The 144,179-nt window shown below is 46.0% G+C and overlaps 1 protein-coding gene across 1 annotated transcript; it reads right to left on the minus strand.

Moving 5' to 3' along the window:
* Window positions 1–9,902: 9,902 nt before the first annotated feature.
* On the minus strand, window positions 9,903–120,224 carry LOC142579040 (uncharacterized). Its single transcript, XM_075688847.1, has 3 exons — window positions 120,005–120,224; window positions 18,232–18,928; window positions 9,903–17,518 (listed from the first exon to the last, which is right to left on the minus strand). The coding sequence occupies exons 2-3, from the start codon at window positions 18,880–18,882 to the stop codon at window positions 17,243–17,245; spliced, it is 927 nt and encodes a 308-aa protein (XP_075544962.1). The 5' UTR covers window positions 18,883–18,928; window positions 120,005–120,224; the 3' UTR covers window positions 9,903–17,242.
* Between the last annotated feature and the right edge of the window lie 23,955 nt (window positions 120,225–144,179).

Genomic DNA, 144,179 nt, shown 5'->3' on the forward strand with positions numbered 1-144,179 from the left:
GAAGCTTTCCTGAACATTATAATGAAAACTATAGAGACCCAAGAAAAAAATAAGAAAGGATAAATTGTGCCACAGCTTAAACGGGCGTCGAAATTGTGTCACTGTAAGTAAGGAAAGATTAACGAATAAGAAAGTATACTGTGTGCGAATCGCACGTTATGATCAGGCACATAATTCCGCTCGCGAGATTATAGGGAGGATTAATCCCTTACAGTAACGGCAACAAGTTGCTCTAGTTGGTTCCGTTTGGCGTGCATTGTACTCGGTGGCACAAAGCAAGAAATAGCTGAAATGGGGAGGGAGAAAATACGCGGACACACGCGCCGTATAAGGGCCACCAGATTCAGCCGCTCCCGCGCTTCGTTTCCCCCAGGGGCTTATATCACTCGCTGGCGCAGCCACGGCATTCGCCGGCAGTGTTTATTTTTGTTTCTTTCCTCCACGGTTACCCCTCGTGCGCACTCTTGCTTTAATGTCGGGCTGGGATGCCCTCGGTAATGCAGCATGCGAGACACGAGCCGCGCGTATTGAGCCTTGCGCAAGGCGAAAGAAAATCATAACCGGGCTCTGGCAAGGAATAATTTCTTTTCCGGCGCAACCTCGTTTCTTGTGAGAGGTTGCTTCCTGTCGAGAGAACCAGCGTCTGCTAATCTAATAGCGTACGCTCTCATCGGGCCGTAGAAGCGAGGAATAGAAATATGCGGATCCCTTAGCGCTGGCAACATAGAGAGAGAGAGAGAGAGAGAGCTTGCCGAGTTCAGGACGCGCGCAGACTTGCTCGTTAGGTTTCTCTTGTTCAATTAGGCGCTTCCTGCTTACGCTTCCCCAACGGCACGACCATATTTGCGCGCAGCGTTACTCGGGACTCGCACGCACAACCTCTAGCTTACTCAGTGAGAACGACCGTACTGGAATTTGTACTCACGTAAGAGAGCCTGAGTTTGCAGTACAAAGACTTACTGCGTTCACTTCCGGGGTATGATGATGACGATGATGATTGTTATTATGAGAAAAGAGGAGGAGGTCCTAGCTACTCAGGGATATTTCCGGTAATCTGATTAAGCGAAGAAGTTATCGTTAAGCAAACTAACTTCTGGAGGCGCGTGCGTGTACATTCTTCGGCGCTTATAAGAAAACGGAAACTACCTGTTCCTATGTTTGCTTTTTAAGATTGTTCTCAGATAAGGGGGTTTAACGATTATTTTTGTTTTCTGTGTCTGCGATTTTTTTATGAAAACGTATCGAAATTTGTCCACACGCTCCAGACGACACTGATGCTGTTACGGGATTGTGCGTTGCTAATGAACAGGTCTAACGGAAGCTATAGGTAGAACATGTGATACATATAGGGTTCCACTAAGGGGCAACATTGAAAGAATCTTCAACCACACTGTATGTCATTTAACGTTTCCCATGCCATTTAAATAAAATACTGCATTAGAATAAAATGCAAATACTGTTTCCCTTAAAATACAGTCAAAAAGCAGCACGGAAATTGAACGCGGAAAGAACTTGCAGCTCAAATTAGTGAAAGGCAAGTTGAAAACTGGACCTCATAAAAAATGTTTAATAATATTGATTGAGCGGCTCCTCTTTAAGAATATTTCAAAGATAATTTATCGCCTTGTGTGCAGAACAAAAAGAAGTTCCTCTATATTATTTTTGTGTACTTAGTATTTTTGCCTTTATTTATAAAGATTGTAAGTAATGAATATTTTGGAAAGTCGAATAGGGGAGTGGCCGTTCTTGTTGTCTGAGGTCCTTCAAAAGAAAGTTGTGAGCACGTTTATGCCATTAAAAAAGAAACCATGTAAAATGCAAGTTGTTTTGAAAGATGATTGACAGCGTTATATGACTGAACACAAGGCCCTGCTGCCTGCTGGCATACCGAACAATATGTAGGCAATGTGGCATTTAGAAGCCACGAAGGAAACGAAATGGGTTGCAAAGAAAAGATATTGTTAGTAACACACACACACAAACACACACACAAACACACACACACACACACACACACACACACACACACACACACACACACACACACACACACACACACGCACGCACACACACACACACACACACACACACACACACACACACACACACACACACACACACACACACACACACACACACACACACACACACACACACACACACACACACACACACACACACACACACACACACACGCACGCACGCACGCACGCACGCACGCACGCCCGCGCACATGACAAATGTCCCAACAGTCTACGCTCATGACTTGTTTCATTTGCTTTGGTTACACGTATCCAGTTTATTTGTTACTCTTTTATAACACACTAGATTGGAAGCCGGGCTAATTTTCGCTGGCCACCTCTCACTAGTCTCGGCGGAATATAGTTACGCAGCCGTAACGTAATGTTTGATGAACATAGTGACATGCATACTCATAGATTCAACCAAGCGAAAACACACTTAAGCTATACTATTTATGGCCGTGCCCTTGTCTGGAAACCCACACGTGGCGAGGCGTGGTCGCTCGCACGGGCGATTATTTCCCTTCTCGTGCTCTGACGAGCAGGTAGCGACAGCGCCATTCGCCTGAAACGTACCGCGGCGACGTATACCTCTGCTGCCAGACAACACGCAAATAAAGAAGGAATTACTCAAATTACCATGGCAACCGTAGCCTAGAGCTCTTTCGTATCGGTTTACGCAGAAAGAAAAAAAAATATGAATGAAGTCTCTTCGCATAAACGTGCCACTGGAGGACTCGCGATGGGAAGTTCCGAGGTGCTATTCTGGACTTCCGTCACGTTGTCTAATTTGATGGTGGTGGCATTTTGAGCCAATCAAAGAGGCCGTAGCGGACCTCTGTGCCAATGGGAAATTAACAGACCGTAAATGCGACATTATGGCGGAATTCAACAGTTGACTAGACAGCACCTGCGGTCTTTCTTGCGTGCGCCGTCAGCGGTGTAGGTGCGGTGGCTCAACAATCGCCCGTTCTGGTTCACATTGACGAACTTGCGCTAAGAAGGCGCGGATACTACACGCCTTGATGAAACCTCTGTGTTTGCTGCGGTACGGTATTGTGGCGCCATCTAGCACGAATTTGGTGAATGACAGCTGTGGGCTTAAGCTCCTTAGGGGCAATTTCGTGTTTTTCGGCCACTGTTGATTTTTTTTTAGCGCGATTAGACATGACACACAATATACTTCAAATAACATAAACCCTCGCAAAGATTAACATTTGTTATTGCGAGTAGAATTTTGCGTGATTATCCATCTCGGAGGGGTACATGACGCGTAAGAGGCTTCAGACAACCTACTTAACAAACTAGTAAAGACATACTTCGCTCTCTGGTGAGCAGAGGGATTATTGTTGAAGTGTCCACATAGTGGACTGTCCATTTTGCCTGCTTTTGAAGTGCTCATTGAGGAAGGAGTAAGGCGCTTCCATCCTGTCTCCCTGTCGCTCGTACAGCTCCAGCCACTCAGCGACGGCTGAAATGTACAGTCCGCTATAGGTGGCCACTTACGTCCTCTTTGCCGCCCTACGCAGAGGGAAAGCTATTAAGCCATAAAAATAAAGGAAAGAGAGAAAGCACTGAGGGTTTCGCTTCACCCGGAGATGCACGTAGAGAGTGCTTGTCATTGTGCCCTGTAGGTAACAGGAATCGTAGCAATAGATATGCCGCTTTCTGGCCTTGTGACGCATGTGTCCTCGGTCCAAGGACCATTTTCACTGAAAATAATCTTGAATCCTGGTGACGAGGAAGAAATGCAGAAGTTATTCTGCACTTGCATTAAACTGCACAATAAATGGTGCCATGTGGTCTACATGAAGGAAGTCGTCCACTACGTTGCCTGTGATAGCTATTGCTTCAATCAATCAATCAATCAATCAATCAATCAATCAATCAATCAATCAATCAATCAATCAATCAATCAATCAATCAATCAATCAATCAATCGATCAGTCAGTCAGTCAGTCAATCAATCAATCAATCACGAAAGAACCCCTTTTCATTGGGACTAAGCGGCTGTGACATTGTTTTGGTTAGCAAAGAATCAGACGTCAACGTTTCGGCGCAGCAGCAAATCTTTAGGGAAGCCGTATGTAAAAAAAAAAAAAAAACAAAGGAGGGGGGGGCGCTGAAATATTGTTGCGTGGTAAAGAGGTAGACACAAGGAAATAGGTGACTTCAGTTACATCTTCCATCGTAGCGTCAGCTGTGTTACTGTGGTGTAAAATTACATCAGCGACCTTTGTTCAACTATTCTAAACTATTGTTCGACTATTTTGTTCAACCTCGTCCTGGTAGGACTAGCGGAGTACCTACCACAGACAGTTCATGTCTCAATATACGTCGACGACATTTGCATCTGGGCCTCTGCGGTGGCTCGCCCTCAGCTAAGAGCCAGGCTTCAGCGGGCGGCAACCATGACGGCTTCTTATCTCCGAGAACAAGGCCTCAGTGTGTCTACTGAAAAGTGCGCATTACTTGGTTCTACGCGCAAACAAATGTAATTCAATCCTGTTTCCATCAATGGTCAAGCTGTATCCTATGTTAAGAGGCATCGCTTTCTGGGCGTCATCATTGACCGCAACCTCTCTTGGAGCCCTCACTGCGTCTATCTGAAGAAGTTAGTCGCCATTGCTCAGGTCTTCAAATATCTCTGCGGGAAAAACTGGGGTACACCAGTCCACTCTATGATGCAGCTGTACAGGGTATTGTTTCTCGGATTCCTACGTTGCAGTCTACCGGTGTTGTCAAATGCGTGCAAGACGAACTTGCGCGCCTTGGAGAGCATACAAAGTCAAGCCCTACGTTATATATATATATATATATATATATATATATATATATATATATATATATATATATATATATATATATATATATATATATATATATATATATATATATGTGTGTGTGTGTGTGCTTCGAACAATGCGTAAAGCTAATGTTCCTCACTGCAGCAACGTGCTGCGGTGGTTTACCTGCCACAGAAACCCTCAGGGAGAATTCTAGCTTCCCACGCACATTTTGGGTCGCTGGCGCAAACTCATGTGTCACGAACGCAGGATATGCTGGGTTCGGTCCGCGTCTGATAGGCTGACCACATCGCTGCGCCAACACTGGACACGAACGCCGGAGGGAGGGGACTTGTTTCCTCTGCCTAAATTCGCCGACGGCTGAAGTCGCAGTGCACAGGAGTCATTAGAGCACGGGTTGGAGTAGGACGCCAAGTATACTGCTCATTACATAGAATTTCGTGGGAAGTGGAGTGAAATCCGTCGCTGATTATTTATAATTGGTCAGATGCCATGGTACTATTAAGAATGACGAAAACTACAGCCTTCGGATTGGGATTTGTTGATCTACGTGCTCTGGTATGGTGGTACGGATTCAGTACCTTGGCTACCAAATTTTTTCTTTTCTTTTGCTGCCTTAGTATTTTTTTTCTTCTGCATTTTCTTGTCGTTGCGCAACAGTTAAAGCCCTCATAGATACATGCACCCAATAAGTGTCCGCCATAAGTTATTTCTAATGTTCGTTGCTGACTCAAGAACAAATCAACCTCAACTAAGCCACCTGTAATTCACGTCGCGGGCGGCTGTGCTACGACTGTCCTTAGTATGCGTTCTGTCCTGGTCACCATAGCCGATCACCAGACATCCGTCCTGTTTACCATTCTTGAACGATGTCCTTATACGACCCGATTGGGGGCCCCTACTTTCCCAATGCCTACGCGACCCTCTTCGGCTGGACAGCGACAAGCTTGCGCCTTGAAATTCCTCCGAACCCTGAAGATTCACCTGCCCGGATATTCTGCCTCGGTTTTGTCGTCTTCGTTCACCTGCCGCCTACCTATTTCTGTCGCCTCTTCAGTCCTTAGCTGATGAGGGATTAGCCGCATGCCGGATTACTCGCTTCCTCATGATGTGTCACGTTTTCCTGCCCATCACCGTCGACCCTAGTCCTCAACAATTGCATCAATCTGCGCCTCCTTATCTTTCGCTTGTGTCCGCAAGTCTAAACCGGGTTATGAAGAAGGATGTACGTCCCCTTTCTCGTATCAATTACGCAATGGACTGGTTACATGCTGCGAGCTTGTTTTCTTCTGGCACATTCGGTTCTGGGTAATGGCAAATTTCTGTGGAAGAACGGCACCGTGAGAAAACGACCATTTTTACTTCCTACGAACAATACCCGTTCAACCTGATGCCCTTTGACCTTTGCAACGCCCTTGCCACCATGGAATGGGCTCCCTTCTTTGAGACTTTATATGGTCCCTTTGTCATGTCTATACGACGGGATTGTTTTCTTTACCACCTGCCAAATACATCTTCAGCTCTTTCCAGCTGTATGTGCTGTTCTCCGCAGGGCCGCGCACCTTGTCGACGCTACTGGTGTCGACTGTTCCCTCCTTTTTCAGGCGATGAGCGAAGCTTCGAATAATTATGTTTCTACTTCTGTGGTTTTATCCAGAACGTTTGCGGAAATCGCACGTTATCTCCCAAAACTTTTGCGCTTAAGTTGCTTAAGACAGCGTTTTCGTTAAAAATGTAACTGTATAGAACGCCAATCGTTGCGGGTACACCCCGCCCCCCCTCTGCTGTAAAATATAAAGTAAGTGTAAACCTATGCCCAGTGTGGTAATATGACTAGGATTGAGATGGGTGCACAAAACGTGTTACAGAAGTATTATGTGCGAACAGAGACAACATCGACGGAAAAGAAGGACGTTTGATATACAGGGGGAAAGTAAGGAAGAAGATATACAAACTAAGAGAGAGAGAAAACAGGATAGGTAGAGAGATCAACAATATGAACGCATTCTTTTCTACCCTACATGGGGCGCAATGATAAATGAGGTAAGAATAAGGGGAACACAAATGTAATAGCGCAATTTTTTTTAGAAAGGTAGATGGTGAGAATTAGCAGTGAAACCTACCGTCGTGTCGCTCACATGTGGCAGTAACCGAATGTGGATGCCGCAAAGGAAAGCATGGCGTAAACATTCGTGATGAGAGAGAGAGAGAGAGAGAGAGAGGGGAGAGAGAGAGAGAGAGAGAGAGAGAGAGAGAGAGAGAGAGAGAGAGAGAGAGAGAGAGAGAGAGAGAGAGAGAGAGAGAGAGAGAGAGAGAGAGAGAGAGAGAGAGAGAGAGAGAGAGAGGTTATAAATGAAAGGCCGTTAAGTTATACAATCCGAGCCCGATAGGCTACCCTACACTGGGGATTGGAAGATGAGAAGGAATCGACAGGTTCACACGTTGCACTGGTTACACTATATGAATAGGCTGGCGCATTTTAGGAAACGCAGTAGCGCTTTTGCGTCTTTGGACACAGCGGACGCACTAGCCCTCAGTCCCAAGATGTTCTCTTCTGTCAAAGGCCCGTCATCTAAGTGCCCTAAAGCTGTCCGAAGGGCAATAATTTCATCTTCGTATGTCGGGCCGCCACGAAGGGAATGTTTGATCGTTTCTTCTACGCCACATGGGCTGTGATTGGCCGCGTCCGCCTTGCCAATTAGGAATGAGTAGGCGTTCGTGAAAGAAACTCGTAGTCGCCGGTGGTGCAGTGACCTATCTTCTCGTCGTTTAAAACCGGGTAAAAGTTGCATTTTCATACGTGTGTCTAAGGCATATAGGCGCCGGCTGGTGAACTCTGGTGTATTACACATTCTTAGAGTGATAATAGGGGCAAGACTGTTGAGGAGCCAAGCTGGATCCGTTCTCGACAATAGTATCGAAGTGCTTTCTCATTCTCCACGTGCCTCGTGGGCAGCTTTGTCGGAACTTTCATTGTCAATGACGTTGCAGTGCGCAAGTAGCCACTGAAATGCCATATCGTGCCCTCTTTCCACGACTCAGCTGTGTGTGTAATCGTACCTCAGCCACCAATTGTTCATGTGGGCTGCGACGCAGAGCTAATACAAGTGATGGCAGAACTGCCTCTGAATCACAGAATATAGCACAGCGATTTGGTGACTGTTGATGCTCATAATTCCAGGTGTTGGGAAGATCTAACTCCTGTAATGGAGAGGTGCACTTGTGGCTGCCGGAGAAACCACGAAGGACACGACGATCTTGCTGCAGGCGAGAAATCGAATGGAAGAGAGGAACGACAGGAGGCTACGATGCTTGAAATTGTTGCTTCTTGTCTACTTTCTGAAAGAGAAATAAGGCGTTGAGACTGGAGTCGGGAAAGATGTCGGAGGTGAGTTCTAAGCGTGCCCGTGGCAATATAGGTACTGATTGGATGATCCCTGGCGGGGACAGGTGTTGTGGCTGTTGAGGCGCATCGCGGTGGACCAAGACAGGTTCTAAGCATTTGGGCTTGCATAGTCCCAAGCACTCTGAGATTTTGTGTCCCGGTGTTTGACAGCGCCGGTACGCTGTAACGCAAGAAAGCCATGAAGAACGCTGTGTACAGCTGGGGCGTAGACCACGCCGAAGGTCCCCGTGTTTTTCCAGCGACGGCTTTGAAAAAGTGACTGATCGAGAGGAGTCTCCTCCTTAGGTAGGTCACACGGGTGCTCCAGGAATGGTAGCGGTCGACAATGATCCGTGAAAAACCAAAGGATCCTCTTGTATAAGGTAGACTGGCCGGTAATAGACACCGGACATCCAGTCATTGATTTCCGTGTGTAGGCGACTAACGGACATTTTGCTGTTGAGACGCCGTGGCTTTGTCTCTGAAGATAAGTAGACGTCGGCGTTGTAGCCTTTTGTAATCTTGCGTGACCCTGTGGACGAGCTACTCCTGAAGCCCAGATGAAAATCTCATATGCGTAAATTGACAGACTGACCGACTGTGGCAGGTATTCCGCTAGCCCAATCGCATCTAGGTTGAACAAAACTGGGCTCAACACGCCTAGTGGAACTCCATGGCTCTTGTATTAGTCAGTAGTTTGGCCATCCTCGGTGAATACAGAGAAGCCCCTTCGGGTCAGGTAGCTCCAAATCTGCCGAAAAGTGCGGCCTCCAGTGTCAGCAGCCACGAGCGCGTCCAGGGTGGCTTCATGAGAAACGTTATGATAAGCGACCTTTTCGCCTAAAAATAGCGCTATGGCTTTTTATGACGGCGTTTGGATAATTTCATTGTTCATTTGAAGACAAGATCAAAGACACTCGATCGACGAAAGGCCACGTTGAAATGATAAACATTAAAATGCTCGGGAAACCCCTTGAAGCGCGTGAGGACACAGCTGGCGCGAGCAATAGGCCGATATGATGTTAATGCAAGGGGAGGCTTTCCTTGCGCTAGGAATGGGACAAGACGGCCACCGTTCCATTCAGAGGGAGCAACACCGTCACTCCATGAAAGGAAATGACATAACAGCATCTCCCGTAATTCATGGTGAAGATGGCGTAGCGTAGCGTACGTTACATTGTCGGATCCGGTTGAAGAGGAACGCCTGAAATTTTCGAGAGCAGCCTCCAGGTCCTCCATGAAGAATGGTTCGTCCATTGCCCAATCTTGCATGAAAGAAGCTATGTACAATTACAGATTATTTAGCAATACTTCATTACCTGAGATTGTTGCACAAAAGTATTCTCCAACATCCACTTCTCGAAGGCCTTGGTGGATAGCTCGTGCCTTAAATGGGTGACGTTGCCGAGGAGAAGAGCGAAGGCCATAGCTCGCCATATGCGAGACTAGTAAATGCGGACCAGTGAATTGTTCGAGAAAGTATGGGTATGGAAATACTCCTTATATCTTCGATAGCAACGTAAGTAGGAACGTGTTCCCTTCCACCGGTCAGTAAACCAGTGGACGCTCGAGGTAAGACATTGTAGCACTAAAGTCAGACCTAGCACTTTTAGAGAGTCCTACCGATAAATTGACAGAAATATTGAGTGCATAGAGGAGGTTTCTTGAATACAAACAGGACTGCTGAAACATTTGGCAAACAAATTTTATTTCTTCACAATCGAGAAAGCGGTAACAATGAACATGGTAATTTTTGCAGCAATATATAACATGGCACGTATACCTTTAACGCGGAATCAGTTTTTGAATACAGGGTCCATGTAAAGAAGAATCACATAAGAGAACACTTGTATGGCTTTATTTAACACACTGACGTAAGAGAAGCATGCGACAGAAGTTACACGGGGTGCAATGCCTTAGTCCAAACTGGCTGGGCAGGATGCATTACACTTGCGCACTTTTCACGACATAGCCACCGTTTCTGAGAGCGTTTAGTCCACTTATTCTTTTTTTCTTTTTCACTAAAGTGTTAATCAGATACTTATTTTTTCGCAACAGCCGGTATGCCTTATTAAAGTCTTCACAACTGAGAGTACACGAACATTCGGCCTGTCCTTGGTACTGTCATTGGTACTGTCATAATTGCGTGACAGTACTGTCACGCAATTATTCTCATGTCAAAACAGAACAAGAACTAATTCGGTTGAACAGCTCGGCACTTACAACTTTCTTGGTCAACTACTTAAAAAAAAAGAAAATAAATATATGATTGTTCATTTTGCTGAAAGAGAGGATCGTCGATTGAGCTGGCTGGTGACGTTACTTATTGGAATAACGCAAACGAGATCAACCATGCAAGTAAACGGGAAAAAAAAGATGTGTCGCACGCTTTTTCCTTCACTTCTGCATTTTGCTTTGTCACGCACTGTTTCTTCTCATGCGTATTGTTATACCGCTATTACCACATATAGAGCAAGTGTTACCAAGTAAACACCTTCTGTAAAAGCCCATTCCTTATAGTTACGCCGGCTTAGGAGCAAAAAAAAAAAGAAGCAGTAAATTATATGCCTTACGTGTGATTAGCGACACACTAAAGCTTCACGTTGTTGCTGCGAAGTGAATGAACGTAAAACTTGCCTTGAAGAAAATGACGCTTAGGGAGTGGGAAAAAAACACTATAGTGACTGGCCTCAGGTGGTCATGTTGAATTATGGTCTGCTATTATGACTTTTTTACTGTGTGCTACTTAATGCTGTATGAGTGGTGTCAGTTAGTACACAGTGCAATAATTTTTCAGCATACCCTATCCTTATGCGTCATGGTTTCGCGAAATTAGCTCTGCAGAATGCTGAGTGAAAATGCTGATATTTACACAAGAATTCCCGGCATTCCATTCTATACTGCACATCAGCGAAAATCAGTCTAATCCTACGCGCTCGCGTAAATGGCTGCAATGTGTGAGAAGTGCCCGAGAGTTATTATTTTCCAGATATTATTGTGCAGAACACGAAGTAACAAAAATACATTCATCTTATTTTATTTATCTTTTGTTGCTGTGCTATGCAAATGAGGTTTACGAGTACCTTGAAACAGTGTTTCAAAGGCGATTGATGTAAAGGGATGAGGCAGATTCGAACACTTCAAACGACAAACTGCTTCAACCCGACAGACAGCTTCAAAGGACAAATCACTTCGTATGCCTTGTGTTGTTTACAAGAAGTTTGCGATTACATGCTGGGGAACTTTATTGAGATCACGAGAAGCCCATACACAACGCCCTTCGCGCCACATATTTACAGACATGCCTTCGCGTATTCGGCATTTGAACACATTTTCCGCTGGACAAGAGTAGATAATGTATAGTAGATAATTCCTCGCTGTCACGAGTCCAACAACTTGTAGCAGGAGTACCGGCTCAACGCTTAAGGGGCGAGGGGAAGTGGGGAGAGCTACTTGATATCGATTCGAGCGTTAGATTCAATCTACACGTCACGAGTAAGCGTTTCCTGTAAATAAACCCGGTGCATTCTCTCTCATATTGCTCATGTATAAGTAAACTGCCTTTTTCCTGGCCTCGTAAGCGTGTCGTGGCAATATGGAGATAACAAACTAATTTGCTAGGTTACTCACGAAATTTCTTTTTTACAATGTTTCTTGTTCATAACGTTTGTCATAGCCAGGAACTGCCTCTGATTGTGGAGAAGGAGGAAATGAAGGAAGAAGGCAGGGATGTTAAAGAGAGATGAGTCTGGTTTGCTACCCCACACTGTGGGACAGAAAAGGTGGAATAGAAAGATGAGATGGAGATAGGGAGCAATTGCAAAACTAAAAGGGCCAATGTGGGCCAAACAATTTTAGAAGCGGTACGCTTACTCCTTCTTCTTCTTCTTCTTCTTCTTTCTTTCTTTTTCTGCTCACACTTTTTTTTCGCACCCGTGGTGCTACGGGGTCTGCGCGGAGCATTCATTCAGCTACACACACGCGTGTCCTATGTACAGATCATACACACATAATACATCTCGGGCGGAGTGTTGTAATCCACGCAACCTGTAGAACTCGTAATTCGCGCGGCTTAGTGCACGCTGCTTTGGCCCCTAGCGAGTCAAGGAGAGACAGTTACCAAGCGCTATACAGTCCTCAAGGAGACGACGACAATAAAGCTCAAAAACGGATCGGGACTAAGTCTGCCCCGGAACGCACTGCAGGTTACTGGCGAATGGCCAGCCATGCCGGCACAACAAGCTGCTTTTCGCTGCGGGAGCTAATTGAGGCGATGTGATTAATATCTCCGCCAAGTAATCTCTCTTGCAGACTCAACCACACACGCACTCGCTCGCTTACTCACACTATATGTGTCCATCTTAACCAGACGAATGAAGGTTTTCTTTCTTTCAAGAAAGATGAAAGTTCACGACAAACAAACACAGACCTGCAAACAGAAAGTGTCCGCGCGGTGGTTTGGTGCCACATTCTGTTGTAGGACTGCGTGCAAATTATCTCGGTTACATCGTTTAGTTATACGATTTATTTGAGTATGCTGAAATGTACACGTAGATTTGGTCATGCTTGGTGGGAACGTGAAGGTGATTTCTTAGTATCGGAAACTGCCTGCGCTGCACGCAGACAAGCACGCTTAATGGCGTCTCTCCATACGTAAATTAAACATACACGCCATGAAATCGTACCTGCCAACCCTGAGCTCAAATCAATACTCTCCATCATGACACGCTGTGGTAACTTGGAGAAAGGCCTTGTGGTTCTTCGCCACTATAGGAAGGAACGCCGCGCGAACAAAGCAGGCAGTGTATTTACAAGGGAGACCACTACGAAAGAGGAGGACCTGATTTGCACTGCAGATCATCAGAAGTGCTTGCGTTTTGGTTTGAAAAGAAAAAAGAACTCCATATCGTGTTGCTTTCTCGAATTTCAGAAGTGCTTAGCATGCAGGCACGGACAAATTGTTATTAGGACAACATCCCGCTGACCAATGTCAGAAGGAAGAAAATTTACATTGCGCGATCCCTGCAGATCCGACACGCTTTCTACCGGCGTTCCGTCAGACTCGTGATTACGCGACCAAGTTATGCTACAATCGGCACAGTTTCAGCACTGGTAACATGACCACACCCACGGCATGAAATAACCTTTTCGTGCTTATCTTCAGTGCAGACGGCGCAACAAACACGACCTACGTAAGCAACGTGCCAGGGCTCATGAACGTCATCTAAGAGTATAAATAGTGCATTTATGTACAAGTGTGGTTTATATTAGTTGTATACCTTACGTACACACATACACATAATTCGCACCATTTCGACGAGTATACGCGTTCAAAGCACTGCGCGCAATTCGCCTGAGAAAAAGAAAATGCGTGAATAACAGCTACAGTCGGCACAACCTCGCGAGAAGCGTTGAAAAGTACACCGGTAAGCAAAACGAAGCGGTAAGGAGTTGGCAAGGCATACGGAGGAGATGGTCCGGACTATATTTACTGACGGTGTTCCTTTGGTTCTACGTGTGTAGAGGTGCGCTTCGGCACACCGACACTACAGGGGTTTTGAAAGTGTGTACTCTGAAGATGCTCCCGTGGTGTCGTTCCAGTCGACGACACGGCAAGACGGCTTTGCATGTCGTAAAACGCCTCCAGGTGTGGCATCCAGATACGCTAAGCAGCTCGGCGAGAGAAAACGGTTGTCGTGGGGTCATCGTCCTGCACACGAACGCGAAACCGCACTCACAGGGGGAGAACGACGTTTCTTGTCTTTCTAGAAAAAAAAAACGAAGGCTCGTACAGTTGCTCACCTAACACCCCTACACATGGGCAGCAGTCGCTCCGCTGGCGTCGTGACCGAGAAAGCGTGTGGCCAGTGTGCTGTCGAGCCGGATTGAAACTCGATCAACTTAGTCAACTCGTACTCGATAAAACGTGCCGCAAATACCGGGTGATCTTTTTCTCAGTAGAACATAGTTATCAAAACATCTGCCACAGAAAGTGTGATACTGTCAAATCATCTGAACCGATTGAAAAGGCGGTCATTAGTTAGACAAAAAATGGTAGAGTGATGTTAGGTAAATAACAGTGTTTCACTAAATAACTTTATGGATTCACTTCAGGGCACATGTCCCGATTTCACAATCGAAGCCGATCAGTGAATAAATTACATCCATTTGGCATAAATCCCTCGATTAGCACCCGTATCGAGAAATACACCCTTACATGCTAAGGAGGAATGCGCGATGTTCGAATGAACACATATTTCACACAAAAAAAGAAAGCTCTCACAAGTGCTCAGTAAAGTGACGCCGTTTCAAGGGAGAAACGCGCCGTTCGCACCATGAAGAGGATTTGCAAAAAAAAAAAGAAATAAATAAGCATAAACCGCTTCGGCGCCTCGACCTTAGCAGTCGCCAGGCCATGCGGTGCTGCTCCTTAGGCAATGCTGGCACTCTGAAAATCTAGAGAGCTCTAGTAAAGAAGTAGTATTGTTTTCCTTACTGCCAAGACGTGACCTCCGAGACCCGGTGCAACTTAGGAGGTCAGCGCTAGGTCTAAGAAGACCCAAACGCGCCACGAATGTTACTGTCCCGGCAAGGCATGAAACGGTTTGCGTTATGCCTTTCGCAGAGACTGTGCGCGCCTTTCCACTTCCTTTAGGACAGAGAGCATGTCACATTAGATGCACGAAGGAATATTTATAAAAAGTGGAAAGACACGAATGAAACATACTGGGTGCAGTGTACGGCAACTCCAACTTAGCACATATACGTAGAAGAAAATTGGAGTAGGCCGGAAGGAAAGGTTTCTAACCTCCACACCTTATCCCCAAGCTAAGCCCCATGGTAATCGCCGTCAATCCGTGAACTTGATCATTACAGGCCGAGCAAGCTTCGCGGCGTTCATTCTGTATTAAAGCAAGACTCAAGATATTGGAGAACTGTCGCTGAATTCGGTAGGATAGTCAGTTTGTGAATTCGTTCTTTCATTTACCGCGTGTGCACAATGGACACTGGACAAACTTTGAAAGTTCGCGGCGGACGGTTGTAGTATGCGCGGGGACGTTACAGCTCATATTGCGTGTATATAGTGCGCGTAGGACAGGAATGTATCGTATGTACATTATAGCTCAGTGCTTCGCGTGAAACAGGAGGTCTTAAGCAAGCTGTGCTAACTCGCGGCTAGTCGGTTGATATATGCACAACACTACTTTCTCGCCCAGGGACAAGCTTGAAATGCTCGGCGCTCTCAAAGCATAACACTGTTGGAAAGGCCCGCTGTGTCTATCGACATGTGCAATGGGTCAGGTGACGCGAAACAGTTACAGTCAGGTAAATTAAGATGCACCGTTATTAGTAAATGAAAGACATTGCCTTTTAAGTTCGTTCAGAAAAACAAGCGTTTGATTTACGACCTACGGCACGAGCCGGTTCAGACTGAACTTGGTATTTTTCTGAAGCTTACGAACGCTATTCACTTGACCCCGTGGAGTCATACACGCGTGACTGCAGCTGTCGTCAAGCCACAGATTATCAGAAAGCATGTATAGCTTCATCAGCTCCAAAGCAATATAAACTGGAGGTCTCAAACGCGTGACCAGTGGTCCCTATCAGGTTTAGCGGTCAAGCTTCAAGGAGGTCTTTCATTACTGCGGGATCAGACCCGGCGTTGCCCTCTTGAACATGCTCATCCTATTGCAGTCCATCTAGCCTAAGCCGCAGGTGGAGGTGTTGGCATCCGTCTGAAACACTCCGTCATGTGGTTTGCGTGGAGCAATTTCCCCGGAACCATGGGAAATGCTTGGTGGCAGAAGTGACAGCGGGGACGCCTACACAAGGTGACAAACAGTTACGTTTCTGGTGCTGCAATGTGGGGGCAAAGTTCGTACGGGCAACCATTCTGACCATCGTAGTGTTCTGTACACCCCTTCGCCACCGGTCACACTCCACTTCCAAATGTGCTACATGTATTGACCCTCTCGAACGTTCGCGGCCCCCACCCCGGCGTATGTCAGCGTGGGTGCATCTTCTTCAGGTCTGATACTTTCTCTCTGGTTCAATCACAGCCGTACTAACTGCAAATTCCCCCAACAAGCGATTCCCCTCATACGAAGGTTGAGCAATCAAGATAGATTGCCCTGTTGTGCTAGAGAGCCCCGTTTGCGAGGGTGCGGCGACAGTTCACTTCACTTGTGCAGTGACTTTGCATTTTTCGGCATACGCTGTAGCAAACCGAACGTAACGAAACACCGAGATTGGGCCTCTCTTTAAGCCGTGCGAGCTTGTCGCGTGGTACTGCCGTAACAGCATCCGTCTATTGAAACCACGTGAAAACAGCGTGAGTACGTGCTCTGGATCAGAGACGGACTGCAGGAGAGCGAAAGAGTGGCAATTACCAACCATTGCTGATTCGCAGGCTGTGGATTGCGCTCCGTCGCAGCAAGCTATAGCGGTGACCAACTCTAAGAAACGCGGCGCTGCGCATGGCGCTCCGTCAGCTGCAGCAAGCAGCCGTTTGTAAAACGGAAACTTGGCTTTGCTGCTCGCCGCCGCGTGGAGAAGATAGATAAAAATGCTGCGTGTGCGCTGAAGACGGAGACAACCGCAGTACACGTGGGCACCGGCGGCATGATACTGTGATTCTTCATTGCGCTCTAAACATGTGCCCTCAACGAGCTTGGCAGTCGGCTTTTGGCGAATGTGCCTTCCGCTCCTTATGGTACAGTTCGGTACCGGTACCATAAGCCCTGTAACAATCAATCTATCAATCAACTTCTTTCTTCGAAAAAAAAAAAAGGATCCAAGACAATTAAACGCTCGTAACAGGAACAACGACTACGTCACGAACATTCTGTCTGCCGCAAACGCGGCGAAAGAGCACGACAGGTTAACGAGCGAAGACCCTGAAATTCTTCACAGCGAGAGAGAGAAAACTCGAGTCCTCTGCGAAGGCTGGGAGTTGTAACAGGTGAGAATCTGAACGCTGTGTTTCACCGCAGCAAGCGTCTGTCTGCGCATCGTTCACAAGGCTCTTTTCAGGACGTCTGCTCGTTGGAGGCTGCGGCAACGAGTTGGGGCTGCGGCGACGGGGCGTGCGTGCAGACGTGTGCGGCTTCGCAGGCTCCGCCGGGCCTCCCGCTGGTACTGGCGACGCTGGCTTCATGATGGCCGCGCGGCATGCCATCAGGCGTCGCGGCTCGCTCGACTCCCGCGGCGGTCGAGGAACCCTGGGTGTGCACGCCGTGTTCGGGGCTGTTGCGCGAGTGCAACCCCGATGAAGGCGGGGGCAGCTCGGGCACAATGAACTGCACCTGCGGCGATAGACAAGAGCACAGACGTGAGGTTAGTCTATATGCGGAGGTAAAATGATCGGGCGAAGTATCTATGTGCCGTTGAGAATCATGCGCGGTGTATGCCTTGTCGTGATTCATAGGCTGCTGGCAAGAGGAGCTGTAGCAGAACTAGCAAGTATACACCTTTTTCTGGCATTGGCTAGATTTAGGACTTCTTGTCAGTTATACGTTATTTAAGTCTTCCTCGCGCTTTCCATGTGCTCTTTGATTTATGAATCTTAGGGAAAATATGCAAGTAATGTGCATCGGGAGGGAGATTGCTACGTGTGGCATGAACAGTGGTCGTAAATATTTATTCCAGGCTCGGCTGAAAGACGGGGTGTCGACTCATTTTCAGCTGTAGCTGCGCGGCTCTTAGTTTGTCTACGTCTATCCACACGGGTGTCATCAAAGTACGGAGGAAGGAGACTGACAAATCGTGCTTAAAACCTTTGTTGTGTGTGTGTGTCTTTGTGTGTGTGCTTCGTGCCAAATCTGACAATCCCCCTTTCACACACACACACACACACACACACACACACACACACACACACACACACACACACACACACACACACACACACACACACACACACACACACACACACACACACACACACACACACACACACACACACACACACACACTCCTGGCATTCCTGGCTGTTGTATACCGCCGCCGCGCTTCGCACCTGCGTGTGCGGGTGGTGCTTCTTCTTCTGCGAGGCGAGCCGGAAGCTGCGCCGCAGCGGCGCGCAGTTGGGGTACGCCCTCTGGGACACGTCGTCCCCGAAGAGCAGGTCGCCCGCGCGGCGCCGCAGGCTGCGGTTGCGCATGCTGCCCGCGGCGCCGACGCCGATCCCGCTGCCCAGCTCTCCCTCCTCGTCGTCGTCATCGTACGAGCGGCCCGTGACGCGGTCGTAGACGAGCGTCACCAGGATCACGACCAGGATGAGCCCGCCCACGATGGTGAGCATGATGCCGATGGAGGCGAGCGTCTCGGTGGCGACCAGCACGGCGCCGCACAGCAGCGCCAGGAAGGCGAACACCAGGTTGAGGATGAGTCCGCAGCAGCGGCGCGTGCACAGGTACAGCGCCAGCAGGCCCGGGATCACGATGGGGCTCGAGATGAGCAGGTACTCCCACGAGGCGCGGCCGGGCGGCTGGGACACCGTGAGCGCGATGGCGAAGCACAGCCCGATGCCCAGCACCGAGAGGAACGCGAGCACGCCCAGGTAGCGGCACAGGCGGCGCCATTTCGGCCGCTGGCTCTGCAGCGGGTTCTCGCCGGCGCTCTCGCTGATGGCGATCAGGCCCGGCGCGTAGTTCTCGGCCGCCCACATCGTCACATGCCGCCGCCGGGCTGCTGCTCGTTGGCCGCCGGCCGCTCTGCGAACGCCACGTTGCGGGAGGTTGAATTTTCGAACGAACATCCCATAACGACAGCGTCTGGCACAGCGTGACAAGAGTCGTTGGCACATGAGCGGGGGGTGTTTCGGTGTGCAAAGCACTGCGCCTTCTACCAAATTTTGTTGTTAATTAACAAATTATACTTTTCAGAGTAACTTAAGCAGCGGCAAGCATTTCCGTCTCGCGTTAGGGCTCAAATGCGAAGATTACAGGTGCCTCACGGTCATAGCTATATTTATAGAAGATCTGTATTATCTAAAGAAAAGAAAGCAAGACACCTTGTATAATAGCTCCTAATAAGCGCAGGTCTAAAGCACCTGCCGAAACTATGTAAAGCCAACCTCCATTCCCCCTTCCTGCCCGCAAAAGAGAAGGTAAATAAATTGCGGCTGCGTTACTGCTATCAAAACAGGGTGAAAGAACTAAGAACAATCTGCAAAAGCAGCACTAGCCACAGGATCACAAATAGAAGAAACAAAACAAGCACTGCTTTATTTTATCTTTTGTTTTGGAATTTTGCTCGACCAAGTGACCCAACTTTGCACTCCCAATAAACAAGTTTCAAGATTAGGAATAAGATTCCAACCATATAGAAATGCCAAGTGGACGAGGAAGTTACACATCAATACTGGAAATGAGCCAGTGCCAATGAATGGCCAGAATAGTGAAGTGCTGAAAGCGAAAGAAAAAGGAACGTGCTCAGATAGATGCTTTGACTCACGGGAATCTATCGACGTGAACTATAAAGCGCGACGCCGCAAGTGGGTGATCTCCTCATGACATGGATTTGCCTTTCCTCCAGTCTATGCAAGTAGCCTCGTCAATTATGTGAATTTCGATGAATGATCCTCTTTGCCTAATTTACTCTCTCTCAACATCTCAGCAGCCATTCTCAAGTCTGCTTTAAATTTACGCGCCAGCTTCTTGAGCAACACTAAGTTCTTGGACCTTGGTGCAGCACTGTTAGCTCTTTAAACGTATGGAAGGCACTGTTAGTCTGCTTGCGGTATGCTGGTCTCGACCAGACATTTTAACGCGGCAGCATTAAGGGCTTGGTGTCGCAGAAAGTGTGGCGTTGGCGGAGTTGTCCGTGGACGAAAACTGCCGTACATATGCATATGGCGCGCTTTGTTAGATGGCATGCGGCATATGCGGGTATGCGGGTTATATTGCTACATAAAATTATCACTGAAGTTGCTCATACCTTGCCTTACATTATTGACAAAGTTATTCCTCGGCATTTTGAGAATTACAGCCTACAAACAAATGTGATGAAACAAAACACTGACGGCGCGTGCCTTTAATGTTAAATCTTCTCAGACTTAAATGTTAGAAGTGCGAAGCAATAACAGACACCTGAAACTGACGCAATTTTCTTGCCGTGACTGGGCTCCAGCTTCGGGATCGGCCCACGCAACAGGTCGCGTTTCTACCAGAAAGCTCGCCTTCGTGCATAACGTTCACCGTCAGCGTTTCCCGGTAAACATTATAGTTACATAAGCTGCATTTTCCGGGAAGCGTGAGAAGCAGTCAAGGATGTATTTGAGTGCTATTGAGTTCCACTCTTAAAAGCGATGCTTAAGCGTAACCAAATATTTTTTTGTTTAGATCGAGAAATTCCGGAGTTCCACGTGCCAACACTACGACAGGGGGATGAAGCATGCCCTAACGGGGCCCTTGGGATTATTTTGACCACCTGGAATTCTTTAGCGTGCGCCTAAATCAGAGTAGCCGAGCGTCTTTTTAATTCCACCCCATCGAAATGCGGCGGAAATTGAACACGCGACCTCGAGCACAGCAGCGGACACTTTTGTTGCCTGTTGCCACTTGTGTAGCTTGTTTTCGCGTGCGTTTGATATGTATGAGTTGGTCATTTCATGGGTCACCAATGACACATGTGTGGTCAGACGAACATTTCCAAGATCGTACAAAGAATGTCTCTGTCTTTCTCGAGCCACACACAAAGCCAGATGCTAGACTTCTGCGATGTGGCTGTGAAAAAGAAAGGACGAAAAAGTGTTAGTAAACAAAATAACCTAATCAAGCGCAGCAATTGATATGTCACTGGCTCTACAAAAAGCGCGCAATAATGCTGGGTGTCCCAGCTAAAGTTATCCAAGCTGCTTGTTTAACTTGTTTAACTTGTTTAACTTGTATAAATCTTCCTTTTTTACAATTAGCCAAGTAATTAGTAGGCAAAAATCCCCTTCGTGGTGGAAGATGACTGAACATCGTATAGATCTCATAGCCAGAGAGAGAGAGAGAGAGAGAGACAGAGAAGTCGTAAAGGAAAGGCAGGGAGGTTAACAAGACTGAGCCCGCTATTCTGCAAGGGGGGAGGGTATTGAAAGAGGAGAGGCAAGAGTGAAATTCACACTTTGCACAGTTACACAGATAAGCGTTCATCGCTGACCAATAGTCACACGCGGTCATATAGGCGGGTGCATTTCAAAAAACGCAGCAGCGCATTTGTAGCCAGATTATCTTTATAGATATATAAATATACAAGCTTGTTTAACATTAGCTGGGACAACCTATACTTACATTTGTTTTTCCTCGATGTCATTTTTTTTTTCAGTAACCAGGGGAGGTATTCTGTAGGAGTCCACCTAGTGGACTGTCCATTTTGGCCGCTGCTGATTGGCTGGGGCCGCTCGTCTCCTCCTCGCTCGTACTGGTGCATCCAATCAGTAGCAACCGAAATGGACAGTCCACTAGGTGGACTCTTACAGAATACCCTACCCAGAACTATCTTTCGTCATGAATTTCAAGCTAAAGGCCTGCATTTCCTCAAGGTCAATCCGCAAGTTAAGCCATGACACTTAAGCTCTTCTGGCTCTTTATTTGCACCGGAGCCCCTGTACATTTTCTAATCCTATTAACCCTGGCGCTACTTGAGAACGTTCAGACTGTGTGACCGACTATATGTAGCGCGTTGGTGCGCGGCACTTTTTTCCTTCTCTATTTATATTTTTTTAACTCTTCTCTCCTTTCATCACCTTTCACTCCCTTTACCCTTTCCTTCGGCCCTCGGTGACCATCAACATTTACACCGACTAACCTCTCTGTGTTTCCCTCTTGTTTTCCTCCTCCTAATTGAACCTGTGCTTACAGATTTCGTGACTCTCGAACAGAGCTCTCTGATAAAAGCTGAACCTAAGGCGTCCCAACTTAAACGTCTGACCGCTACGCAATAACACTGCGTTCGGCGAAAAAGAAAGAAAGAGAGAGAAGGAAAGAGGAAGAAGATGAGCCACTCCTGCGAGAACATGGGCGCGCTGACTTATTCGCAAGTCTTTTGCGCTGTTTAAATCTTTCACAGAAGACAACGATGATCCAGTTTTGGGAACGAGCGATTTCGCGTTACGACATTCAGACGTTTACGCTAGTGAAACCTCGGTATCCAAGAAACTACTGTGGAGAAGCTTTATGCGCGCGCTAAATTTATTTCAGCACCTTACTATAGCTGAACAGCAGTTCGAAGACTTCCGTCATACAGACTACTCCAGCGCACGCAAGAATTAAAGAGCCAACGCAGGAACTTGGAGCGCTCATTACTTGATATTTTCCAGCGTTCTACGTGTCGGTTTCCATGTAAGGGCTTCCGGGTAACAACCGTTGCGAGCGCGAACGCGTCAATGAACGTGAATGAAAACGTAAACGAACGAACCGCCCAGAGGTCTTCTTGTTCATTAAAACAGCTCTTCTCACTGTTGTTTTCAAAACACGCACTGCGCAGCTAAGTCAACCGGTCCCGTCGCGGCTTAGTAATTTGCCATCGTGCAGACTGTAAAGGACAATGAGCGCGTTTCCTGAGCACAATGTTAGAAATAAAAAGGGTTCCAGTCAATGACAAAGTCAACAGCTATCATGCAGTCGGTGAGCCAAGAGACGGACGAAAGGTTTCTGAAGAAAGCGAGTTGCAAGTAGCGAGCGCGAGGAAGATGTGAAAACCATGACGGAAAGACCCAGGCGGAAAGCTTTATCTGCCCACCAGTTTTGAAGATTCTAGTATTTTTCTTTTTTTTTCGCATGCAGCTCACCTGCTTCTTTCACGAACAAGACTCCGGAGAGCGGGGCGCAGACCGAGAAGTGCCCGTGACCCGAAGTTATTCCCCCGTCACCTCGCGAGTCTTACATTCTAGCGAGAAGCTTTCTTTTTCTCCGTCTCCCCCGCAAAACAATGGGCGCGTCGATGAAGCGCAAGCCTCCCTTCAGATCGCGCGCCGGTTTCCTGTATTCTTCGCCGAGAAACCGATAGCCGAGAATCGGAGGAGCACCATTCCACCATTGGGATCCGGGCGCCGAAAGTGCGGCCGTATTGATTTCCGCGGTAGCCGGTGAATGAAAAACAGTGCCGCTTTCTTTCGCCGGGGTGGATATCAGCCTAACTAACGACGCGATATTCACACCAGTGAAGGGGAAGAAGAATAAAAGAAAGAAGAACATTTTTGGCGGTCCCCAGTCGAGAGCGATTCCAGCGGCTCTGGACTGATTCCCTGCCACAATAGGATATCCGCGATGACGGCGCCATTTTTTCAAGAAAACCTTTTTCTTTGAGACGCGCACAACCTCGGTTTTCTTTGTCCGCCACAGTAGTGCCTGGTCTGGCCTCAGAGAAACGTTGTCAGGATTGGGGGCTCAATCCCATCGCTCGTGATCCGTTGTCAAGAGTGGAGTCCGGCATGAATTCGAAGGTAGCTGGCCCATGCCGTCGTCCAACTTATCCACGCTGAGGACGTTGATGAAGGGAAGGACTGCTTCTCACCGAGAACGAGGAATATGGGTTTATTTACAGTATTTATATCAGTCTAACATGACTGTTTGAGAAAGTACGTCAGTCTAACATGACTGCTCGAGACAGAGTCTCAGTCCAACGTGACTGCTTAAGAAAAGTGTGTCGAGCATTCGCACAACAGCAGTTTTTAAACATTCGGTCCTCCCGCGACACAAGGTGACGCGAACGTTCGTTTAGTCATCGCAAACTAGCCGCCTCTCCGCAGGACGGTTTACACACACACATGCACACACACACGTGTTCACGGTCCGAAACCGACACCACACGAATTTCGTAGAACTCGGAGCCGTTTCGGGTAGCGCGTTGTCTTGCGTCTTGGTCGGTGCGTGGGAAGGAGCCTCCGTCGGCGCTCCCGCGGCAGCTACCCCGCCCGTAGGAGATCAGGTCCGCGTTGTCGTGTTGCGCACAAAGCCTGCTTCGTCGAACTCCTTCCGTCACAACGCATCCTAGCTGAAGCGACGGAGAGTGGAGGATGCGCGTATTGATACCGACACAAAGTCGACTTAGCCACGCCATGTCTAGAGGTTGGCGGCGGCATTCCAAGATGAGGTTGCCACCGCAGGCGTACGAAGACCACGATGATGACGACTCGACAGGAACGATGACGGCCCGTCGCGGTACCAGAATGGGATCCTCGGTGGCGAAGAATTCATTTTTCATACCCTCAGGGCTTTTCAATGTATTAAAAGAGGGCAGTATAGGTTACTGGGCATATCACTAAAAATTCAAGAAGAAATAATAATAAACAAGCTAAATGAAGTGTAAATGCTGCGGCAGGAAAACAATGAGCAGAAGAAAAGGAGAAAAAAAAAAGATATTAGCAAAATATGGCATACACCAGCGTGTGAAACTGCGGTCTAGTAAGTAGCGTAGGTTAACTAATCGCGAGTTTATATCGAGCTGTATGACAACAGCTTCCGCCGTAGAAACAACCGGCTGACAAGCACGATGATGACAGCCGCCACGAATGACCGCCGAAGTATTCTTAAGCGCTATCGACGTAACAAATGGCTGGCGAAGGGGAGCCGGCGCAGGGAAGCTGTGGACGCGACAGGAATAACGGCATCGAAGAATGAGAATATTGATCCAGAGCCGGCGGAAGAGGCGGGCAAGGTGATGCGAGAAGAAGGTAAACTGCAGAGCGGAAGCGGCGGTGCCGATACGACTAGCCGCTGGAGGCGATGCGATCGAACGTGGGCTCAGGGGAAGAGCGCGCGTTCGTGTCTTTTTGTAACACCTAAGCTGATCCAGCGCCCGAGAACTCCGCGATAAGGAGGGCAGAGATTGGAATTACTGGGCCCCAGTGATGACAAAAGCAAACGAGGCCGACGGTCATTATATGCTCGTTATTACATACATAGAGTATGTGAGGTAGAGAAAAAAAGAAAAATAAGGGAGAAGGCAAGGATGCTAACCGGAAAGTCATCTGGTTGGTCACCTTTCACTGGGGTAGCAAAACAGGGAAAAGGAGAGAAGAGGGAATTAGAGAGAGTATGCACGGAAAGGCAGGGAAGTATAGGGAGAAAGAGATCAAGACGCGGTGATTATTTGCGAGCGCGCGGACGGCGCCAAGCAGTTGAAGGCATTCGTGAAGGCCAGTCGCCCTCAAGAAGCTTAAAAGTGTAAAAGCATAAACGCATAAAAGGCGGCCGTGCAGTGATTTCTTCCAACGGAAATTGGTTTCACGACAATTCTCGTCTCGTCTTTGGACGCAGACTGCTCGCAAAATTAAGAATGTAAGGTTCTAAACGCGGATACTACTCAAATGATGCTATTTGTTTCGCATTCGAAATGAATTAGTTAATTAATTCTACAAAAAAGAAGAAAGAGGAAGGAAACGAGACTTCTAAGCGAACACGTGGACAGAGTGTTGCATTTGTATGCACATTGCAAAAGGCCGAGCAGCTAGTTCATTTAAGCATCCTTTCCCGTGTCAGGCACTTTTCTCGGGAATCGTAACTATAGGAAGCTTGTCACGAATGCATTGAACACGACAGAAGCGGAACGGTTCAAAGGAGCTTGCTTTAACCAGAAAATTGGCCATCGTCGAAGGCACAGTGGAGTAGGAAGCCGTATGCTCACTCTTCAAAATCAGCGCGGGGCAAACGGCACACAGGCTCTAAGAAACAAGTGTCAAATAAGATATACGCCCTGTTCTCGTGCTTCGTTGCAGACGAGCGCGTCAAGTTTTGCTGCAATTTCAGTGTCAATGACACGTTCTGCTAAAAAGTCAAAGCCTCTTTCTTAAATAAAGGTGGCTGAACGCGAACCTTTTCCCCAATGCAAACTGAATCAAAAGCCAAAGCCAACGACCACGCAACGAATCCAAGAAATTCTGAGCGACCCGATGGTATGCATATGTGACTTCATTGCTTCTTTAGGATTGTATTTTCCAGATCCTAAGACGAGCCAGTGTTCACGCGTGCTTGCTGTCTAGGATAAGCAGGGAAGCTCAGTTAATTGCGACAGGGGTAGTGTCAGGCCTAGCAGACGCAACTTGCGCTTCCAGCGAACTTTGTACGCATGCGCTACTCTTGCTGAGCTCGTCGCTTCGCGTCGTTATCAGCTACTGCCCTGCCGGCCATTCGACGCTGGCGCGGTATACTGCGAATGTAAAATGGAGTGTTCTACGCAGATGTGCAAGTTGAGTTTTGCTGCAGTGTGTTTTCGGCGCTCACGGACGCATCAGTGAGGCCATAGAAAGCTTCGCTTGAAAAAGAAAAGAGAGCGAGCGACAAATGGGAGTAAATGGACTTTACGGTTGTACGGAAATGGGGGAATTCCATCTATGTATAAAGGTGATCCAAAGGATTTTCGATGTAGCCACGTTTGACCAAAAGGACTGCTATAAAAGAAAAAAAAAAGAAAGCTGGTGAGCTGCGCAGTCGAGGGACTTCAATCCAAGCAACTATTTACGAAACCTGATTTTCATTGCGCCACGGAGGAGCAGGGGTCGAGTGTCGCGGTTTCCACACCCTGTTGTGAGTCAGGCTGTGCTGTTGTCTGGAGTGTGCAAACTCCGGCAAGACGTCCCAAATATCGTGATGGTAGCAGTACGCCACATGCATTTGCCAGATAACGGCACTTTTCTGGAAACCTTGGAGTAGCGGTGGAACGCAAAGTCAGCTCATTACCACCTAGTGGATGCACCAAATACTCCAAAGTTGAAGCCTGGAGTTGGTTAGACGTCATCGAATAGACGTCCACGGTTAAACGCCTGCTATACGTCCGTTACACGTTGTTTGTTAGACGTCATCCGTTTGATGTCGGCTAGATGATAGACCTTTAACAGGGGTAGAGACCTTGGAACCGTATACTCTTTCTAAAAGCACTGCTGCGTTTATTGTTTCAAGGAGGATTGCTACTAGACATGAGACCACTTCCAAGCGTCTAAACATGCTTCCTCGTGCTGAAAAATAAGAGAGTCAGGTTTGACTTGAGCACCTTTCGCAGATGTCTCAGCACGAAAAGAAAAGAAAAGGAAAAGCAACACCTGTCTCCAGCTCTAGTTGCAAGCCCACTCTGAAGGCTTTTCATGATCGAGCAGCCTATCGAAAATACTGCAGTAAGTATTGAGCTACGCATAGTAGCTGTTACATGACGTGACGGATCCTCTTATCTTTGTTCGCAAGCATTCAAAGCTGTTATTTCTGGGCCTATTATTCGTTCTTTGCGTCTCCCAGCCGTCAAAGCAAAATGACCTTCAGTTAGAACGGCCCGTAAAAACATCCACCAAACTTTATGGCAACCGTACATAACTGTCGTTCCTGAGACCATCGCGTGAATATTAACCGAGCCTTGCGTAAGCGACAGATGTGCTGAAACGCCTAGGTTGCGAGCACCCTCGACAAATCCTCCTTGTACTTCTGGCTTGTGGCAACCGCATCAGTCCATTATAGCAGAATTTGTTTGCAAACACGCTTCATGGTTCTTTTATTGTTTGTAATTTTCTACTTTGCTACCGTTTCCTATTGTCTTGGTGTGATTTGGGCTTTGTTCTCATTTGTAACGGTTCAAAAGCGACGTTAGTTTGTTCTGTGCTATTGTTCTGTGCTACACTTGACGTTCTAAGTACCCTTTCATCTGTCATCAAACCACAACTTATAACCCTGTAACGACCCGACAAGGCCTTACAGTATGAATGAATGAATGAATGAATGAATGAATGAATGAATGAATGAATGAATGAATGAATGAAATAATTAATGATGCCCCCTTCCCCTACTTTTTCTCTGTTTCTTGCAATTTTTAACTTTCTATCCTATTACCCCACTCCGCTGAGTAAAGATGCTTTTTTCATTACCTAAACCATAATTCAATACCCGGATCGCACAGTTTTGTTTTATACGTGGGCTACGACGGTCTCATTTTTATTGCCGGGGACTCGAGGGAATTTCAAAACGTGTGCATGCGGTTGGTTTGAGTTAGGCCAGATTGGAGCGCGCGATCGATTTTTCTCGCCTTGCGCTGGGAGGTATAAAAGAAGTAACGGAAGGGTCGGAGGGTGGAAGACGGTACATGTATCCTCGGAGCAATGGCCAATAAGAAACTAAAAAAGAAAATGTAATTCAGAGGCCTCGCGGCTGCAACCAATTTTAACGCGGGCCGCTTGGGAGACACCGCAGATGGAATATTTTCCACGGTGGCTTCGAAGAAGCCCAGATATGAACTCAGAATAATCAGCCACGAAAAAGCAAGTGCGAAGAAAACAGTCCTAACGTGCGCGCCGGCTAGGAGTAGAAGTACGAATTATTCTTACATATTTAGTTTAAATGCTAAGCGACAGTTGCACTCCTGGAATTCGAGGTGCGTGTCTCTTGCTATTTCACCTCAGTAACTGATACAACGTTCAACAGCGACTTCGGCGGTCTTTCCAGTGAAACCTTATTCGCGTTTGCGAAGCTGTGCCGTTTGTTACCCTAACTATTTTATAGTTCTGTATCAGTTATGAACGACGTCAGCACTGTGCCAAAATAACGATGAAATTGCTGGGGTGAACTGCCACACTACCATCACGGCACGCGTTTATTTACGAAGTCTCCTTCAAAAATTAGTAGAGAAAAGTTGGGACGCTGTTTGCATTCAACTGCCACGGGAATGATGGTTACTAAAAGAGTTTGTCTAATCTTACGTGTTTGAGGGTTCGACCGTTCTTGTGATATAGATTACAACGCTCTGTCACTCTAAACTCCAGTGCACTCATAGTTTACTAGGCACAGCAGTTCAAGTGATCCCCTCGCGCGTGCGTAATCACTGTAAATTGTTACATTTATAATGGCACACTTTGTTAGAACATTCACTTGCAACATAGCAATGTCGTTTGAAGCTAGAAGGACGGCGTCTAGGGAAGTAAGGGCACTACTCGTCATTTGGCTCATAGACGCTAGCGCCGGAGTTTCCTCCAGTTAATTTTTGTCGGAGACTCTAAGCCTGAAGCCAGGGGCACATGGCCGCCGCGCGGGCCAGACCGGCTGGCGTTCCCTCCGTGACATATCACTCGAGGGAGGGTGGCACTCCAATTCGTAGCGCTACTTGGACCACCTGAGAACATGAACGCAGCGCAAAGAGAATTTGCTGCACGCTTACACAGCTTGAAAACAGTCTTGTGACACACAACAGCGTATAACAGACGACTACCAGTAAAGTAACGTAGTCAGCAATATTTCAATCAGCTGCAACGAAGCAGTCTCACAGCGTCTTTTATCTGGATAACCAGCGTTGTTGCTCAAGTCCGCGAGCTATTTTTGAAAAACATATCAAAACAAAACAAAGCAAAAAGCAAATGTTTAGTAATATGAAACGAGGGTAGATTGCATTAAGAATACAATATTTCGTTTTTAGCAAGAACACTTTACTATAATTTTGTTAACCTAAATGATCATTAACTACATGACGTGATCTCTCTAGGAAACCCGAAGTGTTGTTATTGACGTTGAAGGCTTACGAGTGGGCGATTTTGCATCCACTAGACTGAGCTGCCACGATGCTTCAACTAAACTGCAGCTTTGTTCTCATCATCGCAGAGGCCGATGCCAGTCAAGCTGTCCGTGAATGTAAGCCTTGCGATCGCGAGATAACTGTGCGGGGCAGCGCGTGAAACGAGCCTGTGATGCCGAGAAGTGTACGCGACAGGGAACGGAGCTCGACACACAGATCGCGTCCGGCCGGAAATTGTCGGTCCGATACAGGGGAGACGGAACAAGCGACCGCTGACGCCAGCTATATAATAGGAATGAAGCGCGGTGCTTACGCGTTGGCAGAAACTTCGACGTAACCTAGCGCTCGCTTTAGGCAAGACGGAAAACGGCGAACTTTCGCCGAATACATAGGGAGTGTCGTCGGCATCTTCGAGCAATTACGATGGTTTAACACGCACGCGCGCGCGCGCACGCACGCACGCACGCACGTTATGTCTTGTGCCAAAGGATAGCCAAAACGTTCCCAATGGCGTTTTAGGCTTCTAAGGGGTTTTTGAAATAGCCAAAACATGCGATTTTTACACTATAACGTGGTGTTAACTAAGTACGTTCCTCTGAGACGGTAATCCCTTGTCAAAATGTGCGTCTCTCAGCTTCACGCTGCTTCTGCGGCGCGCTAATTGTGTCTGGCTCCCTACATAGATAAGTGTATTTTTTTCACTAACTTTTTGCGTAATGTATAACTATAGAGCAAGCGGCGCCCACTTTAAATAACGTAATAAATTAAAAAAAACTGTCTTGAGTGATTACTTTAGCTGTGAACACATTTACTGCAAGGGCAATTCTATTGTTTAGTTGCGTGTTCCCCAAATAATTATGCTTGCCCACAACGGTTTAATGACCTGAATTCAGGAATTATATAGTGATTTGGGTTAGGGGAGGAGGGTTGTGGTTGAAGGCTATCGTATCAAGTGAAATTAAGTATGACTGACCTGCAGGGTAAGTTGACATCATTTCACAAATTCCTGTGTTGAAGTCATGGCTTTTCCGCTTCAGTGAGTCGTTTTGAAGGCCACGGCTGGGAAATTAGCTGCCTCAGAGGCCATAACACCTTTTACAACGGTCGTATCGAGCGAAATGGTGCAGTGCAACCTAAGACACCTAAACCGGACAGACAGAAGTGACATTTAACGAGACTGCGATGTCGAGTACCACCCCTAAATCTATAGGTGCACCGATATGGTCTGGCAATTTACATTTTGTACTATTTCTGCAACGCATTAGAAACAATTGAACATTGCTTACTGGACTGCCGGCGTTTCTCCTTCCTGAGCAAAAGGACATTGCAAACTATAATGCGACAGCTCGGCCTACTATTGAACACTCCGTACTGCTGTCTTTCGGAGCGTCTGTGCGTGGGCTGTCACACAGGAATGTGTGCGTCGCCACAGAAAAATTCATTGTCGAATAAAACCGATTTCATTGTTGCCCCTATTATTCATTTCATCATTCCCTTACTGCCTCATTCATAAATATATATATGTATTTTTCATATATATTGTATGACTGTCTACTGAATCGTCTTGGACTTTACCCGCTTTGATTAATTGACCAAAATTATAGATTTGTAAATTTATCCTTGTAGCACGCATGTAACACCTGCCCGACTCTTGGACAATCCCCGTGAGTGTGTTTCTGCCAAAGACGAAGACAACGACGACGACATCATCATCATCATCATCATCATCATCATCATCATCATCATCATCATCATCATCATCATCAGATGCCTCTCGGGAAGAAGAGCTCCTATGTCTTTGCTGCTGCGGCCGTGTGACCAGGGTGCGTCTACCCGGGCCAACATATTTTTCCGGAAACCTCGTCCTTGATAAAAAAGAAATGTCGACAAATTGTTCCACTGCAGCAGTGATGGTTCAACATTCGACGACGTTGTGACGCAAAGAGACAAGGACGAGGAAAACCTGAGAGGATGGTTGATACCGTAAAGCAGAGTTCTAGCAGAACGTCATTGACGAGTGGTATATTTCTTTTCGATGCTTTTCCATTGGACCGCGAGATACTGCGAGTTGATCAGATTTTACTACAAAGATACATGTGAGAATGCCATAGTTGTAAGTCCACTATATATATATATATATATATATATATATATATATATATATATATATATATATATATATATATATATAGTGCCGGGACTCCGGATTCATTTTTACCACCTGGTGCGCTTTAACGTGTACCTAAAGCTGAGGTCAAGAGTGTTTTTGTATTCCACCGCTATCGGATAGCTCCCGCCGCGAGTAGGAGTCCACCCACCGCGAAGGCAACGCGGCGGGTGTTGAGGCAATAAATGGCTAGGCGCAGCACAAGCGCCATCTGTGTATAGGGAGCGAACTAGGCGGTGGAAAGGGTCTATAGTGGGCACATGGTCACTGTGAATCGTGTGAGCAACTATGTAAAACAAATTATTGTCATGGTGACGTCGTTATTGGCAGTGACTGTGCCGATGCTTTCAACGTTGTTTTCGGCCAACCACCTCAGTCGCGTTACATCCTCCATTCGGGGTACGTGCCATGTTTGATGCGCATCATTTCAATTGCCACGTACGCCTCATTCGGTCCATCGATGCAGACATATCAGTCTTTTTGTGCATCTCAAAGATCGTGAGACTAATGGGGAATACGTGGTTGTTGATACCTTTCGAAGGCGGAGGCGTAACTGAAACAGCATGTTCAGAACTGCGAGCAATATTCAAGAATAACGCCGCCATTTTCTTCATGCGAGAAAACTAGCGCTGAATTAGACACTCAAGGAGCAATTGACCACTCAATGCGCGGTGCAGACGCTGCATATGATATAGGGTTCTCTGGTCTGCTTGCAGCCTCATCGGTAGCTGATGCGCTTGCACGCTCTGGCAGCTGGCAGCTGGCACGCTCAGGACTGGTAACGCCACGTTATGCCTGAGAGTACAGATGACTGGTACACTTGCAGAGTCATTGTTTGGTCGCAGCCGGCACCTCTAGCAGTTAAACCGGCCACATAAACTTAAGGAGGGATTATTATTTGCAGCGTGCAAATTTAACTGCAGCACGCCAAGAGATGCGAACATCCACAATTAAGCCCGAGCAACGGTGTTGTCGTGCCCAGTTTATTGGCGTCTCGCCTAGGGATCGCCGGAAATGAAGAGGCTGATCGGCTGGCTTCGACTTGCGCTCATAACGACTGTGTCTGCGCAGTAATGTCGTGCAAGCTTGATGATGCTTGTCTGCTGATTCGGCGCCGCCTACTCTAACAGCATCCAGACGACAGCGTCGCAAATGAAACGTTCCCACCCCGTGTTCGCGGTCGAGGCTTGCCTCGTCGCGCTAGAGCACAATTAGTCAAGCTAAGGATTGGCTGTGTTAACGTGTGCGCAAGTTGATACCGACAAGGACGTGTGACCAGTACATCGAGTACTTTTTGTGGTTGCTGCTAGACACTTCAGCACCTGATACTGGAGCTTCGAACTTTCATTGCGTAGCGCACGTCGGTAGTGAGGAACTATCACCGCCTTGGCCTGCGGTGTACGACACTCGATGAATGTTTGTTTGTAGCCCCAGTGGCTGTGCGTCTCGACGCGATCAGGAGCATGGCGCTCTCCTTACTTTTCTAGAAGTAATAACTTAGGTTCATGTTGGCAGCTTATTTCTGTTTTCAAATGACAAGACCTCAGACACCATTTTTTTTCTATTTTAACATTCCTTAGTAGCGTTACCTAATATGACTGGCCTTACTGTGCGTGACCTGTACTCTGTGTTCTGCTTTATTCTTCGAAATTTGCCATCTTGCCATCTTGTTCTTTGTTTCCGCTTTGCTTCCCTTCTTACTAACTTCCATTTCTATATTTGTCTCCTCCTTTCTGAAGAGTAAGCAGGCGTTGTGCACCTTCCGGTGGCAGATGCCAGCATGACCTTCGCTTTCCATTTGCTGTCTAGTGTATACGTTTTCAAAACAAATAATTATAATTTTGCGATCATGAAAAAAATAATTGCCCGCCAACACAACTCCCCCACCGTGGGTATGAATGAAAGAACTTTATTGGAGGTTCGGCGAGGACGCGAACTCGTAGCGCACCCGCCTAGTCCCACGTCGGCCCGGACCGGCAGGTCTAGCCAACCGGCCCGGTCGGGGGGGAACGCCGGACACCCCGGTTTCGCTTGTCTAGAGTATGGCTACGCAGAAGCGAGTCATACTCCTCTTTGCTGAACTTGCGTTATCTCGACCCCCACTACCAGAGCATGTGTGTTAGAGGGGAGGTCTGCCCGCAGAACGGGCAGGCGTCGTCGCGATATACGTCGGGGTAAACTTCGTGTAGAACGGCCAGACACGGATATGTACCGGTCTGTAAGAGTCTACGAGAAACGGCTTGCATGCACCCTACTCAACTTGCGGTGAGGGTGTGGAAATACCCTTCTAGACATGTAGAAGAATTGCGTAACCTCGTTGTCAGTAGCGGGAGCGTCCCTGTGGCCGTAGGGGTGGTTGGGAGTCGGCGATCCTTACAAAGGAAGCATGGTCGTGTGGTCGCGCGCTTGAGTCTGCCGCAGCTGTAACACACGTGCATTTGCGTTCGAAATAAAGTGCACCTGATGATAGCGCCAGCGTACGAGACAAAATTGGGCACCCTGTGTCCCTCGAACAGGACCACCACGGCGCTGGTCTTGTTGATTCTTTTGGCACCGTGCACCGTGGGGTTTCCCGGGTTGACGAGTTTTTTGTCGATCGCCGCGGGCCCGTCGCTGAGGGAGACGCCTCGAATGACGCCTTGCACGTGGCGTTCGGGGCCGACTCGTAAGCGCTCGCCTTACAGCGTTGAGCGGCGACGGAGATGCCCTGAATGACGACGTATGCTTATAGCGTGCAACGTTATCCCTGTTCGGTGCGCTGATCATCATTATATGTTGTTGAAAGTTGGGACGCATCGTGTCGGCGCACTGTGTCTCCATATCGAGCCCGGCAGCCTGCCATATGGCGGCGGCGGTATACAGGTCCCACCTTGCCAATACACAGGTCTCCCCTGGGCCGCGCACGACGATCTTTGCCTCCTCCTTGGACAACGGTGGCATCCTGCCCCCTCCAATAATCTTGCTTTTAATTACAGCACGGTCGGCGAGTCCCCGAGCGTTAGAACAGGCGTTATGCTGAACGTCGATCGCATTCGCGCCAATCTGGTATAGGCGTCCACGTTTCTCATTCTCACTGAAGAACGTCTGGCGGCAACGAGCTGCTACCCGGAGTCTTTAACAAAGGCCTCAGGGCTAAAAAATTCCCCTTCCATATCACAATCCATCACAAAGTCCGCGGGGAAAAAAAAAAAAGCCTCAGACGAGAAGAGGCGGGCGAGCGATGGCTCGCCGCGCTAACCCTAACGCGGTTAGACTCAACACACAGTCACGGCGTCGTCGATAGTCGCAAAAGTCCACCCACCCATAAAAGTCGGGTATCGGTGGGCTCCTCTTGACCTCACGGATCCGAAAATGTAGAAAGTTCATAGGTACACGCGCGAAAAACATTCGGAAAGTTGGCAAAAACAGGAGCCGAACAAACCACGTCACATGTGGCTCAAGCAGATCACAGCATTACAGGGCATGTGCCATTTGTACAGAGCAACAACAATAACAACACCGCCTCTTCCTAAAGAACAAATTATACGCGATGCACACAACGGCATCCTTGTCCGCTGCACTGTAGTATTGCCTTTTGTAGCCTTTGAAATACATGGATACCTTCATGGATACATGAAAAACCTTCATTAACAGAGACCGTGTGAAGCGCAAAACCTTGCACATACATATTTCCAGACAAAATATGTGTTGCAACATGCAAGGTGTCGCACCTATATTATGTAACCATTCAATATCAGCCGCTGTTATTTCAGCAAGCGCGTCAACAAGCAATTGTTACATGACACACAGTCGCCCACCTGCGGGCGACTGTGTGTCGTGTTATAAGTTATTGTTTGCTTATTCATAACGAATATGCGTTCGCTTGCACCACTATGTGGCGCTATCTCACGAAGCGGGTTTGCTGGGACTTGGATTCTGTGCCCAACGAAAGCAACATAGTGGCGATAGTGGACAAACTCTCGTTTTCCAATTTTGCAATTTTATCGTCATAGCTTGATGACGATAAAATTGTGGCACAGTAACATCAATGACGGCAACCGTCGTGAGCGTAAACAGACTGGACGGACGGACAACGCAAACCCTATCTATAGTACGTGACTGCAATCGCAGTAAAGGCTGTATAACGTCGTGCAAAGAAGTAGCCGGGGCGTTGCAGGAAGTAAAATTGAGTGCACAATTACACGTATGCACAACTACAGGTCCACGCGAAAAGTCACGTTTACTTTCTGTAATGACTCAGTGAGCCCGGCTGCTTTCCCGTCGCTGCAGTTGTTTTCTTTGTTCGATTGATGGGGTTTATCATATGCAGGAAGTAAAACTGAGTGCAGGGTTACACGTAACTGCAACTATAAGCCCACGCGGAAACTCACTCTTTCTTCAACGCCCCCGTGAGTTCGGCTGCCTTCCTCGTCGCTGAAGTTGTTTTCCTTGATTGATGTGGTTTATCATGCCAAAAAAAAAAAAAACACCACAGCCAACAACTTTGTTATGCGAAACACTGTAGGGGGGGGGGGCGGGTGCGTGGCGTCCTGGTTAAACTTTGACTATCAAGCTTACTTGACATGTGAAGTGAATAAGTGTTGCGGGCGTATTCACGTTAGTTTTCTAGTATATAGTATTTTCTAAGGGACACGGAAGTGCCGGTCGCGGGCTTCGTAACTCTCTCGCGTTTACGCAAGCCCTAACTGTTCCGAGATGCAAGGGGGAAGGAGAGGAAATAGACTGGGGAAGGGTGAGAGAAAAGCTTAATAGGAAATATAGCCCAACTAGAATACTTGCTGCTGCGTTTGGAACTCGAACCTGCGACCTCTTCCTCGGCAACAGAATGCCATTACGACCAAGTCACCACGGCTTTCATAAGACAGAATGTCGATAAATGGCTTACAATCCCCGGAAAGGGCGTGCTGATAAATATTCAGCCACACCCAGAATAAATTAATCTAGGGAGCTGTAACTGACCACACTATTCTACATATTTCCCCAGGCAGTCAGTTCACTTGCGCCGTCTGTCCAGTAGCTTCTTAAGATCTTGCTAATGCCTAGTCCTACCTCACAGGAATGAACGCAAGTCCAGACCGTGACGCTTGTGGGAGCAAAGAAACGATAGCGCACATTCTGTGCGATTGTCGTAGTTTCAGTATACAAAGAAAAGTCGTCAGCGCTACGCTCGACAAGATTGACAACTGTCCCTTTACGGAAGCTCGACTTATCGGACCCTGGTCCAAGCCGAAATCAGCGCCAAGTGCTCTAAAAGCGCTAGTGGGCTTTCTAAAAGCAATAGAACTGATCGAAAAACTATAGTGTGCAAGCTGATGAGTTCTTTTTTTTTATCTTCTCTTGTTTGCTCGTCTTTTCTGCCCTTAATCCCGCTCCCTGTGCAGAGTAGCCAAATGAACACTTAATGTGGTTAACCTCCCTGGCTTTCACCTCTTGTTTTCTCTCTCTCTAATTCCTTGCAAATAAAGTCATTACGACTGCTCGTGTAAGCACTCACTTGAAGCACTGGTTGCCTCGAGAACACTCCCAAATAGTTGGCTCCTTAGGTTTTTTTTTCTTGAAATTGAGGAACGAAGTATAGTCACAAGGAGCCAAGTCAGGCGAACAGAGAGGATGGGGCTTTACATGAAAGGGGGGGGGGGGGCTAAGGAGGTCAGTTTTGCCATTGTTTCCCCTGCAGTTTGTGGCGAGGCACTGTCATCCAACAAGATGACACCTCTGGAGAGCTTTGCTGGACGTCTTTCCTTGATGTTATGCCTCTTCTTCATTAATGAAACACAGCATTATTCTGAATTATTCGTTGAACTCTGTTGGAGATAGTACATCAGAAGAAATTCCTTCTTATCTAAAATAAAGAAAAGAAAACTTGCTATTTGCCTCTGAACCAACCTTTGCACACGGAACCTTGCTGGCCTGAGGTAACTATACTGTACCTCCATTCCTTAGACTTTTTGTGCCGAGATCGTAACAGTGAATACACGTATCATCCACACTTACGAGGTTCTCTAGTAGATGTGATTCATTCTTTTGCTAAATGTTTCAAAACACCGAGAGCCGTCTCCACACGTTTCCTCTTTTGTTCAGTTGTCAAATGTTTACTGCAAGCTTCCTCAGTTCCAAGTCGTCGAGGATGATGCCGCCAACTCTCTGAGTTGATATTGATAGGTCAATACTTCCGGCCGATATTCGGCGGTCGTCCATGATCATGTCATGGATGGCTTTCCCATTTGCAGGTACGAAGACAAAGACAGGCCTTCCGATGGATTTCTCATTTTCAATACCAAGACGGCCAGTTTTAAGATCGACAACTCAACATCTAACGGTAGCATATGAAGGGCCACTGCCAATCAGTTTGTGAAATTTCCTCCTGGATCTGCCTTGCCCGTTTTCTTTAGAGCGACAGGAACTTGATTAAGGTCCTATGACCTTCGACACTGAAATTTTCTGGAGTTACTGCCAAGATGACTTTAAACTTGAAAAAGAAAAACAGACCTAGGACATGGCGGCTGATTTTTGCACCATTAAATAGACAAACTTTCCAACACGTTCTGCAATTTACAGCTTCCAAGCTCATTTTTTTTCTGGGTAAGACTCAACACTTAACAGCACTTCCTAGTATGATCGCAGAAGAAGGCGAGCCCGGCTTCCCACGTAGAGAGAGAAAGACAGAGATAGAAAGAGAGGGGGAGAGAAACTAGCAAGCTTGTTTATTGACTTGTCAAAGGCTCAGTTCATAGCTTGAAAGATATGCCACGAGAAGCGAACGTGGGATTTTGGGAACACGAGGAGTGGTTCGTTTTTCCTAGAGCGTCTTTCGCCCGAAACCTGAAATTGAATCATTTGCACACGGGCCCGGCTCACAATTCGTTTCTTCTTCATCTCCTTGTGCATAGCCCCGCGAGGGTGGGAGGGGGGCCGGGGATTTTCATCTTCACGTGAATTCGCCGAACTCTGAGTCATCGTGGGCGAATATATTTGTTTAAAAAAAGAAAAGAAATAAAGGCGAGACGGAGGAGTCCACGCCAGCTTTGTATTCGTAATATAAACGACCGAAGCTGGCGATGAAATGGAAAGCCCGGAGGGACAGCGCATTCCCACTTTCGGTTCCAGCGAAGCAAGCAAGCAAAGTCTATATATATATGTGCCCGCTACATGGTGTCGCGGCTACAACACAGTAAACCATCAATTCCGGGGAAAACACTTTCAGTTTTGGCACACATTTGCCACTCGCGCCGAAAAGAAAAACACGCCCTTGTGAGCATATTGTAGGCCCTGAATAAACAGCCGAGCTCACCGCTCATCTTCGAAATAAATAAATAAATAAATAAATAAATAAATAAATAAATAAATAAATAAATAAATAAATAAATAAATAAATAACTTACCCCGGCATGGTACGGGCAGCTTACGCCGAACGTTACGGTATGAAACAGGTGTGTGCGTGTGTGTGAATGATAAATATTGAGACCGAATTGAAATACAAATCAAGTAGCACCAAAAGCGGATCGAATCTATTATCGAATACTATTAGAATCCCTTTCGAGTAATAAGCAACTGTTTTCACCTAAAATATAATATGACGTTGACATCCTGGTACATTATCAATGTTAGCAAGCTTATGCTACTACATTGCACATTTTAAAGAGCTTTTTTTTGTTTTATTAAAGACAGGTGTGAAGCCTTGGGAACAAATAAGCAGTTTCTTCGCAAACTAAGAAAGCCGGAAAGGTCTCACTCCCAGAGCGACGCACTGCATGCACTACTACTCGCAACTTCTCGTGTTTTACGTTCAGTATACGACCACCGGGATAGGATTATTTGCACGTATGCTCCAGTTTTATGTTCTATCGATCGCAGTTGACGATTTGTATTATTATATTACTATTAGAAAAATATTTGCATTTACTAATAGCGACTGTTCTACTCGAAGACGGAATCGAATGGCACGATATTTGATACGTCATTCAAAGGTTTCGAATATTTGCGCAGCCATGTATACGAGAAACTAGTACTCACGTTGAAAAGAAAAAAAAATTTAAATGCTCCTCGCGCAAAACTGCGGCAGATGACCTGCTGGAGAAGGTTGGCATTCTCCGCTAGCACAAGCTGCCGTTGTTGTAAAATACGGGGTGACCCTGCATATACACAGGGTGATCAAAGCAGTCGCGCAGCGATTTCGGGTGTATTCGCGGCCTTCTTTCGCGCTAGGAAAAAAAACATTTTTACGTAGCACGTATTGAGCAAGAGAAAGGTCTATCGGGAGTTTTTCAACTTTCTCTACAATTTCCTTATTCACACTTTTCAACTGATTATAGTATTTGGAAAGCTGAGTAACCGATTAGGACTAACTATGTAATCACGCGGAATGAAAAAAATATGATTTGAGCATCTTCAAGCAGCGGCAAACAACATTACCTTGGTTCTGCCCAGCTACGTGGCATTCGCATATCTTTAAATCTTGGTGGATGATAGTGGGTCTCTCTCTCTCTCTCTCTCTCTCTCTCTCTCTCTCTATATATATATATATATATATATATATATATATATATATATATATATATATATATATATATATATATATATATATATATGGTGTCCTATGCAACTTGAGCTAGATTTCGCAAGCTGAATAATTACGCAAGGATATTTCAACGCAATGTTGTCATTTAGAGTTCTGTTGTGAACTGTTCAACATCAATGGCATTACATTGGGAATGCACAGCAGGATTGTAAGTAACTAAATAAGGCCGAAGTAAGTAAGTTTAATGACCATTGAAACATTACTGACAAGTCCTTGAGTCGAGAAGTCCCCAACGTTATCTCAATAACGAATCAGTAGTCATTTTTGTAAGGGATACGGTGGCAAAGATACTGAGTGCTGTGGATTTTTGGCCCTAGGACATTGTTTCTTTTTCTTTGCTTACTACAGATACATTTCTTGATTTTGTTGTTTCTGCTATGCACAAAGGAGTAGCCGTCACCATCATAAAGTTGTTACATATGGAGTGACTACACCTCTCTCTTTTATATTAAAGAAAAATAAATGCTTTGTGCATGGCCTCACCCGTCAGTAATCCAGAAAGGCAAGCGCGCTCTAATGACTTTCCTAAAATAAACGGACCTGAGAAGACGCTTATAGACACACTGTGTCTGCTACTGTGGACGCCAACTCTTTATCATTTTGACTTCTTTTTTTTTCTTTCTATCCCTGATCCTTTCTCCATCGCGGAGGGTACCAACTGGACGTACGTCTGGTAAACCAACATCAGTGCCTCTAGTTCTTTCTCTTTACGATTAGTTACGATGTTCTAAAAGGTTACCCCTGTAAGTTTCTACTGATAAACCTAAAAAGAATAGCGTGCCTTGCAAATATGATATAAATGATGAATAGTTTGCGTCTGCTGGGCAACATATCTCCCCCGTGTAGCTGCCGTCCTGAGTACATCTCGAAGGAATTTCCTGGCAGTACTCATTGAAACCCTTGTAGCGGACTTGGTCTCGTTTCCTGGTTGTTTGCTGTTTTATCAGCACCCTGGACACATTCGGTGTGGTGGCTCTTCTCCGGGATAACTTGTGCCACTATCGAAGAAACTAGAGTAAGCAAATAAAGAAAAATGTGCTGCGGGAGAGTTTCGACCGAAATACACTCTGGTCCTGTGCGTACCTGCGCAGGAGAGAAATTACAGCAGCGGGCTTCATACAGGGAGTCAGTAAGCCTGGTTTATTTCTTTGCTGTTTCTTGAGAGCTTGCACCGGGCGTGCTTTTTTTCTTCTTTTCTGTGTGTTTGTCTGTCATAACCTCGTTGACCTGAACTAAAGTAAATTGCTTCTACCAATGATAGTAGACATGTACACTCGAAAATGTAGAGAACCACGCGAATAAATTGTTCCTTCTTCTAATTTCAGCACCCGACCATTTGGTTTGGTTGGCAAACTCATAATCCTAGTTGAGGGGACGCATTACAGCAGTCAAGTTGTACTAGAGGAGAACGAGAAAAAAACTTTACTAAATGAAAAACGCAAAACAAAGAAAGCTGGCTGGTGGGCGGGGTCCCTAGTCCAGGACTACGTTGGTTCTACCCGCCGCTCTCGCCATTTCTGTCAGCCATAGTCGACTATTGGGGCTTGAGCTGGCACGTTCACTCTGCCGCAGCTCGATCAGTGGCTGAATATCGCACGCGCTGTTTTACAGCGCTTTACGCTGTATATTTTTCTGTGATTTGTTATGTGTTGCTGTTGATAATTGTGTCAAAAAACGGTGTTTTGTTGCTGCGCTTTTTTTCCTGTATGTGCGTTATTATATATTTTTTATTACAATACATTTGTCATCATGTACAATCGTGTTAGCTACGATACCCATCTTACGCTACGTTCCACTAACTAACCTGTAAATTACCATAAATAAAGAAAAAAGTAAAGATTGGGAAATATATAAATATCAGAGAAAAAAAAAGGTAAAACATCGAAATTCAGGGTTGGAGATACTAGCGGAACGCCGCACTTCCCTGCGGCTTCTTTTTTTTTATTTTCTGTTGAGATATAGCATATGGACGTATGCCACAACTACCACTCGTGCATTATCCTCGAAGATAGTTTATAGGCAATCTATTGAAATTGTACAGATGTTTTATGTACACTATAGATGACCTGTGATTGCCTATGGACTTACGGCCAGCCATATCTTTAGGTCTAACATTTCTGTGCTCCTTTCTTTCTTTATCTCTACTTTGTCATCACTTTACCTCCCCCTCCCCTCTTACCCCAGCGTAGGGTAGCAAACCGGATCTTGCGCTCTGGTTAACCTCCCTGCCTTTCCCCTTTCCTCTATCTCTCTCTATAAGCTTTTAGTAAACAACGCGCTTGGAAGTCTGTAGGCTAGAGTAGGCTGAAGCAAATATACTAGACCGAGAGTCTTTTGTCTTGAGAATGTATACTTCATTTTATTAATTTTATTTGCCCCTAAGGGCTCAGAATTTGGGCATTACATAGGAGTGCTAACTATAGAATGTGGTAATAGAACTGGTATCAACATCGAAATAGGTAGTACGAAGCATAACGGTAGAATGAAAAGCGCAAAAATGGGAAACTTAGCGAATATAGTGCATATATTAGTACTGAAGTAAATGTAGTGGTAATACAGACTTCCATAATACCATAATACAAAGTAATAATATAATATAAGTCCCATAAGAAAAAGGTAGTACTACATAGCAGTATGAAAGCATGAGTGAAAAAAAACGAAAATAAAACAGGGTGTTTAAAGTTAAGCTTTATGGTTTTCTTAAAATTAAGCACTGGGAGGCACGCGAAGATCACCCGTGCAAGATAAGTTACGTGAACAGGGAGACACAATGTGAGATGAGAATTATCGCTGTCAACAGCCTAATTAACTTAAATTGAATAATTAACTTTTTCTTGACTGCAGTAAGTGGGTATGTTTGTATTGAAAAAGTTAGGGGCAGTCGTGTTTCTATGCAGTATCAGTTGGAAGAATTCTTCTAGCGTGTCTCTGCTCCGAGATATCCGACCCCAAATTTTAATAGTCGTTCACATGATTACGCATGCAAGAGAGTTTGGATTGGCGCAAAGCTTCTCCCTGACGTGACGCGGTTCTTGCGTGAGGCGTTTTGTCTGACCACGGGGCGGAGGCATTGGCAAAGATGACGCCTATGCCCGAGGAAATATCTGGTTGACATCTATATTACTTCTCAGTGCATCCTGCCGCAAACGCTTCGCAAATTCTACAAATGAGGTGCAAAAAATATTTAAAAAAATAAAGAAACACGTCCTAACCTACCTATGCAGTCGGGTGTTAAGCGGGGCATGTATACACCAAATTAAAATTTGAAATGGGCCAATTGATTGGGCGTCGCTTGCTTAAGACGGAAGATTTTATATGTACACACACACACACACACACACACACACACACACACACACACACACACACACACACACACACACACACACACACACACACACACACACACACACACACACACACACACACACACACACACACACACACACACACACACACACACACACACACACACACACACACACACACACACACACACACACACACACACACACACACACGCACACACACACACACACACACACACACACACACACACACACACACACACACACACACACACACACACGCACACACACACATCTTCACTACATGTACTTCTGATATACCTCATCAGACTCGTGCTTACCCCCCAAAAAATCCATGACAGAGACAAAAACAAATTTACATGACTCGTTGTCGTTGCTTTATGTGGAAAAGTGCAACTTGGGTATCGCAGAGTAACATAACTATATTGCACTGCTTTTTTAAATAAAATATTTGCGCAGGTGAGTATATAACGAATTATGCGCGTTACTTTTTCTCGTTTAACCAAAGTAAGCATATAAAAGATAGCCTCTGAAACAAACCATGAATAAAGCAAAGAGACTGACATGAATATTAATACGAAATGTAAATAAAATTCGGAACGCGCTCACGATTAGCGAGAAAGTTCACACAATGCACAATGTACAATGCGCCCAATGTATATCACATGCGTCATTTGCAAAGCAATCACGCCTTGCAAATGAATTCAAAACAATATAGTAATATAAGAGTAAAGGGTAGTCATTGGCATTTCAGGTCAGGCACAAGTAAGCAAAGCCTGTAATAAAACACCCACGAGGCACACCGCAAGATATGACAAGTTCAATAAAACTGACGCACACTTTGCGGGAACCTTAACCTGCGGCGCAGTAAAATGCACTTAGAATATGTTTAGTTCATGCGGAGCACAGAACATCTCTCTAGTGCAGTGCTCGAGAATTCTGTACACTTCCAGGGATGTTTTGATGTTAGATATCCGAGACGCGTCGCTGAGCGATGGCGCGGGGATGTCTGCTTATTCCCCGTTGGCGTAAAGCCCGGACTGACTGGAACCCAGAAACGCGCCCGGGATCGCTTTCCTTGATGTCGTTCCTTCGTCGTACTTGAGTCGTCAGAGAGGGATACTAGGCATTTCCGGTAGCCTGACGCTTCGGCTGATGCGACGACTTCCGGTCCGCGCGCGTAACTTCCGGTCGATGGTTCTCAGCGCTCTTCGGATGGCTTCAGCTCGGGACTGTAGGACGACATCAGCCGGGACTGGACGGGAACGGAAAGTGGGGTAGTTTATCCTTTTTCCGCGATGTTTATCTTCAAAGGCTCCGCAAGATTTCTTCACCCTGAAGTTCTTCGCCGGCGTTTAAATTTGTTAAATCGCGGAAGCAAAGGTTTTGCCCGGCGGAAGTAGGCGGCCGAGCTGGATGGCATTCTTGTTGCCTATATGTCAGGAAGGGTTAAATGTAAGCTCCGTTCCAGCTTGCTTACCTTCGCATTGGAGTTACGAATATACGGCATATACTAGTATTACAGGGATAGTAGGAGCATCAGAAAGAAAGCAAAACGAATTCTAACATTCATTTCCACAACGCGAGAAAAACTTAACTTCTGTATGAATGAAAATGTCGTGTGGTTTTTAAGTGTAATACAGCCATCCATCTGAAAAGCATAATGCATGCGTTCCATACTCTGCGTTTTAATCAGATATTGTGTTTATTCTTTTCTGAAGCTTCGTTTATTTTTGCCAGTTTCTACAGCTCTTCATTCATCCTTTTCGCAAGTGCGTTATTCATATATACATTGGTGTCCCAGCCAACCTTAGCCAGAGTTTAAAAATATGCATATGCCACGTAGCTGGACAAAACCAAGGTAATGTTGTTTCGCATCGCTTGGAGATACTGAAATATATATTTTTTTTTCATTCCGAGCGTGAAAGAAGCCCGCAAGTGCACAAAAAATTACCGCGCGGCTGGCCGCTCGAGGCACTTTGCGTGCGTTCGTGGGCTCCTTTCACGCTCGGAAAAACACTTTTATGTAGCACGTGTAAAGCAACAGGAAGCTGTATTGGGAGTTTTTCGTGTCGCTCTACAATTCTATAATTGACTTTTTTCATCTAATTATAATATCCGAGAAATTTATTCATTAATTAAGATGAATTATCTAATTAGGCGAATGAAAAACAATTACTTGAGTATCTCCAAGCGACGGCAAACAACATTACCTTGGTTCTGTCCAGCTACGTCGCCTTCGCATATTTTCTTAAAAACTGGCTAAAGTTAGCTGGGAGATCCTGTATATCGTGTTTCACTGAGTCTGGGTGTCTTTCTTTGTATTCGGTGGACTTTCCGCAAGGCATATATATAAAAAAAAAAGAGGAATATAAAGAAGCGTCAAATAAACGCATGGAGCCCTGTCTTCTTCCGTAACAAATTTGCGCACTTCTCGGTTATTCAATGGTTTCAGTCTACGGTCATTTTTGCCATGGGCTATAGTAGTTGTAGCTGCTTCAATCTGATATTCAAAGTAAGCATGTCCAGTTACGCTGACATCTTATTCTCCTTGTGGCGCATCTAGTAGAACATGTGATCTTGTGACACTTCCGGCTGTGATAAAACAATCGCACGCAGTCTGTACATTTACTCAAGTTGGAGTACGGAGGGGTAATTGCCGTACGTACACCACGTTAGAGACACTGGACAACCGGCCCCTGTCTATCAAAATGTACTAAAGCAGTGGTTGCAATGCACGAATTAATGCCCTGAAGGCGGCGGGAATGCTTGTTTTGTTCCCTTGGACTATGGGCCTGCGTGATAAACTGTAATAGTGACGTGTACCGCTTGAAGATATTGTGCGCCGATTGCAACGTCATTACTAATATTTCTCTCTATGTATCACTTCAACTTTCTCTTGCCCCACGCAGGGTAGCAAGCCGGACTTTTTTTCTGGTCAACCTACCTGTCTTCACTTTCTTCTTTGCCTCTCTGTATCTTTCTTGATCTCTCTCTCTCTTTCTAGCACAATAGATGGTCCTTCCGAGGACCAGGCACACTGTCAGAAGGTCTTTCACGTGTTTTTTTGTTATAGCCTAATCTAAAACAAATAAACTAAACGAATATAACCCATCTTTAGGAACTCGGTCTTTCTTTCATCTCACTATTACGTTGTTTTTCCTGAGACGTCCGACACAGGTCTGTATAAATGAGCGCCGACTCTCCGTTGAAACTTTCAAAACACATCCTTTGAAAGCAAGCAAGAACCAACTATAGTTGCTGCCTAACTATACGCTGGTGTTTAGTTATGAACAAGGTACGTCAGCAAAATGAGAACTCATAGCAGCGAGTAATAATGGCTCCTTTCCCGCCTTGTTATTGTGCGGAAAGCAGCTCGCCAAAGGTGCATCATTATCGTTTCGTGCTCTGTCAACAGCATGACCTCCAGGCAGGCAGCCTGCCTGTTTAGTAATGAGTTTACTAACGAGCTGCATCGCGTGCCTCGGAAATTACGCACTCGCACAAATGCTGAGCAACATTATCAAACATGAAAGCAGTAGTAGCCTTGTTTCCTTGGTGATGGATGCGTGTAAATAGTTTCTTAGCGCTTTTCAAAGAGAACTAAAACTGCAAAATGAAAGAACACGGCGCGCATAGCACATGCGAGCGCTCACGATAGCAACGTGCCGCAAAGTATATTCGTGGCGAAAGCCGAATATTTCTGCATCGCAAAGTACAAAACAGCACGTTGCAATATTTGGGGGCACCACAGCAAAATTACAAAGCGCCGTCGGGAACTTTTAGCGCCCGTTCGATCAATAAATTAAATTTTAAGATTTGTCGCTTGAAGCTTGCAGCTCAAACTTTCCGTTTTAACTATAGACGCATATGTGGTGCACACACTGCCTTTAGGAGCAACTACTGAAAGCACAACTTTATTTTTATTGGAATAGAAATAAAAGAAAGACACGCAGTCACGTTCTAATGGTGACTATACGTATAGTCACCGTTAGTGACTTTTGCATAGCGGAAACGACAATATAAACATATATGTAAGAAAGTGAAAAGAAACCACGGGTCAGAAATCCAAACCACACAGTCCTGTACACCCATGAACATACCAGTATAAAAGTCAAATGCAAGTTGCACCACTATAAGTTTGTATACAAAGTCACAAACACGCACAAGCGCCCATGATGTAGAGTGCGATGAGCATATAAACAGATGAGGAATTACTCAAAAGTAAAATAATGCAAGCACATAATACAAAAGGAAAATATAACACGTAATATGCAAGCGCTAATAATTAGAAATAATAGAAGCAAGTTATAGTAGCATCCTGTGACTATTCAGTGCGATATCTGGTAGTTGTTAAGGATGTCTGCCTTTTAGTAAAAATGTTCAAGTGCGTTCAACGCTTTTCACTGTGCTATTTTCGGTGGCCATTGGCCGAGCAATCTTGCGATTTGGAAAGGCCGGTGATCATCAATGGAGTGTAGCTCTTGTTCTAGCTGCCGTCTTTGTATCTCGTATATCATTCGAGGAGCAGATGGTGAACATCCTCATCGTCGTGGCCACAGGAGCAAGCCGGGGAAGAAGCCCGTCTTATGCGACATAGAAAACGTTTGGTGTACGCTGTCCCAAGGCGCAGCCGATGAATTAGTGCCTCGGTACTTTTCGAAAGTTCTACATCCAGCTGGTATTTCAGTTGATGGTCCACTTCGTAAAGAATTCATTCCTTAGTATTTTCATTAAACCAAGTAGACATGCACAAGTCCTTCTTTAGTGCTCTCAATATGCGTTTCGTGTCCATTGGTGATAAAGGGATGAGTTGAATTTTTGCATCTTTATGGGACGATTTTACCAACGAGTCCACTAGTTCGTTCCCTGTTACACCAGCACGGCCCGGGACCCGCTGCAATGTCACTTCGTGTTTCCTTTCATTAGCCTGAGTTAAACTGTTCAGTACTGCGTACGCTACTCGTGCGTGTGGTTGGCTGTCATCAATATCTTCGAGACATGCTAAAGCCGATAAAGAGTCCGTATACACATTACCCACTTGTTGGTGTCTCATACGTTCTGATAAAATATAGGTAGCTTGGAGAATTGCCACTGATTCCGCTGTTGTTGGTGACGACGTGCGTCCTAGTCGACGAGCGCACTCCGCCTATAAGGAGCATAACTTTAAGCGTTATTTTCAGAGTGTTCATTGTAAGCGGCGCGCGCGCTTAATGTAGCCGGCGCAACAGCTGCTGGTCGTTGCGAGGAGGAGGACGGAGCACGAGGGCTGCGAAACGATACAGTCGTGAACGCTGTGAAAAGGAACGCCAAATACGTTTGCTTTTTCTTTTTTTTTAGACAACGATTACGGCGCGGTGAGCGAGTTCAAACCGGACGTGCAAGGAGCCGGACATTTGCACTCACTGAATGATGTTTTGCGAGGCACGTGCGTCTACCCGCTACACACGGCCCGCTCGAAAGCTATTGGGCGTTCCCTTTCGCGTTGCCTCGAGGAAGTACCCCACGAACCGGAAGTGCGTCCTTACAGAAAAAAAAAGAAAGAAAAGCGTTTCGGGGCTGCGTAATGAGTACCGAGCCGCTCGTGCACCGCGCCGGCCTCTGCTTTGCTGGAATCTGGGTTGCCATTCGGCGAGGTCGCGCTAAACCGCTGTTTTTTTTTTTTTCGTGACAGGCGTTAAAAGCTTGAAACTGTTGTTTCCTGTTGTTGTCTCCTTCTAAATGAGGCACCGACCCGCGAGAGGGTTCGTTGTGTCCGTTCGTCGTTGTCGTTATCCTGTCGTCGTCGTGAGGTCAACTCTTCGTCCTCGGCTTCAGCCTAGCCTGTGTACATATGGCGAAGCAAAAAAAAAATAATAAAAATAAAATTTAATGAGAAGAAAACGTTCATCGCCGCCACCAGGATACTCGCCCATGGCCTTGCGGCAATGTGTAGTTGAAAGTCGGGCGCGCCAACCACTCTGCTATGTAGCACAGCTCTTACGAGTGCTGATGTGTGCAAGGTTTCGAGTACCACACAGAATTTGGGAGTGGTGGCGTGTGTGCATTAGAATTCGGAGGCTACAACAGGCAGCACTGTAGCGGACGATGAAGACGTGTGCATCACGAAGACAAAGTTGTACTTGAGAACAGTAGTCCATAGCCTCAGCCTTTGCTAATAATAATAATAATAATAATAATAATAATAATAATAATAATAATAATAATAATAATAATAATAATAATAATAATAATAATAATAATAATAATAATAATAATAATAATAATAATAATAATGTTCCTTTTATTTATTTTCATAAATAGAAATGCTTGTAACTACGTTACGCACATATTTTAGTTTATTTATGATCAGCCTCTTGCGTATGTTGGTGTACACTTTTTATCAGAGTCCTACTTCCCGGTATGTGGCTTATCTCGCACACTGGGCTTGTTCTATTGTTCAAGGTATCATCATCATCATCAACTCGGTGGCACACGCTGCGAGAGTCTTGCTGCTGTAGCCGAAAAAGAGTTCAGGGTCGAAGGGACGGAGTCGCTGAAGTCAACTTTCTTTCTTGTTTTTTTTTTCCCTTGTGTTTGTGCATGTGTGTGTGAAGCATTAACATGATGTTTCTCACGCTGCTTGACCGAACAGACATCCCGTGCGAGCTAACCAAAAATAACTTCTCTGATGTGTAACCAAAGTACGGCGAAAACGTATTATGAGATGATTAGATAACTACGTCCATCGGCAGAGCGCATTGCGTCCGAAGTAAAAAAAAAAATCATAGCGCTTCATAGCTAACTGCACCAGTCAATCCCATTACCCCCACTCTGCTGGTGCTGAGCCGTGCTCCCGCATGGGTTGCAGAAGATAGTGCTAGCCTTTCCTCCTTCCCCACAAGAACCACCTCTCTCTCTCTCTCTCATCAAGCGACCGTCTTGTAAAGTTGCAGAATTCGTCTCGTCGACTTCGCGCCCCGTTCGATCGAACAAACTGACAAAGACAGCCCCATGGCTGTGAGCTTTTGCGTTGACTACGACAGGTCGTGGAAGCAGCGGGCGCAGAATTGATTCAAACCAACACTTATCCAAACCTCCTGCGACAGCGCGAAATCGCATCGGCGGCGCCAGAGCACACTTGCCCCTGGTGCGCGGAAAAACCCACACTGAGACGCGTCACGTGGGTGTGCGGGAGGCGCCCTCGCGCAGTGGTCTTGCCACTCGCACTAACGTCAAACTTCTCGTCGCCATGGGAGACGCGACAAGCGGACTGCGATCTGGAGGCGCGAACAGCTCCTCTAGATCGGGCCCAGCGAGCAGCCCGCGCCAGCGGAGCTCTGGACCGAGGGACCCACCCTTAGGCAGCCTTTTCGTTTCCGTTATTTTTTTTTCTCTTCCTCAACAAAGTTTTACACACGCACACGCACACACGCACATGCGACAGGTCGTGTTAGCGCTAATCCAAGCGACACTGTGGGCCTCACGGTATAAACGCATAAATGCCGTCACTGCGTTTACCGATTATCTAATTCCGCTAATCGCGTCAACGGAGAGGTCTCATTAATTCTACTTCGCGAGGCTCCTATGACTGTTACACAGGAAGGTTGATCTTTTATGTGCCTAATTCATGTGAATTTTGTGGACTGACTTTGTGTTTTCTGTATTTATATAGTGTACCTATGTGAGCGGGCTTCACGTTCTGGTGTTTTTTTTGTGATCTGTTTCTGTGAGTCGTCTTCTCTACTTTTATGTGAGATTACTTTATGCCAATGTGTTTTATGCCATTTACGCTGTAAACTGTTTTAGTGCAGTTAGGTCACCTGACTGTCTGGCTTTTTCGTTGCCTTTCTTTTGTTTGCCGGCTTGTTATGGCGTTTTCGGGAGCCCGGTGCCCACTCACTCACGTCAGTGACGGAATAAAATAAATAAATAAATAAATAAATAAATAAATAAATAAATAAATAAATAAATAAATGCATTCATCAATTGGCGGGCCCATTTTGTAACTTAAATAACGCCGCAGCGATAGTCTATGCACAAGCTGGAGGTCTATAAGCAAACAGGCATGATATGGACATTACTAAGCAGATTACTAATTTGAGACTACAAAAATCTTTGCAAAGTAAGTTTCGAAAACTTGGCCACGTCTAATAATAATGCCTACCCGCCGGGGTAGCTCAGTGGCTATGGTGTTGGGCTGCTGAGCATGAGGTCGCGGGATCGAGTCCCGGCCACGGCGGCCGCCTTTCGATGGGGGCGAAAACACCCGTGTACTTAGATTTGGGTGCGCACGTTAAAGAAACACGGAAAGTGGTTTTGGCACGTAAAACCCGACAATTTGATTTTAATAATAGTGCCTGCCGAGGAAGTTAGCGCCAATAAAGCTTGTAGTTAGTTTATTTTATTTTTTGCTCACGCGGCATGCGATGGCAGCGCGTGGCCGCAACTTCGTGACGTCATGCTTTGTAGCTTGTATTCAGTAGTAGGGCATCTTCCTCGTGCGCAGTGAGTACTGAGCTCAAATTCTCGGGCCTCCGGGCACCCACCGGTTTTTTTTCTGGCTGTGAGAGATGGCCCCCAGCATATATCATACTCGTCTGCTTCGCATCGCATCACTGAAAGGGGGCTCCACTCGTTCTCCAGTCACGCACGACCTTGCATGTAGTCGAGCATACACCCCGTCTGCGCCAGACAGACTATAGTAACAGCAGGAGGAGCAGCAGCCGCAGGGCCCTACCGGTATAAAGTGGGCAGAAGCACTCCCTCAGGCGGGATGTTATGCCAGTATGGTAGCTCTTCGCTTGGGAACGACACGGCTCCCCTAAACCGAGGGCATTCCCTACGCGACACGCGCGCAATTTAGGTGCCACGTGGGAAATGGCCGCAATGGAACCGGCCTCAAACCCCAATACCGCTCCCCCAGAATGCCCGGTGCAGTTCGTTGATTGCTCCCACGGGTATTCGGTCGCGCTTAACACCATCCACCACACGCGCGCGTACTATACCGTCGACTCGTCCCCACTCACTCGCATTCCGACATCCAATCTCATTCACGGGCCCTCATTCATGCTCGCGGCGCGAGTATGAGCGCGAACAAACGCGAGTGCATCCGAGAGTGAGTGCAGCGAAGTGTCTCGCCATGTCGTCCCGTCCATTATCCGGATTGGGAGGCGCCTATATAGCTGTTCTTATAACGCCCGCTCTCCCCGCGCGAAAGTCGCACTGCGAATCTTTCCGCTTTCCCGGCTTTCGTCGAGTAAGTAGTTTTCCTTGTTCCCGAAGTGTCGTACGTGTCGCAGTCCTCGGACATCGCCACGCAGACTCGCAGCTGCTTCCTCTCATGCGTCCAAGAATAAGGAGGCGGCGCGTGTGACCCAGCTATACCTCGGCAGTGCTGCGGACGCCAGCGGTCGAAAAGCGCGAGACGAAACGTCGCCCGTCCGGGCCTACTGTAAAGGCGAGCCTCGTTGCCTGATTAATCGACGACGCCTATGCATACCCGAAGCCGTGGAACGCGCCTGCGATGCGTCGAATGTCAATGTGGGCACTAATTGGGCGCGTTTGCGGCGCCTCCTGCGTGCTTTCGAAGGCCGTGGGGTGTCGGTAGTCGGCGGCAGACGTCGTCGCGTTCGCCCGCATATGTGACGGCGTTCTAGGCGCTCGTTGGTGCCGCATTTCCGCGCGCATAAGGGGCATCGACCGCAAGGAGCGTGAGCTGATGTCGTCGGGGTAACCATTTTGCTGCGCTGCCAGCGCGATGAAAATTTACGTGTTGTCTCGATTCGGCTACAGTGACCGCAGGCACGGCGGAAGCTGCGAACGCTACAACAATGTGGCGTCTGCGACGAACTTTAGAAATGATGTCCCTGTGCGTTTTATTTTAAACGTTGTCTCTCTCTTGACCATTCCGAGTACAACTATTACGTCAAAGAAAAAGAGTGGCTGGTGCCCCATGTAGGTGCCGACCTATCACTCAACACAAGAACAATAAAAAGAAAATGTCTGTGACCTCACGGGAATACTGTCCGTACTCCTCCGCTCCCTCCCTCCCCCCTCTCTCTCACTCTCAATTTATCTAACTACAGTCTGTTTCTTTATTGTATTTCTTACTTATTTTAGTTTGCATAATTTAAAGCAATCGCAGCAGAAAAAAGAAAAGAAATAGAGGAAATAGCTGGCTGGTAACTCCTTACCAGCAAGGGCACAACGCTCACTGTGCGAGGGAGCCAGCATCTACTCTACTTATGACCCTATACCGATACAGCTGTGGCGCCCATGCCAAGAGCGGACACCAAAGATGAATTAAGTTAACTGGATCCCGAGCAGTCGCCAGCACAACATCAAACTCGATCCGTTCCCTGGACCTGCAGCTCGTATACAACACTTTTCCAGCTGCGATGCAGCGTTAGTGAGTCGCTCGATGCTGGGTGTGGCGTTCGAAAAGACTTATTCGCTACTCATTGGAATGGGCGCCACGTTTACGCCCCCATTTACGGGCGTGAGGAGTCTATGAAACAACTCCGCTTCATCCGTCGATATGAGGGCAGCCAGAAAAAGAAAAAAAAGTCATTTTTGGATTTTATAGCTTGAAAACACGCTGCTAAACACGGCGAGAGCTTTCCAGTCAAGTGCGAATCTCGAAGAGAGATTGCTTTTTTTTTTCTCCCTTTCTCTTCAGTTCTTTCTATTTATATTTCTCTTTTGTAGCCAAATAAGAACAAAAGTTTTGGCACTGATGCGCTTCTTACCAAGAAAACGCGTTTCCCGAAAAGTTCAGCAGCGCATTATTTTCACTGCTCTCCAGGGAACGCAAGGACAAAGCCGTCATCAGAATACAAGCAGTTGCGACGCTCTTTTCTCACTCTCTCTCTTTAAGAAGTCTCGATGTCTGGAACCCGCAGGGTGCAAAGGCAGTCAAGAACAGCCGCCGTGGTTTATCCTTTCTTTCAGTTACTGTATCCGAATGTCAAGTTTGCTTTGTGCGTTCATTTTTGTGGCGTTGTTTTTCCTAAAGCTGGAATCAGTGAAGCTGACACACAGTGAGAAGCCGCATTCCGCTAGCGCCGGTTGGATTATATTCGTTTTTTTTTTTTACTGTGCAATATCGGAATAAGAAAGGGTGCCTGTAAGAGTCAGGTGTTCACGGTGGTCGTTACTCGCTTCGCTGTGCAAACATTTATTTCACCTTTACTGACATTTAAAGAGAGGTTGATTTTTAAAATTTTAAACATGGTTCGTTTCTGTAAACCTTTAACGAAAATATTGCAGGCAGACAGTGCAGACGATTGCATGATCGCTTCTCTCTTTATCTTCGCTGTTAGCCACATTGAACATCGGTCCTTGCCAATCAATTTTTGAATACTTGGCCAATCTTGACTTGCCGAGAAACTGACGCCAGCGGAGTTTGTCAAAACTTTGTCGTCATCATAATAGCAAAAAATAGTAAATAACGACGGGACGATGTTCGATGACGAAAGGAAAATGTATGTCCCCGAAGAACTTGAAGGTGTGGGCACTTTCTAAGTGAGAACTCGAATTAACATTGTGTATATTTGATGTGAGCCTAAAATGTTGCCCAGTAAACGTCACGTGAATACGTGAGTTCTCATACCCTTCTTCGTCATCATCACTTCATATTCCTCATTCTTAGAACAACAGACGTGGCCAAGCAATATTTTAAAGCTTCTTCAAGCCTCCGGGAAATGTCCCGCCAGTGGAGTTTGCCAAATTTTATTATCGTCATAATCATCGTCGCCATCATCACATTCATTGTCCTCATAATGATAGTCATTACTATAACCATCTTAGTAATCATCATCGTGATAATAATTAGGATCACCATCGTAGTCATATCAACGGCACCACCACCATCATCATAATAGTCATCACCGCCATCATTACAGTCATAATTATTACCATCTTCATACTCATCATAATCATCCTAGACATCATCAAATTCAATTTTTTTTTGTTATTGCCTGAATGGAACGTGGCGGCAGCGTCACTAAATTTTCGTGACTTTACGTTCTACGACTTGTCTGTGTAGGAGCGACTGTGCTGTATTTCAGTGTTCTCTGAGCCCCCCCGCTCCCCTACCTCTTAAAAATAAAGAAAAACAAAACAGCTTCTGCGATAAGAAACCCGGCCCTTTGTAGTCCCACGAAGGTCTCGAAATTATCCCGAGATGAAAGTGAAAGAACACAGGAGAAATCAAAATCGAGTAAAGGTTTACGTTTTCTTCTACCTTCCTTGGCCTAATGGTCCTGCCTATCGATTTCGAATTAGCGGTCATGTTTTTCGTATTACAATGATTCTTTCTCAACGCGAGTGCGAAATCTCCCTCAGTGTGTAAAAGATTTTGCAGCGGGGTCTGCACTAGCACTCGAGTCGTCACCTAAATGTATAGTTTAAATATCCAGCAGCGCACGACTAAAATGTACAGATAACCACCAAAACAAAAAAAGAATAATAAAGAACGACGCGATGATGTTCGATGACGAAAGGAAAGTGTATGTGCACGAAGAAGTTAAAGGAGTGGGTACTTTTTAAGTGAGAATTCAAATTAACATTGTGTATATTTGATGAGAGCCTAAAATCTTGCCCAGCAAACGCCACCTGAGTACGTACATGGCGGACTTGTACGTGAATGTGAGAAAAAAAATAAGAGGGAATGCTAGCAAAAAAGAGATAGCGAAAAAAAAAGACGAAGTAAACAAGCATAGAAGACTTAAGATTCTTGACGTAGTAGAGTAGTTGAACAAGGAACGTCGCTGGAGTGAACGTTTCGACATGACAGCAGGTGTCAGCTTCGCGAAAGTGGTGTTTCAAAGCGTCAATTTCCGATGCCAGTCGTAGTGTCTTCGCCTGTGTAACACCTAGAGTTTGAGAGCTCTACGACGTGCTCGGAATTTCCGACCTCTTCGCCCGATGGACCGAACGTTAGGCTCACCTGCTGAAAATTCTTGTCAGTGTCCTATACCTGGATGCTGCTTCTGACAACCGGATTTCCTTCTGTAGCGCTGAATGTTGCTTTCCTAATCCCCTCTGCCTGCTTAAACTGAAAGAGTCTACCGACGGTGTCATCACTGCAGACATTCTTTGGGCGTTTGTGGAAAGCAGACGGACTACACAACTATTGCGTTAGGAGTCCCATTACTACGAATCATATATTGCAAAATGAAGTGTATAAAGTATGAAACAAATAATTGGAGCCTGCTTCTTCGCAAAAAAAAAAGGAAATATTGACTCAATCACTCGCAAATTCAACCTTTCACGCAAACTCAACCAGTCAACTTTCGGTAACTTCTTGCCGTGCATGCTTTGAAGATGGGCCTTCTATGCCCCAGAAAAAGAAATTGTGAAGTGAAGCGCTTATCTGCGGTAAATTGGCCTGTTCAGCCAGGGTGAGTCAATGGAGATAGATCGATTGCTCTCCCATCAGCTCGTTTATCGATCGCTTTAGGAACACTTTGGAAAAACGACGTTTGATCTTTCGTCGAATTTCGTTGGAAGATCTTAGAACAATAGAAATCGCTGTACGCAAAAGACTTCAGCGAGCTTTCCTTTTATGCACATATTTTGAATATATGGACACAAACTTGCATTAAAGAACAGCTACAGCTCTAGATAACGCAACGTAGTTGAAAATTTATTGTGTCTGTTACAGCTTAGCGGCTGTCTATACCACGAATTTGGGAACTCGGTGGGCTGCTAGGTCACGCTGCTCACCACACAACACTGGGGAATGCGAACTCGAAACCTGCGTTGGAGGAGCGCAACTAACGCGGTTTGAATTAGTCGAGGTAAATGGAGTTGGCTGCGATAGATTAAGATGTATGTTCTGTGCTTGTATGGTCACTCAATATACTTCTATACTTACGGAAATTATCCCTTCTTAAGCGTCTGCAAACACACACACGCATGCATGCGCGCGCACAGAGAGAGAGAGAGAAAGAGGGGGGAGAGGGAGAGGGAGAGAAAACGAAGCACAATGCGAATACGAAAATTGTAAAGTGGTTATAAACCGCGGTCGCTATGCAACGACGCCGACCCACTAAAAAAGCAGTTGCGCAGATAGACGAGCGGGGAGGTCAATGAAATCCAAACAATGGCAGTCGCGAGAGCACCCGCTGCCTCGGCGCGATACGGAGTATCCGAACAAACGAAACTGTGTTTTCCCATTGAATTCGTGTATAAGCACAGTTAGCCGAACTGATGTCTCTGCTGCTACTTCCACATGACGTGGACGTGAAAGGAGGCTGGATGAGGAGATTGCCTGGGGCACGTTCAAGCCTTGTGAGCTATTGTGTCTGAATGAAACCGAAATTAGCGGTGAGTAAGCTATAGTTTGATGGGATTGAGCAAAAGATATAGCCTGGCACAAAGCTATGTGAGATGTTGAGATAAATGTTTGTAACTATATTTTTGAGCAAGCAAGCTCAAAACTTGCCTGCAAGCTGCGTCTAAAACAGTCCGTTCTTAGCGAAAAGTTGCTAAGTGATGGTGACGATTTCAGTAACTTATAAAGGGAAAATGACACATCCACCCAAACGCAGCTAAGTGCTACAAAGGAAACCCGTACGGTTTCCTCGAAAGAAAAGCCTCGCAGTTGAATAAAAATTTGTCCTGGTCCGGGTCTCGAACCCGGGACCACCGCTTTTCCGGGGCAGCCACTCTACCATCTGAGCTAACCAGGCGGCTAGCAGATGTCAGGGCGAAGTCGAACTTATCGACAACTGGAAGCAAAGGCAAGAGTTTGACGTAATGGTTCTGCGCAATCTGCGAGGCGGAGAGAAAGAAGTAATTTATAAAGGGAAAATGATACATCCACCCAAACGTAGCTAAGTGCTGGAAAGGAATTTAAATGTTTAATGTTTTAGTCGTTACACTTCTGCCTCATTACTTGTTACTAAACTATAGCTTTAAATTACCTCCTATTATGCCTAACTGACGGTTGGAAAGGGAAAACGGAAACAACCCCTATTTTCTAAGACGATGTCAAATCGCACAATTTTGTGTTGCCTAGAAAAACAGCGTTGAGTCAGTTGGCTCAATAATAACCTCATCGCCATGTCTTAAAGGTAGCCACTATTGTAGGTGCACATGTATACCCCTTTGCGATAATATTAGGGTCAGACTTTGGACTGAGCCAAAGTCCCTTAGGAAATTTTACCAGGGCAATATACCGGCAATTTACTTCACTGAGAAACAGCGTCCAAAGGGGCCCTGAAAAAAGCCACTAAGGCTCCAAGTAGACAAAGTTGTCGTTAAGCTTATTAAGTTACCAACACTGGTTAAGAGGCGCGGCGACATGGCCGACTAAAGGAGTTGCAATCACTATTACAGTTCTCTAGAAAAATTGATTTAAACAATATCTTTTTTACAAGAGAAAGAAAACCAGTGGAGACGTGAAAACTCAGCACTTCGTTTGACCAATACAATGCCAGACGAGGATATTTCCTGGACTACATTGCACCGTGACTGTTAATTACTATAATCACGTAAACATATATGTAAATACCACACGTACACACACGGGGAGAGAAGCAGGCTAGCAGTTGTCTCCAGAGAAGTCCTCTATGCCTGTCTTTTCTTGTTGAATGCGAGTCTGATGCGTTCGCTTTCATAGACTGCGTCTTGCTGCTTATATAGCAGCAAAACAGCTACATCCGATAGGAAAGGTCAAGGTGTAGCTGCAGCGAGTAGGTCGACGACGGCCAAGTTGTCGTCGTTGTGGTTGTCGTCGTCGGTAGCGTGGAGTTTTTGAGCGACGTTGAGGTATTCAGCTTAAACTCTCGAGCTACACAGACACGCAGTTATGAGCTCCGCTGACCAAAACGGTAGCGGACAAAAGATGGGCAGCAAAGTTTCTTGAGTGATCGGTTCCTACACGCTGCCGGAAGAGGCGCGTTCTCGGGTCAAGCACGATGAGCAGCGATCTTTTCGTTGTTCGGAGTGCAACCTGCCAGGCCGCAATAGCTTAACAGCTACAACGTCAGAAGAACTCAACCAAGCTGGCATAGGGAGAGGCGCTCAGCTATAGCTGAGTGTACAGCTGCGTTCTCCCTGTGCTGGGCGTGGCTCGTCTGTGGTGCGGAGCAAGAGAGCAATGGTGCCCGGAAAGTACTCGGGTGCGCATTCTTCCGCGGAAGTTTATTCCCTGTTGGGGCACGATGCTTCCAGAGTCTGCACTGATACGAGTTATCGGGGGAAAAATAGAGGGGCGTAGGCTGCGGAACTATAGTTCGGAATAACTAGGGGGTCTTGACTCGAGGGGATAGTTTAAGACTCGAGTTCGGTTTCATGCAGCATGCGTCGTTTCCTTAAACGCCCGAGGAGGCACCCGTATGCTATAGGTGCGCATCAGAGAAACTATAATGGAAGGTTCTAAACGCTTATCCCTTTTGGAGAGGGTTTCGTCATCTTTCTTTTTCTTTCTTTCCGTTATTTTTTATTTTTTTTGCTGTTGCGAACTGGTTTTCTTGATGCTGCATGGTTTGTGCTACTAGGACATGAACAATGGCTGTGCGCTTAGCAATAGTTAACGAAGGAACATTGGATTCCAGCTAATCAGCTGAGAAGTTCTTTTCGTTGTTACACAGTTTTCCTTTTCTCTCCTCCCTTCCTCGCCCACTAGACCGTTTTGTGCTTTCACTCCACGTGCCCTTTTACCTCGTGCTATGTATACCGCATACCGCACGTTGACTTCCCATTCGAAACTCAGCAGAATAGCTTTTTTTAAGCGTCATTTCCGTCCGATATGCGAGAAGAATCAACAAACCGGGAAATGGTGTACAGGTGTTTTCAATAGTGGATGCTCGCACTGGAGGGACACTGGAGAGAGAAAGAGACAAAAAATAATAAGAAAAAAAAGAGAAAGAAAGTGAAGCGCAGAGAGATTAACCAAATTAATTGTCCGGTTGGCTATTCTTCGGTCTTGCAGAAGAACTAGCGTGCAAAATTTCTGTGATGCGGGAAGTTGCAACGTTGTACTGAATGCGCTTCAAGTTAGCGCGGTCACCTTCGTGTGATAGTTGATGGAGTTTAACGGTCCTGAAGTGATGCCTATAGGCACGAAATTGCGACTTTGTGGTAGAGAGCCACGTACTAATTTTGCCCGTTTGAGGTTCTTTAACACGCACTTAGAGCTAAGTTTCCCACGGGCTCCCCCCCCCCCCCTTTTTTTTTTTTTACCCCTCAGGCATGACGGAAATTATCATCGAGGCCACTAATCGAGCTGAGCCGAAGGATGACGCAGGTGCTGGGCCAATAAAGCGGGTAAGTAGAGATCAAAGGAAGCGGATGAAATGAAAACAGCTTGCTCTCCACCGCTCCGCTTCGGTCAAAGAAAGTGTGAAAAGGCCAACAAGAAGCATATATAAGCAGGCGCAAACGCTACAATGTACATTGTATGACAGTGTTGCGCTACTAGAACGAAGAAAGCACGAAACAGGACATGGCACTTGCAACTTCAGCAATGTAGTTTGTAGCTGAAAGTGGGAGAACAGAAAGTTAAATGATAGGAAAGCATCAAACACGTGTCACTCTTGCTGTAAGAATATTAAAGGGACAGTAAAAAATTAAGAAGTCGAGCTACATCGACAGATTATTCGTCTAGAAGTTTATCAAAGTTTTCTGTGTGCCACATACCGAGGGTTTCTACGAAGAAAGGAAGCTTCTTTTTTTTTTACCGGTTTTGGCCAATTCAACGCCGGGTTTTATGTAGCTTCAGATGAATCTAATGTGCCCTGATTTTAGTCTTTGTGGTATAAGGGTGATAAACGGGGATAAGGTGCCTAAGAAAGGCTGGATTTTGGATTTTAGTGTATAGTTATGCGACGGGACTTCGTGTTTACTTTAGTGCACATGTGTTGTGACTTTGTGTTGCTGTGTTTCTGAATTGGCTTTCAGTTATAATGTGACATTAGTCTACATATGTGACTGCAATTTGCGCTACTACGATTTTGTAATTTTTATTATGATTTATTCTTTCTTTATATCCCTATGTGAAAAGGAGTAGCTGGCGCCAATTAAAAGCGACATCTTCTAAATACCACATAAAAAACGAAAAAAGAAAGAGGACAGTTCTTTCGAAGACATGCCATCAGCTGCGCTGACCATCGGGTGACAGGTGATAAGCGGTAACTGGTCGTCAATTAATAAAAAGAATATCATTTACCTTTTGAACATTTAACTTTAGCGGGCTCACCGTCACTGGGAAATTGAAAAGAGCCTTCCGTGCAAGCCATATCAACGTTTGGATATGACTTTTACGGAAAGCGCGCTTCAATTTCAGAATTACGATGAGCCCATTAAAATTATATGCCTAAAATGCAAATAATATATATTTGTTAATAAGCGAATAATTATCGCGTACCACTCGTCACCCCATGGTCGTCACCGTTGATGCCATGCCTCTGACGGAACCGTCCTTTTAGTTCAAAGCGGCTATTTTGGAACATTACTTAAAGCCTTCATAGAAACACTCGGTATCGCTTTATTGCTTATAGAAAATTGACGCCGACTGTCCTGCTACTGCTCCTAAATTTGAACTCCCAGCGCCGAAACGTACGACTTGACGTAATCTCCACGTGATCTCCCTTTATACCAGTGTTACGCTACTCCAATTCTCCATTTATGTCATTTTCTGGATTACAAAAGCTCTGTGCTTGCTTTGAACGACGAATTAATTATCACAGAAGCCTAACGTTTCAGTCTAGCTCGACTTAATATTTTTCTGTATAGCGTCGCTTGAACTACTTCGAAAACATATCCGTACTAAGTGTTTCACAATGGCAAGGTCTCATTTCGTTGCCTAAAACAGGCCACGGTCCAAGCGTATAATGCGAAGTAAGAATTGGTCGTGGACCAGCATCCCCGGTTTGTAGCGTTGATTCTGCTTTTGCCGGGAATAAAGGGGGAGTCTGAAGCAACAAATTATCTTCAACGTCTTCTTCCGCCCGCAGAAACATAGGAAAGTGAATATAGGGCATGCATGCTACACCAAGGGGGCGTACCTTAATGTGTCTTAATGTGGCTGTGGTACTAATGTGCCCGCCACTGGGTCGGATGATCAAAACCATGCTATAACCACGTTAACGTGAATCTCAGTTACGGTCTAACGCCCTTGTTCTCGGGCACACAACACATTTCAGCTCATTTGTTGTGTTAGCTGCTGTAGTTACTCACGAGAATACGATTAGGTATTTCTCTAACTGAGCACAAATGCCGTAGGCCATAAAGGTAACCACAGTGCGCTCGTAACTGTACGGCATAAAGGTAATCACTGTGCAGACATGGGGTAGCGTTAACCCCTTTCCTCCTTTTCCTGATCTTCGAAATATATCTAAATTATTGATTGCATGAGCAAGACGGTTTTGTTTAACAAGTAACCCGGTGAGGGGAGCGGCCGCGAATGTGGTGAAGCAACGGTCGCGCCTGACAGCACTGCATTTCGGGAGCTGGTTATGCGTTGCTTTATGGTAGCCGTTATAACGAGCAGGTCTTGCGAAACACTGCTGACTGTAATATATATATATATATATATATATATATATATATATATATATATATAGAGAGAGAGAGAGAGAGAGAGAGAGAGAAAGAGAGAGAGAGGGGCTTGAATAAGCAGTCTCCAATCTTCGTTTCGTGCGGGCGCCGTTTACATAAGTCACGCACGCACACACACACTTGCGTAGACAAAGCACGAAACACACAAAGTGCGGGAAAGAGCGAGAAAAAGCATTCTCTTACGCACGCAAATTAAGAAAGAACAGAGCCGTGCGCTAAATCTGCCACTTAGTAACTGTAGTTCAAGCTTAACACGGTTAAACTTGGGTAGCGCACTCCACCGTCGCACCGCTTCCGACCTACGAACTCTCGTTTCCGGTTCGCCCCTCTTATCGTATAGCGCGCGCTCGGCTGACGCCTGGAACCGGAGCGAAGGAAGCATTGCGGAGCTCTTCGTTACGCGCTGTTTCCGCAGCCCAGACGCGGCTAATCTCTTCCGGGCCAAACGACGACAGTTCTCGGAAGTGACACACGGGAGAGCGCGCGCATTCAAGTCTCCTCGTTGTCGCGAAGAATGCGGCTGCTCTCGCCTTCTTGCCGGAGCCACAGCCAGAGACACTGCCAGCCATAAACGATTACCACATATATGTATACTTACAGTCCATGCGAGCGACCCTATTAACACGCGGAACAATCCTAGTCAAGCTGCGATGGAGCACGGATTCTCTTTCACCTACGTCCCTGCTTTGTTCTTGCATGTGCGTGGGACCTGGCGTACATTGACGTGACATTGGCGACTCGTCTTCCTTTTTTTTCCCGTAAAATGAATCTCCACGCCATGCTGCGATGTAACATTACTCTTTAGCTTGTGGCTGGGTATGGCGTTCACAAAAAAACGTTGTTCATTCGTGATTACGAGGAGCGACACACCTTTTTTGTTGCGCGCGCGAGGAGTCTATATCGAACATCTCCTCTTCATCTGTCTCCGCAGTGACGACCAGATTCGTCGCGGTAGCCCAGTGGTGGTGGCATTGAGCTGCTTAGCTGAGAGGTCGCGGGTTCGTATCCCGGCTGCGGCGACCGCATTCCTATGGCGGCGGAATGCAAGATCGCTCGTGTACCGTGCATTGAGTGCACGTTCAAAAAAGACAAGCACAGCGCTGATGCTTGTCTCGTCTCTTGTTTGTGGGTTGTCCTGGATGTCAGCGCTTAATTTTTTTTTCACCCTAAAGATACTATGAATCAACTAGCCCCAACCGAAGTTTTATTGAAGATCAAGATTAATCCGCAGTCCCCCCCCCCCCCCCCCCCCCCGCTATACGGCGTCCCTCAATATTAGATCGTGGCTTTGTCACGTAAAAGCCAAGAAATAATTATCTTTAATGACGACCAGCGCCTTTTCATCGGCACCTCGGTAGGTGACCTATACATTAAAAGTCACTCACGGTGACAAAAGTACCGGGGTCCTGCAGAAAGCGGAGAAACTGAAGCGTGCATTGCTGCAGTTCCTGCCAGTCCAGAAGTTGCAGCTGGGCCAGCTGGTAATTGATCTTGGTAAACTACTATTAGTAAAGTAAAAAAAAATCGGAAGACAAATTTGCGCATCTCGTTGCAGATGTTTTTCGTGTGGAAGGAGATGGATGGGAGGGTGAGACACGATTAGATGAAACTCGCATTCTAAACAGAAGCATAAGCGCAACAGCACGTTTGGTTTTAGGAGGGTTCTCTTAAGTGTGGATAAGAACCGACGCATCAGAGAGCCTTTTCTTTCCCTCTTTCCTTGCGAGGTCAGCTTGTTAGAGTCCCGATTGTAATCAGCGTGCTATAACATATCGCACTGAAGTAGATGTGGGCTTACTTAATAGCGTATCTAGCGAGCATGCGCGGCGGTCGTTCACATATTTGGTTTCAATATAGCGAATTCACAGTTGTTAGGGAGCACTCACCTGCCGTATGGGTGCTTGTCTTGGGTGCTTGCGTGTATGAGCGTGTGCTTGCCGGTGAGTGCCTTCTCTTGCACCCTCAATCAGTCCCTGCCAGTCGACAGAGCTCAGTGGGCAAGCTAGTTTCCACTGACACTAGCTCGCCCACTGATAGATAGACAGTGTTTTATCTCACGTGAAACGAAGTTTTCGTGAAGTAGACATAGTTAAATGTCCTAAATACTGTTGTCCTAAGCATAGCGATTACGTGCCTGCCTGGCAAATGAGCAAGACGCGGAAATCAGTACCAAGTGGTTTACGCTATACCACAGATTGTATACACAGTCACCGGGATCTGCCCACTCTTTCATCACGCCAACCTCCGGAATCAGTCCATGATGCAGTTTACCCTTGCACTATACTCAAGGATCGGCCCGGTTTCCTCGGCAGAAAGCCGACCACGCAGTCACAGAAAATTCCGGGAAGTAACGCGTAAAAAGCTTCGTTTTAATAAAGGAATTACGTGCTCCGAGGCGCATATTAGTTGCAGCGAGGATACTTAAGTATCTTTGTACTTTCACTGCGTAAATCCGTAGAGAACACAGCCGGCCCCGGCACATCTGCAAAGGTCGTACAGATGACGCTACAGATAAGCCGATTCGTTTGTACGAGTGCTATGCAGTGCATGAGCTATTCGGCAGCGCAGCAGCAGCAGCAGCAGCAGCAGTAGCGACGATTAGAAAAGATTTGCAGAGTTCGGCTTAGAAAGCTTAAAAGACGTGCACTAAAATCAAAACACAGAGCTAAAAACTGGGAAATATTACACACAGTGTACAGAACTGCGGTGCGCATATCACTCGCTAACTACGCGCGTATATCCTGCGATGTTCCTTCATTCTCTGCAAACATTGAAAATATACAGAAAACTGTTCGAAGTTGGCTAGAGGTCGTGTGTGTCTTGCAAAGAAAAGCTTTTGCCTTTTATTCTTATAGTTTTGCTTTCTTTTTCAGTAAGGCTTTCTGACCCAAGTAACATAAAGGAAAGATACTTGTGAAACTTAGCTTAGCTCATACTTCTTCCTTTTTTCTCTTTTTTTGTCGGAAGGATTTGTCGCAAGGCACATGGGCGTACCTCCACGGTTCTGAAGCGAATTCTATCCCTACTTTCGTATTCATGCCTGTTATTTTCGCTGGTGGGAAGTCCAAAAAAAAAAAGAAGAAGCAAGGAAGTAAGCTGCAACAAATGTATCCACATGAATTATAACATGGCGAAGCCGTTGTCGTGGTTCTGTTACCCGCGCGACCATAACGGTGCAGCTATATATAGCTGTGGCATTAACTTGTCAGCTCAGTTCATGAAACTAAAAAATTCTGTCCTTCCGTTCAAGCGAAATGGCAAGGAAGATTGCAATATATATATATATATATATATATATATATATATATATATATAAATGAAATGCTCTTCCATGCACGCTTGCAAACGACGACGCAGTCAGGTTTTAAAAATTTACGAGCCCTACAACTGATGGCGCTACCCTATTACTGAATCCACAGATGTAAGCCACCTTCCCTCCAGTTTATCTATTTATTCATTCATTTTTCTCGTAATAATTTAGCGTCGAATAATACAGTAGCGTACCAGACGGCGGCGAAAGAACGAACGTACTAAAAGAAAAGAACAAAAAGGAAAGGAAAATAAGAAAACGAAGAGAGTTAAAGCCTTCGTGCCCAAGCAGCGGAAGGTGATGGCTTGTTTTTCACATTGAACGCGGCGCGAACTCATTTCGTATCGTCGATGCGTGCCGAGCTAGTCGCAAAACTCTGTAAAAGCGTTTTACCCGGTTTTCTGCGAGAAAATGGCCGTCTAGGGAAGAGAAACCAAGAACATCAAGGGTGAAAGGCTGCGTGGTCGCTCCAGCAGCCGCACCGCCGCAGTCCATTCACCGGGATGTAAAATAAAATAAAAATAGAAACAACAAAAAAGGAAGGCAGGGTATAGCAACTGGGAAGGGACCCGCCCCGATTTAACGGGCCCGTCACGTCACCGATAAAACAGTATGCTAGAGGACTACTGTATGGTCCGGCGACAAGACAGTTTTGTACTATCGATATAACGGAATACGTTATACTGAATCGTTAACGGAATACGGAGTGCCGGAGTGCTGCGCCCGATGACGATACAAGAATTCCGAACAAGCTTCGCCTACAAAAGCCATTGTGCATGGGGCCTCTGCGTCTCCCCAATATTGTTCGAGAGAAAGGTCGATATTGTTCACGGATGCAAACCCCTTACACTTCTGCCGTTTAAATTTCAGAACAAGAACACAAATTACGCGATCAACGGGTAAAGGTTCGTTGGTAGAGTTAGAAATATATTACAGCGTGCGTTTATTGAATGTTCAACGAAGCCTGTGCGTGAAAATACAAAATGGTGTTGTCGACATTACGTGAGAAGGCAGTTCATCCCATTACTTATTGGACGCCTGTAGGTAAAGGGGGGGGGGGGGGGGGAGGAGCACGGATGTTGCTTGCTGCAGCCGGACCTAGGCTTGCAAAAGTTTGTCGCCAGTTGCAAGTAAATCAAAGCTGCCCATTGTTTGTTCTCACTTGTGATGTTTTCAACGAAGGCGAGGACGTCGATTACAGCGAACATGGTTTATTCTGTACTGCTATAGCTTCGCTCTACCGGGGAATAAACTATATGTTTTGTAGCATTTTCATAAGCGCACGATACCTAATACTCGTAATTTGAGGGTTTACGTTTAACAGCATGTAGAAAGCAGAATGTAGGCGGCGTGAACGTAGCAGCGTGTATAGAGAGCAGGATGCCATGGCACAGCCGTATAGCCGAAACTGCAAGCGGCCTTATAGTTCTACGATTCCGTTTCAATCTCGCACTCGGCGGACACATTACAGCAAAACTGTAATTCCGGAACGCTCGCCCGCTGATGTTTCAGCGCGCGTCCTACCTTTCAGGTATAATGCGCTCCCACGGCCTATAGACACCCTCTTCGGCGTTTTCGCCGTCGGACTTCCAAAGCCCGCAATTTCACGCTGCTAAATTATTTCGAGTCGTATTTTAACTACAAAGCAGGCACGTACGTCTTGGGGCTGGAGTATCGTGCTTACTTCGCTTCTTTCTTTCTTTCTTTCTTTCTTTCTTTCTTTCTTTCTTTCTTTCTTTCTTTCTTTCTTTCTTTCTTTCTTTCTTTCTTTCTTTCTTTCTTTCTTTCTTTTTCACGTTTTCAACTTCTTCCGTCTTGGCGTTCGCTTGCACCCGGGTTCCTCTTTCTTTGACTCGTCCTAGCACACTGATGCGTCCGCACCTCCGCCCGTTTCGAGCGCCGTTTTTTCAATCCGCGAAATGTCTATCGGATGCAAATCCACGATGCGAATTTTGGCAAAGTCGTGTAGCGACTGAGGCTATTTCTGTATTTGTCGTCATTGTCGTCGTCGGTCGACTTTAGATCAAAAGCGGGGAATACAAAAAAAAAAGGGGGGGGGGGAACGACAAAGGAACAAATAAAGGACGCTTTTTACCCGGCGTACAATGGGGACAGCAACTTGGGCCACGCGATCCATTCAAGGAGACGCCTGGCTAACCTCAGAAGCGGGATACGCACTCTAGACTCCGGTTCCGCAACTTCAATTCTTTGAATTTGTCATTGTAGTATTTATAAAGGAAGCATGCCAGAAATGTTTGGACACAAAAAAAAAAAGTCCCAGGACACAACTGTAAGAAGTTTTCTGCCGTATTTGTTCCTAAGAACGTCAGATTATAATAAATGATATATATATATATATATATATATATATATATATATATATATATATATATATATATATATATATATATATATATATATATATATATATATATATATATATATATATATATTCTTTTGGGGAGAAGGGGGGGTGGAGTAGGGCTTGACTGCCTCGCACTTGGATGCGACCTGATCAATAGCTGAAATGTTTCGCTTCATCAATCATGATGCTTCTTTCATTTAACAATTTAACTTTGTAGGGAACCTGCCTCGCTATAGTGTTTCCTTATAGACTTATGACTTGTGGCTTCATTAGCTTTCGTTCGTGTTTGTTTTAGCTAAAATTTCGGGAAAGCCTATCGTTTCTGGGTCCAAGCTTCCCATGTTTCACAGCTAATAAAAAAGAAGTGGCATGTTTTAATAATTGCCGACACAATCAATCAATCAATCAATCAATCAATCAATCAATCAATCAATCAATCAATCGATCAATCAATCAATCAATCAATCAATCAATCAATCAATCAATCAATCAATCAATCAATCAATCAATCAATCAGAGCGCTCTGTCCTGTCACTTTTTTCTTCCAAACTTCTGTACTGCTTCCATCACATCTTTCCTCTAACTAGCCCAGCAAACAATACCGATACAGTTCCAATAGCAGCCCAACAGCAAGCTCCCACCTTCCACTGTGACTGTGGCGTTCTATTGCTGGCCACTAAGTATGGCGGGTTTGATTCGTGAACGCGGCGACCGCATATCGCTGGAGTCGAAATGAAAAAAAAAAAAAAAACGGCCATGTACGTATTTAGATTTTGGGGCACAATAAATAATCTCACGTGGTCAAAATTATTCAGTAAAACTCAACTACAGTGTGACTAATAGTCAGATCGTGGTTCCGGTACCTAAAAACACAGACTTCTTTTTTTTAATGGAAGCTCGGAAACTTAGATTTGAGTGCACGTTAAAGAATGCTGTCTCTGAAATTGTTCCTAAGCCTGTCACCACGGCGCCTATGTTGTATCGAAAGTGCTGCTGTGGAGCGTTAAACTAAGAAATCAGACAACTTTGTGCTATTTTACGATGTGTTGTGCTCGGTGACTAAATAAGTAATTATAGTAATAAAGCTGTAGAAGTACGGCAACTTCAACGCAGCATTGAAATCGATACGGCAAGCTGCATACGGTGAGCTGCATCCTCATACTACGTGCATAGCTATGCAGCACTGTTATAGCCTTCTTTTAATCCCCTTTCCTTCATTATTTAATTTTGCGACGTTCCGACAAGTTTCAGCAGTGTGAATATACTCAAATATATTGATGCACGCGCGCGTTTTCTTCTTAATTTGTGTTGTTGCCCCTGTTTGTGTAATTGAACTGCACACCTTTTATCCCACCCTGAGAACACGTGCGGATTTCAATCTCTTCGTGCCTGCTTTAATGTTTGTCAAGAGTTTCTATTCTAACTTACCTTCACATATTTGCGCAAGGAAGTCACCGTACGTGACCGCTTCATTGTGGCTGCAAGTCGCCCTATTTATTTTCAGATCATTGAACAGAAAGTCACAAAGCCTAGAGAAGAAAGAGGGGGGTGTTGCTAATCTCTGACGTCGCTACGGGGACGTCATTGAAGCTCCGTCACAACGCGTACAGCGGTGAAGACGAAATTAGAAGGACGGGGTTAAACAGGACGCAATAGGGGCTTCGAACCATTCCTCCCACGTCACTCCGTTGGCACACCCACACACGGCCGGCTCACCATTAACTTACTCCATATCTGAATCACGCAGGAACTTGAGAAAGAGCCGAAACACCTGCCTCCTGAATATCCAATGCCGAGTGTCGCACGTGCGTGGTCTATCCATGCTGTCGCTATTTCAGGAGACTGCTTCAGATGACACTGGCACAATAATTGCACTGTGCGATTTCGTGCGAAACGAGGCGAATGCTTGGCTTCCGTTGCACAACGGCAAAGCTCGATCGAAAGCTTTACACGAAATTTAACTCCTACGGTTGAGAAGTCCTCGGAAGCGAAAATAGCCGCGCGAAAATCTGGTATGTCTTTATAGATTACGCGTTTGGTCTTTTGTAATTCTGGTGGGGTTGAGGATCGTGCGCCGTGTGCAGTTGAACGGAACGCGCCGCACGTTCGGTGTCTTTCCGCACTCTTACGCAACAATGAAAGCTTTGTGCGTAGGTGCGCGCTTGTGAGTGCGCGGGTGCCTCAGTTCGGGTTATTATGGAATGGAGCAGCGTTAGAATGTAGTATAAGGTCGGGTTCACTCTAACATACACGACCTGCGTTTCCTCCAACCTTTTGGCGTCGACGTGGACGCAGATGTAAATCTGTATTCACGCGACCGTTTGGTTATGGTTAGGTTAGGTTAGGTTAGGTTAGGTTAGGTTAGGTTAGGCGTTTGGTTATGCCGGTCTGCCAACTCCGCCGATATTAAGTTCGACGTCGCGATTGTTTTTACAAATCGGTCTTTTACAATTCGTTCTGGGGCAGTATTTGGTAATGGATACCACTTCAGTTTCTATTGCTTCCACCCTTCGTCACTGACTCTGACGCCGTCGTTCTCTCTGCTGTGTTTTGAAAGGTACGGACTGACTGGATTGGAGCAACCGGACTAGAATACACGCTGCTGCTTTAATCCGTCATTGTTCTTTCTACCAACTACACGTACAGACGCATTTAGAAATAGCGACTATGGAATTACGTTCATCCGGCATAGTTGCTAACTGGCTGTATATAGTTGGCTTGACATTGTCGCGATTTCAGAAACCCAGGGGTCAAAAGCACCGATCAGATGTAACTGTAACCAGGACTCTCTTCAATATCGTGCGCTAGACACTTCCTCTTCGTTAATGTTTTGTTTAAAAACGATTACATATGACCTTATTGTCATTTTCTTCACCGCAATATAGGCGCAGCAATATCGCGAATATAGCGAAGTACAGTCACAAAGATATTGATGGCATGGATGATAAGAAATTATGAATGGAAAGAGAAAGAGGTTGCTGCAAAATACTACACCTGGTGCCGTGTATTGTATAACGGCTCTTCTCCTCTTATTTTATTATGTTCCTAAAATTTATGATGCCTTTCAAATACTGCCCGCATTTGCTCCGTGCGAGTGCAAATTATCAAATGCGGAAGATTACGAACACTTGACTTATCAACCGCGACGGACGATAATGAATTTACGATGCAAAATTAAACAATGCGAAATTCTACCCGAGGGGGCCGTATTTTTTCAGGAATTGTTTTCCTTAAATCATACCATTTTCTCATCATTCTTCCCACCGTATGGTCGATCCGTGTCATAATAGAGCAAGTCATCGTGCGAGACAATGACGAAGGGCCAAAATTCGTTAAATAAAAATGAAAAAGGAAATGAACTGACGTCATCGAGACCGCCAGATTCTCGTGTACGAAATGATGTACGTGACGTCACGTTAGCCGTCCCTGCACATTCTGCACAATGAACACTAGTTCGGAAAGTGCAGCACCTTCGCATTTGTGTTTCAGGTGCAGCACGCGCCCTCTGAACTGTGCTATTTCTTTTGTGAGAGTGCACATCGAGTTCTCGGCAAGTTCGCGACCAGTTTGCACTTCTTGGCTATAGGAGGTGCACTTAAAGTGCAGCAATATGGCAGCGTAGCAACGGCGCGTTGAACAGACGATGGACTGACGCCAGTTTGCAGCTTTGTGTTATCGCCGTTTAGCGAAATGTTATTGCTGTCCGAAACGCCAATGGCTTGTTTGTAAGACAAGAGAACTTCTGGTTCACAAAGCGGCAGGTAGGGAAAATTATTTAGGCGTCGTAATATGCATCTGACCAGCTTCTGTCTCTCGTTCTGCTTCTCGTTGTTGCCCATGCTGTCAGCGCTCATTTCATAAAGGAACTTCTTTTGTCAAAAGGGTTTGCTCCTCTTTCCTTATTAGCGCCACTGCAGATGGCTAGTGCTGTTCGTTTCTTTTGGAGAAGCTGTAACTATAGCGGCAGACCAGTAAGAAGACACGGCTGCATTCAAGAAGACGGCCGACCTCTGTTTGTATGCGTGCGCGTGTGTGTGTTCACACATCACACCTGAGGCAAGACGATTATCAATACAAGTGGAGCAGCATCAAAGCAGAAAACTCAAGGAGAACGCTGTGGCGACGAGAGAAGAAACTGCGACCATAAAAATTGCAACCATGAGCCAAACATGCTAAAGGAGCCGAGCAGAAGAGAATGCTCTCACTTTTTATTCGTTTGGCAATAAACGTGCAAGCTGGTGTCTGCACTGCTCTTGAGTTTTGTGAACTCGCACTGCAACTAGTTGAGAAAGTGCAGAGAAATCGAAGAGGCCATCCCTATGTGACCCTGCTTCGTAGTGCGTGCCCCGAATTTTCTGTGGCACTTGCAAGACAAGGCTCAGCCTTTTCTATTCATTTGGGAATAAACACGCGCGCTAATGTCTGCAATGCTCTTGAGTTTTCTGAACTGGCACTGCAACTAGTTGAGAAAGTGCAGAGAAATCGAAGAGGCCATCCCTATGTGCCCCTGCTTCGTAGTGCGTGCCCCGAATTTTCTGTGGCACTTGCAAGACAAGGCTCAGACTTTTCTATTCATTTGGGAATAAACACGCGCGCTAATGTCTGCACTGCTCTTGAGTTTTATGAACTGGCACTGCAACTAGTTGAGAAAGTGCAGAGAAATCGAAGAGGCCATCCCTATGTGCCCCTGCTTCGTAGTGCGTTCCCCGAATTTTCTGTGGCACTTGCAAGACAAGGCTCAGACTTTTCTATTCATTTGGGAATAAACACGCGCGCTAATGTCTGCACTGCTCTTGAGTTTTCTGAACTGGCACTGCAACTAGTTGAGAAAGTGCAGAGAAATCGAAGAGGCCATCCCTATGCGCCCGTGCTTTGGAGTGCGTGCCACGAGTTTGCTATATGGAACTTGCGTACGATGCGTTCGTCGCATGTAAGTGAGCTAAGCTTCGGAGTAACAATGCTGATAAGTCTGTAACATTCAGTAAGGAAGCCGTTTGCTTTCACAGAGGCGCGAGTGCTTTGGGAGCATCGAAAAAAAGTGCACAGAGTTATCGCCGAGATCGGTAAACAAAGAGCTGCTGGCTGTATGAATGATGAACGAATGAATGAGTGAGCCTTTAATGAAGAAAGTAATTACGGTGTTTAACGCACCGAAACTACACTGCGGGTTATGAACGTAGCGGGACAGTCGCGGAGAGCTCCGGTATAACTTTTACCACCCGGAGTGGTTTAAGGTACACCAAAAGAGTCGTACACGAGCTTTCTCGCATTCAGGCCCGCCGTCGGAATGAGGCCGCAACCGCTGGGAATCGCATCCATGACCTAAGAAAGTTTGCTTTTTTGCGATAGCAAGCATGCGGATACTTAAGGCGACATCCCGTCGTCGTCCTCGTTGGCGTCGCCGTGAGATCCCGTATAGAAGTCCGAGTGCGATAACATGGCGGCCGCGCAATCTATGCTATAGATACGAGGGAAAGGATGCGAGGGCGAGCAGAGGACGATATTGTCTTGGTGCGGCGGCGCCTTCTCACGCGCACAAGGGAGGAAGGCGGGGAAGCAGCGCGCCAACATTTTGCGCGCGCAAGGGGAGGAGGGGGGGGGGCGAGTGGGGAGAGGTGCGCTCGCGAGGAGGGGTTTAGGAGCAGGGAAAAGTAGCGCCGAGTGCGGACGAAGTGAAGAATTGTTTGTTTTGCTTATTAGTGCGGACGATTGTATAAGTTGCGGTTACCTGTGTTGCTACTAGTATAACAAGTAACTTCCCTTAGTAATAAGAGCGCAACGGCATATAAGCCTGATCCCCCCGCGGTGTGTAGAGTAGGTATGTTTGCAGAAGAGGCGGCTCTAAATAAGAAAAAAGAAGACATCACAGTGACAAAGCTGCGGTGGTAAGGTATGGCGATCAAGCGACAAGCTCCACAAAAACAGCGTTTTTGTTTTTTTTTTCTGCGAGCGACAAATCTTGCCACCGCTGCCACCGCCAGTGAGTCACAAAACGCAGTGAGTCGGAAAACGGTAGCATGCTCAGCGAATGAAGTAGAGATTGACTGATTGATCTGCCTTTGTCACGGTCATGTCCATGCGCAGCGGTAAGATTTACGACGCGTTTGGAAAGATCCTTGGATTGTTCTGAGTTCTGAACCCCACCGCGTGCCTGCGCTTGTTCAATTCGAGAGTTTAGTTTTTTTTTCTGCAACATTGTTCTAGTGTAGCGGGAGAGAAAATTGATTCCTAAGGCGAAGTCTGTTTCGCCACTTGAGAAATAAATTGGACGCCACTCTTGTTCTGACAGCAGAACCGTGCCGGCTCGCGTTCCGTTGGGTCTTTGTGTCTGAAACAGCGAAGGCGAGAAAGCGCTATAGAGCCAGAAAATGAGACGGTGAGAAACGAAATAGAGGGAGGTCAACCAGATGCGTGTCCGGTTTCCTACCTTATGAGAAGAAACATTACAACACGAAAGCCTCACTCGCCGAGGTATGAAAAAGACACGTGGTGAGGTTATACTCACATACAAAGTGTAACCGCAGCGACATAGTTCATCGCTATTGAAACATTCGGACTTTTGTGCTAAACAAGTATGACCAGTCTCACCCAGCAAACCATGCAGCCTTGCGGTGGCCTCAGAGAGTGCAAGAACGCGGATGCTGCAAAAGTGGCGTCAGCATCATCGTATGTTAAGCGCGCAGCCGGCCGAAGAAGTTTTCGGAGCACGGGGTTTGCGATGAAGGTAGATTTTAGTTAAAAGGCAAGAACACCAACTTCGTTAATCAGCTTGAAAAGTTGGAGGGAAATATAGAATTTTTTAGGCAGCACTTTCCAATGGGGGGCGCTTTTCTGTTGGAAGGTGACTGCATTGGCTGGCACGAAATTTTGTTTTCACGTAGATCCCGTGCTTGGAAAACTTTGGCGGTTGCGGATACGTTCAGCACATTGTTGGCGCGACTTTTTTTTTTCACACCACAGCGAACCCATGCCAATATACTATATCATACAGCATAAGCATTCCAATTCTACATTTAGCGTCAATCACCTTCAAGGCCCTGTGGTCGTGAATATAGCGATGGAAACGAAAAGTTTATAATTAAATTCTAGTGAAAACAATTCTAGTAAAAAAAAACAGAAATAGAAAGCCTTCGATCCACTCTTGGAACAAAGTCATTTGGGCGATAAGGACAAGAGAGTAGTGGAATAAGGAAAGGGTTCTATGAAATTCGCAAGGCTGCTAGAAAGAACATCTGACAGTAGCCTCTCAAGGAACTTTATTTCGGCGTCAAGACCTGAGGGAACAGGCAAGTAACGCCATGACTAAGTTTGCTGGCCGATATGCATCGCGAACCTTAGAACAATGACACAGCCGCCAAACTTTCAGGCTCGCTGTCTTTGGTCGCAGTGCCTCTTTGAGACCTAAGAAACGCGTGTATGTACCAGTGCGTCACATACAAAGGGGAAAACTGGCAGTCACTTTAGCTTACGCCAAAGAGGGTGAAAGCGAATGCCAGCACGCTCAAGAGATGTTTATTAAATTACGTGGCATTTTAATTCAAATGCGTTGTTACTTCTTATTCCTTGTTTTTTCCAACCACAGGTCGTGGGTTCGAGTGCCTTAATTGACGCTACCTTAACGTGTCTGTTAGGATCGGCCTGCAGCTATTTCAGCCCGCTGCAGGTGCGTCGATCAATCCGGGGTGGTGGCACCCTTCAGAGAACCAGCGAGGACAGCGCTAACCAACCGTGAGCTTCCTTTGGAGAACTGCGGGCTACGGCAGCTCTGGAATGTAGAAACGCCGGCTGGGTTCGGGCGTGACCATCTGACTACGGGGACGCAGGACAATGGATACCACGACGACTGCGCTGCAAAGGTCGTCTGCCCTCGGAGAGAGCACTGAAACCCGTGCGGCATGTGCGTGTGTAAAAGCCCTACCCCCGTCTCACAAAGGCGACCACGAGGACTTTCTACGAATTGACTGGTCGAACGTTTTCCTCACCTAGGGAACTAGAGACAAATAGAGTGCTTATAAGCAGCGGTTGTCGGCTGCTAGAGGGTGCTCGTCGTCGTGCTCTGTGCTCGTCAATGTACTCGTGAGCTGTGTGCTCGTTTGCTGTATGCTTCGTCTTGCGGGCTCCATTTGGGAGTCACGCTAGACTGTAAATGTATCCCATGTTCAACTGTAAATACTGCAAATGAACCCTGCTCGCCTAAGTCCCGACGAAGAGTCAAGGTCCTCCCTAGAACTCCGACTGCCAAACTCTATATGCCTTAATTAACCTCGCCCTAATGAACACCAAAGGTAGTGGGTTAGAGCATCTTAATTACCTTTATATTAATTATCTGTGCCTTAATTAACTTTGCCTTAACACCAAAGGTCTTGGGTTCGACTTCTATATAAGCTCGAGGGTTCGACTCCCACCGAAGGCCGTGGGTTCGAGTGCCTGAATTAGGTCTATCTTAATTAACTTTGCCGCCTTCTTTTTTCATGATGAGTGGCGTCGGAGCACGCTGTGGAAGAAGATGAACGCGTGAGCAGCGGCACCAGCGCATGTCTGCGCGAGGCGAGCTCACGTGACTTTTTGTACCGCACGCCGCGTCTTCCAGGCCGCCGGGGGTATGAGCCGCTTGAGGCTTTCGCCTTAAAAATAGGATCGTAAAGGACGGCTGGACGCTTCGGTGCCCGAAGGAGTAATTAACACCCTCAAAAGCTGTCAACTCGCGCCCCTATCCGTGCCCTTATCCTAAACATTTTCTTAAGCTTCTTAAGCTAGTCCTGTCCGCGTTGACCATCGCAGCAACGATCGTCGTCTTAAGATGCCGACCGCTATCCTGAATGTCAGGCCCTTTAGTCTCAGGTTGACCGATGAAATCCTCTTAGGTAGGAGTAGTTTAGTAAGCGTACAGCGTCCTGAAGTGGCAAAAGAGCTAACCGCTGCATCATCTAATTAATGCATCGTTGGCCACGAAATTGTGCTCAGAAAGCCTGGCGTTTCGCGGATGAACTGCTTCAGCCTTCTCTTCGCACCACTGATCCTATTACTTTCTCCCGCCCACGCAACCAATGGGCTCCTTTTATTGCGATGGAAATTATACGGCCGCTCGAGCACGGGAAACCACGCGGAGTCGCAGACCGGCCGTGGCTCGAGGCGCGGAGGATTAAGGTCTCCCGAGACGCGACAGGCGCGCTCTGCATTCGGCTGAAAAAAGCGACGAAGCCAAGTGTACGCACCCTCGCGCTCCGCTCAATCGGCACTGCAGAGAGACCAAGGGCCTTTGCCGCTGCGTTGTGCGCACACAGAAAACAAGCGTCCCTGCTGTGCAGTTGTGTACATGTATACAGCGGTCTGGGCCGAAGATAGCAGGTCGAGTTCAAGCCACAAGCACTGACGGTTTTCCTTCGACCTCATATCGTGCACCACCGATGTGGGATGCCCTGCGACCCCGCTTGCGGCACTTCTCATCGTGCCAGTGTTGAGACGCTTGGTGTTGAGGCGCCTGCGCGCAACATAAACGACGCCAGGGTGTGTAGCTCATTGAGGCGGGGAGCACAGTTACAGGCACGAAGAGCCTGTCGAACAGTTTTGTGTCTTTATCATCATTACAACGTCCAGCGCTATGCTCCGGGGACAGCGTTAAGTCGATTCAACTCAAGACCGTTTTGAGAGGCGAACATCCCCATTTGATCATGGCCACTGTAATATTGTGTGGTCACTCTGCAAGGCTCGCGTTGTGTCTTCGGAACTCCTAAATTTCGGAGCATTGAAGGACCGCCTTGTGCGTTGGCCCGCACCGTAAGTCTAGTAGTGGCGGCAACGACGTCGTCGCTCCAAATCTAGAAGGCATTGATTTACGCCCACCCAGCACACACACACACACACACATATATATATATATATATATATATATATATATATATATATATATATATATATGTGTGTATATATAGGTGGGGAACGATCCCATAACCTTCGTAATGTGGGATCGTTCCCCACCTGCGGCAAGTTGTTTTTTCATTCACTTTCATTTCCATTAATTTATCATTTCTTTATATCATTTATTAAGCACAAGTAATTTCCCCTATGTTGTCCTTGGTGTCAGTTTGTTGGCTTCTTATGATATGGCTAATAAATATCGGGCCCCTCGGTTAAACCCCTTTCTTCTCGTTTATTAGATAACGAGGGTCTCGAATCCGGCAACATTGATGCTTTCAGATAGCATGTGTGGGCTTATTGACTGGCTGCCTTCCCCCAAAAAGATCACGTTCTCGGGACGCCTGCGGCAGAAGGGATGTTCCACATCCGCCACCAAGGTCGGTGAGTGGTGGCGCTGGCTAACACTCCCAGGTTTCTAGTAGGAAACATAAATACCCAAGAAAGTGGACGGGGAAACGGCGCCGCCGTAGATCAATTGGTAGAGCATCGCACGCGAAATGTTGTGGGGTCGTTCCCCACCTGCGGCAATTAGTTTTTTCATCTGCTTTTATTTCCATGAGCTTATCGTTTTTTATTTCATTTATTAAGCACATGTAATTTCCCCTATATTGTCCTTGGTGTCAGTGTTTGTTGGCTTCTTATTTATACGTGTATAGAAAAATATAATTGATAGGAAATTGGGAAAGATAAAATGCAATAAATCAATAGTGTCACAAGAACGTCTGAAGCCACAAGCACGAACGTTAATTAGACAAAAGCATGTAGCACTACCCATCATTCCAGTGTTTTCCGAACGACCAAAGTACGAGAGTTATCTCTGGTGATCTCTTTAGGAACCTTTATCGTGAGAGATATCGGCCTACAACTTCAATAGAATGAATGAATGAATGAATGAATGCTGCCCTTACCTAAACCATATTCTACTTAATTTATGGCGCAAAACGCCGATAACGACATAATCGTCAACGTGCCGCACGCGAACACTCACATTACGTGAAAACGCTTCAAAATTATCGTAAATGGGCAAAAACTTAGAAGGTGTCTTCACCAGCGTTGCCGCATGCAGCTTACGTCCTCGTTAACTCGGCATTCCGTAACAGTTAACACGTTCACGGACACCGCCAATGCTCTCTATTCCCCACTCGTTTGCCTAGATGCGCGGAACAGCGGCCTTTGCGTGAAGCAAGCAGGGGCAAGCTTTGCGCCCTTGACCTATTATGCACGTCACACGCATACGGCCTCCGCTGAGGAGCGAGTCACTCTGGATCACTGCCACGGCGCTGCCGCCGTAACCTTGCAACGAACATTGCCACAGCGGCGCGACGAAAAGAAAGAGACGGAGGCTATCATTGGCGCAGTCGGCAGCGTTTCGCACTCCTATCTTCGGATCATAATTTTTCCTTATGTCAGGAGGACTCGCCAACGATAACTCGCTATAAACATACTCCTCGTGACGTCATCCAGCTGTTGAGCGTGATTATCAGATCCATGCAGGTACTGCTCAAACAGAAAAAAAAACAGAAGTAAGGACAAAGAGAGCCTCAGATAAGAAGAATTGGAATAAGTGACAAATGTGTGAAAGGAATCAGTTCTCTTTTTCTTTTTTCTGTGTGATAAAGTTCAAGACGCACTTTTATAGATGACGGCATTACGCTCAGCGAGGCTACTGGGCAAAAGGATTAACGCACTAGACACTCAAACCGTAAGGCCGTATATACAGGGTGTCTCAATTACCAGGCACCAAGATTTGAAAATATGCAAATTCCACTTACCTGGACAGAATCAAAGTATTCTCGTTTGCCGTTGCTTCGAGAAACACAGATTATATTTTAAATTCGGCCTAATGGGATAAATCATCTTAATCAATTGATCAACTTCTCAAATATCATAGTTAGATGAAAAGTGTAAAAGGGAAAATTGTAGAGCAACATGAGATATTCCCGACGCAGCTTTTTTGTTGCTCAATACGTGCTACATAAAAGTGTTTCTCCGAGCGTGAAAGAAGCCTGCGAATACACGCAAAATTGCCGCAGGACTAGCCGTTCGAGGCACTTTGCACGTATTCGCGGGCTTCTTTCACTCTTGGAAAAACACCCTTAGGTAGCCCGTATTTAGCATCAGAAAGCTGTATCGGGAGTATTCCATGCTCCTAAAAAATTTTCTCATTGGCACTTTTCATCTAATTACAATAATTGAGAAGTTGATTAATTGATTAGGACTAGTTGCTTAATTAGGCGGAATGCAAAAAATAATCTGAGCATCTCAAGGCGATGGCAAACAAGATTACCTTGGTTTTTTCCAGCTGCGTGGCATATGCATATATTTAATTCTTGGTGCATGATAGTTTAGACACCCTGTGTAGCCAATAAAGGCAATGACCGAAACCGATAGGCAGCTGCTATCGACGACACCGCGAACCGGAAGAACCTGTTACCAACTGTCGTCTATAGGGGCCACGCACTGAGCTCGATCTGCGATGCGGCGACAGAGTTGCCGAGGCAGCCGCGCCATGTTTACAGTCGCGTCCGTCGCGGAGCCTCGGAAGAATGACAGCAGTCTTTCTCGCGCGAACATCTGATCCCTAACTTTGGACCAGCTTTCCGCCTTATGGACTTAACCAGTCATTGAAATATAAGCACGGACGTTTCAGTGTTTCTTGCGCAGTACTGTCGGTATTCGTTTATTGAACAGGTCTGCGTACAGTGCGTGCGTATCCGGTCAGACTACGCGCTGTAGCCGTGCGTCAACTGAGCTTCGGTGCGGTGAACTGCGCTGCGTTTGGCTGCAGCAATCACACAAGAAAGAAGCTCGGTGATAGCAATGTTACCCAGATTGGCTTCTTCTCGATACCTGGTTATCTCTCTTCTTCACTACAGTCTCAATGTAAAAGGGCCCAGCAGCTATGTGCGGGCGTGCCTCTGCAAGGCCTGCCTTGCAGGTGCAATGTGCAGCCAACACCTCGGCGTCTTCTTTTGCGAGTAGCCGTGGTGTGAGTTGGTTTTCACAGAATGATTGGAATTGACAAATCTGGGAGGGCAAAAAGAAATTGTTTGGGCGAGAGTAGCAGAGTTGACTCAAATAAAAATTATGAAGGCTGTAGAGTCAGTGTTTAGTTCTCGTTTTTCTTCTTCTCTTCTTTCTTTTTTTTTATTTCAGTGACGCAAACGTTGACGCTACCTTTAACGACGCAAGTGGACCACAAGCAGTAAATTCCGTATTGAAGGTGATCATGTTACGCCAGCACTTTTACGCACGGTTGCTGCACCCAACCGCTCGTCAGATAATTGCGACCTTCCATCGACTTGTAGGTTTTCAATTGCTCGCGGGTCACAAAGCTCGTTGCATTCCCAAGGTAATCCTTAACGTCTGCGAGATCCAACCTAGGCAGTACTGCGACATCGCGCCGGTGTTTATCATCTTTGAGTTCGAGTGGGTCGACACAATCGCACAGGCGCACTTTGTTTTCGTAGCGTGGTTCTTATGGTTCACGCAACCCACGCACGTACGCGCTTAAGCGCGTTGTTGACCCATACGATGCACCACTCGATAGCCAAGTCAGAAAAACAATTTGAAAAGGATGTTGTGCGGTTCACGCGTACTGGTAGCTGCTTGACGACGCAGGCTTGCTCGCGTAGCCAGCCCGAACATCGCGACCCAAGTTATGGCGGACGCCGATAGCGCTCCTAGCGGATGATGTCATGTGCATACGCCATATACGTTCGCTGCTTGCCAAAGTCATCCTGGCACGTACTCCTGGCCAACTCGGCGGTTGCATGTGCAGTTCGAGCCTGGCGAATATTGCTTCGCAATGCGGCTGCCCGTTCGTCCAAATCGAGATCTGGCACGGGACTGCACCGTGTAAGAGACGGCAAGAGTGTGGAGCGTGCTTATTTTTATTCTTGCTTGGGTGACCCTACAAATGCAAGCCAAGTAGCCGGGACACCACTCAGCGTTCCTTGGCCTCATTTTGTTTTTTCTTTTTTTTTTCACTGTACAGCGACGGTCCGGCCTTGCCTGCGTTTGTTAGCCTGTTCTCGACAGAATGCTTGCTTCCACGCGTGCCACTGAAGGCTGCCTAGCGCTTCGTTCATTTTTCTGCGAAAGTTATATAACGGGGGTTCCAATGTGGGCTTGTTGGTAATGCATCTTCAAGGGGTGTACGGTAGCGCGATTAAAAGACGGGACAAAAGAAGACACACAGGGACACACACAGCGCAATTTAACGATTGCTTCCACTAAATTCGTTGTATGCGCTGTGACAGCCGTGAGTTCACTACCCCAGAAAGTTTCCTGTCACGCATTTTGACAGTCAAGTTACTCAAGCAAAAATAAGTATTTTCTCCTAAACTATAGGCACGTGGTCTTGATGCGTTCTGATATAGGGAACGTGCTCCATGCGTAGAGTTCATATATGCATCTTCCTTGTTGTACTTATCAGTAAAATTCAACTTTCAGACATTGTGACTCTACAGCGAAATTGGGTACCAGCTGGCGAGTTCCATATATATATATATATATATATATATATATATATATATATATATATATATATATATATATATATATATATATATATATATAATGCGGATTATGTTGTCACCCCATTCTATCACTAAAGTATTGCATACCTTGTCTTACATTCTTGACAAAGTTATTCTTCGGAATTTTGAGAACGACAGCCCACAAACAAATGTCATGAAACAAAACACCGACAACACATGCCTTTCACGTTAAACTTTCCCCGAATGAAATATTAAAAGTGCGAAACAACAACATAATCCTGAAAATCATGTAAATTTTTGCCGTGACTGTGAACTAGCTCTGAGATCAGCCCACGCAAGACATATATATATATATATATATATATATATATATATATATATATATATATATATATATATATATATATATATATATATATATATATATATATAAGGTTATTGTAATTGTTCCAGAGGGCTTAGTTGACAGTCCTTTAAGAGCGTTTGAAAAAACGTTAAGGGTGTATTGAAATACGCGGATTCTTAACTAGCGTTTAAGACGAAAGCCTTATATGCCCCAAGAAGCGGAGAGTCCAGCGAGCGTCCAGCGTTAACAATGATGGGAAGAAAACTCGCGTGACCAAGTGATGACGTCACGTTGCTGGCGCTGGACCTGCTCTAGCTCGCACTGCGAAATCCCACGGTGTGCAGCCACGACGTCTGACGGACGCCGTGGCCCACTCCCAAAATGGAATTAAGGTGGATTAAGATCGATTAAGGCGAATTAAGGTTGTTACAAATCAGGGCAAGGTCGATTAAGGTGGATGAAGGTGGATTAAGGTTGGTACAAATTAGAGCAAGGTGGATTAAGGTGGAGTTTTAATTGAGGTGGTAACTTCGACAAGCCTTAAGGCTTTCGCATTCAGATAGCGTAGGGATATCTAGGTGACCGTCAATTTTTACCACTACTACAGACAAATTGAGAGCTTCCTATGCTGTCTTTATGCGGTCAGCAGGAGCAAAGTACGAACTGCGAAACGATCGCAACATTGGATCGCAACATTCATTGGAAGCTATTTTGTCCGAATGTAGGGCCAATTAAAATGCCTAGGCATTGCCGAATACTATCAACTCAGGTGCCGGGAGTCTCAATTTACCTGCAACAATTAGGAGCCGCCCTGCAACGTGCAGCATGCAAAAATGGCGATCTTGAAATTTCGTCTTATATCTTTCAGTTGTTCGAATTGGATATATTAGTTTAAAAGGCACATGTGCTGCGAGAATGCACCACGGCTGTTTTGGTTCCGGCTACAGTTAGTGTTTGCGTATAGGGACATACTTGCGTTAACGCTACATGATGACGACCAGGGAAGCTTCTGAGGCTTGCTAAGAGCATTCGCCTAGCACTGAAAATATGCATTTGGGTATAAGCCCAATGAGCGTAACGCATTAGTTGTCTTTAAGGCAAGATTATTTTACAACTATTTCTGTCTGAAGTTGTTATGGTGAAATGCGCACGATCTTGAGTTTTGTTTGTCGCCGTGCCATAGTCAAACTCTGGCCACGCCCTCCCTCCCTTCTCAGATTTTAGAATATTGTTATTGAGCGCGCATGGTGGCGGTTTCCATCATCGTGGGAATTTCGGGGAATTGTATACACATGGGTAACGTCTATATCACTTCCTTATTTTTCGATCGAAGCTCGGATTGCTTCACTCGTGTGCGCGTTGGTGTTGCCGTACGAAAAAACTCAAGCTGCGCAAAAACAGAAATTGCTTTTCTTCGAGCCACCGACCTCCAGGTTGCGAGGCCACCACGATAGCCGATTCAGTCAGTGTTTATCTTTTTTTCTTTCTTTCATGGCATTTATTACAGCAGCAATCAACCCGACATTCGCCAGTTCTGCGAAGCCAGAGAATGGAAAGCACAATGAAAGTCACACAGAGAAAAGGCATCGTTCGTATATACTGTGGGTAGAAATGCCGGTTTCACTTTAGAAGGGTGGTAAGCATAGGCACCTCACCAAAATAGGGTACCAGTCCGGTTGTGTATCGAGTCCATCATAAACCTGTTTTAGGTGTAGTGTCATTTGGATGAAGTGCACCCATGTTTGTAGGTACAACCGCTTCGGCATTTCGGTCCATCATTCGCGTTTTCCACAAACTGTGCCCATGTCTGTCAGTCCCACGCGCCCTTTAAAGCGGGGGGTTATATGCATGAACAAGTAGTCGCAGCGCAAGGCGCGAACCAATCAAAGGTGTTCCCTCCCTCCGCAAGAGAGAAAGCATGTGTTCGCGTGTTCGCTCGCCTCGCGCCCGCCGTTTCCAGCCAGTTCAGGTCCGGCAGTCAGATGGGGAGGTCGCGTTTAGTTCGTTCTGCCGACGAGCAGGCTGCGTTGAAGGAACGGCAGTGGGGGAGGGTCGCGAGTCGTGCTTTCGACCGAAGAACAGGCGGGGTTTGATGAGCGCCGCCATGAACTTGCTCGAGAAAGGGTTCGCCATCGAGGTGCTGATCTCGCCGTGAGGGAGTGCGAAGCCGAGGCGTTACGACAACGAAGAGCCGCGCAAACCGAGATTCACTTGCAACCCTCTTCACAGTAGCGGAGGGGCGGTAAATATTGTCAGATATTTGCTTCCGTAATGCTGCTATTGCCAGCAGGGTAGTGCTCCACAGAGGAGCTGCTTCTGTGAAAACCTGGCTAATCCACCTCGAAATCATCTTGCTGCATATCGATCACGTGTCTCTAGGTAGCAAGCACCACCACGAAAATGAACATATTTCCAATTTGTTTCTCCAATGACACGTTTCTATGTTTTATTCAAGTGATAACACAAACACAGTTACAAAGAAACAAATAAGAGAGAAAAAAGAAACGAAGTTATCGCAAGGCGGTCAGACAGCGGTCTCGTTTGTGAAACCGCCTATATTATCATTAACAATATTACAGTGCTCCCCCCCCCCCAAAATAACAATGAGCAAGAAAAAAGAAAAGAAAGAAAACCGGGTCGCTACCCCACTCCTGCGTCTTGGCGGCGCAGGCACTATGCTGCGCGGTGTGTGTCTCTGGCAAAACTTAAACGCCTTCGCGCGGAGTCGTCTTCTCCCCGTTTTAAAAATTTATGCCTCAGGCCCACCATCGGCGGACGCTTTGTCACGTGCGTCAGTGGGCACATGGACTGGAACTAAGAAAACAGAGAGGGAACTAAAGAAAAAAAAGAAGAAAAATTCTGCGCAAGGATTTTTCGTGTAGTGACATGACTGCTACCCGCCGAAACGGGAACGTTTTAGCCAAATTCGAGAGCTCCAAGTCTTCTTTTTATTCTTCTTCTCTGACTTCTCCCCCACCTCTCTCTCTCTTACTCTCTCTCTCTATTTTCCAGACGCTCACGCCCTCAAATAGAGAGAGAGAAAAATAAAGAAAACCGAGATGCGGCACGACGACCGCTGTGCGAAGCCGTTAGAATAGCCGTACACGTAAGACGGAAGCGCGAAACCTAGACAAAAGCATCGTCATAGTAACAGCGCAAAAGCGTACATATTGTCTGGCCTGTCTTAATGACTGCAAAAAACAAACAAACAAATAAACAAGAAAAATTATGGGGTTTTACGTGCCAAAATCACTTTCTGATTATGAGGCACGCCGTAGTGGAGGACTCCGGAAATTTGGACCACCTGGGGTTCTTTAACGTGCACCTAAATCTAAGTACACTGGTGTTTTCACATTTCGCCCCCATCGAAATGCGGCCGCCGTGGCCGGGATTCAATCCCACGACCTCGTGCTCAGCGGCCCAACACCATAGCAAACAAGTAAACAAACAAGCAGAAAAGCCTGAAAAATAGGAAATTCGACGCGAGGGCGTTACATTACCATTTTTCGCGGTAAGTGCACATTTATTCGCCACCTATAGAATTTGTGAGGGACTCGAAAGTGGATCGCGTGTTCGGTGATCGTGCGAGCTTTGTTTTTCCGTGCTCTGCGATATCAATTACCCTTTAAATAACGGCCGTCCTTTTATTTCAAGACGGCTCTTTATTAATGGAACGCACGTGGCCTCATATATATATATATATATATATATCATCAGCCTGGTGACGCCCACTGCAGAGCAAAGGCCTCTCCCATACTTCTCCAACTACCCCGGTCGTGTACTAATTCTGGCCATGTCGTCCCTGCAAACTTCCTAATCTTATCCGCCCACCTAACTTTCTGCCGCCCCCTGCTACGCTTCCCTTCTCTTGGAATCCAATCCGTAACCCTTAATGACCATCGGTTATCTTCCCTCATCATTACATGTCCTGCGCATGTCCCATTTCTTTTTCTTGATTTCAACTAAAATATAATTAACTCGCGCTTGTTCCCTCACCCAATCTGCTCTTTTTTTATCCCTTAACGTTACACCTATCGTTCTCCTTTCCATAGCTCGTTGCGTCGTCCTCAATTTAAGTAGAACCCTTTTCGTAAGCATCCAGGTTTCTGCCCCGTAGGTGAGTACTGGTAAGATACAGCTATTATACACTTTTCTCTTGAGGGATAATGGCAACCTGCTTTTCATGATCTGAGAATGCCTGCCAAATGCATCCCCATCCCATTCTTATTCTTCTGATTATTTGTCTCATGATCCGTATCTGTGGTCACTACCTGCCCTAAGTAGGTGTATTCCCTTACCACTTCCAGTGCCTCACTACCTATCGTAAACTGCTGTTTTCTTCCGAGACTGTTAAACATTACTTTAGCTTTCTGCAGATTGATTTTTAGACCCACCCTTCGGCTTTGCCTCTCCAGGTCAGTGAGCATGCATTGCAGTTGGTCTCCTGAGTTAAGCAAGGCAATATCATCAGCGAATCTCAAGTTACTAAGGTATTCTCCATTAACTTTTAACCCCAATTCTTCCCAATCCAGGTCTCTGCATACCTCCTGTAAACATGCTGTGAATAGCATTGGAGAGATCGTATCTCCCTGCCTGACGGCTTTGTTTATGGGATTTTGTTGCTTTCTTTATGGAGGACTACGGTGGTTCTGGAGCCGCTATAGATGTCTTTCAGTATTTTTACATACGGCTCGTCTACACCCTGATTCCGCAGTGCCTCCATGACTGTTGAGGTTTCGACTGAATCAAACGCTTTCTCGTAATCAATGAAAGCTATATATAAAAGGGTTGGTTATATACCGCACATTTCTCTATCACTTGATTGATAGTGTGAATATGGGCTATTGTTGAGTAGCCTTTACGGAATCCTGCCTGGTCCTTTCGTTGACGGAAGTCTAAGGTGTTCCTGTTTCTATTTGGAATTATCTTAGTGAATACTTTGTATGCAACGGACAGTAAGCTGATCGGTCTATAATTTTTAAAGTCTTTGGCGTCCCATTTCTTATGGATTAGGATTACGTTAGCGTTTTTCCAAGATTGCGGTACGCTCGAAGTCATGAGGCATTGCGTATACAGGGTGGACAGTGTTTCTAGAACAATCTGCCGACCATCCTTCAACAAATCTGCTGTTACCTGATCCTCCCCAGCTGCCTTCCCCCTTTGCATAGCTCCCAAGGCTTTCTTTGCTTCTTCCGGCGTTACTTGTGGGATTTCAAATTCCTCTGGACTATTCTCTCTTCCATTATCGACGTGGGTGCCACTGGTACTGTATAAATCTCTATACAACTCCTGAGCCACTTGAACGATCTCATGCATATTAGTAATGATATTGCCGGCTTTGTCTCTTAACGCATACATCTGATTCTTGCCTATTCCCAGTTTCTTCTTCACTGCTTTTAGGCTTCCTCCGTTCCTGAGAGCATGCATATATATATATAGGCGCAATAAGCTGTCGCGGTAAGCTGCACTTTCTTGGAGCAGACAGTTAAGGGAAAAAAAAAGAAACTCTCGAGTAGTGATATCCAGTAAAGAAAATGCGTGATTACAGCAGTAGGGCAGCAGAGTATCCACTCGCCACTGTTATAAAGAAAGTGCTCGATTGCTTCAAAAATTTCTGGTTCAATTTGCTACGCAGGGTGCTCGTAATCGGTACTCCCTCTACCAATACGAAACTGTGGCCTAGGATGGAACAGTCGAAACTACAATACAACCAATGAAGAGGGTGCTGTCGAATTACGGCCTTATTTCACCCGCATGCGTAGTTGAGGTCAGGTCGCCACAGATAAGATAAGAAAATGATTGAGATATCGGCTTTAGCGAGGAGCTTCACAAATTTCGCCCCTGATTAGCCGCGCCAGGTCCAACTTTCAGACTGCTGCGGAATTCGGCTAGAAGAAGGAAAAAAACAAACAAAACAACACAAAACAAAAACGAACAAGAAAAAAAAAGAGAGTCGCACTGAAGACGTTCCAAAAATTCTCAACAGAAGAAACGCATACTTACGGCTTGCTTTGAATTGCACTCGCGATTTGTGCCACGTCAGCGCCAGCATGTAATGCGCGAAAAAGTTCTGGACTGGCAGCAGTACACGAGCCAGCGCGGGCTAATTAAGCGAGAAACGCGCGAGATGCAGCGGAGCAGCTTCATTAAAGTTCACGTCAGTGAGGTGGGAAGCGTTCGGCGTGTTCGTGATGGGGTGGGGGGTGCGAGGACGAGGTGGGGCCGGTGTTTGCTTGGTTCCACCGCTGCTCTGACGAAATTAAGCCTTTCGAGAACAGTGAGGGGAAGGATTATATCAGCAAACAGGGAGCCGCACGTTTCGCCTGCGAAACAAGGGCTTTGCAAAAAAAAAACATTGTTTTTGCTCCAGCTCGAAAGACTGAAGGAAAATTGTCAGACACCGGTTCTGGACTGTAAGACCTCGGAAGGTAATTTTAAAATAGTAATAATAAAGATGAAACTACGAATTGCGTATCTTTTGAAGAAATTCCAGCGACTTGGTTGCATTAGGAGGGTGGTTGTGCCACCGCTGCGAATTGTCGTGAATAGGCGATTCCGCGAAGAGCACGTAAATATCCGCCTTGGAAAAGAAACTTGTAACATGCTCTAGCATGTTAGCAAACTTTAAACTTGAAATGTTCGAGGCACTTAGCTTTGCAGGCGTTAGCCATTGCATGCGTGTGGACGTGAATGCAAAAACAAATCAATGTGTACACATACCGGGATGTGGGCGATTTACGAAGATTGTTACGAGGAAGCCTTAGCGCGAGAGCTCCTATCTAAATGCGTGAGAAAAGAGAATCAGTTTTCCTCGCCAGCCACTTTACCGATTTGTTCGTTGCATTTAAAGAAAACGGAAGTTGGAATTTAGTGCTTGTAACCAGCGTAATTTCATTTCCGTCAGTATCTGAAAAAAATTAACTGTTCAAAATCACAAAACTGAGAAAAAAAGAAAAATTAAAGAAAACCAAGTGTCAAGCTTGCAACTCTAACTCAGCAATAAAAAAAAAATCTGTATCTCAATTTTTTCAAAATGCACCTAACAATACACCTAATGCGGGCAAGAAATGGTGTATTATACAGCGCTTTGAAATATACCAGTAATTTGTCAGAAATAGTTTTTCAAACCCTTTGGAAATATTGTAACAAATTGACGTAAGCTGTAAATTCATATACCGAATTTGTCAACCTTAGATTATCTAGCGGATGAAGTTTACAGAAAAGGCGGTATAGGTTTTTGGTGCCGAGGAACCGCTGTTTAATAAATGCTTCGATTTTATGTATGCTTCGAATTTTTTAAAGCTTGCCGATTTCTGGCAATTTTCGTAGAAAAGTCGAGGTGCAAAATCAACCTTCTGCTTGCCAGAGTAACGTTCTCCGTCAACAATTTCATTCAGACCGGTCCTATCGTTGTCTCGCAAGATCATTTCTGCGCTTTGCATGTATTTAAATAGGCAGAATCGGAGTATATGCCCCAAGCTTATGCTTCCTCCGTCAAGTATAGCTTATACCTATTTTCTATGTCGCTACTCGCATAGAAGTGTGGCGAGCGAGAATCATCGAAGTATACGGCGACTATTTCTTTGTTTTCTTCGTTCGGTGAGGACGCCCGCGCAAGACAAAAGCGTTCCTAACAAGTTATAGTTGAACTGTAGTTGAACAAGGACGAGATCTTATTTTGTTCCCGTCCGACCGACCCAAATGTTCCCAGAAAGAAATCTGAGGAGTCTTGCTGCGAGCGTTTGCTTCCTAAAATATGCCTTTGTCCAGCTATTAATGGATGGTGACGCGTTTTGCTTCATTTGATCGCCGCTTGATCTTCTGTGCGAACGGGATCACAACGGCCCGTGCAGAGTCCGTAAGTGCGAAGAGGCAGTCTTTCGTCGTCACTGCTTTGCACTTGTCACCGAGGCGCGAGTAACACAAGGTTTGCATACTCACAATTTTTTTTTGCAGCGTCGCTACTACCAGTGGCAAGGTCGTCAGTAACGTTCCAGACATAGGCACGAAGTTTTGCATAACTTTAAACGGATACTTTGCAATGGAGCAAGTTTGCAGTAACAACGTGTCATTATTCATTGGTCTGCGGTCGCTGAAGCGGCAGCTACCTAAGCAAGTCGAGATGCTGCTACGAATGCTGCTGCCACTAGTTGTCCCGTTACTCCGTAAGCTTGAAAAAAAAAAACGCAGATAGGATAAGACTTTCTGTTATCAACCGAAATCGCCCTCATCATTAGAAAAAAGAAGCTATAGTAGTGCATTCCCCGTGATAGCTGTAACGATTAATAATCCTGGCGCACTTCCTTTCACTTTAACATGTTGGCATTTACTACTTGCAAACGCTGACGCATATATATATATATATATATATATATATGTGATATATATGGATCGTAGTGATTCTACGATCCCTCTGTGTACGTTCCGAAAATTCTCGCACGAAAGCTTTCGTTTTTGAGAGTCCTGTAACCGTTGGAACATAAGCATTTTCTTCTTGTGATTTTGTTGGTTCTTGGGCCTTAAATAAGAGCGAAGCGGCGCACTTAGAACCAGCAACTTGGAAACTTGAAACCAGAGCTTGGAATGTCCTGAAAACGAACGTCCACTTTTCACACACGCCTTCTGCAGAAACGCCCGTGTACCGTGCATTTGGCCCACGTTAAAGAACCCCGGGCGGTCGAAATGAATCCGGAGTCCCCCACTACGACGTGCCTCATAATCATATGGTGGTCTTGGCGAGTAAAAGCGTACAGTTTAATTCTTTTTAGCAGTGCGTTTTCGGCGAGGCCCGATGTTTCCCTTTCATTTTTAAAAAGGACCCCGAAAATCCCTCTTGCTCGAAGTGTTGAAAAGAGGGCCAATAACTTTCCATTCGTTCGAAAATTATTTTGTCTTATGTTTAGGAAAACTTAGAGAGATTCGACACAGTCTCCGAGGCCAGAACTTCAATTTCGCTAAACGGTCGTATCGAAGCACGCGAGTCTGCTTTTGTGTACACTTAGTTCATTTTTGCGATGCGTTTTGTAGATAAAAGCGCTTGCTCTACTCTAGGGCTAAGCCATCACCCAGGATGAGGAAACCGCACAATTGTTTTTCATAATTACGTTCCAGTAAAGTAGAATCGCTTTTCGTTTCCCGTTGCGATTCTCTCGTTGCTAATGGAAAACTGAGGAGCAACACTGCAGTACCAAAAAGTGGCTCCTGGGAAACCGGATGAGTCGAATCAGAATCGTCGGTGCAAATCGCTCCGAAGAAATAAATTTTGGTGGAGTCTTTCTTCTGCTTTATTCTAGGACTCCCCCGCTCCTTTTGTTTTTCTCTCTTTCCTCATGTATTCATTTTCTCCTTTCAGAGAAAGAGAGAGACGGACAGAACGAATTGAAACGCATAATCAATATCTAAGGCTGTGTGCTGAATATGTGAAACAGAACAAATATATATATATATATATATATATATATATATAAAGTCTGCTTGGCCTGCCGAGCAGCAAGTTCCTTTGGTTGCAGTAATCCTGGTCAAGGCGAGTAGTTTTCAAACGGGTGACTGCTACTAACCTGACTTCGCTTAATCAAGAAGGTGGGGTATGTGGCCGACAGAAATGAAGCAAGTTTTTTCTTAGTTGAACATATTATAAATTTTAATTCGAAACCTTCTTTGCCTTCGGGGTTTGGATGGTCTGCTTAGCGCCGGGTAGGTCGCGAGGCAGACGAATCGGCTTATGTAGCCCCATCTGCACGGTGTCCCACCTAACGCTAACCAAGCTTTTAAAGATGAAACAGAATATACGAGGACGCAACGACGCAACCAACGGTATTCTGTCGGCAGTGACGTACCGCACCAGGTGGATTTTTTTTCATAATTGAACTATACATAATTGAATTCGTTTAATTAACTATCTTTCTATTACTGAATTGAGGGCGCATTGACAGAAAAGTAATAATTGTGTTTTAAAGCCCCCGATTCAGTTGTTTTCAGTTGCTCTATCTCGTGTAATTATTTTTCCGGGTTATAGAGAAAACGCGCGAAATATGAAAATAGCCGCATGGATGGATGGGTGAATGGATGCTATGAGCGTTCCCTTTGAGACGGGGTGCTGAGCTGCGCTACCATGCTCTTGCTCTCATTTTGCCTAATGTCCTACCTGTCTTTTTGAAAAATAAAATAATCACTTATGATTACGGTAATCCCCAATGCGAAATTTGAGCGCAGCTCCATACGTGTTTTCATTTCGCGACATATTGGCTGGCGCCGACACTCTGTCTGGTGCTGCACGTTGCAAGCAGTGCGAACTGTGGCGCGACTGCCTCACTAATCTGGAGATCACGAGAGGCAGCGCGTATGTGACGCGTGGGCGAGGTTCACAGCAGCCGCCGCAGACCAATCTCCCAGACTACGCGCGAGCTCTGGCGCCATCTCGTAGCCATCGTCGCCGCACTACGCTTTTCTTCTCCCGCTTTCGCGAAATCCTCCGCATTGGCTTTCCTCCTCGCCTCTTTCATCCCCCGCTGCGCTCCGCATTCGCTCTTTCATCCTTCCCTGGGTTCGTTCGCTCGGTTACGCAGACGCTTGCCTAAAAGCTGCGTTCTAAAAAAAAAACACACACACAGACACACAAGGAATTCCCAACATCAAACTTTCGAATCACTACTGGGAACTGGCCCACATTGTCTGTGATCTCCCTACTCTTCTGCCACCTAATCTCCAATCGCCTCTCACTAATCTCTGTTGCAGACATGTTTACTTTTCCCCCGTTGGCCCTGAACCTAAGGGCTCTAAGGAAGCCAGAGGAGCTCAAACCGACAACGGGGTAGATATCTTCACATTGTGATAAAACATGTTCCATTGTTTCCCTAGCTTTACCGCTGCAAACACATGCGTCCGCTTCCTTTGTGTATCTCGCTTTATAACTACGCGTTTTAAGGCATCCTGATCGCGCTTAGAAAAGTAAGGAGCTTCCCTGTGAGTTATCATAAATTATTTATTTCCTTATTTTGTTTTTTCCTCTTAGGTAATTACTCATAGCACGTTTATTTTCCATTGCCGCCACCCATGAGATTGTGTCAGCCTCTGGCTTTGCGTTTGACGTTTTTTTGATGCCATGTTGTTAACCATACCAGTTGCATACTTGCTGGTAAGCTTCTTAGTTCTTTACTAAGTTCTTTACTTAGTTCTTTACGTTAAAGTTCTTTGTAATCCACTGCGAGTCAATGTTTTTCCTGTACAAATACCCGAGTACTCTCGCAACCCATTTACTTTCTTTCATATTCCTCTATTCCTCAGTTGCTCTTCGAAATCAATCTTACTCTGAGCTTCCCTTACTTCAAAACTTGTCCAGCCCATGTCAACCTGTACAGCTTCATTTATCGTCTGCCCGTGAGCGCCCAATGCGAGGCGTCCCACTTACCTTTCGTTGCCATCGAGTCCTGAGTGTACCCCTGACCTGTAGCAAACAACCGCATTTCCAAATGTAAGTCCTAGAACCATTACACCTTTCCACACACCCCGCAGCACCTCATATCTGTTATATAGCCATAGCGCTTTGTGTTTCATTATGGTCGCATTTCTCTTCCCCTTCACTGTTATTGTTTTTTTTCCTGTGTTTCCATATATCTATTGCCTTCGTTTATCCATATAACAAGGTATTTATATTATGTTGCCCAAAGTACTTCCTGCCCTGTATCCCCACTGTCTGTTGACTGTTCATTGAATACCATAACACCTGATTTTCGAATACTAAATTTCAAAACTAAATTGTTGCCTTCCTGTCCACACATATTAGCCAGACGTTGCAAATCACTTTGCTTGTTAGCTAGCAACACAATATCGTCCGCATAAAATAAACCCGGAAGCTGCTGCTCTACTACTGTACCCGCCTGTTTGAATGAGAGATTAAAGCCGATATTACTTCCTTCTAGCGTTCTCTCCCTCCTCACCATGTACATAATAAACAGCAGTGGGGATAAACGGCTCCCCTGCGTCAATCCCTCGGTGATAACAATTTTCTCATTGCTCCTCATTCCATTCCATTAAACTCAAACGATATTTTCTAGGTAAATCTCCCTCGGACGAGGTATAGAGTCGTTGCCCTTTCCAGAATATCCCACAATATGACACGGCTTCCGTGGTCATAAGCTACGGTAATGTCTAAAGAAGCCACGTATAATTGTATCCTTTATTCTCTGGATATTTCAATACACTGAGTAAAAACAAATAAGTTATAATCAATAAGTCAACTGATTCTGAAGCCCTTCTTAACTTCTCCCAATGTGCGGCTATGCTTTGCCCATGCTTGCAGCTTTCATTTAATAGCTTGCATTGGTAACCTGCATATTACCGATGTAATGGTCAACGGTCTACGTCAGTGAATTCTATATTTTTCCCCCTTACCTTTATAAATTAAATTCATTCTACTTTGTCGCCAACTGTCTGGTATTCGCCTTGTAAGTTTTTTTAGAGCGCAGATCTTAGGTACCCGTTCCTGCGTTGAGCCTCGGCGTCGGCGTTCCTGCGTTGAGCGTCGTCGGCGTAACCGAGTGAACGCGGAGTGCAGTGGCGAATGAAAGAAGGCGATAAGGAAGAGAGCGCTAGAAGGAAAGCGCAGGAGGAGGCTACCGTGAAAGCATGAGGCGAAAGGCGGAGGAGTAGAGTACGGCGAAAGGGTGAGCAGAAAAGAAGAGGACTGCGATAGCAGAGAGAGCGCGAGGAGGAAAGCGGAGGGAACCAACTTGAAGCACCACCAGATGGCGGTCACGTCCGCGCATCCGCCGCAATGGCGGTGCCGGCCGTCCTGGGGAAAGCAAAAAAAAAATAAATAAATAACCAGGACACTCGCCTTCGCGCACAGCGTTCGCCGCACGCGTTTCCCGGTAAAGATTACGTTCGAATAAGTTGCAGTTGCCGGGAAGTGGCAACCGTGTGGCCGAACTATGTATAGTGCCAAGCGTCGCGGCTCTGCCAGTCGGTGCAGTGATCTGTGCGATGCCTCAATATATGGCAAAATAACAACATGTATAGAGCTGCGCGGAAATTTCGCATTAGTGGGTATCTTAAAAGTCGGTGAATTTTTTGTACAGCTTTCAACAAGGCCACCTTACTTTTTGGCCCTAGTTAATTAATCAGCATAGCGGGAACCTCGTCTGAGCCTGTGGCTGTGCGTTTAGAAATTTTCTCTTCAGCTTTGTTCCAGTTGAAATTTCTCAACATCAGCTCCTTTTCCGTCTGGTTCTCGTTCATGTTCTTTTCTGCTCTCTCAGAAACCACCTCGGTATTGCCTCGAACTGATTCGGCTGCTATTTTTCGGATGTAATTTATTACCGCCTCCACTTCCAGTTTGTTTCCATCTTCGTCAAGGATATATTGTTGTATTGTTGCAGTGTTCCTACTATTATTCTAGGTGCGGCCTTTCTTTCTCTCACGTATTCCTGAAAACCAACGTTCACTTTCACCTTTAATCTTTGCTTGAACCAATATTTGAACCATGGTTTCTTTCTCCTGGTATATTTCCCCTTTTCTGCCTACTTTATCCTGCGGCAACTGCGCTTTTATGCCTATGCCTATGCCTATGCTCTCGTGATGCTTTCTGTCGTTCATCAATCACTTCATGTATCTTCCTGTACCAACAGCTTTTCGATTTCCTTTCTCCTTTCCAGAGAACCCCGTGTTACTTCTCTTTCTTCATTTCTCTCGTCATTACACTTAGGTGCTCACTATATTTCTACTCCTTGCGTGGCCATTTGCCAAGTTCTTTCTCGACTCTTGTGACTATATTTCTTTGTTCAGCGTTCAAATTTGGACTGGCTATTCTTCTCTCCTTGCTCTCTTTCCCAACTAAATATGCCACTTTCAAACTGATTCGTTCATGGTCGCGCCCTATGCAGCTTATACCCTTTTGTGGTCAGTGACCATTTGCCTCGACTTAACATAAATTTCTTCTGTCATCAGACAGTAATCAATGGTAGATTGCCGGTTTCCCACTTCCCACGTGATCTGGCCATCACGTTTACGCCCAGTATTCACGATAACGAGGTTACGTTGTTCACAGAGATCTAGTATTAACTTCCGTAGAGAAAGTGTCCTAATTTTGTCATTAATAACCGCCACTAAGTCGCAAGCGTGAGCACCTTCACTTCTTCTGACGACATGTGGCATGGCGGGATTCAAACAGAAGCCCCGGCATTTACCATGCGGTTACATTTTATGTCTTTTTGTATTCTGACAAGTGGTACACTGTGTCTGCGAAGATCATAGGCGCTGCCATTAAATACAGCTGTATATATATTTTGAATCTAACAACGACTCGTTATTGAACACTTTCCTCGTAATCATCATGATGCGAAAATTTATATCCGTTCTTAGTTTCCACAGGCTATAAATATAAATAATTTTACCACATGCCTGTCTCGCTTCTGAACGCGGTCGCATGAACTGCAGAAATAATCGTGCCGTCGCTTTTGTTCAATATGTGCGCTATCGTGTTGCGCTTAGCTCATTTCCAAGCGACATACGCAAAAGAATTATACATATGTATTTTTCTTTGATCTTCGTGTATTCTTTATTGATTGTATATAAGCAAATCTTGGTGTATCTGTAGGTGACGCTGGATAAACCTCTTATGTTACACGGTAATTGTGCCTGTAACGATAAAGATATATTGCATATACGGCCATTGTATCAAATTTTCAAGCGAAGGTGCAAGACGCTCTAGCTATTTTTACCAAGGATCCCATGGTGGCGGAACAAGCGGCAATGGCTCTAGCCATAAGGAGTAATAAGTGGGCCTGCATTTACAGTGATTCGAAATCCGCTGTAAAGTGTTTTGATAAAGGCTACTTAGCTGGAGTTGCAGCTAAACTTTTTGAAAACATTGGGATTATGAGAACTGAAATCCGATGGTTTCCTGCGCATATGGGGAAAGTGGACGAGACTCGGATAAACCTCAATGAGGTTGCTCATGACTTGGCACGAGGACTTGCTAACCGTGACAGTCACAACCGAGCCGTTCACCATCAAGCCAGGGAATCTAGAGATCATTTAATAACATACAATGACGTTACCAAACATTACTATTTATGACGCAGACAATTCCCATTGCCACATTCAAAACTGAACAGGGCTCAGGCAGTCTCACTGCGCTTATTGCAAACGGGTACATGTCCCACACCGTACATCATCAATAAAATATATCCAGAAAGGGAGATTAAGATGGACTGCAACGATTGTAATGGCATTATTGGAATCAGACATATGCTGGCGGGGGTTCCCGCGACTCTCCCCAACCTCGTTGAAGAATGGACGCAGTGGGAGAAAAGGATTCAAAGCCCGTTGTTTCAGGACCAATTAAGAGCCGTCCAGAGGGCCCATGATGTCGCTGAAAGGCTTGACCTGACAGTGCCAACATGGGAGTGGCTCGCCTTGGCTTAAGGAGTCGAGCCTTCGGACCTCATTACAATAAAAGTTTTCACACACACATACACCAAACGGTTAGAAAACGAAATACAAAACTCGATGAAAATAATTGAAACAGCAATAACAAGCGTCGATTTGCAGAAGCCAGATAGCGTGGTACACCGTAATTTTTATTACGCCGATAACTATGTGATTATTTATTTATTTATTATTTTATTTTCACATATTGCCGAATTTTCTACATTTAACATACTACAATTGGGCTATCGCAGGAGTGGGTTTGTACATTACGTATAACAAAATATTCTTCTGCACAAATCAACTTTAACACGTTAGAAAACATGATAACTTCAAAATAAAAGGTACAATCAGTATAATAAACACAGCATGAATCAAGTTGCTTTATACAAGATAGAGAGAGAGAGAGAGAGATAGCAAAGAGAGGAAAGGCAGGGACGTCAACCAGACGAGCGTACGGTTTGCTACCCTACACTGGGGGAGGGAAAGGGGGAACCGAAAGAGGAAAGCGGGATAGAGAGAACACTGTGTGTGCACGCAGCAAGGTGCGTGGAAATAAGTCAAGTCAAAGCAAGTGCTCCGTCGATACGTTAGGCTGCCGTCAATCTTGGTGGCTCATAGCTGGTGATGCACGTTGAAGTCACCACTGAAGACCAAGGATCCGGTGGGCGTCAGCAGTACGTTGCAGTGCGTGGCAGTATATTTTTTTAAAGCTAAACCCCAGCCGTTCTGACTTCAGTGCGAATATAATGATGCGGATGAGCCATGATGCTTACTCAAGTGTTGCAAGTACTGAATTGAGAGCATCCAGCATTTGCATTGCACTTCGCGCTGACGGATTGTGGAGGTTATTTAAGAGCATTCGAAAGGTATTCATCAGAGACCGGAGCATCGTAACCACTTGCCGGTCTTCTTCGGGCAGTTTGTCAGGAACACGCGCTGTTCGCTCTACAGGCGTGCGCAGCTGTATCACTTGACGTGGCTCCGGCTCCGGCTGTGGCATCAGCTGCGGCATCAGCTGTGGCTTCGGTTGTGACTTCCGCTGTTTTTCTGGCTTTGGCTGTTGCTTTAGTAGTGAGGACCAAGTTATATTGTTCTCTGCCATGGCCTTGTCAGATTTAGATTGAATTGCCCCAGGCCTAGGGGGCAGAGGACGAGGTGTTTTCGGATGGGGCGTACTTTTCACAGTCATCAGCGTTCTTTGAAGTCCGGCGGCGTCGGGAGCGTCGCTTTCTAACGGCCGCAGCAGCCTCCCGACGAGACCGATGGTCTCTTGCCATCTGCTTCAAGATCGCATTTTCCTTCTTCATTTTGGGGCAGTCCTTCGAGGAAGCATCATGGGACCCAAGGCAGTTGGTGCATTTCAGAACCATGGCTGCACAAGAGTCTGCAGCGTGGGGCTCGCTGCAGCGTGAGCAAACTCTCGTGTTCTCGCACACGGCACTCACGTGTCCCAGCCTCATACAATTGCGGCATTGCAGTGGCCTTGGGATGAATGGTCGCACAGGGTGTCTAAAGTGGCCGACCTTGACGTACGGTGTGGGAAGTCTTGCCCTTGAATATAATTTTTACACAGCGGGATGTGCCGAGGCGATACACATGTGCTATGGCGACGCCATCAACGGCAGGCTTCACTAGAATCGGCAAGTCGGCGCTGGAGATCGAGACGTCCACGTCGTAGATGACACCAGTAGTTGAACCACTGTTCTGGGGGATGTACGAGCGGAGCCTAACGCCACCTAGTTTTCTAACTTTAGTCAAATTTCTCAGCGCAGTCTCATGTGTGTCGTCGATAGCCAACACATTTTTTCGTGTGTTGACTCTAACGTCTGCTATCTGATTTGGCGCCACCGCTTCAAGTTGCACCGATACGGACTTTCTGTTGAGTCGCCTCAGCTTGTCGTTAGCGAGTTCTGGTACAAATTGAATCGCACTGACTGCGGTATTCTGAGTTGGTCCTACCGTTGGCGTGCTCGAAGACATGGATGCACTGGTGGTGTGTCTTCGTTTCGCTTTGCGGCTCTGCACAAGCTCGAAGGTGTCATCGGAGAAGTCCTCAGTGCTGAGCGAGTAGACGCTGGTGTCATCGCCGTCGGTGTCGTTCTGGAGGCCGGTCCGCTTCCTAGACGCAGCCGCCGCTGAAGTCGCCATTCCCGGCAGAGGCACGAGGACGTCAACTTGCATCCGCGCCACCATCCGTGCCGGCTGTCCAAAGATGTGCGCAGAAATATAGAAAAAACAGCTGAGCTAGAGAAATAGCGTTCTGGCTCGCAGACACTTCGTCTTCGTCACTTCTTTATAAAAGACACTTCTTTATACAAGAATTCCTATAAAAGCAGTGACCTAGTTTTACCTGGGAGTAACTTCCATATTAAAATTGTATGAGGAAAGAAGCTATGCTATAGTAACTTCCATTTTACAATTGTATGAGGAAAGAAGCTATGCTATAGAACCTATAATAGCTTACTACGCGACTCAAATGGTGCAAGGTTAAGTTTGTGGCTATTCCTAGTAGGTTTCAATTGATCAGGGGACAGATAGTTGTTCTTTAATGAGTATCGTGGGGTCTTAATTAGATTATGCAGCAATTTAAGGCATTCACGACCACGTCGCTCGAACAGAGGTTGTAGACCTAGTGCAACAAGCTGAGATGAAGGCGACAAGTCCCAGTCGTAAAAGCGGTATATGAAACGGATTGCTTTTTTTTTTGTACGAAGGATAGCATTCTACAGTCGCATTATACGGATGATAGCATATTCTCCTGTAATACAAGGACTATTTCGTAATTTATGAAAGACTTTTAAACACGGAGGAAGGAAAAACTAGGAAGGAGCGTTACACGATACAACGGAATAGAAAAAGAAAGATAATGTCAGCCCAACACGTGATCAGGTTGCACCAAGTTTTACGTCTCTCACGGCCTCTTTCTGCTATCTAGGCGCGTTACCTTCGTAGACGACAAGAAGTGCAACATCAAAGTGTGGCTGCCAAGTGTATCGGAAAATAATGTCCACAGAGCAGTCGAGCCAAGCACCCGAACAAGTTCACACCGATTAAAGCCGATCGGGAGCTAAATACACTACACCGAGCAAGGTCGAGTGTCAACTCAGGTTTTGGGCCGACTCTTGGAGAGAAAGAAGAGAGAAAAAGCGAAGGCTTCGCTGAGAGTTGGCTTGTGAAGGCAGGCTGCGTGACATCTACTAGCCAAAATCCTTTACATATGTCTGTGCATTCTGGTAGACCCCTTAGTATGGACGACCAATAGTCGTTAAACTGTCTATCAGCATAACATCTCGTGAAACATTTTAAGACATCCATATATTAGCCTAAAGCAATACAGAGAGAAGAGACAATACAGGAAATTTAGTTTATAAAATATCTACATTCACTTCACACACTAGATAGCTTTATTTTTGTTTATTTATTTATTGTTTTCTCGCGGCAATGCAAACAGCGAGAGCGCTGTGACATATTTCACTTGTCCTGCTTTGTGTCCTGCGCTCTCATTCGTTTATGCTGCTCGAAATGATTTAGTGAGACACGAAAAGTGTGCGAAAATTATGTGGCGCGTTTCTAAACGCGCTCGCGTATAGGTAAAAAATAAATGCGATCCCAGTGCGTGTGCAATCTTTCCGGCGCGAATCTCCACATCTTGAGATCGCGTGATATCGCCTTGCACTACTCGCGCAGAAGCTTTGCGTTCATATACTATCCGCAACACTCGGGCCTGCAGACGCCGTAACCTTGCCCGTGCGCTGTATGCACTCCTTATAACCACATCACCGTCGCAAACACAAGCAAAGCTTAGCGTACGCCATGGCTTAGCGCAGACCTTGTACGAGCTTTGCTTGAAGCACTTCCTGCATAGACGACGACGCGTCGTGACCGCGTCAGGCTCACACGCTCAAGGTAAGCGCAATTCAGAATCCTGATGCAAGTTTCTGGCTCTCGTAACGTATCTGCTTGTTGCGCATGTGTTCGTAACTCTCTGCTTGTTATTTCCTAGTAAACATGGATTCACACTGCAGTCTGCAGGTGGAGTAAGGCAGTCTGTATAATGGTCTACCAGATGTCCATAGCAGACGTCTTGTAGACGACTCACCTTGCTTAGAGACTTGTCTTCTAGGCGACATACAGCCTGTATACTCTTTCAGCATACAAAAGACATTAATTAAGTCTGATTCGCTTGGTTTGGTCTATACATTTAAGTGTGGTTTGTTTGTAGAATACTATAGAAGTAAGTGGACAAAGGAATAAGGCCGCAAAGTTCACAGGCTCTCACTGAATAACCAATAAACATGACCAGAAAAATTAAATTAAGCTTCTTGCACAGAATGTCGAAAAAATGTTTGTGAGTGTTGGCTGGTGCCTTAATTATCCCTTGTTTGGCAAGACCATCAGCATATTTTTGTCTGGTATTGCCGTAGTATGCAGCACCGCATTAAGAGTGTAATTCACCGAGCTAAGCAATATCAATTTCTCCATATATTCTATCATGGCACCAGGATTAATATAGATTTAAGCGAGTACAGTGTCTACTCAGCTGTACTTAATTTGAACCAGGAATACGTCAGCAATGCCATCAGATACGCAACGAAGCTCTTCGACATCATTCGTCAGCAAGTGAGAAAGCAAGTGTCGAATGACTCACAGTGTAATTGGTGTAGTTGTTCTTGTAAATAGTAACGCCGGCACGTCTTTTTCGTTGTACCCTTGGTGTAGGACACGGTTTAAAGATCTGCGGTGGCAGAATGGGCTTCTCGCCACGTTTCCGATATATATATATATATATATATATATATATATAGAAAGAGAGAGAGAGAGATTTGCACTTTTCGTGAGTCTCATTGACGCCCTCCTTATTTCTCCAAGCACCGAGAACACGCACCCGTTCTCGTCTTACTTGTAAGCCTCGCCGATGCTCCTCTTCGCTTTTTGTAGTGATGCGATGGACGTTTGCTATCAGCAGCACCGACGATGTTAACGCGACGCAATCATTATGTTAGCATATTATGCCTGCTAACCCAGCACGTTCTTGATGCGCTGCCCCTGAAGCGCCCACTATACTTTTGCTAACGTTCGCGGGGGAGCTGTTCACTCCTCCTATCTGCCGGGGCAATTGTTCGGTGGTAAATTTGAAAGCGCGGTCTTTCTGAAGTTAGAGATGGCGGGACACTCCCTCCTCACGGGCACTGGCGACCCTGATCATGAGAACGAACTTTACAACAGATTAAACTTAAAATTGGTTGGAGTGTTTACGGCAGGCATTACAAAATCATGACCCGAAGCTTACCGCTGTTGTTGAAAAGAAAGTGTGCAATCATTGCATTCTGCCGGTAGCAACATACAAGCCAAAACTCGATGGTCAACAAAGAAGCTTGAGAATTTCATTTCATTTATTTTCACCTTAAAGGCCCGGAGGCATTGCATAAGGGAAGGCTTTAATCCTTGTAACAATGTTAGAAGAAATGTACAGAACAGTAAAGAAACAACAATAAACAAATACAGCCAGGAACAATTGTGAAAAATAAAAGGAACATCGTGTTAGAGTAAGGGTAAGTGGGATCAGTAATTAAGCAGTGTGGTTATTTAACATTTCGCGGAACGTTTTACGGTCAGTGCATGACACGATATCTTCTGGGAGATGGTTCCAATGGGTTATAGCGTCGGGGAAGAATGAAGTGTTCATGGCAGATGATCGGGTGTTAATGTTTGCTCTGGGACGACTGTGGCTTAAGCGAGAGGATGTACGTAAGGGTGGATTTAACAGGGAATGCCTGGAGTGTTAGTTAGAATGTGGAGAGTGTTAGGAGAATAAGTTAAGGACCGCGCAAATAGCGATAGAACGAAACATATTAGGCTTAACGTTAGGAGACAGGAAGATAGCGGTGTGGATCAGAAACAAAACGGGGGTAGCCGATATTCTAGTTGGAATTAAGACAAAAAAAAATGGGGTAGGGCAGGCCATGTAATGCATAGGGCAGGTAAACGATGTACCTTAGAGTTGCAGATTTGGTGCCAAGAGAAGGGAAGTGCAGTCGTCGAGGACAGCGGAAGATTAGGTGGGGCGATGAAATTAGGAAATTTGCAGGCGCAAGCTGGAACCAGCTACCGCAAGGCAGGAGCATTTGCGGTTCCACAAGTTGTGTTTATTCGATGGATGCACTCCGCAGAGCTTACAAGATAGGGAGTCCGTACCTGTTAATATAATGCATGTAGTCTGGTGTCAGTAATGTGTTTGTGCTTCTCGTCTGATTGATGCGTCCTCTCCCAAATGCTTGTAGGATAGTGTGGTGAGAAGTGTTGATGCTGACTTGCCAGACATCGAAATGTGCAGCTATGCTTTCCACTGCATCACGGATCCGCTGTTTTCTGGGGTTGGTGATGTTGACCTATGCTTTTAATGTCGCCACCATCCGCTTATTAAGAAGCAACGAGAGAGGACATGCTATCTCATGACGGATGGCGTTGCCGTGTACTATGACGGGTTGGTGCGGATGACGGCTTTATGAACCAGTCCTAGCCCTTACAAAATTACATATGGAAATGCTGTAGCTTCTTCATGAGAAATTCCTTTGGCAGCTGTGGCAACTCGTTATAAAATCGACTCAATGTCAACATGAATATTTACACGGGTTTAAGAGATACGTGTGCGCGTCCGGTTTTCGTGCAACTGCGAGCTTCCACAGGATCCAGAGTTCGACTCCCCCCTCCCCACTTCCTATATGATTGTGTTGGTGCAGCTTTCGCATTTCTTCGCAGTGCAAGAAGATTATAGCTGAAGTCGGGGAGGCGGCCGAACGAGAGGACGACACGATGTTTAACAGAAACGGCGGCAAAAGTCGTTTCGAGCTCTTCGCCCCTGTCGCAATCGCATCATAGAAGATCTATATGCAAACACTGAGTAGGCAAACGTCAAGAGCATTTTGGAAAGAAACCTTTCTCGGTGGGCCTTACTATACATACGACGACGCCTAGACATACGCATCCAAACCCTTAACATCCACCGCAGCAAAAGAAGATGGCGGTCTCTGCTGATCGAGGGGCTTGCGTTAGAAAAATTATGTTGTGTTATAGTCGAGTCCGCATGGCTCATACGAAACAGTGCAGCATATATCCCGCTCATTACAGACGTCTTTCTCGGGGCACCTAAAGGTGTAGGTGTAGTTAAGCTGTTGACGGTGGATGAGCGGATGCTCCGCCGAACACACGCAGTGTGCTAAGCGCCCTGCATAGAGGCTTCTAAATCCTCGAACTTTGTGAATAACAGCGCACCATGGACAGCATGGAGCAGTCGTTCACCGACTGCTGTTGCAGAAAGATCCCTGGTTGTGCAGTCGCTAAGCCTCTCTACAGAGCACGGAGGCTGTTCAGATGAGTCCCACGCGTTCAGCATGCTAATTAAATGGCCTTATATATTCAGGTCAATTGGATTGCGGAACTCGCAGGAGTAATCTAGCGCATTAGCCCAGTTTTCTAACGGTGAGTCGAGCCAATATGCGGCTTATGCTCGGTGATGTTCGTTGGCGTTATCGCAGGGCATTACACTGTATTGCAAAAAAGAAAAAAAAAAGGAGAAATGCAAAAGGAGAGAGTTGCAACAGAAAGTACTAAGAAGTAGTGCGCGTGTGACCTTTTGCGTATCAATTTTTAGGACACGTATACAAGAACCATCCGGGTTCCAAAGTTTTCCTCCTCATCATCATCTTCATCGTAACCACCATTACCATTTCACTCTCCTCTTTACTTTAGGACCTCGTATAGAAAGTACTGTACGCCAGCTAAATTTACGTGCCGTTTAAATGCGAGGTAAGCTTTATAAATTAGCCGAGGAAGCTTGCAGGATACTGCGCGCTTTTAACAAAGTCCTTAAGTACACAGAAGCACTTGAAAGAACTGAATGACGGTGGTTTTCCTGAGATGTAACATAGGATCTTTCACACTTTCTTGATTAGTAGTCATAAATTACCGCTGGCAGGCAGTTCGTTTCTATTTCTATTGTTGTGCTGACATCTTACTCTCTTCTTTCCTGCTATTTATTATGTGTACATATATAGCCCACTTTTTATTGTTATTTTACACTCCATCGCATTGGCGGTGGTAGACAAAGCGATGTAAACAGTTCGTCGAAGGTATAAGCCTGGCCTCAACGAATGTGTCGCGTGCGGTGAAATGGCATGGTCGAAAGTGGCGGCGGTCGCTCTGTCGACGGAGAAGAAAGCGGTAGAAAAAGAGAAGAGCCGGGGCTAGAAAGGCGTTCATTGCGATCACCGAGCACGCTAAGCTTGCTCCGTGCTGTTATCGCCCGTTTATTTACTTTATATTTGTCGTCGTTCACCAGCGCTTACACGCAGCCTCCTTCAACGAAGAACCATTTCTCTATCGCCCCGACACTTCTCAAGCTTTCTTGCGGTGCCAAGTGTTTGTGCCACCACGGTATACTACATTGATTTCTCGTCGCTTTTCGTGAGTCTGCGCGGCCCGCGCAAGAACAAACGTTGCGTTGTCCCGGGGCTAGCTGATGGCTTCGTCTTCGCGCGAGTCTGTAGGGCTGGAAATTAGGGCGCCATCTGCAGCGAGTAGCAGCTGCTGCCGACATTGCGACCGGTTATCGTGCGATCTGTCTTCTCATGGCGCCGGACGTAAGGTAGGTGCGCGAAATGGCTTCGCGGATTTCATATGGGGATGAAACGACGTCCCCGCAAGACGTTCCCTAGCGATTATATAGAGAGACGAACACTTTCAAAATTTTTTTAAAGGTTGCCTGTGGCAGATCGCTCAATTCTAGTTTATGAGCCGGTCTACTCGAAGCGCTGGACACTACTTGCACAAAAAAATTGAAATCCAAAATGGATTAATTGACAAGAATTCACTAATTAACTTTTTAGCGAATTATCTTATGACCGATATTGCAATTTACAAATTCTAGCAGTGGACTTCGCAAGGCGGACCCACTTGGAACGAATTCTCAGGACGACACCAGTTTCGAGACATAGATTCCCGAACTTTGCGGAGAAATGAATGGGCGTTCCAGTTAATTTTGTGCTTCAGTGCATGAAACAACGTTTTGTTAACAAATTAACTCGAACGCCAATACATTTCTCCTCAAAGTCCGCGAATTTATATCTCGAAACTGCTGTCATTTTGAAAATTCGTTACAAATGGATCCGCCTTGAGAACTCCACGGCTAGAATTTGTAAATTGCAACATGGGCCATAATTAAATAATTAAAACTTAATTAGTGGATTTTTATTGATTAGTCGCTTTTGGACCTCAATTTCTTGTGCACGTATTGTCCGCCGCTTCGAGTAGACCAGCTCCTGAACTAGAATTGTGATATCTGCCACATGCAACGTTTAAAGATTTTCGAAAGTGTCCGCTGAAACACTCAGTATGTATATGTAGAGCAGGTGACGGGTTCGACTGCGCATGATTTCACAAAACCGCGATGACAGAGCCCGTCCTCTCTCGCATCTTGAGCCTCATTGATTAATTAGTTGATATTGATTAACGTTGTGCGTGTAAGGAGAGCCCCAATCGCCGTCAGGTGACAGATCTGGTGCCATTCGAGGTGGCCTGATTAAGTTTGACGAGGAGAGTACGTATTTCATATTTTCTTTTAATTCTTACGAAGTGCACAGAGCAAGTTACGACTTCACTATCCCTCGACTTAAAAAATTATGGGGTTTTACGTGCCAAAACCACTTTCTGATTATGAGGCACGCCGTAGTGGAGGTCTCCGGAAATTTGGACCATCTAGGGTTCTTTAACGTGCACCTAAATCTAAGTACACGGGTGTTTTCGCATTTCGCCCCCATCGAAATGCGGCCGCCGAGGCCGGGATTCGATCCCGCGACCTCGTGCTCAGCAGCCCAACACTATAGCCAATCCCTCGACTTCAATTTCGCGAACAGGTGCCCTAAAGGTAGTAATTAAATAGGTCATTAGCAAAGTTTACTCATTATCTAAGTTTAGCGTTAATATTTCCTTTTTTTTTGCTTTAATGCACGCTGAGCCACGTAGCCTACCAACGAAAACGGCAGGAGCCTAGATATGAAAGTTGCTGTTAAAATTCTCCGCATAAGAAGACGCACCTGGTATACACGGTGCCAGAAGAGCGAGTAGTCAGTTTTCTGTCCTTCCTCGAAGGGAGAGGGGTGGGGGGGTTGCGTTACATTCCGCATGTGTATAGCATTAACTGCCGACCCCAATCGATAGAGCGCTACGTAATACGCATGACGTAGCGCGTAGGTCCGTCTGCATATAAAGGTTTCAGCGCTGAACCGAGCTTACTGACCGACCGCGATGGCTCAGAGACAGTGGCGTTGAGTCGCTTCTACATAGATATGCGAGTAACGCATGGCTCCAACTGTTCGTACGGGCTTCTTGTTTCAAAAATTATCCGGAGTTGTTGCGGATGTACCCCCCCCCCCCCCCCCCCTCTCATGTCGTATACCCTGTAACTATGCGTCTTAGAGGTTCCAATTAAGCATGTATGAATACAAGTGATAGAAGCTTTTGTAAATATTGTTGAGCGCACGTAAAATAATCTCAGGTGGTCGATACTAATACAGAACCCTCCTCCACTGCTCCCAGTCTGTTTAAACAGATCAATCAATCAATCAATCAATCAATCAATCAATCAATCAATCAATCAATCAATCAATCAATCAATCAATCAATGATATCCGCCCAGTGGACGACTTGAAGTTTTGTTTTATATCACAATTATGCATCAGTCGCTACAGAGCTCGTGGCTATTCGGAAAGCGATTCGCCACTTATGCGGGGAACGACCTCAAGAGTGGTACTTCGTGGACTCGAAACCCGCGCTGGAAATTTTGGAATGCTTCCTGCGCCACACCGCATATCAGATTCTGGCACTGTAGATCACCGAGCTACTTTCATGCGCTCAAGAAACACACCACGGCATAGTGTTCCAATGGATCCCGGGACACTGTGGGCTCACTGGTAATGAGATGCAGCAAGGCGCGCCCTCAGGAATGGACTGAGAACTGTAGTGCCATTCTCCAGACCGGACATCACATGCCTCCTGTCGGAATTAATGAGGAGTGCGACGACAAGATGCTGGGCCCAGCCAGACGCTCGTCACGTCCGCCTTAACAGGCTGGATCCCGATATGCAATTTTTTTGTTCTGCGTGGAACACCACGCCCTTATACATGCGTGATACACACACTGCGATTAGGCGTCGCCTTCACGAGCAAATACTTGCACATCATTGGACGGACAGACTCTTCGGAATGTTCAGTGTGTGGCGTTGCAGAGACTATAGACCATGTGATGGTGATGTGCCATTAGTATGCGCGTGAAAGACTGACAATGGCAGCTACCTTGAGACATTTATGCAATAGACCACTGTCGGAAGACCTCTTGCTAGACGCATGGTCACAGAGTTGTCAGACGATAGAGACAATGCGTGCTCTTTCACGTTTCTTAGGTGACACGGGCCTGGACTCACGCTTGTGAGAACATTTATGCAATGTGTCCTCCACTTCGTTCCTCCCATTACTCCCACTGAGACCCTTTTTCCTCCGCTCTTCCCCTTCGCTTACGTAGAGTAGCAGGCCAGATAGTAGGCCAGTCAATAACTTCGTTTTGATATTCTCTCTTGTCTGTACGTTAGATTGAGTAGGCCTACCTGGTGATATATTTTGACTAACTGACAAACTCTCCTGCACACACACACACACACACACACACACACACACACACACACACACACACACACACACACACACACACACACACACACACACACACACACACACACACACACACACACACACACACACACACACACACACACACACACACACACACACACACACACACACACACACACACACGCGCGCGCGCGCGCGCGCACACGTACGCGCGCACGCACACGCGCACACGCACGTGCACATTATTATTATTATTATTATTATTATTATTATTATTATTATTATTATTATTATTATTATTATTATTAATTACAAAAGGAAAACACTACTTCTTCACGAAGCCGGAAGCAGACGGTGCCGCATTTGTGCACCAACATCTGTCTTTTATCATGCCACAAAAGATAACTCATAAGCATACGTTACATAAATAAAAAAAAAACGATTCGAATGAGGCAATTAAAGAGACGGGAAGTGATACATCAGCGAAAAAAGAAAAATGAAGAACGTGGAATGAAAAAAAGAAAAACGAACAGGGTTCGACAATGGTTGCAGCGCACGTACATGTAATTTACGGCCGTCGGGTACGGGTCACGCCGTTCGAGCGTTTTAGTAGCCGTAAACACATGACCAATAAAACCCGACGCCATCGGCTCCTCGAGGCACGGTCGCTGGCTTCACCGCGCTGACTGTCTAACTATCTAATAGCACGCCCGTTCAGAACCCGACAGTACTCGGATAGACCGTGTTTGTAAAATTTAGCACACCGTACTTTTAACGATAATGAGGAATACATACCGCAAATTACACATGGCTGTGAGCATTTAGGAGGAACGACAAGTGCGTTTTGCGTGAAGCCAGAAGAATACGCCGTGGTCATTCAAAAGCGCTTCATTCTGCGGAAGTCAAACATGACTGTCTTTGATGACTCGGCGCTGCATGAATAAAAGAGCAATTCGTTAACGCAAAGTACAGCACCGACTTAACGGTCTATTAATTCTCCCAGCTGGCGACGTCTATCCAAGCTCATATTTTGTGCCGGTTGAGTCAGTGAAACACACCGTCAAACATGGTACAGTGTCTTCAGCAAAGTGGTCGTGCGGAGCAGTGCTCGGCATATTGAAGTGACGTTAAGCCGGATTGCGTACGCAGAGCGTTAAATTTATCCGAAGCCTGAAGAGAGAATAAATGGAAAATATTTGTGGAGCTGTCTAAGTAAATGACGCTTCTGCAATGCCAAAAAGAAAGCCATCTTCACGGTGAGAAGGGGCAACTGTAAGCCATAAAAAACGGGGTGATGACGCCGCCTTAAAATTCTCGCACCAACTATATACGTGACATGTATTTTGATGGGCCTATATCTAGTTTTTTTTGTTATGGTAAAGATATACGTCATTGTATTCCAAAGGAGTCAATGACGGAACAACAATCGACTTCTGGCCTTGTTGGTGAGACATCATTGGTATAGTGTTATTGCGCGGAAACTTTTTCACACGGAGGCAGAAAGGGACACCCACATGCGCTAGCTGTCAACATAACGTTTGTTGGAAGCGGGATCCGTGTTTATTTACCATGCCACAATGCACGCATGCGCGAGCAGAGATGTGTCTAGATATGACAATTATTTCACCATTAAAGATAGTGAAGGCATGCTAACACAGTCTTGGTCTAGCTTATCAATGGTATCAGTTTAGATTAGCAGTCTCGTTATTTCTTCTTTGAGCTTGCGCACAGCGAAGCATTCTCAGAAAGAGGCGAGCATCCACAGGTGCTGCAACGGGTTGCTAAGCAGCCATATCACGACCTTTCTATTTACAGCGTTGCAGTGGTCTCTGAGCGCATCGTTTAGACACCGTCCGGTTTGCCCGACGTTGTGTCTACCACACGATAGTGGCCCCAGCTATACGACGCCATTTCTGCAGGTTATGAACAGTGCTCTAGGTTCTTGTCACAGGCTATCCTTTATTCAGCAACCGGGTTACTGCATTTGCATAGTTTTGTCAGCTTGTTCGGGGCCGTGAAAAACGAGCTGAGGAAACTATGCAAAAGCAGCAACCCCGTTAATAAGAAGAAAGGGTTGGCTGCAACAAGGAGCATAGAACGCGCTTCGTAACCTGTAAAGAAAGCGCCGTATACCAGGGGCCAATATCGTGCGGTAGACGCTGCGTCGGCCAAACCGGGCGGTGTCTAAACGATGGGCTCAGAGAGCACTGCAACACTGTAGGGAAATGTGGTGATCTGGCTGGTTAGCAACCCACTGCAGCACCGGTGGTTGGTGGTCGCCTTTTGTCTAAGAATAGTTCGCTGTGCGCAAGCACAAAAAGAAAAAAACAGTATTGGAGGACGCACGTGCTTTGCCTTTAAGAGTGGAACACGATAACATTCGAAGATCCTCGATTGCATGCTTCTCACGCTTCCCGGCAACTGCAGCTCATGCATGTAACCGCAATGTTTACCGGGAAATGCTGTCGCTGAACCCTATGCACGAAGGCGACCTCGGCCTTGCTACACAGCAGAGAACACACCGACACGAACACCACGAGGGAGCAATGGGAGGCACTGCTGTCCAGCTCGGCCCACGACGACCAGCTGAGCCGGAGAGCTGAGAAGATGGAAAGAGCCAGCGGAGCCCTGGACTAGGGGCCCCGACCATTAGTGATTATTCCGATTATTCTTTTAATAAAGTGTATATATATATATATATATATATATATATATTGCGTGGGCTGGATCTCGGAGCTAGTTCACAGTCACGGCAAAAATTTACACAATTTTCAGGTTTATGTTATTGTTTCGCACTTTTAATATTTCATTCGGGGAAGGTTTAACGTGAAAGGCATGTGCTGTCGGCGTTTCGTTTCATGGCATTTGTTTGTGGGCTGTCGTTCTCAAAATTCCGAAGAATAACTTTGTCAAGAATGTAAGACAAGGCATGCAAAACTTTAGTGATAGAATGGGGTGACATTACAATCCGCATATACCGCATTTCATATATGAAGGCGTGGCATGTAGATATACCTAAATATATGCGGCAATTTTCGCTCATTAATAACTCCGCCAGCGCCGACACCGACACCGGATTTACTGCGACACAGGACCCTTAACGGTATCGCGTGTAGATCGAGACTGGCAATCGAAACTGCAACAATTTAGAAGCTAAGCCAATATTTTTTAGCACGCCTTCACTATCTTTGACAAGAAAATACTTGTATCTCGATGCATCTCTGTTTGCGCATGCCTGAGTTGTTGCATGACATATAAATCGTGATCCGGCTTCCAATAAACATTCTCTTGAAAGTTTGCGCTTCTGCGTGTCCCTTCCTGCATTCTTCTGTAAAGAGAGATAAAGAGAGAGGAAACATTTATTAAAATAAAGGGGAACCACACGGTGATTCGGCAGGCCCTGCAGGACTTTGGGGGAGTACTCAGTCCAGGACCTCATGAGCGAAGTTAACGAGCTAAAACACTATATCAGCAAAGTCTGAAGCTGGCAAGTTTCGAAAACATGTACTGTGCCACAGCGGCCCAGATACAAGAAAATATTTTGAAATCCATGACGTCATACTAACGTGCCGGTGCAAGGGTTCCGGCGCGAAATTCGAAAGAACAGAACTCGGTCTTCGTTTGCTTTTCTGCAGTAATTCTTGCCTAAAAACCTGGCCGTCCAGAGGGCCCGCGAGAGGGCTGTCAGGTTTCACCTGATGGTCCCCTAGTGGACCTAGCCAGGTGACGTTGAGTTTACTGGCATCTATTGTGGGCCAAATAAAGTTGTTTCACTCACTCACTCACTCACTCACTCACTCACTCACTCACTCACTCACTCACTCACTCACTCACTCACTCACTCACTCACTCACTCACTCACTCACTCACTCACTCACTCACTCACCTCAAAATTAAGGAAAACATGGTGTTTTGAAAGAATACTTCATCAGTATAAACTGATTTATTGTTTTTTCTCTTTAGTGTCCTTTCAACATCTGAAATCATTCTTAGCCGCGTACCGTTGGGCAGGACGAGGCAAAGAAAAAAAAATGTCACGTACACAAACGCGTACACCGCGACTGTTTTCATGCTGTCTTTTTTTTACTGTTTTATTTTCCCTAGAAACGAGCTCATGTTAATGAAAATGATTTTCACCGCAGGGCAAATAGCGTAAACGTCTTGCTTCGATTTCTCGCTCGCAGCGCCGCCCCTGGTCGCCCACTGCTTCCTGTGTTTCTTTGTTACAGCGGACAGCGACAGGAAAACGAACGACCACGGCCTGCTACTCTCAGGCGTCGCCCCAAGGACAGCGTAATGTGCAATCTCCTGACTGGAAGCCAGTACGTGAAGAGAATTCTTCGTGCAGGGCAGCTGTACCGTGTTGAGCGCAACTCGATTAAGCGAACGAAGTTTGCGTAACAAAGCAGTAAGTCCAGCCACGCCGGAAGTCATCACCGCAGCTTCTTCTTACTCTTGGTTTTTTTGGTTTTTCAGGCTGCTTCAGTTACTTCCTCGTCAATATTTTTTCCCTCTCTCTCTCTTTACGTACATATATTATATATATTTCGCTTTCGCTGAGCTTTGCCTTCCCAAGACAAATTACGCCGTAGTGTGGCGATTCGAGTAATCACACCTTTATGCATGCAAGCTGGATAAGTGGATCAAACGTATACATATAGTGCGGTGTATAGAAACCCAATGAACCAGGGTGAAGTGCATTAGAGAGGCGTACCGACGCATCAGCAACGTTTGCGTGAATGCGACCGTAACGCGTCGCATTTTTTTAGTGCATCACGGTGATGCGACATCGTTGACGTATGGCGCATCTTCCTTTATCCAAAACAAGGTAGAACCTGTTTCCGGTGACATGCGTTCCGCCGTTGAGGGCGGCTCGCGGCGGCAACCGTCTCGCTCCCTCGATGCGCGCTATACACGCCAGCATTTACATTTACGCACCGCGCAATAAGACTTTGCTCGTTTCGAGCTATACCCTCTACTGTTGTTCGCGTTTCAAGCGCATTGCCACCGCATACCTGAATGTGATGCGCTAGAAATGGCGACGGGACGCCGCACTTGTCGCATTCGTGTAAACGCCGCTACACGGTAAGAGCAAGTTACGCCCTTAAAACTGACACGGCATGCACCCTCTGGACACTGTAAAGGTCTGCCATATCGTCCCCTTCGGCGTCTCGTTAGTGGCGATTGGCTCACGGGGCTGCTACTGCCTTCCCGATTGGCTCAAACCGCCAGCATGGCGGAGTTTCACAGTTTCCAGGTCCAGAATAGTACCCACGTAATGGAATGCCTTCACGTGGTCAGGCTGTTGGCAATGACAATACGCAAAAGTATGTACCGAAGAAGGGAATAAATACTGACGTATTCTGTATACACCCTACAAACGCCAATACGTCAACGCTCATTCGCTTTTCAGAATGTTTAATTTCTTTATTTCATTTTTTTTACCGATTGCCCTCGCCTCCAGCGACACCACGTGATGCCAAGCCACCAACCAGGTAGAAGAAAAAGAAAACGCTAGAGGATGATGGGCCTTACTCTCGAGAAAGACAGGTTCGCCTGCCGGAACACTGGTCAGCCTGTGTGAAATCTCTTCAAATCGCGATATATTGGCATCTATCAACGCTTCTCTCCTTGACCGCTGGTGCAGTATATATATATATATATATATATATATATATATATATATATATATATATATATATAGAATAAAGTCAGGTTGTTCTGCTGCTATCCGGAATCGTTTTAAGAAAAATTCTCAGACACTGCAAGCAGTGGTTCGGCTGTTCTTGTAGTTTCCAGTTTAGCAGTTATTGCAGCGTGGAGCTTCAACTGATATTGAACGCTGACTTGTATTCCTTGTTTCCGTTCGACATCCTATAGCAGTAATGCGTTCCGCGTAAAACCTAATATATTGTAACATTAGAAGAAGATGGTTATTGTGGTTACTAACTCGCTGTCACATATTTTAGTAACATGTTAATAACTGCAGTAAGTAACGGTAGCGTTAGTAACAGTTACTAACTAGAAAAAAGACCGTAACCGCTACTAGTGGTTCTTTTGCGCTGACTCCAAAACCTGGTACGGTCGCGAATACATCTGGATTTTCATTATCAAAAGTTTACTGGGGTCTGTCTTGAGTACGTAAGCGGTACTTCCGGGGCTCAATTACGTATCTTCTATTAGGCATATCCAGGCAAAACGAAGAAAGCCCAGGATCCCATTCGTACGTTCATTTTCCTTTATCCTTACACAATTATTTGCACAGTCATACAAGAAACATTAGGCTGTGGGTTACTGACGTACGCTACACGGCAATAAACGCACTACAAGAGAACAACGCATAGTCCAACAGAACAAACAGGCAGCTAGAAGAAAAAAGAATTGAGTTACCACAAACTTCTACACTACCACAGTCTTGGCGAGAACACGTTGTTCCGATGAGCACTTCCACATATTCATAAGTAAATAAAGTTGTGGTCATAAATTCGTATAACTTAATGCCTAGATGTATGTGCCGAGGAGATAGCACATAAATATTAGTCTAAATTAACAAAAGGAAGTACAGTAATCTAACTCTTGCGGCAAGATGATAGTATTGCCGTCACAATACATCACCAGCAAGATGAGGTAGTAGCCATTACTAACTTACCTCGACTGCACCAGCAAGGCTCCAGCGTTAGTAAACAGCTGGCAAAAGTTACAGTAACCAGCTAGTAACTGTCTGTGAGAGGTAGTAAATACTACTGTTACTAAGGTTTTGCTTGCAGTTATGAGCTTTTTCTTACTTTCTTTAGAGTGAGGCAGGCACGCTAGCTACATATTTTTTGGGGTCGAACAAAGCATTCTTGTGACTTCGCGCAACTTGATCTTCAAAATTAGGTGAGGTCACATTCGAAGTAATTATCACGTCTTTCACCTCTACGACTTCCATTATTTTAGTATAAGTTAGATTATTGTAGCTTCTAACATGTGTTGTCGACATCGCAGAACACTGACAAATGTGAAATTAAGTGGCCGGTATTACACTACACAACTATCGCATTAAATTAAATTACGGAGTTTTACGTGCCATAACCGCGATCTGATTATGAGGCACACCGTAGTGGGGGACTCCGAATTAATTTTTATCACCTGGGGTTCTTTAATGTGCACCTAAATCTAACTGCATGGGTGTTTCTGCACTTCGCGGGCCATCTAAATGCGGCCGCCGGCGGGATTGATCTCGCGAACTCGTGTTTATGAAAGCGGAACACCACAGCTACTAAGGAACTAGGGCGGGTAAAGCCATCTATGTTGCAAAAATGGCAATTTTTCCAGCCATAAATTCTACGCGTAAATATTTCCAGGCTCTGATGCCCATTGCATGTGTGTCGAAAGGTGGTTTAACTCTGAAATTTTCACAATTTATTGTCAAGATAACTTAAGATTACATCAATGTTTGCACAACGCCTTTACTTCTCTTATCAAAGGTTTACAGGACTATACAGTCAAAAGGAGTAAGTTTGTGGCTACTCATATTTGATCAATACACTTGAAAATGCCTAATGTCTCTTTTACTCTTAAAAAGTTTTTCTTACTGTTCTGCTTCCAATGGCCAAACTTGAAAAAGTTTCCTCGTACGCACATTTTTTTTTCTCCCATAACGGTAGAGGCCAAGCTAACCCTCGGGACCTGGAAGACCAACGACAACTCGTCGCCAGGGCCAAGAGGGCAGTCGAAGCCAGAGGGTTCCTGGACTAAGGAGCCTTCCCACCTTAGGGTGATACCCGGCCTGGCTCGGGACACTGTTTCGTTTAATAAACGTTTCTCTCTCTAGAGAGAAAGACAGACAAATGGATGTTTCAGAAAGAAACTAAGAAAGAGAGAGAAGTATATTGGGAGTAAAATTTGGGGCGTACGCATTCTTTCGCCAGGAGAAACTGATAACGAAAACCCTCGCCTCCAGCAATGGCTGAATCACTGCTTCGATCATTGTTTATAAGACTGTACTGCACTACAACGACCTTTTTTCCGCTGAAATCACCTACACATTAATGGCCCGATGGCGAAAACGTTCTCGTTGAAGTTGCCTGGTCAGGGAGCAGAAACTCAAATCACGCAAATAATACCCCGCTTTTGCAGCATTTTCAGCGCCACCGGATCAAAAGTGGCCACAGAGGGTAGAAACGCTCTCCCGCCAGGCTGCGATAAACATTATACGTTTATCAGGACACAAATTCACGCTCTCAATTTTATATCATCGACGTCAAAGAAGAGCTCATTTTTATGAGCTGTTAAGACTGAATTGGCGGAGGAATAAAGAATAGATGAATGAATGAACAGAATTAACAGTTCGTCCGATTCTATTGCATACGGTAGAGTGCTGAAAGCAGCCCTCAAATAACCGACCTCTAAAGCTTGATTCTTGAGACACCAAGTTGCGCTATCTTAAATTCAAATCTTCTAACGTCCAAATTTTTTGTTGCTACAAAGATGATTTTTCTTAAGGTGCCACGTGCTCAGCTGAAAACATCAGTTTTATATATGAGACTTAGTAGAAAAGGCACCCGAGTTTTGCAAGTTCTTTTTTTTTTAATATTCAGACATCGTTTTACGATAGATGCACGGTTCACCAGGGAACACAAAGAAATTGCGTGTTCTTTTTCAGGCAGACTAGTCACAAACATAATGTAAGTTTCCTTTTCTTATCGCCTTGTTTATCATTTTATCTGTCCTCTCTACCTGTCCTGTAATTTCATAATTCTACCTCTTTTGCTCGCCGACACTCATGTGTCAGCCGCTTGAGCTAGACAGTTACACTGCGGCCAGCAGCAATTCTTTCTTTCCTATATTACATAGTTCAGCCATGCCCTTACTTAACCTGAGGCCGGCTGGCTGTTAACTGAATCAAGCATACTTGCAAAGACGCTAACACCCCCCTCCATCAAAGGCGCGAAAACGTCCTTTTTTTACCACAATTCTTATCTGAAAGTGTTGATACAAGCGACAACAGTGGTATGAAAATCACCAACTCCGAGCTGAGTTTCAGCCCTTCTGCTTTCTGATTCGACAAGATGACGTTGATGACGATCATGTTTGGCGACCAAACAAAACGCGCGAAAAAAGAAGGAAAAGAAAAAGAGCAATGTCAGGGTGCAGCGTACCTTTGTTCCAAGACCGCGACACCGACGAGAACATCCGGACTTTAGCCGAGGAGGTCCGAAGCGGGTTCGGGAAGGGTCCGAGTCGTCGTCATCCACCGCGCCAAAACACGGAGGAGCAGCCCACCCACCCGCGTTCGTCGACGCACACCTGGGAGCGCGGCGTTCGAATCTGTCTCTCCTCGGCGGGGCACCCCGGGCCCCGACAACGGAGCGAACGGAGGCGGCGCGAAAGGGGAAGAGTCGAAGCTTGAGTCCGCTAGCGACGCCGACTCCGAGGCGAAGCGCTCGGCAACCCCGTTCTCAACCTAGGTTTCTTCGGGAAGACGCTCCTGCCAATCAGGTGACATCTATCGGCGCGATTTCGCGACGAGAGCTTTCTCGGCGAAGGCGGCGCGAGGTCTTCCTTAAAGATCACGCACCCACCGACAGATGGCGCGTAGTTTCCCAAGCCCCCAAATATCGGTGCCCGAAGCGGGACCCGCCCGCGGTAAAAGGAGTGCGCCGCTGCGACGCGTTTCCCGGCTAAGGGACGAGCGTGGGAGAATCGCCGGGATTGGGCAGCTCTCTTCCCCAGGAGCGAAAATGGAGGGAAAGCGGGGCAGCGGAGGTGGCAGCAGAATGGCTTGCAGCGCCTCCTCTTGAGTCTGGCAACAAGTAGACGGGCGGTCAGTGCCGCAAAACACTGGGACGACGACGCGGCCGCCTGCGCGGCGTGCTCGGGATCGATACCGGGCCAAGGTGCCGCTGGGTTGAGCCGGCACGTGGAGCGCTGCCTGCTGCTACACAGCGGCCAACGAGAATGCGGGAGGAAGCGCTCGGAAATTGCGGCAAAGTAGTGGACGAACAGAGACGTGCCACCATTCAATGCGACTTTCGACGTGCCTGCTCCTCTGCCAGAAGGCACGGAATTGAGTCACGTTAAATTTCTTTTCTTTTAGTTTCTTCCTTTCTGTTATCTCAGAGCAGTTGTGAGAAATGGCTAGTGTTCTGAGAACTAACTGGCTAGAGTCGGCTATCCCAAGCCAATATATATGCAGCGTTGGTTTCACTATAAAGATTAACCGCTACGAACGCTAAGGAGGTTGCACGCACCAAGTCAAACACATTCCACATCAAGGGAAACTGGAACAACTTCATCACCTTTATTTCTGACCGCTCAGATTGCACTAGTACAAAAAAAAAAGAACGACGAAGTGGTACTTGAGTTAAAATTAATTTGTATTGTAATCAATTAGGCTAATTTGTATTGGTTGTAACTTCGCTCCAGCATGTCAGAAACGCCACTGTAGGTTTTGGTTTTCTTCGCAGCAATCAACATTTCGAGGTATCAAAGTCAGCGTATCAAAATTGTGCGCTGGGATTCGTGGAAAGAAACAAAATCCAAAATCTCGATGCTCGCAGTAGGCTTTATCCGATGTTAAGTGCCCGCAGTACGCCGTCACTATAAAATGAAACGCGACCAATTCAAGGTGAACTATAACGCGTCCTTTTGGTTCTCAGGCTACCAGCATGCTTTATATTCTTGTAGTTAATCTTCAAGAGCCTCGTGCTTCGGGAAGGCGACAGCATATTTCTCGGCCTTCTGCGCAGTGCACGAAGCAGCGTTGCACTTCAAATTACCGAAGCACAACAAATGTGCTCTCGCCATCGGCAAAGCTATGTCGTCGACCCTGATAATGCCGACGAAGCCGGCCGCTCGACATAGATGTGTGAAACAACTCATAGCCGACGTGAGGATAGCTTACAGTGTCACCTACGAATAGATGTTTCTTTTGTACTAACGCCTGCTCATTTCTTATCGTAATGACGGAGCAATGTTCGCGAGCCCCTTTCTTCCGTGCTGACCGCAACTGAGGAAGCCACAGAGTCCGTGGCGCCCACTCAAAAGTCATAAATTGGGGCCCCCGCTGCCGCTGCCCGTGTCATCCCAGAGTGGTGGGCGCCCGCCGCACGGATGTGCGAGGGGCTGACGGAGACGCTCCGAGGCCAACACTGCTGTATACGCGAGTTGGAGGGACCGCTTCAGGGAAGCACCACGTCGAAGCAAGCTGTCACCCGTGTCCGGCCACGGAATTCGGCCCGCTGCTTGGTTCGATTCATAATCGTCAACATCGATGTCTGCGTCGCTGTGCTCACGTATTGTCACGGGCGCCGCGTCGCTCGGCCCGACAGGCGGACAGTGCCGATTGTTACGCATGTGACGCGGAAGAAACCCTCAAGAAGGGAAGAACGCCGCACCGTTCACTTTAGCATATGTACAACGTGGTGCATATGCGACCAGCCTTTTTGCCGGAGCATCCGATAAATAAATAAATAAATAAATAAATAAATAAATAAACCCCGACATACATCTAAGATGGATATGCTACTATAAACTTCATCATTTTCGTCATGCTCTAGTTTTCCCACAGCACAGCAGCTATAGATACTTCGTGCTGGGATCCTCCTGCTGAGTATACCTTTGCCTCCGTTCATGTGCCGTAGAAGTGAGCGTCTTCTTTGCTAACGATGTCATATCTTTCGCGTCGTAGACAGCGAGTCCTTTCGCAGTGCCGGCCACTGTTGACTCGAGCATCAGTATATTTCGCTACAGAATTTTGGAACGTATTTCTGGAACGTGGGACCCGTCGCAGAATTTTAGCCAAGTGAATATGATTTAATTTACTGCACCGCTTCAACTCCGGTATCGGTAAATGCTCTGTTAAAGCAATAATTACAAAGTCAGTAACACTTTGTTAACATATGTGCGATTTCTTGCAGGTATGACGTCCTCCTTTTCAAGGAATTCATCCCGTACGACAGAACTGCACTGTTGCCGCAGTAGATGTTTCAAAAGTCTGTTTCCACTAACCACTAACACGAGACCACCTTGTAGTAAATGATAATGCGGACACAACTGCCCGTACATTGAAGCAGAAGAGAAACGACGTCACCCCATCGCGAAGTCTTGTTCAGCTGAGCTCACTTTACGCGCATCCTTTATATATATATATATATATATATATATATATATATATAGAAAGTATATATAGAAAGTGTGTGTGTGTGTGTGTGTGTGTGTGTCAGAATCGTGGCCCTATAGCTCGACCTAATAAATAATATTAGATCGAGGTAGAGTTATAGGTTATTTGTTCGTAAGGCGATTTCACGCATTCTACGCGCATACGTACGTGTCACTGAACTCGTGGACATGTGATAACCGAACCCTGATTAGCGACACAGAGACGAAGAGGTGGGGCAATTACAGGTACACAACTGACACTCTTACGCTCTTACGCAGTGTGTAAGAGTGTGGATTATACACCGCTTTACACCCTCATTCACTTTTAAAGCTGTAAATTGTTTTGCAGTGAACAAATGCATTGTATCCTGTTTCGCACGCAGAAGGCAATGCTATATACGAAGGCTATAGAGAGACTTATCTCACTCCACGCATCATATTTGATAGCACAAATAATTGTGTTATAACATATTATAGAAATCTACGCGCATGAATAATGTAATTTTGATGTAACATTAGGTCTCATGCTATTATGCCACAAAATACGAACGTTTGTTGAATAGAAGGCGTCGCACATCTGCACCACCGAACGAGTGGAGTGACGCGCCTGTCCGCGAACAGCGGTCAGAGCGGCACCGCTGCCGTCCGAGCGCTCGCTACCAAAACACAGCACGTCGCGTACGCTGGAAGAACAGAGGCGCACAAACAATACGTGTTTCGAGCAAACCTTTACTTCCAAAAGTTGTAGTCGCAACGTGTATGATGTAGTTACTCGGCAGAAAGCGCCGCACGTCAGAAACAACTACACTGCGAGGCACACGAGTGAGAGCTCGGGGCTCGGAGTACTTGCGTAGCTTTCGCAGCGTTGATTGCTAACGTAGGAAGTGTAGTATAGTGTTCCACGAGCCATCAGGTCATCATCATCATGTTTATAATTACGACGACCACCACCACAATCATCATCATCATCATCGTCGTCGTCGTCGTCGTCGTAATTTTTATAACCTAATCACCTAACAAGAAAAAAAGCGCGAAACAAACGGAATATGCCTTATCAAAGTGAGAGCAAACACATGACACCAGACATTGAAACAACAACAAAAACGACGGCGACGACGATGACGACGACCACCAACACCACCGCCATCACAACAACAACAGCAACAACAAGAAATACTTATAAAACTGAAAAGGCACCGGCAAAGTGAAGCAGGAAAAAAGAAAGGCCCTCGTAAATAAAAGTCGAAAACAGAAGCAAGAAATGCAAATGAAAGTGCGAAGCGAGCAAGCTTTCATTCCATGCGTGCACAGTATCCGTTGGGACATGTTGGTTTTGTTCCTCGCGCGGCACAAGACAGGCTGCAGTGCGCAACACGTTTCTCCCATCAGGCACTTTCTTTTCACGGTGGACGCAGCGCAAACTGCGCGTGTGTGCTCCCGTGCTGTTTTGCATAAGATCCAGACGCGTGCCGGTTTTTTTTTTTCATAAAGTATCCGTCTAGAAATTTTTCGTTGCGGTCGCAACATAGGACCAAGATCTCAGTTCTTCCCGCCAACCCGTTTCCCGCCGTTAGAGCAAATCAACTTATAACTCGCCTAACACTTCGTTACCTGTTACAAAAGCATGTGGTCTCTTGCTGTCTGTTTGAATCTGAACCTCTGACTATAAATATTTTATATATAAGTAATTACCTGGCTGTAATATGTATCTGGACCCAATAAGCATAATTTATTTCTCCAGAAAGGTATCGAATATACGCACAAATGAAGTATAAGTTATTTAGTTTATTTTACGCTGCATAACATTGAAAAATAGCGTGGTCGACGTATACTCGCTACTTTAACTCCCCCACAGCAACCAATGTATAACGGAACAGAACATCGGAGTAACATGTAAGCAGCTTGAAATACCGGCATCTCAAAAGTAGGCACACAGATTTACAGCGCAAACAAAATAAAGATAGCGTGCTAGGAACATGAATGATGTCGAAAGTGCGCCCAGCAGTACACAACTTCGGAAAAAAGAAAAGTAATACGTGCGAATAAAGCAAGGGAAATAATATCTAGACTGCAGTTTGCCTCATCAGTGGTCATGAAATCATCCCTAATCACAAAAGACGCCGAACATATCAAACAATAAATAATGTAAACCTGAGAAATTAAGCCACCGAAGGGCTCGCTGTTCAACCGGCATCAAATGTTTGCTCACAGTCAGAACACGCGAAACGCCTGCAATGCACGAACGTACGCCCTTATGCACAGGAGAACAACGTACGCCTTATGCACAGAACGAACGTACGCCCTTATGCACGGTCCGAAGTGCTCGGACCGCAATAAAAACGTATCAGTACACTTGGCTTGCATGGTGGTGTAGTCTCTTTGGCGTTCCGCTGTTAAGCTCGAGGGTGAGTGCTCAAATTCCCGGTCGCGGCGGCCGAATTTATGTGGAGGCGAAATGCACAAAAACCCCATGTACTGTGCATTGGGTGCATGTTAAAGAACACCAGGTGGTCGAAACTAATTCGCAGTCCCCCACTACAGCATGCCTTATAATCTTGTCTTGGTTTTGGCCTGTAACATATCTCAGGATTAATATTAAGGTAAGGATTACATTTCGCTTGTAGGCTAGAGGCTAACGAGCAAGCGCCTTACTCGTGCGCTGGCAGGCAGCTCTGCTGCTGGATTCCCAATTCCACCTTTGAGGAAATTTCGTACGAAAAATTCTGCCTGGGTAGAGATGACGGACTCCGCAATCGGGGCTAAACATTGGCGCACTAAACCGGTGTTTTACGCCGAATGAATGGTAATGCATTTAATGCATTCAACTGTAGTGTGCACCTTTCCAGCGCATTATTATTATTATTAATCTTATTATTATTGAAGCTATGTATTTCTCTGGCTCTTCGCACCGCTGTGCGGTTTGCCAGTTTACGGACAACTGGGGTCACTAGTTGCCACTAAAAATATACTCAATAATAAATATATAACTAAATATATCCATGGTCGGTTTCAATCCTCTGCTTTCCAGCACGGAAGATCGGTGGTCTAACCATGAGGCAAGCGAACGCACACCTGAAAAGCCATAATGAACTCGTGAAAGCCAGCGCTTGGGACACTTGTCGCGCAAGGCGCGTCACATAGCAACAATTCGCTCATAAAAAGTCGCAGTTTCGCCCGATAGGCGAAGCATTGATTGCGATAGCAAAATAGCTATACGAAAATAGCTATACTATACCGTAGTAGCTTTATCGGCCGCATGAACTTGTAAACATAGGCACACTAAGTAAATTAACAAGCATGGTGTCACGCGCGTACAAGCAAACATGAACACATCTCACTCGATGACCGCGGAAGCTCACTGTCCAAACGTTGACGTGAGGAAATGCGGCAGCAGCAGCGAGCGAAGTGGCATTCGTGCTGTCTATCGCTTCAATGCAAAGTGAGCGCCGAGAACACACGGCACGCACAAAGTTACGAGCCACCGACGCACCTAGACTCTGCCTCAACGCAGATCGCTATCAAGATACGGCCGCGCGACCACGCCCAGTCGCCACATGCGCAATTGCAGCCGGAGTAGAACGCCGCCCCCACCATCTCTTCCCTCCCCCCCCCTACCCCCGGTACCTCGCAACGTTGGGTGACTCGCGCGAGACGGAAGATGGCGCGCTTCCTCTCCACTTTCTTGTGTTTCGTGCGGGCGAGATTGAGCTGCGATCGTCGTCTCCCCTAGCACGCTTTTACTCGCACATACAGCGTATAGGACGCGCGGCGGCGGTGTTATCGTGCTTGGACTTTATACGGAACCTCACGGCAATGGCGATGGAGTGTCCATAATTGCTGTCGCAATAAAAAGCGAACGCGCGCATCTTTAAGTGGTGATGAAGAATAATTAAGGGACCCGTTCGTCTCCGATATTGTGCTCTGATATGCTAAGTTTTATTTCAGTTACAATGTTAATTAGCACACTCACTTGTACAGAGAAGACAAGACGAGAAAGCCAGGAGAGGAAAGGCAGGGAGGTCAACCAAATGAGCGTCCGGTTTCACTACCGTTTGTAAAACATCCAGCTGCTGGGCCAATTTATAGTGGGGATGAGCCAGTCTTTGGCAACAACAAGAGATTTGCTGCGCAATTCTCATCGTATTTTTGTGATTTGGCGCGATTCTGCAAAGTCAGTCAAGCCGTGCCTTGTGATTGAACATGTTTTAATGCTGATTAAAATACCGCTAATACCCAAGCTATCGCTCACAGAGACGTCCACCCAAGAATGGTTCTGCCGTAATTCTTCATTATTTGGTTGAAAGACACATATACAATTAAAAGAGAGAAATAGAAAGCAGGGAGCAGGCTGACGACTGGATAGATCCTTAAATCGCTGATTGTGTCTTCGAAATTATTTTAATACCACCCCCCAAAAATTTAAAATTTGCTGTTTATGTATAATTAAAAAGATATTTCTATATCTGCCACGTAAACCTATATCTTAATTAATATGAACGTTATGCTTAATCCAGATTTAATTTTCTGTTTAGGTTTTTCTCTCCCCCTTCCCTTTAACCTTTAACCACCGACTTCTTGGTCAATCCCCGTAGTGGGTAACCTCCACAAGTGAGGTGCGAGCGAGCGAGCAAGCAAGCGCGAGCAAGCGAGCAAGCAAGCAAGACTGCTACCTCGGATTACGGCGCCTGCCTGTACTTTTCAGTAAGGAGGGCTAACCTAAAGGCGTCATGTATGCGTTACAGCTAGAAGCCACACCACTTGCCCCTACTGTCCAAGTGCTCCCGCGCAAGTCTGCAAACGCGCACTTGCAGCAGTGCAGGGCGGATGATGAGGGCGGCGCACGAAGTGCTGTCATGGCAAATATCTATTGTATACATGGTGAGGAAAGCTGGTCTCTTTCAATTCCTCCACTGGTCATGTCTGCTACTGAACCGGACACGGGGTGGCCATGCAGGAATGCGTGAATCATTGGAATAATCAATACTGCTCTGAGAACGAATGCAATTTACACAGAGGAGTTTCTCTACACGATGCACACAGCGTCGGTATCTGGTCCAAAGGATGAGAGCGGAGGCGATTCTTACCGTCACGACGGGCGTGTTGTCAGATATATAAAAGAAAAAAAACGCGTCAAGTGTGGAAGCATTAGTCATGGGAAGCTCTCGTAGGCAGCACGTCGTTAACTTCAAGAAGCGATGTTTGAAGCTTGGCGAAGTGCAAGCGGTTAGGACCGAATCCGATACCGGTTTCGCCGAGGAAGCGAATGCAGAACGCAACGAATTAAGCTACATTTGCGTGGAGCACCTCCAAGAACATTAGCTGATCAGCCTCGTATACTACGTATTTATTTATTTTCTGAATTACCAGCAGCGGTGGCCTCGTCGGAATGGCGTTGCGCTGCTTTGCTCGAGGTCGCGAGTTCGATGCCGGCTTAGGTGACTGCATTTTGATGAACGCGAAACGGAAAAAGAAAACGCTCGCGTCCCTAGAATTGAGCGCACAATGCACAGTCCCCAGGCGATCAAATTTAATCCAGAGTCCCTCTAGTACGGCATGCCTCATATTTAGATTGTGGTTCTGGCGCGTGAAATTTCAGAGATTAAATTTTCCTAATTCAGCTGGGTTCGTAAGCTTTCGATGTTCTGTTCGTATATAGAAGTCGCCGCGCACGATCTTGACGCGACAACTCGCATTCTAAACTTCCTCTGTTGCGCTGTATCAGTCAGTGACGCTCACAATGCCCAGTTTCGCGCAAGTGCAATGTGCACAGGCCGCCGCCACAGCGCAAGCTGGCAACCTCGAGCCCCGGTAACGTGAGCGGTCGTCGCAGTGGGGGGAAACTCCCCGGTTTCGGTGGCATAGCTAATTGGCGCCATCTCTGTCTTGGGCGAACCCGAACATCTGTTTCCCTTGCATGGCCTCGTAGATCGTCGCGCGCACGCGCGCCGATCCAGGTGCGTGCGTCTAATTGTCGTACAAAAATCCCTCACGTGACCTGATCCTAGGTGCCTAGGGACAGGATCGTTTAGGGACTTTTGAGAAGGCATGATGGTTGCGCCGAGCGACGCCGCGGCGTGTTCGTTCTCGGCGTGATTGTTCACCGGCTCGCGCGGACCGCGCGTTGTTCAACGTTGCTTATGTGATTGTGCTTGCGTTGCTTGTGTGTTGGTTGTAGCGTTGTAGGTACTTAGCGGGAAAGCCGCGAGTAGTGGTGATGCGACAGTGCGGCTTTCGCCTCGGTGAGCTCTGGCAGTACAGAATCTGCGTTGTGTGACCCGTGCTTCCTTGACAATTGAAATGTCGAAGTGGCCTAGCGCCTCGGCAGCGAAGTTCTGTGAACCGCGATGCCGTGGCGTGCGTTGAATCTCCGGCCCACGCCGACCGCTGGTCGTGTGTCTCCGCAGTGGGTTCAGTATTTGTTGGCTAAAAGTCGCGCAGTAGTAGTGGTGTGGCATGTCGGCTTTAAGTCTCGGTGAACTCTGGTGGTGTGAGATCCGTATTTCTGAAGAATTCATTGGTGCTGACGATTGAAATATTCAAGTGGCGTAGCGCCTCGGCAATGCAATTTGCGAACCGGCGCTGTGCAGCAGCGTCGTCGTGTTCGCCCCTTTTCGGCAGCGTCATCACATCTTACATGCACTTTTACTTGACGGGACTCGTAGGCGGAGGTATTGCACGTGTGTTTCGCCACGACTTACGTAAGTAATATAATGCTTAAGGTGGTGTTTGCTCACAACTGTTCACGCGTCCTTGAAATAGGGCAGCGCATGTTTTCAATCGTGTTCAGCGCTAGTGCACTATCCGTCACTTCATGTGATTTACTTTTATCGTGGGCTTTACGACAATTATCGCGTAGTGCTGTGAACATAACGGAGCTTTAGTAATGTCACATGATCTGCCAGAATTCCACGAAATGCAGAGCAGATGTTTAATATTATTCCTACTAAGGGCGCGATAAGCACAGTGAGGTGGAGCCGAATACTGTGCCCTGTAATCTTCAGCTGCATTTGTGCCCGTTTTTCGCGCTCTTAGGACGGGACGCAGGGTTCGGTGCAAAGTTGGGACGAATGAATGTGTATATACTTCTGCAATAACTTCACCGCAACACATTTGTTACCCTGAACATACTGCCCCGCCCGCTTTACTATAATCTCAGGTGCTCTCGAACTCTCTATTTGCCGGTATTTTTTATTTTCACGTGCGGAATGGTCCTACCGCAATACATATATATAGTGAGGTGAAGCTGATTAATGTTGCCAAGTGCTTTGACAGTGTCAGATCTAACAGTTATAGAATGACATGGCCAATACAACAGCTCACACCTTCACTTTAACAATTCTATTAGGACTGTCAAACTAATCTTACGGCACAGAAAAGCAACGTAAACACCTCAAGAGTTGATTAGCAAGTAATACTGGAAAGTTCAAGTCTAGTGACCAAGGGTGTGGTGAAGTGCTTTAAACATTCAACCAACACACCTTAAGTGCTTAAAAATTTCTAGCATATTGATGCAGGCTGATCAGACTTACTTTGATATTGGTTGTTTTACAATGAAAATAATAGTACTGCATAAGAGGACGCAAGCGACTCGTGTGCTGCTTGGTTATGCAAACCACATGGGTGCCAGAAATACCCAAACATGGTGCTTGTTTACACACGCTGCTTGCGTCCACTAATCTAAAGCTCTCTAATGTCAGCAGTATAAAGAGAGGCTGTAAAAATATGGCTTTAAATTTCAGAACTCCAATTTTGTTTCTTCTGTACTTGTACAACCTATGCTTTCGTGACAGCATCTGCCTAGCTCATTGCCACATTTTGCGACAAAAGCAGTGATGATTCAGTCAGAGTTGCCTGTCCTAATATTACTCCAATAATTCTTTAAACAGTTCATTTTTTAAGCACGAAGCATGTCATGCCCAACTAGAAAATTAACCATGCAATAATCTACTAGAAGTGGCTAAAAAATCAGCAGTCTTCTGAAGTCAGCTTGATTTGCAGCTGCTAAAATTGGCTATTATTGAATTAGGGCAAGGAAGAAACTGCTTGAATAAACATATGTCTCATCAGAAAGTTGCGGTGGTGTGCTGCAGGCTAAAAGCCGTTTTGGCATTGGTCTACCTCTGTCCCAAAACCAGGCACCACAGCCAAGGCGACTTCACTTGGCTTTTACAGCTTCAAATTCGCTTTCACAAGCACGTAATACTCAGTCGAGGTGAGCTCAATGCACATCACCCACACTGGGGATGCAAAGACATACGGCCAAGAGGATGCCACCTTGACGAAGCAGACACCACAGACTTCGAATTAACAAATGACACCAACTATCCCAACTGGTATACCCTCCATTCAAACCAGAAGGGCAGTACACTTACCTAGCATGGGCAACTAGGGCCTTCATCCAGAGTGTCAATGCGACTCTGCCCCAAGAGGAAGCGACCATTATGTGATATAATACTTGATGTAGGGGTGAAAATGTGCCACATATAAAAATCGGGGTTTCAGGCTGGGACCATTTCCGTGATGCACTTGAGTGTGCAGAATGTGAAGGTGTTGAAGAATCGCTAGCAACACGCATCCTTTACACACTGCAAAGAGCGACATGCTAACTAGAGCTTACTGGGCGCGTCATTTAAACATATAGGCCTCAGTAAGCTGTAACACATTCTTGGCTATAACAGGATGCACCAAATACTGTAATACTATTGAAAACATGCTGCTCGATTTTCAGTGCACATCTGAGAAACTTGAGGAACAAGCGGCAGATGTTTTCCCCGACCACCTCACAGTGACTGACCGTCGCCTGAGTTGTACGCACCTTAATGACCACTTGCCAAGGAAGGAATGGAAAGCCTCTGTATACGATGGCAGAACCTGTTGTTGCTCTCGAGCATGTCAACACTTAAAGTGCACATGGCAAAGATGGAGTCATTTTTCAGATGTTGAGGAATCTTGCCGAAACAAGGAAGCAAGCACTATTGCTTGTAATCAATGAAATCTGGAATATTGGAATTCCCCACAGAGTGGAAACACTTGGTCATGATGCCACTACCGAAACCAGGCAAGAAACCTGACACCATAGACAACCTTTGATCAGTCTCACTCACATTGACAGTGTGCATATTGACTGAAGGAATGTGCCTCGCGAGGCTGAACCAGCATCTGGGAAAGACAATAGCCTCTTTCTGCATCAAACCATCGTCAATGCCAGCCGCTTTGGAGGAAAGATGTATTGGTTCTTAGTCACAGTCCAACCAAGAAGGATGTTGAGCACAGTCTGCAATGAGGAGGTACTGGTGGCCTTTCGTGAAGCCTGCCCAGTCATTAGTGGTGTGAAAGCCTCTAATGCAACCATATGTTTGAATATGAAGTTATAGTAAACAGCCAAAGACTTTTACCAACTGCACAGGTGGAAATGCAGGTAAAACCCGGACCAGCACACTTGGTCGCAGGAGTGATTCGCTGATGAGGTAAGAAGGTGACTTAACAGTTGGTGATAAGGCACACCGAATGCAGGTATGCGCAGTATGTATACATACTGTTAGGCTGAAACAGATTAATTTTCTCCAAAGCAATATCAAAAGCTCAATTTTGTTTAGGATGCCACTCATGTGCTTTAGGTAAGTGTGGACATAATCATCATCAGTCTGGTTACACCCACTGCAGCGCAAAGGCCTCTCCCATACTTCTCCAACTACCCCGGTCATGTACTAATTGTGGCCATGTTGTCCCTGCAAATTTCTTAACCTCATCCGCCCACCCAACTTTCTGCAACCCTCTGCTACGCTTCCCTTCCTAGCAGTGTGGACAGGGTTATATACAGCGGCATAGGCAAATGATACAACTAGGTACAGCTGTTGTGCGCAATATTTTTTTCTGGACTAAATTCTTGCTCCTTGAACTCATTCGAGATCATTAACTGTAGCACCAAAGTAGTGGAACACTACCGAACAAAGGCATGTAGCGTGCACATCTCAATTCTTCTTATGCCAGTCTTCTTTTTTACACCAATAGCTGCTATGGGCCAACTCCCCTGGTTCTGATGTGTACTGGTGTTGTCACTCAAATTCCCAAATTTATTGCTAGAATATTGCAGATAAAGTTCTCATTGTGATGTGTGGATTCAAACATATGATCAAAAGATTGGCAGTCCACAATTCTACATTTCAGCCACTCTGCTGAAGGTACAGTCGTGGCGAATACCGATCCTGGAGAGTGCGATCTAGCCAACAGGTGCCATGATTGGCTAACACCTGTTCAGTGTCTGCATGCTGTATATAGAGCTGACGTCCACGCCTTCAAATTCTTACTCATCACTTTCCCCACTTGTGAAGGCAGTACTATGTTAATTTTTCTTTGTGAAGGCAGTACTATGTTAATTTTTCTTACATGTAATGACAGTGATTGGGTGCATCTGCTTTATTAATCTTCTAGTGCTTGGCTTCTCAGATTTACTGGATGGGGCTGGTTGATGGGGCAGAGCGAGAGACCTAGCAATGGGCAGCTCAAATATAGATTTGAGAAAACCAAATTAATTCAGCAGTAAGAAGCTAAAGGGTTGTTTTTCTGGAGACCAGAGACCAAGTCTGGATGTGAAAGAGGAGGAACAAAACTTGTCTTTCCACTTCAACACTGGGAGGCACAACTCCCACTTATTTTACTTTAAAGGAGATTACTGACTTGCACTGGCAAGTGTTCACTTCAACAAACACCGAATGAAGCAAGCTTCCTGCGCATATTTCACCATTTATTGCATCACTTTCACAGTATGAGTGAAACTCCAATTTTCGTTATACCACAACTTGCCCAATCTTGTGTTTTGCAGTAGGATTTTAGCAGTGCTATTAAGGCACTTGCATATTCGTGAATAGTAGTAGAGAAAAAAAGAAAACAGTGGCTCTTTGTGCATCGACTATGCATGCACCTGGTGCTCTCATGTCCATTTTTTCCGCTATCTGCTAAACCGTTCTAAACAAAAGCTCATACACTATTGTGCAGAGTCAGACAACTAAACCAGTATCCTTGGCAAGCAAGGTTTATTTATTTGGTAACATTTTCTGTGGCCCTGCTATTGGGCTTTCTTTTCATCCTTTTCCGCTGTGCAGATTCATTAAGAAGTGACAAGACAGTTTGACAATTTTAATCATTGAAAGACTTAGCGAAACCTTTTTTGGGTTGTTTTTCCTTGCTTTCAGACTCTGCACATTGCCTTTTAAGGCATGTTTCAAGTGTTTCTTTTGTTTATGGAGAGGGCGTGTTAACATCTTTTACACCATGTCAATTATGTGGTGCCATAGTGTGTTCTTGGATGGAGTCTTGCCCTTTCATTCAGTACAATATAATGTCGTTTTTTGTGTCGTAGGCCGTTTTACATTTGAGTATGAGTGTAGCATTTCGCTAAGTTTTGCCTCTGTCACCCAAGCTTGCTACCCAGTGCTGTTGACATGTGACACACATGTGACTTTTGTTCAATAAAAGGAAGTCTGTCACTTATCCTGTGCACTGGTTGTCTTTTTGAATTACAATTTGTTGCCTATATTAGTTTTTTTGTTGTATCTCAGATTAGGAATGGCTATCACAGTTGACATCATTTAATCATATTGCACACAATGTGGATGATATGTACTTGCAATATATGGCCTCCATAAATAGAAGTTCATTCAAGAATAGTGCCTTTGCATGGTGGGGCAGCCATGAATTGTAGCTATAAGTTACCAGCACTGCAAGTAGCACTGTTTGTGCAGAATATAGTTCAACTCTACTACTTTCAAACATCATTGTTTTTATCTGCATTTGTATAGCTCCAGTTCCTGTGAACAACACGCATCTGGCGGAAGAGTGGCTTGCACCTGCACTGGGGCCCAATGAATAGCCAAATTTCTGCCCGTTTTCATGTTATTAGCATACTAGTTGAGGCAGTCGTTCTTATAGTAAACTGTTTGCGCAGTGTAGAAGCCACTGTGGGTGTCAGGATCTTGTACACATCTTCAGCTTTGCAGGGGACACAGCATCTGGCACATAGTTTGTCACAGGCCATGTTTTTGGGGCAAGTTGGGTTTACTCACTTGCAAAGAGAGAACCAAGCTTGTTGGATATGAATTAAACCGCCTGTACACTCGGTGGCCTTCTTCATTTTGTGTGACATATGGTTATAGCTACTCTTGCTTTATGCACTTCTTGTCTGGCAGCAGTTTTGCTTTTGAAACACTCAGGATAGCTTTCAGCAAGCTGGACAGGAATAGCACTGAAAAACCAGCAGATGTTAATTGTTGCACTTGTCATGCGAAGCTTCCTACAGTATGATGAGGACGGAAATTAATGAAGGTGTTCCTCAAGGCCTTCTAGCTTGTCATGAGTTTGGAGCAACATGATGTACAGCACTTTTCTGATCGCATACTATAGGTTCAGCAGGTGTGGCCATGGTTGAAGTGCAGTGCAAGGTCAAGAAAACAGATATCTATGAGCAGCACACTGGTAAAGGAGACGCTGGGAAAACTAGTGGGAACCCTGTTGAACATTTAATTGACCAAGTTGCTGGCTTCATCAGGCAAACTGTGATAAAGAGAAGGAAGTCATCAACACATCAGAAGGTTTTTGCGTATAGGCACTGCTAAGGTTCTCAGGCACGTCTCTTGTAACACGCCAACAAATCTTAGTGCGCAGGCTATGCATGACCAACTACATACGCCTTCTGTTTGGACAAAGAACTGCTCATTGTAACTGATGAAGATGGAGTGGACAAAAAAAACGGCAGCTCCACTAATCTGGTTTCACTGGTATCAGCAGTGCTTTGTAAGTATGCATCGCCATACTCCCCACTGCCTTCTTGGTTGACATCAGCAAGGACCGGCTTTAGGCAAGGGGTAATATACATCTTTACAAGCTAAAAATGCATGCATGCATGGAGCGCACATTGTGTCCAAAAAGTAGGCACTTCACAGGGGCACTGGAGAAGAAACAGATTATTGACAGTGGCCAAAGGCAAGCTTATCTGCTACTAAACACCCAACACTGTTGCCACGTGACACCTCTGAAACAATCCTTATGAAAGAAGAAATCATCCTTGTGCATCCATAAAGAGGGCGGATAGGCAAAGCCCCTTCAGCAATGCTGCCAGCTTCAAAAGGCCCACTTGGCACATCCTGAATGCTTCCTTCTTAGACTTTGCTGGGTGCAAGCATTCTACTGTCCAAAAGTTGTCATTGAGAGCACTGTTGGTTTGGTGGCAATACAGTTCAGAAGCGATTGCAAGAAACCTTTCTTCCGAGTTGGTCTGGAGGCTCATGGTGCTCACAAAGCGACACCATGAGACAAGCAAGGTGACCGGATGTCTCCAAGCCCTTGTTCGTGTATCACACTGTTCTGTTAGTAACAACCATCAGATCTGAAACCAACAAGCTCAAGTTCAGCACTCGTGTGGTTACTGTGGAGGATCCATAATAAAAAGCACAAAACAGAAAACTGAAGGGAAAGGATAAGGCACCATTTAACACCTAGTATTGCTGCAGCCCACCCCTTTTATTTTGTCTGGTCATGCTACATTTCTTTCTATACATAGGCATGAACTTATCCTGTGCACAGCTTACTGCAGAGAGCATAGGTGATGTTCCCAATCGGTGTCCGATTTTTATATACACTATATGCTGGCTCAAAGATGCTCGAAACACTGCAATGGAAGCTTCTAATAGAAAAGGTGCCTGGAAGAAAAAAAAGCTGTGCTGCAACCATCTTGGCAACATCTTGTCCCCTTAATAAAAATTGTGCTTCCGTATAAACTTCAGCCCTCCAGTTTAGAGTAAAGTACCAGTGCACTTATGAAAAACGAATCAATTCTCAAAGAGCATGTGCAGTCCAGCCAGAAGCATAGGTATGAATCCGCATTGTGCTCCTGCATTGAAGGTGAATAATGCGTTACAAAATGACGAATGTGCCTTAGTAAGCTTCCCTGCAATATGAATTTGTAATGTACAAAGAATTGTCAATTAAGCTTACCAAGAGCACAGATGCACTTGCAAATTATATCACAATTGAAAATAATGAGCAAACCTATGTGCCCTTTCCACTATTAGTATGCTTTACTGCACGATGCTTATTTCCACCTCTGTATTGCGGTGTAGCAAGCTACGAAAGAAACTTTGCATAATTGAGCTTTTTAAGATTACCTTTTTTGCAATACACCTATGTTCTGCGGTGAAGCCTAAGCAATGTACTGCGTTGAAGCATACTAAAAGTGGAAAGGGGCCACTGTCACTGGACATAAAAAGAGTTCTTTAATTATACCCTATGATTATACACTCGCGCAACCGCCGCCTCTCAGGTCGCCTGAGTGGACATACTATGCTGGGTGATAGCGGCCCCCTCCCACTTTTAGTATCCTTTACCGCGTAACTAAAATGCACTGCGTCGAAGAAGCAGTACATTTGTGTTGAGTGAATAAACAAATGGTTTTTACAACAGTACAGAAATAAACGCGCACCATGCATCAGTCTAACACATGGAAGAGCGTCGCAACAAAAGGTAGCCGATTCACACAGGCTGTGTAGCCCACTTATCAGTCGTAAAGGCTATTCTGGGTAATTCATAATTTCACACACACAGAAATATGTTTATATGTTTACGTTCGTACTCCTTGCGTAATAAGACTTCCAGAACTTCCACAACAGGAAGTAATTTACAACACACAAACGAAAACAACAGATACATATGCCTTGTTTTCAACTCGGTCGTCATGCAAATGACATATAGCACGGAAAAACGTGAACATGCTGTGTGTTAGCATCGTAAACTTCATACTAGGCAAGGAGCACACCACAATTCCGCGACCGCCGCTAATGAGACCAAAACGGGAGCACATATCTGTGAACGTGCAAATGGAGACCTCTGCTCCTCCACCACCCCCCGATGCACGGCTGAACCACTCGTTTCAAGCACAGCACACCTAACACACATTCAGCACTGAACAGTGGGCGGTCGACGCAGTCGCATTTACATGACTTGTAGCGAGCAGCACATCCCTCGATGTCCGTTAAGCAAAGTCGGACACGGCGACGCCACATCGCGGTTCGCAGAACTTCGCTGCCGATGCGCTAGGCCACTTCGACATTTCAATTGTCAAGCAAGCACGGGTCACACAACGCAGATTCTCTACTGCCAGAGCTCACCGAGGCGAAAGCCGCACTGCCGCACCACCACTACTCGCGGCTTTCCGCCAAGTAACGCAGAACCTACAACCAACACACAAGCAAGGCACGTACAATGACATGAGCAATGTTGAACAACGCGGGGTCCAGAGAACGATCACGCCGAGGACGAACACGCCACGGCGTCGCTCGGCGCCAGCATCGCGCTTCTCAAAAATCCCTAAACGATGCTGTCCCTAGGCACCTAGGATCAGGTCACGTGAGGGATTTTTGTACGACAAATAGACGCACGCCGATCCAGGTGGCCGAGCCCTTTCCCCCACTCCTCTCCTATCGCCTTCCTCGTTACTCCCGTCGCAACTCCCTCACCTTCGACTATCTCCGCGCGCACGCCGTGCGGCCCCGCCGGCCCGGCGCCAGCTCAGTCCGCTGCATGACGTTTCATCTTTCGTTATCTGCTGTTATCGCGAAGCGTGCGCTGCTGTGCGTTGACCGGCGTGGGTAGTTTCGTCAGTTTCGTGGTCCTCGGCCGCTGTGTGCTTGTGCTCCGCGATGTTTCACCCGTTTCACGACTCGTACCGCTCGTGCATCATGCAGTGGTGCACAAATACCTCAAAAACAAGCCCTGCAAGGTTGTTCCGGGTGCCTAAAGACAACAGGTGAGCGCTCAGACCCAAGGACATCAGAAGGCACATGTACACGAACACAGCCCTGTCCATGTGTGTGATCCATGAGGCTCCGGACGTCGTTGCGCCTTGATTGTGCTACACTTGCCTCTTCCCAGTAGAGAAAGCTGACAAATAGGTGTTCCTCCTCATTGCCACCTGGTCTATGACTTGCGTTTTTCTGTGCCAAGTCTCATCATGAAACTTCAGTAAGTTGCACAGCTTTCCAAAGCGCCCTCAGTGCTTTTTGTGTGTGTCACGTTCTACAAACGTACTAACAGCTGAAAAATTACTGTTCGTGTTTGTGTACTATCTCAGTAATCGCCGATGGGAAAACCGCGCGAACAACCTTCAAGTGTAGGCATGATACGCTTTTTTTTTTCTGGAAAGCATGAGCATTGCAAGTGTCCTACATGCAGATTTTTGCAGTTCATGTTTATTATACAAAGCAGTGCCCAGTAGGTACGACTTAGTGCCTTAAGTGACGTAATTTTATTGCTAAGCATTGCATTCGGGTCGAAAGAAAAGTCGTGTTGTTGGCTTATTTTACCTGGTCTTTGGTTGAGGAATAAGCCTTTCTGCGAATGTTTTCTATGTGCTTCTGCAAAAGCCGACTACCTTCTGTTCCCCTTGCCACCGTTACTCAAGTTGTGGCCAAGTGCAAAATAATGTGATGATGTGTATTTCATTTTTTAGTACAATGTTATTTTTGTTCTGCCATGTCTTTTTCAATTTGTTCGGCAGTAATGAACATGTCACGCATTTCATATACTTTCGTGTAGATATATGAGTAAGCTCTTTTTCTTTTGGTGTGGCTCTCAATGAAACAATGTTAGCATTTTATTCTATACTTTAGGTATTTTGCGTGTCATTGTTCTTGCCATTACCAGTGAGTGTTCCCTTTTTATAGTTGTCATGACTATGTCATACATGTCGTCCAATTTTGTGCAATATCTTAGTGCATATATCAGAAGCTCTTCTACATTTCAGTCTTGAGGGCGTTACACAAAAATCTCGTTTTTTTTTATGTGTGTGTACATGAAATGCCATTCGCGTTTTCTAGCGCTTTCTTTTGTTATTTCACCATTTGTGAACTTTTGTGCTTAGCACTCTTGTATATGTCATGCACCTTTCACTCTTGCTCATTTTTTGAGCGTGAATCACACCGCGTTATAGGAAAAATCTGTTTTTGGAAACGAAGTCAATAAAGCGAGACTAAACATCTTTTCTGTTTGAAGTTGAATTTTGTTATGTCCCGGCACATGCTGGTATAAGTATGGGCAAGACTGCGTGCGTGCCAACGCCTAGCCCACGGCGCACCACGCACGAGCTCGCAAGCAATGCCAATGTGCTGGATGCATAGCGCGCGCATTGCTTGCGAGCTGGCGCGTGGTGCGCCGTAGCACGCGCGCGATAAAAAAGAAAAAAAAAAAAACGCGCCGAGTACAAGTAAAAAAAAAAAAAAGTAAGCGGCACGCGCGGCATGGGGGAAAGGGTGAAAGTGAGCGGAGCGGGTCGGCCTAATAAAAACGCAAAGAATAGAAAAACGTTCGGGAGAGGAGGCGCCGCACGGCTGCTATTCCTGTCTCCATGACAACGTAAACAATCGTGTGCGCCCCCATTTTGCTTCTGCGTCGCCCATTGGTTAGGGCCGTAACTGAAGGGGACCGTCGCGCTAGCGTCGAAAACAGCCAATGGCAGCCATGCGGAGATTCAACTGGTCGTCGCTTGGAAATGCGTAAAGTGTCGTCAACAGTCGCCGCGGCTTTACACGCATATCGTTGTAGTTCAAGACCAATTCAGAATAATATCGTAGATTTTTGTTTGCAGCTACAGACTAAGTTGTTTAATTGACGCGACAAGAAACAAAGTCGCGCACACGTCAAAGGCGAACTTATCAAGCCGTCCGTCCTTTTGTCCCCTATAAGGATTATACCATACGTCGGTGTAACTGACTCTGCAAGATATCATGCAACCTCAAAGTCGGCTTTGGCATAACGGACAGGGTTCTCACTTATTCGGAATTTCTTCAGCGCCTTTTCAAATTTGCATTAACGACCAAAACCAGAGCGACCATAAGAATCTGCGTAGTAACCCTGCATACAAAACTTTTTTTCCGTTAGAAGTACTTAGAATACGAAATTCCCGGTTTCGGCCTGATCTCCTAGATGTGTGCGGGGTCGTCGTAATTTCGAAACAGACAATCAAGTAATCACAGGACAGTGGCACATTATATTTATTCTTTGATAGTTGAGGGCTGCCTGGCTTTGTAAGACGAGGAAAGATTAGCCAAGAGGCACAAAAGGGATCCTCACGACGCAGCTACAGCTTGCTCTCATGCCGAGTATTGTACGGAACGCACTGATTGCTTCGCTCGTCGTTGATTTTGCCAAGGACAGTAGCGGAGGGCATAGCGGTTCAACAAATGTCGAGAGCGCTTGCGCAAGGACGTGAGGCCAGCACGAATGAGTTTACGTAACCGAGGTCAGCCACCGTTTGCTTCGGCTTCGAAAGTTGTGCGCATGGGCGCTAATGAGTTCATTACGCGGAATACGTCTCGTAAAGGGCTGAGACGTGAGACGCTGAAAGTCTTCAGAACGGCATCGAAGGAAAAAGCAGGGAGTGCCGGCAGGCTTAGGCGCGATTTTCTTTTCTTGAAAGACGCGGTCACCTCTTCGCAAGTGCGACAGCAAGCGCCGGCAGTTAAGGCGGTGTATGTCACATCATGCGCAGGAGAAAATATGCGAGTTGTCAGGGTAAGACATTTCCACAATAGGCTCCCGTAACCTTTTCACCACAGATGGTACAAACGCCGTTAAATAAAATACGCATCATTATAGTTACCATTATCATAAAATATGCGAGCATAATCACCCTCGCCAACCTCAATGTACGTACATAAAGCAAGATGTAAGAGTGACCAAGAAAGGACTACGAAGATGTTGTTGCTTAAGCATTAATTGCCCACGTCGAGTCAACATATAGAGTCGGGTGCGACACACATTGTGCTGACCAAGCATGGGAAACATTAAAATGAAGTTGAAGGCAGCACAGAGCATCAGTCTAGACTGGGCAATCAACTTTTCGAAATTCATCATACATGTGGGTGGAGCAACGGACTGACGAGGAAAAAGCGGAGAGAAACATTGTGTATAGAGACACACAGTGTCGTGTATTCTATCTCTCCGCCTTGTACTGGTCAGTGCGCTACTTGCCCACACGGTATGATGGTTAGCCACCAGCCTGGCCAACTTTATAGATTACTGAACTTCTGGAAACTCACTCTGAATTTGTTCTGCGCATAATTTATGCTTTTTTAGGATAAAAGTGAGGGTCAGACTTCAATTCCGGACGTCTTTTATCTTGTTCTATACGTTGAAACTACGGTGTTGACGTCAGTGTAACGTCAGGAACGGAGCTATAAGTTAGCTTGTTCGAACTCGGTTTCCTTCTCTGTCTTTTATTGCAATAGCAATTAAACGGACCCTCCAGGCGCATTTCTACCGCCTCCGTCGCCGCTGCCGTCATGTTTAGTATAAAGTCCAAGGACAATAACAACGTCCCCGCGCCGTATATTGTATGTGTGAGTGAAAGCGTACGAGGGTGAGCCTACGATGGCGGATCAATCTCGCCCGAGCAATGGAGGAAGGCAGGGAGGAAGCCCGCCGTCTTCCGCCGCGCGTAAGGCACCGGGGATAGCGGAGGGAGGGGTGAGGGGGGGCGTTCTACCTTGGCGACTGCTGCGTATGGCGCGGGTCCTATTTTGAAAGTGATCTGCGATAGGGGCTAAGTGCTGATATAGCTTCCTGTGCGCTGTCTTTTCGCCATTTAGTTCGCGTTGAAGGCAGAGGCAGCAGGAAGGTGAATTCGCTCGCTGCTGCTACCGACCTTCCTCACTTCAGCCTTGCGACAGCGATTTTCCACGGACATCGAGTGAGATGTGTTCCTGTTGGCTTGTGCGCGCGTGACATCGCGCTTGTTAATTTAGTTAGTAAGCGAATGTTTACAAGCTGATATGGTCGATAAAACTACTATCCTTACTTTGTATAGTTGTCTACTAATCTGCTATCGCAATCGATGCTTCGCCTTCCGTGCGAAACTGCGGTTTTTTTTATGCGAAAGAATTGTACTTGATGGGCCAGAAAAGCCGGCGTTGTCCGCCGGAGTGGTAAGAAAATTATCATCATAAGACTGACGTCATCTGCGTCTTGTATGAAGTCAGTATTAATACAGAAGAGAGGTGGAGTAAACTGAATTACGGTGAAACTGTCGGCTATACCATACAGTTCGTGCAGAAAGTAAGTAGGCCACTACGGTTGCTGCAACAAATGTACCATACAGTCGGCGATACCACGCAGTCCGTGCTAAAAGAAAGTAGGCTGCGAAGGTATATTAAGGTTGGTAAAAATTAGAGCAAGGTGGGTTAAAGTGGATAAAGGTGAATTAAGGTGGATTAAGACTGATACAAATTAGAGGAAGATGGCTTAAAGTGGATTAATACGCATTGAAAAGGATTCAGGTGGGTTAACGTTGAATAAATATGGTACAAATTAGAGCAAGGTGGATTAAAGTTGGTGCAAATTTGAGCAAGGTCGGTTAAAGCAGAGTTGTGAACTCATACTGCCTTCGTATTCAAATCTCGTAAGGATACTTCAGTGACTGTCAACTTTTTTCTGACGTGAGGAGCTTAAACTTCTTCCAAAAATGTTATCCCTTGTTTTTTAAAGGTCATGCGATTCCGCTTTCTTTAGTAAATAAAAGATTATGTGGTCCTTGTTAAATTCTGTCGCAATATAAGGTCTCACAGAAAAGTTTCCGGAGCCTCTCGACATGATGATCGCTGCCGACGTTCCACTTATTTTCCGGCATTCCTGTGTTCAACTCTACACAAATGTCGCGTTTTGTTCTCCCAGAAGCGCGATCTACCGACGTCTATCAACGTTTTCTTTTAATACCGTTTCGTAGGGACCAGAGTGGGTACGCAGTTGGGGCTACTGTTCTTTTAGCATTCTACAGACACGGCGCAGAAGACCAGGCAAAGCGAAGCAGACAACACACAGGTGCGCAACTATGCACCGGCGTCGATGCTAAGCGGCTGAAACATATGGAAACTATATATACTAGGAGCTGCTGGCCCTGTGCCTAATAGAGCCGTCGTAGCTGTCATCTGCGGCGATGGATCAGTGGCCATGGCGTTCTGCTGCCGAACACAGGTCACGGGTTCTATTAACATACAGCGGCAGCTGCATTTCAACGGGATCGGAATGCGGAAATAATCGTATTCTTATATTTTTAGTTGCACCTTAAGTAACCATAGATGGTCAAACATTATTGCGGAGTCCTCCCCTGCGGCATATCTCAAGAAGTCCACG

This window comes from Dermacentor variabilis, chromosome 4 (genome assembly GCF_050947875.1).
Source record: "Dermacentor variabilis isolate Ectoservices chromosome 4, ASM5094787v1, whole genome shotgun sequence".
Classification (NCBI taxonomy): Eukaryota; Metazoa; Arthropoda; class Arachnida; order Ixodida; family Ixodidae; genus Dermacentor; species Dermacentor variabilis.

Bases quoted from the DNA above. Each gene is read 5' to 3' on its own strand.
- LOC142579040 (XM_075688847.1), bottom strand. From the start codon at position 18,882: ATGTGGGCGGCCGAGAACTACGCGCCGGGCCTGATCGCCATCAGCGAG. The intron at 17,519-18,231 runs GTGCGAAGCGCG...CTATCGCCGCAG, and splicing joins AGCACCACCCGCACACGCAG to GTGCAGTTCATTGTGCCCGA.